We start from the raw sequence: 144179 nt of genomic DNA, 5'->3' as shown, positions 1-144179 counted from the left end.
CGTATTTATACACTTTATTTTTTACAGGAGCTACTTGTTGGTTGCATTCAGAAGAATTTAAAGTTACCCCAGCATAAGTTTAATAGTTTGTGAAAGTTTCCAGACTGTGAAGACTAGTTGAAATCTCCAAAATGTCCAATTGGAAAGAGGTATCCAGGCTGAACAAAGTCTTAAGCTGCCTTGGCAATTCAGGGCAAAAGGCTAGAAACAATCATTTTGTGTAAGAAATTAAAAAGTTAAACGAACATTGTTAAGAAAAAGGCTGGCTCTTTTTGCTGTTTAAATTAAGATCTTCCAAAATTTCATATATCCCTGTTCCTTTTCTTTTGTGTAATAAACCTGTGTTTTTTGTGAAAAGAAACATTGACAACCTTGTGTTAATATGTTGAGTGACTGAGCACAACAGTAATCATAGATTCATACAGGCAGAAAAGGCTCTTTGGCCTGTCTGTACCAACAGAACCACCACTAAAAGTCCTCTAATGCCAATTTCCTGCACTTGACCCATATCCTTGAATGTTATAATATTTGAAATTCTCATCCAAATATCTTCTGAAGGTTGTAAGGTTTCCAGCCTCCACTACCTTCCCAAGCAGTGCATTCCACATTCCTGCCACCTGCTGAGTAAATTTTTTTTTCCCCAAATCCCCTCTGAATCTCTTGCCTCTTATCCTAAACTATGCTCCTTCATGACCGACCCCTCAACCAAGAGGAACAGCTGCTCTTTATTCACCTTGTCCGTACCCCTCATAATCTTATCCAATTCAATTATGTCTTCCCTTGTCTTCTCTGCTGTAAAGAAATCCTATCTAGTCTCTCCTTATAGCTCAATTTCTCTATCCTACATTGTTCTGGTGAACCTCCTCTGTACCCAGTTTAGTCCTATTACATTCTTCCTATAGTGAAGTGACCAGAACTGTGCACAGTACTCCAGTTGCAGCCTGACCAACACTTTGTACAACTCCAACATTACCTCCTTGCTCTTTTACTTTATGCCATGACTTATTAAAGCAGGTGTCCCATGTGCTTTCTTAACTATCCTATTCATGTGCTCTGCTGTGATCTGCTAATAATAATCCCAAAATCCTTCTGTTTCTCTAAGCCACCACGTGCTCTACCAATCACTAAATACTCCCTCATCTTGTTTCTTCTTCCAAAGTGCATCACCTCTCACTTATCAGTGTTAAATACCATCTGCCACCGATCTGTCCATCTGACTAACACATCTATATCTTCTTATAACCTACAACCATCTTCTTCGCTATTAACCACTCTGCCAATCTTGGTATTGTTTACAAATTTGCTTAATATTTCCCCCACATTTTCATCTAGAGTATATCATTTATGTACATCCAAACAATAAGGGTCTCACTTCTGATTGTTGTGGTACCAAATAGCTGGCCTTCAGTCTCTCAAACAATCTTCTACTACTACTTTTTGTGTCCTTTCCATATGTCACCATAATTACCGTATTCACCTGCAATGTCAACTTCAGGGATTTGTGAATAATTACCCCCAAATCTTTCTGAGCTACCCAATGTCCTGCCATTCATTAAATACTCTCATCTTGTTTCTTCTTCCAAAATGCATCATCTCACACTTGTTAGGATTAAATGTCACCTGAATAAACCTTCTATATCTTCCTGTAGCCTACAAACATCTTCACTATTAACCACACTACCAACCTTGATGTTATCTATAAACTTGGTTAACATCTCTCCCCATCCCTCCCATATTTTCCTCCATATCATTTCTAGTTAATAAAATAACAGAGTAACAAACAATAAGGTTCCTAATACTGACCCTTGTGGTACGCTGCTGAACGCTGGCCTCCAGTCACTTGGACAGCCTTTATCCCTACCTTTTGTGTCCTATTACGAAGCCAGTTTCTGATTCATCTCGCCAGATTTCCCTCAATTCATGTGTTTTAACCTTCTCAATCAGTCTCCGATGTGGTACCCTGTCAAAAGCTTTGCTAAAATCCGTTTAGAGTACATCAACTGAATTTTACTTAATCACGCATTTGATCACATGTTTGTAAAGTTTTACCAAATTTGTTAGGCGTGACCTCCCTCCATCAAATCCAGGCTGACTATCCCTAATTAATCCATGTTTTTCCAACTGGATATTAATTCTCTCCTTCAAAATTTTTTCCAATAGTTTCCCTACCACTGACATGAGATTCACCAGTCTGTATTTTCTTGTTCCATCTCTGCTACTTTGCATGAAAAGTGAAACCATATTATCTGCTCTCCAGTCCTCTGGTACTACCCCCATGGCCAAAAGGGATTAAAAATTCATGTCATAACCCCTGCAATTTCCTGCCTTGCCTCCCATAGCAGCCTGGGATGCAATTCATCTGGGCTAAGAATTTCTGTTTTGAGCCAGGCAGATCCTCCAATACATCCCAATTTCTTGCGTCAAATTTTGCAAGCTCCTCACACTCCCTTTTCCTGAATTTCATACCAATACTCTCCTTTTCCAGACTGAAGTTCAAAAAGAAGTCTTCATTCAACTCCCTTCCAATATCCTGCAATTTCACATACAGATTTCCCTTTGGTCCCTCATAGGCCTTACTCTTTTGTGAGATAACCTCTTCCCTTTAATGTATTTATAAAATATTTTAGGATTGCCCCTAACACTGTTCACAAGTCCTTTGTCATGCCGTCGTTTTGCTCTTCTACATGGTTTCTGAAGTTCCCTCCTGCACTTCCTGTATTCCTTTAGGGCAGGAGCTGAATTGCTTCCTTTGGACTTGTTAACAAACTGTCTCTTCTTTATTATCCAGTCCTAAATTGTCCCAGATTTCCAGGGCTCTCTGAACTTATCACTCCTACATTTCCCCCTAAAGGATACATGTTGGACCTAAACTCTCCCCACGCATTTTTGAATGCCTCCCCACCCCCCCATTTCTCTTCTTATCCACAAGGAGCTGTTTCTAGTCTGCTGCTGCCAAATGCTGTTTTATTCTAATAAAATCTGCCATCACCCACTCCAAAGCCATCTTTTGAGGCCACCTTTTTCCTTGTCCAGAACAAATTTGAACTGTACTGTGTTGTGGTCACTATCACCTAAATGTTCCCCCACTGTCACATCGAACACTTGTCCGTCTTCTTTCCCCAGAACCAGATCCAGCACTGCGCCATCCCTAGTTCGGCCTTCAAATTGCTAGTGAAGCAACGATAGCCATAGGTGAGGTGCTGGAATACTGGAGGTTGGCTAACGTGGTGTCAATATTTAGGAAATGTGGCAAGGAAAAGCAAGAGAACTAAAAACCAGTGAGCTTAATATCGGTAGTAGGTAAGTTGATGGAGGGAATCCTGAGGGACAGGATTTACATATATTTTGAAAGTCAAGGACTCATTAGGGATAGTCAACATGGCTTTGTGCATGGGAAACCATGTCTCAATAACTTGGTCGAGTTTTTTGAAGAAATAGCAGAAAGGATTGATGAGGGCAGAGTGGTGGACATGATCTATATTGAGAAAGTGAGGACTGCAGATGCTGGAGATCAGAGTCAAAAAGTGTGGCACTGGAAAAACACAACTGGTCAGACAGCATCGGAGGAGCAGGAGAGTCAATATTTCGAGCATAAGATCTTCATCAGCTCTTCATCTATATGGACGTCAGTTAGGTTTTCGACAAGGTTTCTCACGGTAGACTGGTTAGGAAGGTTAGATTACATGGAATACTAGCCATTTCGATACAGAACTGGCTCGGAGATAGAAGACAGAGGATGGTGATGGAGGCCTGTGACCAGTGGTATGCCACAAGGATTGGTGCTGGGTCCACTGCTTCTAGACATTTATCTAAATGATTTGGATGTGAAAGAAGGGATATGGTTAGTAAGTTTGCAGATGACACCAAAGTTGGAGCTGTATTGAACAGCAAAGAAGGTTACCTCAGAGTAAGACTATAAGATATAGGGGTGGAAGTAAGCCCATTCGGCCCATCCAGTCCACTCTGCCATTCAATCATGGCTGATGGGCTATTCATCTCCACTTACCCGCACTCTCCCCATAACCCTTAATTCCTTGCCTGATCAAGAATTTATCGATCTCTGCCTTGAAAACATTTAACGTCCTGGCCTTCACTGCGCTCTGTGGCAATGAATTCCACAGGCCTACCACTGTCTGGCTGAAGAAATGTCTCTTCATTTTTGTACAAAATTGACCCCCTCTAATTTTAAGGCTGTGCCCACAGTTCTTAGTTTTCCCATCTAATTGAAATAAATTCCCAGTGTCCACCCTTTCTAAGCCATGCATTATCTTGTAAGTTTCTATGAGATCTCCCCATAACCTTCTAAACTCTAATTAATACAATCCCAGGATCCTGAGCTGTTCATTGTATGTTAGGGATCATCCATGTGAATCTCCACTGGACACACTCCAGTGCCAGTATGTCCTTCCTGAGGTGTGGAGCCCAAAATTGGACACCATATTCTAAATGGGGTCTAACTAGAGCTTTATAAAGTCTCACAAAGAAACTTTGATCAGATGGCCAATGAGCTGAAGAGTGGCAGATAGAGTTTAATTTAGATAAATGCGAGGTGTTGCTTTTTGGGAAAGCAAATCTTAGCAGGACTTATACACTTAATGGTAAGGTCATAGGGAGTGTTGCTTGGAGACCTTTGAGTGCAGGTTCATAGCTCCTTGAAAGTTGAGTTACAAGTAGATAGGAGTCTCACAGAAGTGACAGTGAAGAAGGCATTTGGTATGCTTTCCTTTATTGGTCAGAGTATTGAGTACAGGAGTTGGGAGGTCATGTTGTGACTGTACAGGATATTGGTTATGTCACTGTTGGAATATTGCATGCAATTCTGGTCTCCTTCCTGTCGGAAAGATGTTGTGAAACTTGAATGGGTTCATAAAAGATTTATAAGGATGTTGCCAGGGTTGGAGGATTTGAGCTACAGGGAGAGGTTGAATAGGTTGGGGCTGTTTTCCCTAGAGTGTTGGAGGCTGAGAGGTAACCTTATAGAGGTTTATAAAATCATGAGGGGTATGGATAGGATAAATAGATGAAATCTTTGCTATGGGTTGGGGGAGTCCAAAACTACAGCGCACAGGTTTAGGGTGAGAGGGGCAAGATATAAAAGAGACCTAAGGGGCAACTTTTTCACGCAGAGGGTGGTACGTGTATGGAATGAGCTGCCAGAGGAAATGGTGGAGGTTGGTACAAATGCACCATTTAAAAGGCATCTGGATAGGTATATAAATAGGAAGGGTTTGGAGGGATATGGGCCAGGTGCTGGTAGGTGGAACTAGATTGTGTTGGGATATCTGGTCGGCATGGACAAATTGGACAAAGGGTATGTTTCTGTGCTATATATCTCTATGACTCTATGACAGGAATGCAGAATACTGGGCTAATGGTAAAATTCTTGGCAGTGGGGAAGAATAGAGAGAGCTTGGTGTCCAGGTGCATAAGTCTCTGAAAATTCCCACCCAACTTGATAGGGTTGTTAAGGAAGCTTATGGTACTTTGGCGTTTATAAGTAGGGGGATTGAGTTTCAGAGCCACAAAGTCATGCTTCAGCTATACAAGACACTGGTAAGGCTGCACCTGGAGTATTGTGTACAGTTCTGGTCACCGCATTATAGGAAGGATGTGGAAGCTTTGGAAAGGGTTCAGAGGAGATTTACTAGGATGTTGCCTGTACGGAAGGAAGGCCTTATGAGGAAAGGCTGAGGGAATTGAGGTTGTTTCTGTTGGAAAGAAGAAGATCGAGAGGTGACTTAATCAAGATGTATAAGATAATCAGGGTGAGATGGAGTGGACAGTGAAAGTTTTTTTCCTCAGATGGTGAAGGCTAACACAAGGGGACATAGCTTTAAATTGAGGAGTGATAGATTTAGGACAGATATCGGGGTAGTTTCTTTACTCAGAGAGTATTAGGGTCATGGAATGGTCTGCCTACAACAATAGTAGATGCGTGGACGTTAAGGGCATTTAAATGGGCATTGGACATATATATGGATAATAATGGAACGGTGTACATTAGATGGGCATCACATTAATTTCACAGTTCGACACAAGATTGAGGTCCGAAGGGTCTGTCCTGCATTGTAATGTTCTAAGTTCACAGTGAGGAACAAATCTTCAACATCCAATTTATCAATCCCCTTTAGCATTATGGGGCCTAGTGGTATTAATCCAGAAACACAGCTAATGTTCTGGAGACCCAAGTTCAAGTCGCACCATAGCAGGTGAATTCAATAATAATCTAGAATTAAGAATCTACTGATGACCATAAAAGCATTGTCAATTGTCAGGAAAAGCTCACTTGCTTCAATAAAGAAATCTGCTATCCTCACCTGGTCTTGCTTATATGTGACTCCAGACCCACAGCAATGTGGTTGCTCTCAATTGCCCTAGAAATGTTTAGGGAGCCACTCCATTCAAAGGCAACTAAAAATGGGCAATAAGTGCTGGCCAGACAGTGATGCCCACAACCCACAATTGAATTTAAAAAGTATTGTACATCTCAATCAGATTTCATCCTCATTCTTCAGAACTTCAGCAAGTTCAAGCCCAAGCTATTCAACCTCTCCTTGTACAACAGCCATTTCATCCCTGGAATCAACCAGGTGAACCTCCTCTAAACTGCCTCCAGTGCCATTACATTCTTTCTCAAGTCAGGAGATCAAAACTAGACACAATACTGCAGGTGTTGTCTCACCAATGCGTTATATAACTATAACAACACTTCTCTACTTTCATAAGCCAGTCCTTTTGCAATAAATACCAAGATTTCTTGTTGTATGTTGAACCTGCATATCCACTTTCTGCAAATCATACGCAAAGACAACAAGATCCTTTTGCACTGATGCACTTTGAATCTGCTTCCCATTTAAATAATAATTTGCCCTTTTATTTGTCCTGCCAAAATGGGTAAACTTGCACTTATCCACATTAAACTCCATCTGCCAGATTCTGGCTCATTCTCCTAGTCTATCAATGTTCATTTGTAAACTCTTTACCTCCTCACCATAGCTTGCTTTCCCAGCTATTTTATTATCATCCACAAATTTTGCTATGTTATACTGTGTCCTTGTTTGGAAATCATTATATAGATTGTAAATAGTTGAGGTCTAAGAAATTAACTCTGCAGCATCCTACTACTTACAGTTTGCTATTCAGAGAAGAACCCATTTATCCGAACTTTTTGCTTCCTGTTAGTAAGCCAATCTTCTATCCAAGCCAATACTCCACCCCTAAACCCCTGGAATCTCACCTTCTGGATCAGCCTTTAATGAGGCAGTTTGTCAAATGCTTGCTGGAAGTTGATACATACCACATTCACTGGATCCCTATTATTTACCTTGCTGGTTTCATCCTCAAAGAACTCCAGCAAATTTGTCAAATGTGACTTGCTGTTCATGAAACTTTGTTGACACTGGGGGAATTGAGCTTTCCAAGTTATCTGCTCCTTTATAGATGACTCCATTAACTTCCCCACTACAGACACCAAATTAACTGCTCTATAGTTTTACACTTTTTACCTCATTTTTTGAATAATGGTGTCACATTAGCATGTTTCCAATCCATTGGTATCTTTTCAGAATCCAGGGAATTTTGAAACATAATAACTAATGCACTCACTATCTCTACTGCCACTTCCTTTAATACTCTAGGATGCAGGCTATCAGGCCCCCAGTGACTTAATTGCCTGAAACACATCTGTTCATTTAATACCTTCTCCTTGGTTATAGTAAGTTCACCAGGTTCCTCTCCAATAACTGCAGTTTTCAGTGAAGGAATTATTATCTTCCACTGTGAAAACAGAGACAAAATACTGGTTTAATGCCTCTACCTTTTCTGAGTTTCCCACTATTAACTTGCCATTTTCATCCTTTAAATGGGCCAATATTCACTTTCAATATTCTCTTCCTTTTTATATGTTTTTAAAAGCTTTTGTTATCAGTGCTTATGTTTTCTGTTAGTTTCCTTTCAACCCTCCAGAGTGCCACTAGCTTTTGCAGTATGATATGCCCTAGTTTTGCCTTTTGTTATCCTTCTTAAGCCATGGATAATTTTTTTATCTTTTTACAATTCCTCTTCCTGTCAGGAATGTACTTTAATTGAGAGGTATATCGTATCTCCCCAAACATTTGCCATTGTTCTTCATCTGCCCTGCCTTTAATACTTTGCCAGACAACCATGACCAACTCCTTCCTCTGAATTGTATAATTACCTTTGCCCAACACTAAAAATCTAGAATACACTCTACATTTATTCTTTTGATTTGAATTTGAAACTCAAGCATGTTGTGATTACCTCTTCCAAGAGAATCCTTAATTACAAGACCATTTATCAATCCTTCCTCGTCACGTAATAACAAATTTTAAAAATCTAATATAGTCAGTTCTCTGGTTAGCTCCATGACATGTTGCTCTAAGAAACAATCCCTCATACATTCTATGAACCTTTCCTTGAGGCCACCCTTGCCAAGTAGATTAATCCAGTCAATACGAATGTCAAAATCACCCATAATTACCTATTTGCCCTTCTCACAAGGCCTCATTATTTCCTGGTTTATACTATGCCCTACTTTGGAAGTATAGTTCAGGGGCTTGCAAGTTACTCCAACAAAGGGGGATCTTTCCTTACTTTTTATTTCCACCCAGACAGATTTATCACTTTAGTCCCCAGTACCATTATAACTTACTAATACAGCCTTGATGTCATCCTTAACCAATAAAGCAACTCCACCTCCTACTCGTTCTTGTTTATCATTTTGGAATACTGAGTACCCATTGGCATTTAGCTCCCAGTCCTGATCTCTTGTAACCATGTAATCCCCACCAATTCATACCCATTTGTCTCTATTTGTGCTATCAGCTCATCAGTTTTATTCTGAATACTAAGCATATTTAAGTACAACATTTTAAAATAAGAATAAAGCAAATTACAGCACAGGAACAGGCCCTTCAGCCCTCCAAGCCTGCACCAATCCAGATCCACTATCTAAACCTGTCATCTATTTTCTAAGGATCTGCATACTCTGCTCCATGCCCATTCATGTATCTGTCTCGATACATAAATGATGCTACCGTGCCTGCCAGTACCATCTCCGCTGGCAACACATTCCAAGCACCCACCACCTTCTGCATAAAGAACTTTCCACCCAAATCTCCCTTAAATCTTTCCCCTCTCACTTGAAGTCGTGACCCCTAGTAATAGAGTCCCCCACTCTGGGAAAAACTTCTTGCTATCCATCCTGTCTATATCTCTCATGATTTTGTAGAACTCAATCAAGTCCCCCTTCAACCTCCGTCTTTCTAATGAAAATAATCCTATCCTACACAACCTCTCTTCACAGCTAGTGCCCTCCACACCAGGCAACATCCTGGTGAACCTCCTCTGCACCCTCCCCATCCTTTTAGTAATGTGGCGAGCAGAACTGTACGCAGTATTCCAAATGTGGCTGAACTAAAGTCTTATACAACTGTAACATGACCTGCCAACTCTTGTACTCAATACCCCGTCCGATGAAGGAAAGCATGCCACATGACTTCTTGACCACTTTATTGACCTGCGTTGCCACCTTCAGGATACAATGGACCTGAACACCCAGATCCCTCTGTATATCAATTTTCCCCAGGACTTTTCCATTTACTTTGTAGTTCACTCTTGAATTGGATCTTCCAAAATGCATCACCTCGCATTTCCCGGATTGAACTCCATCTGCCATTTCTCTGCCAGTTGGCCAATCTATTTACATTGTGCTGTACATGACCTTCCTTGCACAAAACCATGTCACCCATCACAAATTGTCTTCCAAATAGGAATAGATCCTATCCCTCAGTATCTTCCCCAGCAGCTACTCGACCACTGATGTCAGGCTCACCAGTCTATAACTACCTGGATTATCCCTGCTGTCCTTCTTAAATAAGGGGACAACATTAGCAATTCTCCAGTCTTCCGGACCTCACCCGTGTTCAAGGATGCTGCAAAGATATGTTAATGCCCCAGGTATTTCTCTCTCACTTCCCTGAGTAACCTGGGATAGATCCAATCCAGACCTGGGAATTTCTCCACCTTTAATGCCTTTTAGACTACCTAACACTTCGTCCCTCCTTATGCTGACTTGACATAGTGTAATCAAACATGTATCCTGAACCTCAACATCCGTCGTATCCCTCTTCTTGGTGAATACTGAGGTGAAGTACTCGTTAAGAATCCCACCCAACTCAGCAAGATGGCGGCGATTCTGTAGAACTGCTGTGGACAGCTCTGCCTAACAGCCAAGGCATACTGGTGGTTTTGCCATCCCTGGCCAACTTATGTGGTAGAATTATTAGTTAAAAACCTTACAGAACACATATTTGTTAATATTTGGGAGTGGGAAGGATGCCAAAAGGAAAAGGAGTGAGCAAACAGCAACAGGAAGGACACTCCCCTGCAGCACCGGACACACCAGAGACAGCAGCTACAGTAGCTTCTCCTGAACGCTCCCCCCCATGGACCTGACACACTCACGGGAATTGGCTGTGGTGATGGCCTCGGGGAACGGCTGGAGGATCGAACTAAGGCCTCAGAAGCTGCAATGGAGTCCTCATCCAGTCGGATCCAGGTGCTGGAGCGAGAGGTGCAGGCCTTGCGAGACCATATCAACGACCTTGAAAATCGAAGTCGGAGGATAAATCTCCGAATTGTCGAGCTCCCTGAAGGTGAGGAAGATGAGTTGCCAGTCAGCTTCTTTGAAAGCTGGCTGCCAAAGTTTTTGGGCCTTCACATCGAGTCCAGCAGGCTGCAGGTTGAAAGGGCTTATCAGGTTACAATGCACAGGTCAGGGCCGGTGCAGTGCCCCCGCCCGGTTCTAGTGCACTTCCGCTCATATAAGGACAAGCAAAAAGTCATAGAAGCTTCTAGATTACTCGGAAAAGATCCGCAGGCACTGCTGTACACGGGGTCAAAAATCATGTTTTCCAGGATTTCTTAGCAGCTTTAATTCAAAAGGGGAAATCCTTCGATGAAGTTAAAAAGAGGCTGAGGAACCTGGTCATCCAGTACTCCATGAGGTACCCTGCAGTGCTCCATTTCAGCCACGAGGACTCTATTTATACATTTGACTCAGCGGATAAAGCTAAAAACTTTGTAGACACTTTAAAATAGATGGACTGTCCTGAAGAATACGGTTAATGTTCGTTCGCTTTTCCTTCTTTCCCTATGTTTTCCCTTCCTTTTTTTATTCCTTTCTTTCTCCCAAATAATTTCTTTTTTGGAAAGGGGACAAAAAAATTAGAATAAGTTGTTTCTTGTTTTAATAACTGGATTTTATAATGGGAAATTTTGTGGATGTTCTTTGTTGTCTCCCTTTTTTTGTTTTGATTTGGAGATGCTGGTATTGGACTGGAGTGTACAAAGTTAAAAATCACACAACACCATTCTTTTTCTCTTTTAGTCACAAATAGGGGTGACGTGGAGCTAGGGATGGGTGGAGTGCTCATCCTAACTTTGTCTTCTTTCTGTTGATTAAAGGATCATCTCCTTGGTTTTTTTTTTCTGGCCTAAGGCTGAAGGAGTTTGAAGGAGCTGTGAAGGAGGGGATGGGTAGGGTGAGTACCCTTTATGGGCAAGGGGGAAAAGTCTTCCATTCAAGGTTTTATTTGTTATTAATTGTATTTTTTAATAATTTTATATGTTTGTAAAGTTGTAAAAAAATTGCTAATAAATATATTTACTAAAATAAATCCCACTCATCTTCTCTGACTCCACACATAACTTTCCTCCTTTGTCCTCGAGTGGGCCAACCCATTCTCTATTTACTCTCTTGCTCTTTATATATGAATAAAAGGCTTTGGGATTTTCTTTTAACCCTATTTGCATTAGATATTTCATGACCCCTTTTAGCCCTCTCAAGTCTTCGTTTCAGATTGATCCTATATTCCTGATATTCTTCCAAGGCTTTGTCTGTTTTCAGTCATGTAGACCTTATTTATGCTTCCTTCTTCCTCTTAGCTAGTCTCACAATTTCACCTGTCATCCATGGTTCCCTAATCTTGCCATTTCTATCCCTCATTTTCACAGGAACATGTCTTTCCTGTATTCTAATCAACCTCTCTTTAAATGCCTCACACATGTCAAATGTGTATTTGCCTTCAAACAGCTGCTCCCAATCTACATTCCCCAGTTCTTGCTGAAGTTTGGTATAGTTAGCCTTCCCCCAACTTAGCACTGTACCTTTAGGACCACTTTTTTTCCATGAGTATTCTGAAACTTATATTCCCAAAGTAATCCCCTTCTGAAACTTCAACCACCTGGCTGGGCTCATTCCCCAACACCAGATCCAGTATGGCCCCTTCTCGAGTTGGACTATTTACATACTGCTCTAGAAAACTCTGCTGGATGAGCCTTACAAATTCTGCTCTATCTAGACCTCGAAAAGTAAGTGAATCCCAGTCAATGTTGGGAAAATTAAAATCTCCTATCACCACCTCCCATTGGTCCTATATCTTTCCATAATCTGTTTACATATTTATACCTCTATCTCATGCTCGCTGTTGGAAAGCCCGTAGTACAGCCCCAACATTGTTACCACACCCTTCCTATTTCTGAGCTCTGCCCACATTGCCTTACTGCTCAAGTCCTCTATAGTGCCCTCCTTCAGCACAGTTGTGATATCCTCTCTGACCAATAATGCAACTCCTCTGCCCCTTTTACCTCCCTCACTAATCCGACTGAAGGATCAGTATCCTGGGATATTTAGTTGCCAGTCATGCTCTTCCCTCATCAAGTCTCCGTAACAGCAATAACGTCATACTCCCAAGTACTAATCCAAGCCCTACGCTCATCTGCCTTACCTACTATACTTACATTAAAACAAATGCATCTCAGACCACCAGTCCCTTTGAGTTCTTCATCTGCTCCCTGCCTACTCTTACCATTAGTCACGCTAACTTTTTTATCTAGTTCCTTTAAGGTTTTGGTTACTACCTCACTGTTCACTAACCTCCTCATTTGGTTCACATTCCACTGCCACATTAGTTTAAACCCTCCCCAACAGCATTAGCAATAGCACCCCGAGGACATTGGTTCCAATCCAGCCCAGGTGTAGACCGTCTAATTTATAATAGTTCCACCTCCCCCAAAATCGGTCCCAATGTCCCAAAAACCTGAACCCCTCCTTCTTGCACCATCTCTCAAGCCATGTATTCATCCTACCTATTCTTTCAATTTTACTCTGACAAGCATATGGCACTGCAAGCAATACTGAGATTACTATCTTTGAGGTCCTGCTTTTTAACCTGGCTCCTAACGTCTGAAATTCAGCCGCTGCCCAAATATATCAGTTCACTCACCTTCCTGGAGCGCAGTTCGACCACTGCCACTCAGCTCCTCGCTCTCACCACTCCAACTACTGCTGAAAATGGAGACTGCTGATGCTTGAGGTAAGTTCTTTTAAGAGGGAAATTTATCTTCCCAGCAAGCCCCTGGTACTCACTCCTACTGCTTCTGCTGCTGCAGCTGCAAATGAAAGCTATGATTTGTCTTCCTGTCTTAATATTTTCTTATAAACTCTGCTTTCCACATTCTCCATCCTTATATAATTATAATCACGAGTAAACAGCTACAAACTGTCAAACATGACTCTGCAAGTTAAAAATCTAACCCCCTTTCAAAATGCCTAAACACACATACAGACAGTCACAGACAAACAAAAGAATATGATTTTATAAGTGAAAAGAAAACAAACTGGGAAACACATTTCAATAGCATCAGTCCACAGAATTTCTTGAGATACTCTGCTTGCCAAGACTTGATGCTCTTTAACCTCCTTTCTCCAGCTTGTTTCAATTATTTTCAGGTGGCATATAATTGGTACATTAATTGCAAAATCTGTTAGTTGCTTGTCTAATACAACAGCTTACAGGAACTGGTGGAAGAAAATAACTGGTTTTCTTCAGGCATTTTTACTGTAAAGAAAGAGACTGCCTGTCCTTCAGTAGTTTGAAGGCTTCTCCTCATATCATTCACATGCACAAGATGTTCAACTGCCCAGGACCTAATCACAGAGCTGTCATCAGCACGATGATCTTTGAAATCCACAACTCGTCACAACTGCACAGATCAATCAGCGACCTGCTGCTGGCCAATTGTATTATGAACACAAGCTTTCCTAACCTGCCTTCAGCACCGCCTTCCTAACCTGCAATCTTCTTCCTGACCTCTCCGCCCCCACCCCACTCCGGCCTATCACCCTCACCTTGACCTCCTTCCACCTATCACATCTCCATCACCCCTCCCCCAAGTCCCTCCTCCCTACCTTTTATCTTAGCCTGCTGGACACACTCTCCTCATTCCTGATGAAGGGCTTATGCCCGAAACGTCGAATTTCCTGTTCCTTGGATGCTGCCTGACCTGCTGCGCTTTTCCAGCAACACTTTTCAGCTCTGATCTCCAGCATCTGCAGACCTCACTTTCTCTTTGGTAATAAAACAGTCAGCTTCCCAGTTTAGTCCACAGTCAAAAATAAAGAAAATAAAATGATCCTCTTTGTGCAATGCAACATAATTTGAACATTAGAACAATGTCTGGGAAAATCCATGACTTGTCCTCTTTCATGTGTTTAGTTGATACTTAGCCAAAGTACCTTAAAGTTAACTTCAGAGTTTTCATTTTTGTTTGTTTCTCCTCAGATCTCTGATTGGTAATCTTGTTTTTAGAAAAGTGGATATATGTACATTTTTACAATCTAAACCATTTGTCAATAATCTTTGCATCTTTTGCTTTGTAAGTTTTGTTAATAAACCAGTTGTCTGTTGTTGTCTAAAGGAACAAAGCTGAGTTTACCTTAATACTGAACCTGATGTAGTCAGAAACACTTCAATTGGTCATATCAATAACCTGGTTAAGGTTAAAATTTGACTAGCACAGGAGTGGGACGACAAAGGAAAGTATACCCTTCTGACCTCAGTTGTTAAAGGTCATTCAGCTCTTTTTAGCACTTCTGTAGACTTGTACTGTGGCTTTACCAGGTTAGTTTTCACCTTTCATAAACATAAGAACATTGGAACAGAAATAGGCCATTTAGTCCATCAAGCCTGCTTGTCATTCAATTAGATCATAACTGATCACTTATCTGAATGCCATTTTCTTTCATCATCTCCATAATTCTATGACATCATTCTTCAGAAACAAGTGATTTCAAGAAGTTCTACAGCACGGAGACAGGCCCTTTGGACCAACCTGGTCCATGCTGACCAAAATGTCCACCCAAGGTAACACCATTTCCCTGCAGTTGGCCCTTATCCTTCTAAATCTTTCCTATCCATGTATTTGTGAAAATGCCTTTTAAATGTTAATGTACCCGCCTCAATGACTTCCGCTGGCAACTCATTCCACATGCATATCACCTTCTATGTAAAAAGGTTGCCCCTCAGGTTCCCTTTTATTCTTTCCCCTTTTGCCTCAAACTGATGCCCTCTAGTCCTCGAATCCCCAACTCTGGAAAAAAGACTGAGTGCATTGACCCTATCTGTGCCTCTCATGATCTTATACACCTTTGTAAGGTTCCTAACTACAAACCGAACCTGCATGTTAACCTTGAGAGAAACCTTATTATAGGAAGGCTGTGATTGCAGTATAGAAAGTGCAAAGGAGATTCACGATGTTGTCTTGGTTGAATTATTTCAGTTATGAGAAGAGACTAGATGGGCTGGAGTTTTCATCACAGCAGAGAAGGCCAAGGGGACAATTGAGGTGGACGAAATTGTGAGGAACATAGGTGTGGTAAATAGGAAGAAACCTTTCCCTTTTGGAGAGAAATTAGTATCCAGAGGGCATAAACATAGGGTGAAGGGCAGGAGGTTAGAGGAAATTTAGGAAGAATGTTTCCACCCAGAAGATGATTAGGCACCTGGAACTCACTCTTTGGAAGGATGTAAGAGGCAAGAACCATCTCAACATTTAAGAACTTAGATGATCACTTGAAGCCCCATATTTTGCAAGGCCAAGAACCAAGTACTGAAATTGTGCATGATGACCAGCATGGACACAGTTAGCCAAAGGGCCTCTTTCTGTGCTGTAAAACTCTCAGACTCTGATGTATGTAAATGCATGATCTTCAGCTTGCGGTATGGTATCATGGCTGTTTAGCTGCTATAGCCATGATAACTGGACAGGGATCTATAACCTTCGGATATAACTGGCTCTTTTCTGTCCTTTGGCATGGGTTTTTAAAATTGTTTCATGAGGGGCATAAATATGGTGAATAGCCAAGGTGTTTTTGCGTAAGGTGAGAGTCTAAACTTGAGGACATGAGTTGAAAGTGAAAGGGGAAAGACTTAAAATGGACCTGAGGGAATAACTTTTTCATGCAGAGGGTGGTACATGTGTGGAACTAGCTGACAAAGGAAGTGGTGGAGATGGATACAATTACAATAGTTTATGTGTAAATGAATAGGGTTTAGAAGGATATGGACTGATAGCTGACAAGTGGCACTAGGTCAGATTGGGCTGTCTGGCCAGTGCAGACAAGTTGAATCAATGGGTCTGCATCTGTGCTGAATGACTCTATGACCTCAGGAACAGGTGAGACCTGAACCTGGGTCTCCTGGTCCAGAGGTAGGGACACTATCGCTGCACTACAAGTGGCATCTCTAGATATTTTTATTCATCCTGTTCAGAGATATTTTTGTAGACCTTTAGAGTGGTTAGGACTTGAACATTGGCTACCCAGCTCAGCGATAGGGACACTATTGTAAGAGCCTTCTTTTTACCAACTATTTTACAAATGTTGATCATGACTTACACAAAACCATTAATATGAATGTTCGTGTTGATATTTTTCTTTATTAACTTGTAGTGAGATGGGCAACTTTTTTTAAACAAAGGGTGGTTCGCTTGTAGAATGAATTTCCTGAGAAAATGGTGGATGTGGGTAAGTTACAATTTGAAAAGATATTTGGATTGATACATGAAAGGAAAGGTTTGGATGGATATGGGCCAGGAATAGGCAGGTGGGACGAGTTTAGTTTGGGATTATGTTAGGCATGGACTGGTGGGACCGAAGTGTCTGTAACCAAGTATGACTCTGTGACAGTATGATGTCCTCTAGTTCACAATTCCCCAACCCTGGGAAAAAGACGGAGTGCATTGACCCTATCCATGCTTCTCATGATCATACACACTTCTATAAGATTCCCCCTCAGTCTCCTATGCGCTAAAGAAAAAAGTCCTAGCTTGTCCAACCTCTCCCTATAATTCAGGCCATTGAGTCCTGGCAACATCTTTATAAATTTTTTCTGCACTCTTTTTAGTTTAATAATATCCTTCCTATAGCAAGGTGACCAAAACTGAATACCATACTCCAGGTGTGGCCTCACCAACGTATTGTAGAGCTGCAACATAACTTCTCAACTTTAATGCTCAATGCCCTGACTGATGAAGACCAGTGTGCCAAAAGCCTTTTTCACTGTCCTGTTTACCTGTGACTCCACTTTCAGAGAACTGTACACTTACACTCCAAGATCCCTCTGTACCACAACATACCTTAAGGCCCTACAATTCACCATGAAATCCCTACCTTGATTTGACTTTCCAAAATACAAGACTTATCTACATTAAACTCCATTTGCCATTTTTCGACCCACTTCCCCAGCTGATGAAGGTGCTGCTGCAATTTCTGATAACCTTCCTCACTGTCCATGATACCATCTATTTTAGTGTCATTTGCAAACTTACTAATCATGCCTTGTACATTCTCATCCAAATCATTGATAGAGATAACAAACAGTAACCGGTCCAGCACTGAACCCTGAGGCATTACACTAGTCACAGGCCTCCAGTGTGACAAACATCCGTCCACTATTATCCTCTGCTTCCTACCATCAAGCCAATCGTGTATCCAGTTTGCCAGCGGCTCCTGGATTCCATGTGATTTAACCTTCCATAGCAGCCTACTATGTGGAAGCTTATCAAAAGCCTTACTGAAATCCAAATAGACCACGTCTACCTCTCTGCCCTCGTTAACCTTCCTGGTCACTTTATCAAAGAAGTCAGAAACATTTATGTGGCACGATCTCCCATGCACAAAGCTGTGCTGACTGCTCATAATCAAACCCTGTCTTTTCAAATGTATGCATGTCTTATCTGTCAGAATTTTCTCAAGTAACTTACCCACCACAGGCTTACTGGTCTATAGTTCCCAGGTTTTTTTTGCAGCCCTTCTTGAATAAGGGCACAACATTCGCTGCCCTCCAGTCTTCTGGAACCTCAGCCGTGGCTAACGATGATGCAAAAGTATCAGTCAGGGCACCTGCAATTTCTTCTGCAGCCCCTAACAATGTTCTTGGATATATCTGGTCAGGACCAGGAGATTTATTCACCTTCATATGTTCTAATTTGTCTAACACCTCCTCTACTGTGATATAGATTGTTCCCAAGATATGACCACTAACTTCCCCAAGTTCCCACGTCTTCATGCTTTTCTCCATAGTAAACACAAAGGAGAAATATTTACTGAGGATGTCACCCATCTCCTGCAGTTCTACACATACACCTCCACTTTGGTCCTTGAGGAGTTTTATTCTGTCTCTAGTTATTATTTTGTCTTGACTGAGCTTCTACAGCTCTCTAGGGTAGAGAATTCTGAAGGTTCGCCACCCTCTGAATGAAGAATTACCTTCTCCTTTCAATTTTGAAACTCTGCCAAATGTCATGAGATTATGTATCTGATTTTAAGTTCACTAGTCATGGGAATGTTTTTACAACTACTTTGTCGAGCCCTGGAAGAATTGTGTCTATTTCAATTCAATCACCTGTCTCTTTTCAAAACTCTGGAGAATGCAATCTCTTGAATTTTTCCTCATAATGGTTAATCTGGTGAATTTCCACTGCACTCCCTTTGTTTCCATAGATAAGGAGATCAAAACTGTAAGCAGTGCTCCAGGTGAGCTCTTACCAATGGTCTGTATTAGGTTTGTCCAAAGGTGACTGACAAACAAAAATGTAGCCCAAAGGGTCGACCAGCCTACATGCAGTTTGAAGAACAACTGCAAGATTCTGTGAGGAGATGCTCTTCATATTGGAAGATTTGACTCCCACATTTCCTGCTGATAGGTTTATTAGTGAATTTATCAGCAACAAGTCTATATAAATGATTTAGCTGAAGATTTAGTGGGCGACACAGTGGTTAGCACTGCTGCCTCACAGCGCCACAGACCCGGGTTCAATTCCCGCCTCAGGTGACTGACTGTGTGGAGTTTGCACATTCTCCCCATGTCTGTGTGGATTTCCTCCGGGTGCTCCGGTTTCCTCCCACAGTCACAAAAATGTGCAGGTTAGGTGAATTGGCCATGCTAAATTGCCTGTAGTGTTAGGTCAAGGGGTAAATATAGGGGAATGGGTGGGTCATGCTTCGGCGGGTCGGTGTGGACATAGAGTCATGGAGATGTACAGCATGGAAATAGACCCTTCGGTCCAACCTGTCCATGCCGATCAGATATCCCAACCCAATCTAGTCACACCTGCCAGCATCTGGCCCATATCCCTCCAAACCCTTTCTATTCATATACCCATCCAAATGCCTCTTAAAATGTTGCAATTGTACTAACCTCCACCACATCCTCTGGCAGCTCATTCCATACACGTATCACCCTCTGCGTGAAAAAGTTGTCCCTTAGGTCTCTTTTATATCTTTCCCCTCTCACCCTAAACCTATGCCCTCTAGTTCTGGACTCCCCAACCCCAGGGAAAAGACTTTGCCTATTTATCATATCCATGCCCCTCATAATTTTATAAACCTCTATAAGGTTACGCCTCAGCCTCCGACGCTCCAGGGAAAACAGCCCCAGCCTGTTCAGCCTCTCCCTCTGGCTCAGATCCTCCAACCCTGGCAACATCCTTGTAAATCTTTTCTGAACCCATTCAAGTTTCACAAAATCTTTCCAATAGGAAGGAGACCAGAATTGCACGCAATATTCTAACAGTGACCTGACCAATGTCCTGTACAGCCGCAACATGACCTCCCAACTCCTATACTCAATACTCTAACCAATAAAGGAAAGCATACCTAACGCCTTCTTCACTATCCTATCTATCTGCGACTCCACTTTCAAGGAGCTATGAACCTGCACTCCAAGGTCTCTTTGTTCAGCAACACACCCTATGACCTTACCATTAAGTGTATAAGTCCTGCTAAGATTTGCTTTCCCAAAATGCAGCACCTCACATTTATCTGAATTAAACTCCATCTCCCACTTCTCAGCCCATTGGCCCATTTGGTCCAGATCCTGTTGTAAGCTGAGGTAACCCTCTTCGCTGTCCTCTACACCTCCAATTTTGATGTCATCTGCAAACTTACTAACTGTACCTCTTATGCTCCTATCCAAATCATTTATGTAAATGACAAAAAGTAGAGGACCCAGCACCGATCCTTGTGGCACTCCGCTGGTCACAGGCCTCCAGTCTGAAAAACAACCCTCCACCACCACCCTCTGTCTTCTACCTTTGAGCCAGTTCAGTAGCCAAATGGCTAGTTCTCCCTGTATTCTGAGAGATCTAACCTTGCTAGTCAATCTCCCATGGGGAACCTTGTTGAACACCTTACTGAAGTCCATATAGATCACATCTACTACTCTGCCCTCATCAATCTTCTTTGTTACTTCTTCAAAAAACTCATCAAGTTTGTGAGACATGATTTCCCACGCACAAAGCATGCTAACTATCCCGAATCAGTCCTTGCCTTTCCAAATACATGTACATCCTGTCCCTCAGCTTTCCCTCCAACAACTTGCCCACTGCCGAGGTCAGGCTCACCGGTCTATAGTTCCCTGGCCTGTCTTTACCGCCCTTCTTAAACAGTGGCACCATTTTTGCCAACCTCCAGTCTTCCGACACCTCACCTGTGACTATCGATGATACAAATATCTCAGCAAGAGGCCTAGCAATCACTTCTCTAGCTTCCCACAGAGTTCTCAGGTACACCTGATCAGGTCCTGGGGATTTATCCACTTTTAACCATTTCAAGACATCCAGCACTTCCTCGTCTATAATCCGGACATTTTGCAAGATGTCACCATCTATTTCCCCACAGTCTATATCTTCCATATCCTTTTCCACAGTAAATACTGATGCAAAATATTCATTTAGTATCAGCCTCATTTTCTGTGGCTCCACACTAAGGCTGCCTTGCTGATCTTTGAGGGGCCCTATTCTCTCCTGAGTTACCCTTTTGTCCTTAACATATTTGTAAAAACTCTTTGGATTCTCCTTAATTCTATTTTCCAAAGCTATCTCATGTCCCCGTTTTGCCCTCCTGATTTCCCTCTTAAGTATACTCCTACTTTCTTTATACTCTTCTAAGGATTCACTCGATCTATCCTGTCTATACCTGACATATGCTTCCTTCTTTTTCTTAACCAAACCCTCAATTTCTTTAGTCATCCAGCATTCCCTATACCTACCAGCCTTCCCTTTCACCCTGACAGGAATATACTTTCTCTGGATTCTTGCTATCTCATTTCTGAAGGCTTCCCACTGTTGGGCCGAAGGGCCAGTTTCCACACTGTAAGTAATCTAATCTAATCTAAAAACAAAACAAAACTAACTATCTTCAAATTTGCAGATAGCACAAAGCTGGGTGGGAGGGTAAACTATAAGGAGAATGAAGAAATATATCAGTGTGATTTGGACAAAACAAGTTGACAAGTGGGTAATGTGGGTAAATATGAGCCTACCAACTTTAGGAGCATAACCGGAAGGTGAATTATTATCTGAATGGATATAAATTGAGAGGGGGGAATGTGCAATGAGACCTAGATGCCCTCATACACCCATCAGTGAAAGTAGGCATGCAGATGCAGCTAATGATCACAAATGTAAATGGTATATTAGCCTTCTTAATAATAAATGCGTACAGGAGCAGGAACATCTTGCTGCAATTACACACGGCATGGAGAGACCACACCAGCAGTATCATATATTGCTATGGGGGGAATGCAGCAAAGGTTTAAACCAGACTGATACCTGGGATGGCAGGTTGAATTCGTTAGTATTAGGTTCACTGGAGTTCAGAAGAATGAGACACAGAGGTCAGAAACCTATAAAATTCTAACAGAATTAGAAGTAGATGCAGGGTGTGACAACCAGGGGTCACAGTCTAAGAACTGAAAATGTGTTCCTGGAAAAGTGCAGCAGGTCAGGCAGCATCATAGTCTAAGAATACAGGGTAAACCATTTAGGACTGAGATGAGGTGAAATCTCTTCGCCCAGTGAATAGTGAGTCTGGGGAATTCACAACCACAGAAAGCAATCAAGGCCAAAACATTGCATGATTTCAAGAAGTTTGATGTTGCATTTGGGGCTAAAGGGATCAACGGATCTGATGGAAAAGCAGGAATAGGTAATTCAGTTGTACTATCAGCTACAATCATAACAAACGGCAGAACAGGCCCAGACAGTTCCCTGCTCCTATTTTCTACGTTTCTAAATCTTCCTGATGAGAAGAGCAAAGAGCTGAACAAACATATGTAAGTTCACTCAGGCAGAGATTTATATTGGGTAAAAACAATGACTGCAGATGCTGGAAACCAGATTCTGGATCAGTGGTGCTGGAAGAGCACAGCAGTTCAGGCAGCATCCAACGAGCAGCAAAATCGACGTTTCGGGCAAAAGCCCTTCATCAGGAATAAAGGCTGAGCTGGAAGCATGGACAGATAAGCTAGGGGAGGGTGGGTTGGGGAGAGAGTAGCTTAGAAGATCTTCAGGGCAGAGGAAATGCTACTCTGTCCCCACCTCACTCTCCTCTAGCTTATCTCTCCATGCTTCCAGCTCACTGCCTTTATTCCTGACGAAGGGCTTTTGCCCAAAATGTCGATTTTGCTGCTCGTTGAATGCTGCCTGAACTGCTGTGCTCTTCCAGCACCACTGATCCAGAGGTTTATATTCACAAGTGAAGACAACACAGAGTGTGCTTAGGGATTGAGAGGATGCAAGTGATGGAATATCTGTTACACCAGTGAATGGAAACAGTCTCCAAGATGATAAGTGAGTCGGGCAAAGGTTAAGGCAACGTCCTTCTTTCAATTTCGGGCACCAGGCATCAATAGTCTGTGAGCATTTGTGACCATTGCCTTTTGTCCTTGTTTAAGAATTATTTTAAGGCTGGAGAAGGGAAGTAGCCATTACATGAGGCATCAGGCTATACAGGAAATAAGTAGAAAAAATCTGTTTAAAGGGAACCCATTTTACAATAATTCTGTCACTATTGAATACCTATTATGAACACATTATTACAGATCAGATCATAGAATCCCTACAGTTTAGATAGAGGCCGTTTGGTCCATCCAGGCAGCATCCATAGAGCTTCGCTGCTCCTTGGGATGCTGCCTGACCTGCTGTGCTTTTCCAGCAACACACTCACCCATTGAACCCGGGTGTCTCTATTCCCCTTTCAAACAGTGAGCTCCATTGTCCCCGAGTCAAGAAAACTTCTCTCAAATCTCCTCTTGCTGCCTTTTACCTGAAAGCTGTGGGCCCTGGTTATTGACATCTCCACGACAACAGGTTTCTCAAGCTCTGTCCCGATCGCAGGCTCTCAATTGGGTTCACCTCAGGTCACAGCACCGCCTCCTTTCACTTCCAACCAATAGGACTGGCGGAAATAGAAGAGGAGCTATTGCTCGTCTTAACCAATCGGAGTGGCGGTACCTCTGGGCCTGGCCAATCGGAGTGGCGGTGCCTCTGGGCCTGGCCAATTGGAGTGGCGGTACCTCTGGATCTGGCCAATCGGAGTGGCGTTACCTCTGGGCCTGGCCAATTGGAGTGGCGGTACCTCTGGGCCTGGCTAATCGGAGTGGCGGTAGCGTTGTGTCTGCTCACCAGGTGAGGGCGGTATCGATCGGCCTGGCCAACAGGAGTGGGTGGTGTTGCGGACTTTGGCCAATGGGAGCCGGCTTTGGGACTCAGGTGGGTGCTGTGCGGTGTCGGGTTTTGTTTCTACGCGGCTCCGATGCTTTGGGCCTAAATCGCTAGTGTCCGGGATGATGATCGCTTCACTCCCGAAAACTGCGCGGCATCGACGGGAAGCGGGTTTATGGCCTCGGGGCTGGAGGAGTCCTGAGCTGGGACACTGTCCGCCTCTGGCGTCTGTCATTGGTCCGTACGATAACAAGCACCGTTATTCTTTTGACAATAATCTTACGTTTTAACTATTGACTGAGGAGTTTAATCTGACAAGATTTTTGTTTACTTTTGCTGGCAAATTACGCATAGCCTTTCGAACCTTTCTTAAGGGATGTCTGATTGCTGGGACAACTATTATTATTATTATTGATCATTCAAAGGTGGAGCTGGTCTTTTCCTTGAATCATTGTGATGTACGAGGGGAGTCTCTGGTTTCCTCGTTTTATTCTTCTGCCGAACTATATTCTGTTACCTCGCTAATGAACACAAAGAACTGCGGATGATGGAAATCTAAATGAGTGCTGGAGAAATACAGCAAGTCTGGCAGCTGTTATCTCTTTACAGTTGCTACTAGACATGCTATATTTTTCTAGCTGTCTGTTCCTGTGACCTTTGTTCTGTTTTACTGTCTTCTTCCTGTCTGCTTGCTTATTCACTGTATCTACTTTAATGTTATCTTCATGTTCTGTGATTCAAGTTGGTAATTCATGTCGAGACCTGATCTGGTGCCAACACACGTCACTCTTTACATCTCTGTATTCTTGAGAAGATCTATTATATTGCAACTCCATATTCTGTCCTTGATACATCTTTCTGACAGTTCCTTCAGCTCCTTGGGCCTTGCACCATGCAATAATTTTGAAATTCATAAATGCAGCCTGTGCTGCATTTATTTTGTTGCTATTCCTTTAATTTCTCAAAATACAGATTAATTTATAAATACTAATAATCGGGAGAATAAAAGTTCCCATCCTGTTCCAACAATTTGTGAATTTTATTTTGTTTATTTAAAAAATGTATAGACTAAAAAAGTGCAGCTTTTGAATTGAATTGAATTGAACAGTTTGTAGATGTGCCTTTTAGAGAAAGAACCTTGACCATGTCCAGCCTGGTTTCATCAGGTCAATCTGACTCAAATCACAGAACAATGTGGTAAACAACCCACTTGATTGTTTCATTCAATGATTCAGGAAGATAGCTCACCACCTTTTTAGGGCATCTTGGGATGGATAACAACTACTGACCTTTTCAATAGTGTCCACAGCCAAGAAGGGGCTAATTATAACTCTTTATGTTTTCCTTTTAGGTAGCAAACAGAAGTGATGGCCATGTTTCATACCGGTATTCTTGTTTTAACATCTCCACTTTCCCTTATTCCATCACGCATTGCTCCTGTTTTGGCAGCAACTGCAAAAATTGTTCAAGACACTTTATATATTCATTTACATCCAGGATTGGGATTTACTGGAAATTATGTTCAAACTAAACCAGCATTCATAGCAGCAAACCATGAAGTTTCTCAACTACTAACTAATCTTTACACAAAAAGTTCTCATGTGTGCAGCCACCTGGATATCAGAGTCGTTCTCTCAAATGTTAAAAATCACACTTCAATACAGCAGCCATTTTCATCAGTCCAAATATTGTCTGAACCACCAGAGGTAGTTTTAACAGACTACAGAATTATAGATGTAAACCAATCCAATTTATATATGCAGTGTTTGGAAAAATACACTCTTGGCTGTTACACATGCAAACCCAATTTGAGAGCCATTTTTTTACCAGCTGGAATAGATGATTTGGACAGCGCTTCCTGTTCTGATATGGAAGATTCCAGTTTGTGTGAAAGTATTCCAAGTTACAGTGATGTTGTGTTGGGTGGAACCTTTGACAGACTTCATTCTGCTCACAAGATCCTTCTCAGCATGTCATGCCTGCTAACAGGAAAGCGTTTATTAATTGGGGTAGCTGATGGAGATCTGCTTAAAAGTGAGTATCATCTTTAGCTACAGCTCATCAATGTAATTGTCTAGATTCAACATGTGGATAATGTTCAGAAATGTCAATAATGCTTTGTGCAGCTGTCATAAATTTGAGCATGCATTTAAATGGCTGAAAAAGTGCTATAAACAGATCAGTCATACCTTATTTGTTATAAAAGTATTAGATTAGTTAGTGCTAAGCAAATAGTTCTGAAAGGATTGGTGTTTGATGGATTTCTGACATTCATGCCTCAGACATCTGTTATTTTAAACATACTGGTAAGTTCTTAGCTTAAAAATATGTTGCTGGAAAAGTGCTGCAGGTCAGGCAGCATCAAAGGAACAGGAGAATCGACGTTTCGGGCATAAACCCTTCTTCAGGAATGACTGCAAAATGAAGAAGGGCTTATGCCCGAAATGTCGATTCTCCTGTTCCTTTGATGCTGCCTGACCTGCTGCGCTTTTCTAGCAACACATTTTTAAGCTCTGATCTCCAGCATCTGCAGTCCTCACTTTCTCCTGGTAAGTTCTTAACCTGGGGTTGCTGCAGGCCTTAAAAAAAAAGCAGCAAATGTGAAAAAGTCCTTTAATTGGAGAGCAAGCATACGAGAGGCAAAGCAACTGATTGGATATTAGGTTCTACTAAATTTTAGGCAGACAATTTGATAGGGAAATCTGTATTCCAAATTTTTCTGAATTCTTTGAGCACATCCCATTTTTAATATTCTTATTTAACTTAATAAAGTATTCTTTATTCATAGATCTTGTAAAAGTATGTTAAAATTCATTTCCACTTGAAAATTACAGAATTTAAAACAAAATTCACATTGTTCCAGTTTTGAATGTCTCAACACAAGTGTACAGTCTTAATGTTTAAAATATACACTTTACATCGGACAAACAGCTCAAGGCAAATCATTTAGGATCCTTCTACCCTATCCCCATAACACTACATTTACCTAGCCTGCACATGTTTGAACCATGGGAGGAAACCCAAGGCTGAAATTCAACCTGGTTCCCTGTGAGAAATCAGTGCTAACCGCTGTGTCGCCTGTGTCGTCAAATTGATAATTTTAGCAAATCCATTAGTAACAGATTTTTATCTATGCACAGAAGAATGTAGCAATTTTTGGTGCACTAATAATCCAGAATCACAGTAATAATCTCAAGTTCTGGGTTTGAATATCATGATGATAGATGATTGGATGTGAATTTTGTAAACAAACATCTGAAATTAAAAGTGTTATGAAGACCATGAATATATTGTGATCAAATCCATGTTGTTCTCTACTGTCCTTACCTGGCCAGGCCCACATATGACTTCAGATTCAGAGAAATGAGGTTGAGTCTAAACTGCCCTCTGCAATGAAACTAGGCATACCACCCAGCTTTGACTTGAGTACCAGAAACAACATGGGCAAAATCAGCCATATGTTCTCTGTAAAATTCTCTTTCCCATCTAGGATTGGTTGGGAAAATCTCACTTTTGTCAAACAACAATCTGACATAGTCATATTGATTGTCTGCAAGGTATGGTTCAATGTTTCAGACACCACTATCACTATCCTTACGTATATCCTTTTCCATCAGCAGGGTTGACCTGTAGAGGGGTAGCACAATGAGATACTTTTGCTAGAGAGTTCACAACATTTGTGGCATTAGTTCAAATATGGGCATGGAAATCTCGAACTGATTTTCAATCCTTTCCTCACCCCAGTATCCTCAGAAACCACTGCCACAAAACTAGCTGATGAATCAAGACACACCTGTGTTGAACTTAGAAAAAGCACTGATGTGGTCAGGGTACAAAATGTGCTCTGGGTGAGGGCTTAAATGTCCATCATCAAGAGTGCTTTGGTAGCACCACAATTCACTGAGCTGGTTAAGACCTAGTGGCTGGACTAGGATGATGAAGGAATGGTCAAAACTGGAGCAGAGGAGACAGCGGGGACCTGTATTGGGATGTGTAAAGTTATGAGGGACATAGACAGGAAAGAACTTTTCCCCTTGATGGTGGGATCGGTGACTAGGGGGCACAAATTTAAGTTAATGGGCAGGAGGATATAAGGAAAACTTCTTCACCTACAAGGTGGTGGGAATCTGGAATTCACTGCCTGTAAGGGTGCTAGAGACAGCAGTTCTTAGATGTGCAGTTGCGATGGCAAAGCATAAAAGGCTATAGACCAAGTGCTGGAAATGTGATGAGAACATCAATTTGGACCCCATTTACCAACCTCTGAGAGAAAGAACCAGAAATGATATCACCCACCTTAAGACACCAAGGCACACAAATAGAAAGGGGACAGAACACCAGTGCTTCACCAGAGGCTAAGTGATGATGTTACCTAGCATGGTGACGTGGCACGGTGGCACAGTGGTTAGCACTGCTGCCTCACAGCGCCAGAGACCCGGGTTCAATTCCCGCCTCAGGTGACTGACTGTGTGGAGTTTGCACGTTCTCCCCGTGTCTGCGTGGGTTTCCTCCGGGTGCTCCGGTTTCCTCCCACAGTCCAAAGATGTGCAGGTCAGGTGAATTGGCCATGCTAAATTGTCCGTAGTGTTAGGTAAGGGGCAAATGTAAGGGTAGGGGTATGGATGGGTTTCGCTTCGGCGGGTCGGTGTGGACTTGTTGGGCCGAAGGGCCTGTTTCCACACTGTAAGTAATCTAATCTAAAACATGTAAAAACAAACCTGTCAGCTCAGCAAGTAAACTTGCGTTCTGAACCTCAACCTGAGCTACACTTCTACTCAAAAATCATGATTAGAACAATTAAGTGCTTACTTTAGACAGCACAGAGTAAATGGGCCATAAGGACTTTTTCTATGCTACAGATCTCTATGAATCAATGTTTTTAAAAGGGGAAAAGTATGTTTGATGTCACCCTCACAAATCTATATGATGCAGAATCATCTGTCCATGACACTATCAGAAAGAATAATAAGTTAAGTAAGTGGGTAATAAGTTGGAAAAAGAAGTATAATGTCTGCTGTGGGGTGGCACGGTGGCTCAGCAGTTAGCACTGCCGCCTCACAGCGTCAGGGACCTGGGTTCAATTACGGCCTCGGCCAACTGTCTGTATGGAGTTTGCACATTCTCCCTGTGTCTGCATGGGGTTCCTCCGGGTTTTCCAGTTTCCTTCCATAATCCAAAGATGTGCAGGTCAGGTGAATTGGCCATGCTAAATTGCCAGTGTTAGGTGTTAGGTGCATTATTCAGGGGTAAATATAGGGTAGGGGATTGGATCTGAGTGGGTTACTCTTCAGAGAGTCGGTGGGTGGAAGGACCTGTTTCCATACTGTAGGTAATCTAATCTAAATGTAAAGTTATTCATTTTGGAAGGGAAAACAAAAGAACAGAATATTATTTAGATAGAGAAAAACTGCAGGATTCTGCAACATCAATTGGCATGAAACACAGAAAGCTAGATGCAGCAGGTACTCTGCAAGGCTAAATGGAATGTTGGCCCTTATTTCAAGCAAGTTGGATTATAAGAGAAGGGAATGCTTCCTGCAACTATACAAGATGCTGATGCAACCACATCTGGAGTATTGTGAGCAGTTTTGTTGCCCTTATTTAAGGAAAGATATAATTTCACTAAAGGCAATTCAGAAAATATTAACGAAGATGATCCCTGGTATGGAAGGATTATCTTATGAGAAAAGAATAAACAGGTTTGTACTGTACTCACTGAAATTCAGAAAAATAAGAGATGATCTCATTGAAGCATGTATGATTCTTAAGGGGTTTGACAGGGTAAATGCTGAAAGGATGTTTCATAGAACATAGAAAAATACAGCGCAGTGCAGGCCCTTTAGCCCTCAATGTTGTGCCGATCAAAGCCCATCTAACCTACGCTAGCCCACTATCCTCCATATGTCTATCCAATGCCCGTTTAAATGCCCATAAAGAGGGAGAGTCCACTACTGCTACTGGCAGGGCATTCCATGAACTCACGACTCGCTGAGTAAAGAATCTACCCCTAATATCTGTCCTATACCTACCACCCCTTAATTTAAAGCTATGCCCCCTTGTAATAGCTGACCCCATACATGGAAAAAGGTTCTCATGGTCAACCCTATCTAAACCCCTAATCATCTTGTACACCTCTATCAAGTCACCCCTAAACCTTCTTTTCTCCAATGAAAAAAGCCCCAAGTGCCTCAGCCTATCCTCATACGATCTTCCTACCATACCAGGCAACATCCTGGTAAACCTCCTCTACACCCGTTCCAGTGCCTCCACATCCTTCCTATAGTATGGCGACCAAAACTGCACACAATACTCTAGATGCGGCCGCACCAGAGTCTTATACAACTGCAACATGACCTCAGGACTCCGGAACTCAATTCCTCTACCAATAAAAGCCAGTACGCCATATGCCTTCTTCACAGCACTATTTACCTGGGTGGCAACTTTCAGAGATCTGTGTACATGGACACCAAGATCCCTCTGCTCATCCACACTACCAGCTATCCGACCATTAGCCCAGTACCCATCTTCTTGTTACGCTTACCAAAGTGAATCACTTCACACTTACCTACATTGAACTCCATTTGCCACCTTTCTGCCCAGCTCTGCAGCTTATCTATATCCCGCTGTAACCTGCCACATCCTTCCTCACTGTCAACAACTCCACTGACTTTCGTATCATCCGCAAACTTGCTCACCCAACCTTCTAGCCCCTCCTCCAGTCATTTATAAAAATGACAAACAGCAATGGTCCCAAAACAGATCCTTGCAGAACACTGCTAGTAATTGCACTGCAAGATGAACCTTTACCATCAGCTGCTACCCTCTGTCTTCTTCCAGCCAGCCAATTCCTAATCCAAACCTCCAACTCACCCTCAATGCCATACCTCCATATTTTTTGCAGTAGCCTACCATGGGGAACCTTATCAAACGCCTTACTAAAATCCATATACACCACATCTTCCGCTTTACCCTCGTCCACCTCCTTAGTCACCTTCTCAAAGAATTCAATAAGGTTTGTGAGGCATGACCTGCCCTTCACAAAACCATGCTGACTATCCTTGATCACATTATTCCAATCCAGATGTTTATAAATCCTATCCCTTACGATTCTCTCTAAGACTTTGCCCACAACAGAAGTGAGACTCACCGGCCTATAGTTACTAGGGTTATCCCTACTCCCCTTCTTGAACAAGGGAACCACATTTGCTATCCTCCAGTCTTCTGGTACTATTCCTGTAGACAACGAGGACATAAAAATCGAGGCCAATGGCTCTGCAATCTCCTCCCTTGCTTCCCAGAGAATCCTAGGATAAATGCCATCAGGCCCAGGGGACTTATCTATTTTCACCCTTTCCAAAATTTCCAACACCTCTTCCCTACATATCTCAAAGCCATCCATTCTAATTATTTGTGACTCAATATTCACATTGGCAGCAATGTCCTATTCCTGAGTGAATGTTGACGAAAAGTATTCATTCAGTGTCTCCCCAATCTCTTCAGCCTCTGCACGCAACTTCCCACTACTATCCTTGACTGGACCTATTCCTACCCTAGTCATTCTTTTATTCTTGACATACCTATAGAAAGCCTTTGGGTTTTCCCTAATCCTACCAACTAAGGACTTTTCATGTCCCCTCCTTGCTGCTCTTAGCTCTCTCTTTAGATCCTTCCTGGCTACCTTATAACTCTCAATCCCCCCAATTGAACCTTCACTCCTCATCTTTACATAGGCCGCCCTCTTCCCTTTAACAAGGGATTCCAATTCCTTATTAAACCCTGGCTCCCTCACATGACCCTTTCCTCCCTACCTGACAGGTACATACTTATCAAGGACACTCAATAGTTGCTCCTTGAACAAGCTCCACATATCGATTGCGCCCTTCCCTTGAAGCCTACTTTTCCAAGCCACACATCCTAAGTCATGCCTCACCACATCATAATTTCCCTGCCCCCAGCTATAACTCTTGCCCTGCAGTGCACACTTATCCCTCTCCATCACTAGAGTAAAAGTCACCGAATTGTGGTCACTGTTCCCAAAGTGCTCACCTATCTCCAATTCTAACACCTGGCCTGGTTCGTTACCCAGAACCAAATCCAGTATGGCCTCACCTCTTGTTGGCCTGTCTACATATTGTGTCAGGAAACCCTCCTGCACACATTGGACAAACACCGACCCATCTAACGTACTCGAGCTATAGCTTTCCCAGTCAATATCTGGGAAGTTAAAGTCCCCCATAACAACCACCCTATTACTTTCACTCTTCTCCTGAATCATCCTTGCAATCCTTTCTTCTACGTCTCTAGGACTATTAGGAGGCCTGTAGAGAACTCCTAACAGGGTGACCTCACCTTTCCTATTTCTAAGCTCAGCTCAAACTACCTCAGATGGCGAGTCTTCATCCATCGTCCTTTCCAACGCTGTAATACTATCTTTGACAAGCAATGCCACTCCTTATGATTCCCCTTATGGAAGAGTCTCGAACTGTAGGCCGTTGTCTCAGAATGAAGGGGCACCAATTTAAGACTGAGGTGAGGAGGAATTTCTTCTCTGAGTGTTGACAGTCTTTGGAAGAGCGAGCTGTGGAAGCAGAATCTTGTGTATACTTAAAGATGAGGTAAGTGGATTCTTGATTAAGGGTTACAGGGAAAGAGCAGGAAAGTGGACATAAAAATATCAGATCAGCCATGATCCAGTTGAATGATGGAGCACATTTGAGGGCTCAAATGGCTACACTTATTCCTATTTCTTATGGTCTTATTAAGAATGACCATTACATAATCCTTTTGGAGGTGAAGTCCCATCTTCTCATTAAGGATATCCTGTAGCACAGGCTGGATGCTGACAGAATGTTTCTTTGTGGCAGAATCTTAGAACTAAAGGGTACAGTTTCAAATGATGGTCTCCTAATTAAGTTGGAGATGAGAAATTTCTGATGTTTGTTAGTCTTTGGAATTCTATTCCATAGTGAGTAGTGGAGTTTGGGTCATTGAACATATTCAAGGCTGAGTTAAACAGATATCTTAACTACAGGAGAAGTTGAGCAATATGGGTCAGACAAAAAAGTGGAGTTAAATCTGCAATAAGATCATGCATTAATTTATTGATTGGCAAAAGCAGGCTCAATGAGTTAGATGGCCTCCTCCTGTTACTTTCCGTGATCGTATCAAAATGGGTGATGATGTTTAATCTTCTATGATTACTTGAATGAAGAATAAAACAACTCTTCTAAATTATGACTAAATGGTTTGTGGAAGGTAATTTGACAATTGCAAGCTGTCGAGGCAGGTAATTATCTTTTTAAGGTTCTTATAACTTGCAATTTTTATTGAAGGTAAGGTGCTGAAGGAGCTGATCGAACCTTATCAACAACGTGTGGAGAAGCTGAGGAAGTTCCTTCTGGATGTGAACCCTGCTGTACAATATGATCTTGTTCCTCTGAGAGATCCGTATGGACCAGCTATTACCGATCCAAACATAAATTGCATTGTGGTTAGCGATGAAACCCAAAAGGGTGCAGAAGCAGTGAACAGAAAACGACGAGAAAATGTAATGTATACAATGAAGAAAATGTTAAGAATCTAGTACAGCTACAACAATTTGAATTTGTGTAGTTCCTTTAATTAAAATGTTGCGGGGCAGTAAAGTGAATATTCAATCATTACCTGCCTCAGTGTGTAAGTATATTATAAAGATAATTTCAACATAAGCCACCTTGCAAATTTTGAAAATTATAGTTTGTAAGAAACATGGAAAACGGTGTCTTTTTACCTTCTGTCAGTATTTCCTTAGTATTCTGGGAAGGAGTGCAGGAAATATGGACATTTAAAAATTTCTGCTTTTTGGAAAGGTTGAAAATAAAAGATTTTTAATTTTAATCTGCATATGACATTAACAGTTGTCAACATTTATGGACCAGGGTTACAATTTAAAGGCACAAACCATTTGACAATTCTATACTTAAGGGGAAAAGATTGACTGAAATATAATGAAAATATTAAAAATATGCAACAGGTCAGTCATCAGTGCAAGGAGAATAATGGTGATATTATGTATCTATTCTTTGGTGCCTGATATCTGAATCAAAAATAGTTAATTAAAAATACATCATTGTTCCTGTTTGGAACTCGAGACCAAATGTAAATAGTTAAGTGATCAATCATGATACATTCTTTCTTAAGGAAGAGATGTTCAAACCAGTCAATACCAATTCAGTTAAATGCAAATTAGTTCTATTGCTTTTGCAGAGGATGGGAAAAGTTGATAATGGGATTTCTGGATTGACTGTCATTCAATGGCCTCCTGAAATGTTGAGTGAAGAAATTAGGTGTCTGCTGCATTTGATTTTAGTATTCAGGTTGATGTGATGTGTTCCACAGACTTGGAGTTATGGTTGTATGATCTCCAATTGTCCCTCATTTTCCACTTATGTATATGTGTATATGTGCCCAAGACATTCAGTTAAGTGGACTTGACCATCCTTCACAGTACACTAGTAGCAGATTGTAGCGACATATTCTTTCTATGATGGCTTCAGAACCATGAAGGAGAGCAATATTCTGAAGCAGAATATCAGATTGAGGTATTGTTGCAGTTTTCTGATTATCCTCCCCCATGACACTTTGCCAAGTTGTGGAACTGAATTTATGCTGGTTTTTACTTTTTAGTCAGTATGAATAAGACAAGACTGCTAAGTGAGAATCCTGTTCAAGAAGTTTCCCAAATGTTTCAGGTGGGGATCCAAATCACTTTCTGCAAAACGAAACACCCTCAAAGTTTTTTCCTAGCAGCAATATTGGTACATTCTGCATGATTCTGCAGTTTTCAGGTGCACATATAGAATACTGCACTTGTTTAAGATATTATTTGCCAGTAATGAATCAAATTTACCAGAAGCTTTGAATTTTCTTAGTAATCTGCAAGACTGTGGACAATGGCTGACTATCATTGATAAAGAGAGTAACTGTAATGTTGAATCCTGTGAAACATAGAACATAGAAGATTACAGCGCAGAACAGGCCCTTCGGCCCTCGATGCTGCGCCGACCTGTGAACTATTCTCAGCTTGTCCCTCTACACTATCCCAAAATCATTCATGTGATTATCTAAGGATTGTTTAAATCTCCCTAATGTGGCTGAATTGACTACATTAGCAAGTAGAGCATTCCACGCCCTTACCACTCACTGCATAAAGAACCTGCCTCTGACATCTTTCTTCAATCCATCACCCTTCAATTTGTAGTTATGCCCCCTGAGGTGTCATCATCCTAGGAAAATGACTTTCACTGTCTACCCTATCTAACCCTTTGGTCATCTTGTATGTCTCTATCAAATCCCCTCTTAGCCGCCTTCTTACCAATGAGAACAGGTTCAAGTCTCTCAGCCTTTCCTCGTAAAACCTTCCCTCCAGACTAGGCAACATCCTGGTAAATCTTCTCTGCGCCTTTTCCCATGCTTCCACATCTTTTATGAAATATGGGGACCAGAACTGTACACAGTATTCCAAGTGTGGCCGCACCAGCATTTTGTATAGTTGCAGCATGATATTGCGGCTCCGGAACTCAATCCCACTACAAATGAAACCTAACACACTGTATGCCTTCTTAACAGCACTATCCACCTGGCTGCCAACTTTCAGGGATCTATGTACATGAACTCTCTGCATATCCACAGTACCAAGAATCTTTCCATCGACCCAGTACTCTGCCTTCCTGTTATTCTTCCCAAAGTACATCACCTCACATTTAGTTGCATTGAACTCCATTTGCCACCTCTCAGCCCAATTCTGCAGTTTATCCAAGTCCCCCTGCAAACTGTAATATTCTTCCATTCTGTCCAATACTCCACCGACCTTAGTGTCATCTGCAAATTTACTAATCCATCCACCTATGCCTGCATCTAAGTCATTTATAAAAATGACGAACAGCAGTGGTCCCAAAACAGACCCATGTACACCACTGGTAACCGGACTCCAGGCTGAATATTTTCCATCAACTACTACTCGCTGCCTTCTTTCAGAAAGCCAGTTTCTAATCCAAACTCCTCTGCATTCTCTCCAATAGCCTACCATGTGGAGCCTGCCCTTGACAAAACCATGTTGACTATCTGAAGTCAAATTGTTGCTTGCTAGATGATTATAAATCTTATCTCTTATAATCCTTTCCAAAAACCTTTCCTACAACAGAAGTAAGGCTCATCGGTCTATAATTACCTGGGTCATCTCTACTGTCCTTCTTGAACAAGGGCATAGCATGTGCAATCCTCCAGTCCTCTGGTACCAAACCTGTAGACAGTAATGACTCAAATATCAAAGGCGAAAGCTCTGCTATCTCCTCCCTAGCTTCCCAGAGAATCCTTGGATAAATCCCATTCGGCCCACGGGATTTGTCTACTTTCACTCCTTCTAGAATTGATAACACCTGTTCGTAACTAACCTCGATCCTTTCTAGTCTAATATCTCGTACCTCATTCTTCTCCTCAACAATATTCTCATTTTCCGGAGTGAAAACCGATGAGAAATATTCGTTTAGCACAGGGTCCACACTCAGCTTCCCATTTCTGTCTTTGTTTGGCCCTATTCCTACCTTAATCATCCTTTTATTCCTCACATATCTATAGAAAGCTTTAGGGTTCTCCTGTATTTTATTTGCTATAGAATGCTTGTGTCCTTTCTTTGCACTTCTTAACTCTCTCTTTAAATCCTTCCTAGCTGATCTGTACCTCTCCATCACCTCACCTGAACCATCTTGCCTCATCAACACATAAGCTTCCTTCTTCTTCATAACAAGAGATGCAATTTCTGTTGTAGACCATGGTTCCCTTACCTGATCACTTCCTCCCTGCCTGACAGGGACATACCTATCATGGACATGCCCCTTCAGTCGCTAAACTAAATGTAGATAAGCTGCAGAGCTGGGCTGAGAGGTGGCAAATGGAGTTCAATGCAGACAAGTGTGAGATGATTCACTTTGGTTGGAGTAACCAGAATGCAAAGTACTGGGCTAATGGTAAGATTCTTGGTAGTGTAGATGAGCAGAGAGACCTCGGTGTCCATGTACACAGATCCTTGAAAGTTGCCACCCAAGTTGACAGGGTGGTTAAGAAGGCATACAGTGTTTTAGCTTTTATTAATAATGGGATCGAGTTCCAGAACCATGAGGTTATGCTACAGCTGTACAAAACTCTGGTGCAGCCGCACTTGGAGTATTGTATACAGTTCTGGTCACCGCACTAAAGAAGGATGTGGAAGCTTTGGAAAGGATGCAGAGGAGATTTACTAGGATGTTGCCTGGTATGGAGGGAAGGTCTTATGAGGAAAGGCTGAGGGACTTGAGGCTGTTTTCATTATAAAGAAGAAAGTTGAGAGGTGACTTAAGACATATAAGATAATCAGAGGGTTAGATAGGGTGGACAGGGAGAGCCTTTTGCCAAGTATGGTGACGGCGAGCATGAGGGGGCATAGCTTTAAATTGAGGGATGATAGATATAGGACAGATGTCAGAGGTAGTTTCTTTACTCAGAGAGTAGTAAAGATATGGAATGCTTTGCTTGCAATGGTAGTAGATTCGCCAACTTTAAGTACATTTAAGTCATCATTGGACAAATATATGGATGTAAATGGAATAGTGTAGATGGGCTTCAGTTTGGTATGACAGGTCGGTGCAACATCGAGAGCTGAAGGGCCTGTACTGCGCTGTAATGTTCTATGTAACTGAATTATGGTCACTCTCTCCAAAGTGCTCACCAACAACTAAGTCAAACACATAACTGTTGACTGACCTCCAAGTGCATCGACTTTTGTGTGAACTTCTAGGTAGTTCTCAGACAAAGGCTGTGGAATGTTACTGTTAGCAAATGTTTTTGTAAAAAATAGCTTGTGTGCTTCCTCTTAAACAGGTGGAAGTCTGGGAAACTTTCATACTAGGCTTTTTTCGACCAATATCTTGGTGGCTTCTCAAAAAAAGTTACTTTAGTACCTGTACTTTTATTTTGAATCCGTGCCTGCCTTCATCTGTGGTTTAGTTTACCATTCTTTTCAAAAACAAATGCTTCTTATTTCTGAAATAATGCACTGATAACAGGTTGCATTTGATGTGAAATAATCTGTTCACATGAGTTCAATGGGCATTTTATCTCTGTGTTTCATGTAATTCTTCCCTTTGTTTTAACATCCTGAATTTTGAAAAGGTAAGTACTGTTCTAGTAGCTGCTAAATTAAATCTCTTGCTTTATAGTAAATACTAGAAAAATTCAGTTTTTGAGGAGCTCCCAGATCCAACACAACCCAGCCTCGACAGCTCTCTGTAATAAAAAAAGTTCTACAAACTCACTAACCTCGGAGTGAAAATATTCTTCTTCGTGTATCTTAAATGGCTGACCCCTAACTTTGAGATTACGCCTCAGCGTAGACTCTGTTACAAAGGGAAAGAAGCCCTCCACCTGTACCTGTCAAACTCTGTAAGAGTCTTGTATGTTTCAATAACGTCTATCTCATTCTTACAAACTCAAATCAGCACAGGCCTGACCTCATAAATAAATTTCTTCATATCTGGAAGCATCCTAGTGAACCAACTCTGGACTGCTTCCAATGCCAGCATATCATCCCTTTGATAAGAGGACTAGAACTGGTAACAATATTCAAGGTGTGGTCTGACTAGAGTAAAACAAATGTGGCGCTGGAAAAGCACAGCTGGTCAGGCAGCATCTGAGGAGCAGGAGAGTCGACATTTCGAGCATAAGCTCTTCATCAGGAATGTCCAGTGCCACACTTTTTGACTCTGATCCCCAGTATCTGTAGTCCACACTTTCTTGTGGTGTGACTCAAGCCTATTTAGTTTTAGCAAGACTTAACTACTTTTTTACTCCATTCCTTGAGAAGTAAAAGGCAGCATTTCATTTACCTTCTCAATTATCACTGATCTTGGATGCTAGCATTTTGTGTTTTAGGCAAGAGCACCTCCAAATCCCTCTGTGCTGCAGCTTTCTGCAGTCTTTCTCAATTTAAGTAATATTCGGTTCCTCTTCTTCCAGTCAAGGTGCATAGCCTCACTTTTTTCCCCATATTAAATTTCCATCTGTGAAATTTTTGCCTGCTCACTTAACCTACCTATATGCCTCACATCACTTGCTTTTCTACCTACCTTTTATGTCATCTAAAAACTTAGTGCTCATACATTCATTTCCTTTGTACAATTCATCAATATATTTTGTTAATAATTGTGGCTGCACTTCCGATACCTGTGACACGCCATTAGTTACAGGTTGCCATCCTGAAACTGTTCCTCAATCCAAACCTTTTGACTTCAATTAGTTAGCCAGTCTTATACCTATGCAAATGTACTACCCCCACACCATGGACTCGTCTTATTAAATAACCTTATACCTAACACCTTATCAAACTCCTTTTGGAAATCCCAATGTATTATATTTACATATTCCTCTTTATGTGTCTTGCTTATTAATCACTCAATTAATTTTGAATAAAATTATAAAGAATGATTTCCCTTTTAGGAATCATGCTGATTGACTAGATCACTGCTTGATTAGATTATGCATTTCTAAATGTACTGCTATTACATCCTTTATAATAGATTCTTGCCATGGTTGTGGATATGTTCGCTGAATTGGGAAATCGATTTGCAGACATTTTGTTCCCTGTCTAGGTGACATCTCCAGTTCTTTGGAGTCTCCTGTGAGGTGCTGCTATACTGTGTCTTCTGGAATTTATTTGATTCTGTTCCTGCTGCTTCCGCTTGCTGGTTCTGTTTGTTCATTATAGTGACTGGTATATTGGGTCCAGGTCTATGTGTTTGTTGATGGAGTCCATGGATAAGTGGCATGCCTCTAGAAATTCTCTGGCTATTCTCTGTTTAGCTTGTCCCAATCAAATTTGTGGTCCTTGTCAGGGGCAGCTGATCCTGGCATTTTTTGGATAGTTGGTGTTCATGGATGCAGATTGCTAGTTGTCTGCCTGTTTGTCCTGCATTGTGTTTTGTGCAGTCTTTGCATGGAATCTTGTAAATTACATTGTCTTGCACATCATGTGTATAAGGTCTTTTGTTCTGGTGAGTTATTATCTGAGCATGCCTGTCGGTTTATGGGCTGTCATGAATCCCTGTGGGTGGAGAGGTCTGACTGTCAGTTCCAAGACATTTTTTGTATAGAGTGGTTAGTGTTGAGTCATGGCATGTCCTCGGTGCATTGTTTGTCTGTTAGGCATCTGTGGATGAAGTTGCAGGGATATCTATTCTTGGTGAAGACTCTTTAGAGGTGGTTTTTCTTCTCTTCATGGGTCGGGAGTGCTGTAGTGTATTGAAGCCCTTTTGAACAAGGTCCTAATGCGGCTTCTCTTGTATGTGTGTGTGTGGGGGTGATTGCGGTATATGTTTAGGATCTGATCCCTGCGTGTGGCTTTTCTGTGTTCTTTTGTGGCGCAATTTAGCATGACCAATTCACCTGACCCGTACCTCTTTGGACTGTGGGAGGAAACTCACGCAGACACAGGGAGAATATGCAAACACCACACAGGCAGTCACCCGAGGCTGGAATGAACCTGGGACCCTGGTGCTGTGAGGCAGCAGTGCTAACCACTGAGCCACCAGTGCTGTCCAAAGGTGCATTAGTAGGGGGTAAATATAGGGTGGAGGCAGTGGATCTGGGTGGGTTGCTGTTCAGAGGGTCAGTGTGGACTTGTTGGGCTGAAGGGAAATTATTTTTGAAATTAATGATTTTTGGTGCCCAATTTCTTGTCTGCTGTGTGCGTCCGTAATCATAACCTGGATCATTCTGAGACTGTTTTGTCTGACTGTTTCCCTGGCTTGTTGATTGGTAGTCTGTGTCTGACACAGGGTAGTAGTATTTGATTTCTTTGGCATCCATGTAGAAATCGGAGTTGTTCATATATAGCGTTTAGGCTTTTGGCACAGGATTCCCATTTCCTTGCTTGTCTTAGCATGTCTCGCTGTTGGGTGTTTGAGGTTTGTGTAAAGATTTATAGCTCGGATGCCAGTTGTCACGGTCGTGGGTATGTTCGCCGAGCTGGGAAGTTGATTGGCAGTGCAAACCAATGTTCTATTCTTTGTACAAACATTTGCACCTAGTCTATGTACCTATATCTTCTTTACCACAATTATCACTGCCTTTGTCTTTTGCTCTGGGCATACTCTCAATTTGTTCCACTTGCTTCTACTTTGCATCTGTCTACATCATAAAAAACAATCTAATTTGTTTCAGGGGTATGTAATAACAGCTTCGAACAGGTTAGTGTCAGAGTTTTACAGCATGCAACAGACAAATCGGTCCAACTAGACTACACCAAACCATGTAACCACCTACCTGCCTGCGCTTGGTCCAATGTCCTGCCAAACCTTTCCTATTCATTAACTTATCCATCTATTGCTTTCCCTGGCAGTTCATTCCACACATGAACCACTGTCCTTTTAAAAATAAAGTTTTCCCTCATATCTTTTTTAAGTCTTTCTTCTCCCACCTTACAAGACACCCCCCTAATTTTGAACTCCCTCACCCTTGGGAAAAGACCCTTGTAATTCACCTTATCTATGCCCCTCATCATTTTATAAACCTCAATAAGGTCACCCCTCAACCTCCTACGCTCCAGTGAAAAAAGTTCTAGTCTGTTTTTACATCTCAAACCCTCCATGGTAAATCTTTTCTGAACCCTCTCCAATTTAATAATATCCTTCCAATAATAGGGCAACCAGAACTGCATTCAGTACTCCAAAAGAGGCCTCACCAACATTCTGCACAACCTCAACATGATGATCCAACTCCTATACTCAAAGGGCTGAGCAATGAATCATGCTAAATGCCTTCTTAACCACCCTGTCAACCTGTAACACAAATTTCAAAGCATTATGTACCAGAACCCCTAGGTGTCTCTGTTCAAAAACATTACCCAGGCCCCTACCGTTATTGTATAAGTCCTATCCATGTTTGTATCCTTACCAAAATACATTTATCCAAATTAAACTCCATCTGCCACTCCCCAGCCCATTGACACAGTTGATCAAGATCTCTTTGCAATCTTGAATAACTTTCTCCACTGTCCACTATACCACCAATTTTGGTTGATTTTTTAAAAAATCTAAAAATTCACACTTGCCAGTTCCTTTCTATTTCAAAGAAGTATCATGCAGGACTCAACATTAAGATGCGAGGTAAAAACAATGACTACAGATGGATTAGTGGTGCTGGAAGAACACAGCAGTTCTGGCAGCATCCGAGGAGCAGTAAAATCGACGTTTCGGGCAAAAGCCTTTCAGGAATAAAGGCAGAGAGCCTGAAGCGTGGAGAGATAAACTAGAGGAGGGTGGGGGTGGGGAGAAAGTAGCATCGAGTACAATAGGTGAGTGGGGGAGGGGATGAAGGTGATAGGTCAGGGAGGAGGGTGGAGTGGATAGGTGGAAAAGAAGATAGGCAGGTAGGACAAGTCATGGAGACAGTGCTGAGCTGGAAGTTTGGAACTAAGGTGAGGTGGGGGAAAGGGGAAATGAGGAAACGGTTGAAGAATAAGATGCTGCCAGACTTGTTGGATTTCTTCAGAATCTTGACTTCATTTCAGATTTCCTGTATCCATAGTTTTTAGCTTTTACTTTGGAAAATCAATATGGTCAACTTCACCTGAAGGATGAACAGCCTCTAAGACAAACAATTGAGTAAAGGTAACTACAAAGTCATGAGGGAAGAGCTGACCAGTATTGATTGGAAGGGGAGTCTTGCAGGGAAGGTAGTGGAGCAGTAGGAGTTTCTGGGTTAAAATAAGAAGCATAGCTGAAGTTCATCCCAAGAAAGAAGAAACATACTAAGGGGAGAATGAAGGAAGTCAGGGACAGTATAAAAGGAAAAGAAAAAAAGCATACAATGTGTTGAAGATTTGTGGGAAGCCAAAAGATTGAGAAGCTTTTAAAAACCAGCAGAGGATAATGTAAAAAAAGGAGTGGGGGGAAGGGGCCTTGGGTGTTGGAGGAGGTATGAGGGTAAGCTAGCTTGTTTAAAAAAAAGCAAGTTTTTAAAAAAATTGTAATAAGTTAAGAGAGAGGCACAAATGGATATTGGACGCTGGAATATGAGGCTGGAGAAGTAGTCCTAGGGAACAAAGTAATATAAGATCTTTAGGTACTTTGCATCATGTTCGTAGTGGAAGATACCAGCAATACACCAGAACTTGAAGAGATGAGTGCAGTGGTTTTTTTCTAAGAAAAAGGTATTGGGGAAGCTGAAAGGTCTGAAGGTGGATAAATCATCCAGACCAGATGGACTACATCCCAGAGTTCCAAAGGAAAATTGTACAGGAGATTGTAGAGACATTAGTACTGATCTTTCAGGAATCACTAGAGTTGGTGAGGGTTCCAGAAGACTGTAATACCCCTGTTTCAGAAATGAGGAAGGCAGAAAACAGGAAACTGTAAACTGGTTAGCCAGACCTTGGTTATTGGTAAGATTTTAGAGTTTATTGTTAAGGATGAGATTGTGGATTATTTGGAAATACGTTGGGAAAATAGGGCTGAGTCAGCTCAGCTTCGTCAAGGGGAAGTCATGTCTGACAAATCTGTTAGAATTCTTTTAAGGAGGTAATAAGCAAGTTAGGTAAAGAAGAGCCAATGTATGTGAACTGTTTGGATTTCCAGAAAGCCATGGCATGATGCTGACCAGAGACTAAATAAACTAAGAGCCCATGGTGTGAGGGGCAAGGTATTGGCTTTGAAAGAGGATTGGCTGAGTGGCAGAAGGCAGAGATGGGAATAAAGGGATCTTTTTCAGGATGGTAGCCAGTGACTAGTGAAGGTTTGCAAGGGTCAATTTGGTATCAAAACTGTTCACATTGTAAATTAATGATGTGGACAAAGGAACTAAGGGTTTCGTTACTAAGTTTGTGGACGACACAAAGATAGGTGGAGGGGCAGGGAGTTTTGTGGAAGCAAGGAGGCTGCAGAAGGATATGGACATGTTAGATGGATTGCAAAGAAATGGCAGATGGAATACAATGTGAGAAAATACGAAGCTATGCACGTTGGTTGGAAGAAAGGAGACAAAGACTATTTTCTAAATGGGGAAAAGCTTCAGAAATCTGAATCCCAAAGGGACTTGGAAGTCCTAGCTCAGGATTCCCTTAAGATAAACATGCAAGTTCAGTTGGCAGTTAGGAAGGCAAATACAATGATAGATTCATTTCAAAAAGATTAGAATACAAGAGATCAGGCAGCATCGAGGAGCAGGAGAATAGATGTTTTGGGCATAAGCCTCATTTAAAAATGAGATTAGGAGGAATTTCTTTAGCCAGAGGGTAGTGCATTTGTGGAGCTTATTGCCACAGAGGACTGTGGAAGCCAAATCATTGAGTGTCTTTAAGGAACAGGTTCTTAATTTGTAAGGGGATCAAAGGTAATGGGGAGAAGACAATGAGAATGTATTAGGTATGATTGAATGGCACAGCAGACTTGATGGGCTGAATAGACTAATTTTCCCTTTGTTTTCAGACGTTCAATCAATAACGTCAGCACCCCTGCCTAGCCCCAAAGCTGTAGTCTCTTAGCCATGTAGACTTGAAGTTGGACAAACTTATAGCAGTCGACCACATGACCCTCTTCAATTCCATTTTACTTTGAATAAATGAGACTGTCCAGAACAAATCATGTTATAAACTTTACATTCATAATACTGTACCTACACAGCCCAAGATCCAATTCATGTATTCTTTGTCTTTAGTATTGGATATTTTATGTTTTATTTCAACTCATTTGTGATTCGGTGATCCCAATTTTTTTTAAAACTCCAGGCCTTGCAGGAGTTGGCAATCCATAGGATTTGTATAATTAAAGATGCACACCACACAGAAGAGGAAGAAGAAAAGATTAGTTCATCCACTTTGAGGAAGCGACTGTTGGGCTCTTTGCTGGTGCCTCCAAAGGTAAGTGCTCCTGGGGTCTATTAGTATTCTTGCAAGATCAATGCTATTGCGAACATCATGACTTAGTGGTAAACTGATTATATTTATGGTGAAAATATTGACTACTTTCTTGAAAACAAGTACTAATAAAGCTAAATAAAGGTTATGCAGCTTTCTAGTGAGGGATTAGTCACCAGGCAACAGACAGATTCCACTGTTCTTTGAATAAGTCACATCTGTTCCACATGAGATGGAGGCAAAGCCTCAGTTTAGTTTCTTGGAATACAACCTCCGAACTGCATGAAATATCAGTCTAGATTGTGCGCAAGTCTCTGAAGAAGCCCTTCCTGACTTCCATGTTAGCTGATATTGCTAATTTTCTCTTCTAATTTGCTTTTCCCCTTCTCAAATCTGGATAAAAACAATGACTGCAGATGCTGGAAACCAGATTTTGGATTAGTGGTGCTGGAAGAGCACAGCAGTTCAGGCAGCATCTGAGGAGCAGCAAAACTGACGTTTCGGGCAAAAGCCCTTCATCAGGAATCATCAATCACATCCGCAACTCGAGCTACTTTGCAAGAACCTTAAATAATAGCGAAGATTCCAATATTGTCCCTTGTGGTATACCACTAGTTAATACCCCCAGGATGAGGCACAACCTTCAACCATCACCCTCTACTTCCAATCATTGAGCCACTTTTGAATCCAATTAGCTAGCTCTCCCTGGATCCCATGCAACCTAATCTTCATGACTAGCCTGCCGTGCGGGACCTTGTCAAAGGCCTTACTAAAGTTATTAAAGACAACATCCACTGCCCTACCCTCATCTAACCCAACTACAAAGAGAACAAAGATAATTTACAGCCCAGGAACAAGCTCTTCGTCCCTCCAAGCCTGAGCCTATCCAAATCCACTGTCTAAACCTGTCGCCCAATTCCTAAGCATCTGTATCCCTCTGCTCCCCACCTACTCATGCATCTGTCCAGATGCATCTTAAATGAATCTACCGTGCCTGCCTCTACTACCTCTGCTGGCATCTGCTATTCCAGACACCTACCACCCTCTGTGTGAAGTACTTGCCGTGTGTATCCCCCTTAAACTTTCAACCTCTCACCTTGAAAGCGTGACCTCTCGTTATTGAATCCCTCACCCTGGGAAAAAGCTTATCTCGATCCATCCTGTCTATGCACTACATGATTTTGTAGACCTTAATCAGGTCCACCCTCAATCTCCTTTTCTCTAATGAAAACAATTCTAACCTCCTCAACCTCTCTTCGTAGTTAGCACCTTTCATACTAAGCAACATCCTCATAAACCTTCTCTGCATCCTCTCCAAACGTCCACATCCTTTTGGTAATGTGGCGACCAGATCTGTATACAGTATTCTAAATGTGGCCGAACCAATGTCGTGTACAATTTTAACATGACCTGCCAGCTCTTATACTTAATATCCTGTCCAATGAAGGCAAACATACCTCTTGGTTGCCTCTTTGAAAATCTCAAAGATTTGTCAGATATGATTTCCTACACACAAATCCATGCTGACTATCCCAAATTAAACTTTGACTATCTTTGGAATTAATCTAGTCAATCTCCTCTGCACTGCATCCAATGCAACGCTATACCTTCTGAAGTAAAAGGACCAAAAAAGTGTTCACAATACTCCGGGTGCAAAAGGGTTAGGGCAAAAGTGTTAAGGATTATTGAGTTGATAGGTAGCAGATGGGAAAGTAGAATTGAGACCACAATCTTACTTAATGGCATAGACTTTCGGACCAAAGAGTGCCTGGTGCTCCATCATTAGATCTTATAAGTATTATCAAACAACATTTTACATCATGCTACATCAGGAGTTATTGGGATAGAGGAAGACTGAAGTTCTGATCAATGTGATAGGATTTAAAGTGTATCTTTAAGAATGAAGCAAGAGAAGCCAAGAAACTTACAGATGAAATTTGTAAAATCAAGGCTATGCTTCAGTGGGAGCCAATATAAGTCTGCAAACACAGTGGTGATAGATGAACATAACTTTGTGAAAGTTAGGGCATAGGCACTAGAGTTCTAAGTGATAGGAAGTCAGTCAGCACTGGAATTGTCATGCAAGGTTTCAGTAGGTGAGTGGAGTCAGGGCAGAGTCAGGGAAGATCTTGGAGATGGAAATAATAAGTGTTGTAGATGATGCAGGTTTGGTCAGAATCTCATCTCAATGTCAGATACAATACCAAGGTGATGAACAAATCAGAGGTAGAGAATAAATTGCAAAGGCTTTTCTTCTTGTCATCAGTGGCTAGGAAGTAAAGTTTGTGGCAGGGACTTGCAGATTTCTTAGCAATGTAGAGGAGTGAAATTTCTGCTCATCTTGCCTTGGATGTTGGACAAGCAGTGAGACAATTTAGAGATGGTAGATGACACTGGTTGGGGTGACTTTGGTTTTGGCTTGAAGATAGCGGTGGTGGAATAATTATTTCCCACAGGCTCTGCAAGTTAAGCTGCCTGCTGGAGTGCAGCTGCATCAGTGAGGTGAACCACTACAGCAAGACAGATCAGGAACAGTGTCGGGGCAATAACACAACCTTGCTTGATACTGGTCCGAATGTGGAATGAGTTGTAGTGGAACCATTTGTTATTACCATGACTTCCATGTTGTTATGGAGCAGGTGAAGGATGGTGACAAACTTCATGGTACAACCAAAGTGGAGAAGAATGCTCCAAAATGGTGTCAAAGACTTTGAATGAAGTCCATGTACAGGGGTAGGTTATTTCCCTGCATATCTCCTGCAACTGTCATGTGATGAAAATCATGTGTGTCATGCCTGTTCATGGCCAAAAGCCACACTGCAATTCCAGGTGGAGTTCAGGACAACAGATGATGATGATGATGACGATGACGATGATGATGATGGTAGCAAAAGCATATCAGAAATGACAACCAGACTACAAGGAATCATGACAGTACAACAACTACTTACAAGAACAAAAGATCCCATGCCCATAACATGTAGGACCAATGTGATATACAAAATTCCATGTAACAACTGCCACAAACATTACGTTGGTCACAGGGAGGAAACTAGCAATCTGGATACACAAACACCAACTAGCATCAAAATGGATCTCCCTCATCTCAGTATGCACAGTCAAAGAGGGCCAAGGATGATTATGTTGTCCCAATCTAAACAGAGGCATGCACGGAATTCTTAGAGGCTTGGTTTCCAATCTGCAACACCATCAGTAAGCATGTTGACATAGATCCCATATACAAACCACTGCAAAGGAAATGGGAATTGATACCACCCACCTTAACAGACTGGGGCATATAAATATCAAGCAGAATAGAACAACAACGCTTCACAGACATCATGATGTTATCTAGCATGGTGACAAAATGTTTGCATGCCAACTCACCAACTCAGCAGGCTAATCTACAACCACCTTTATTATTTGTTGTTTACATAAACGATCTGGATGTGAATGTACAAGACATGATTAGTAAGTTTCCGGATGAGACTAAAATTAAGTGGTATTGTTAATAGAGAGGAAAGTTATCAAAAATTATAGAAGGATCTTGATCAGATGGGATAGTGTGCTGAGGATTGGCAAATGCAGTTCATTACAGATAAGTGTGAGGTGTTGCACTGTGGAAAGTCAAACCAAAGTAGGACTTATGCAGTAAACAGTAGGGTCCTGAGGAGTGTTGTGGAACAAAGGGAGCTAGGAGTACAAATACATAGTTCTTTGAAAGCACCATCACAGGTAGATAGGGTGGTGAAGAAGGCATTTAGCATGCTGGCCTTCATTGGCTGAGGCATTGAGTATAGGAGTTGGGATGTTATGTTACAGTTGTATAAGTCACCGGTGAGGCCGCACTTGGAATATTGTGTACCGTTTTGGTCACCCTGGTATAGGAAAGACATAGTTAAAGTGGAAAGCATGCAAAGAAGATTTATGAGGATGTTGCCAGGCCTAGTAGACCTGAGTTATAGGGAGGGGTTGGTTGGATAAGACTTTATTCTTGGAAAGTAGGAGAATGAAGGATGACCTGATTGAGATGTATAAAGTCATGACGGGCATGGATAGAATGAGTGCATGTAGACTTTTCCCCAGGGATGGGGAATTAAAAACTAGAGGGCGTAGATTTAAGGTGAGAGAGGAAAGATTTAAGAAGGACCTGAGGGGCAGCTTCTTCACACAAACAGTGGTGTATATGTGGAGTGGGCTGCCAGAGAAAGTGGTTGAGGCAGGTACAGGTAGACAGCTCTTTATCTGAAATCCAAAAAGCTCTAAAGTCCTAAGGGTTTTTTCTGTGAAGTTTTTTTCTTATTAACGAGGTTGTTTGGCATGCAAACAAGAGCGCTCCTCAAACATTCCAACTCTCAACAAACAGTATTTCAACTCCATCTCAAACATCAAAAACTGTAAGTACAACAAACTTTTATCTACCCACCTCCATAACCAGCGCTCTTCAAACATTCCAGAAGATTCCCCTGATGCAGCTACCACCCCCATGCTGATTGATAATGTCACTTCCACCCTCACCATGGCCACTCTCACAACCACTTCCGCCCCTCACAATTTCTCATGCATCACACGTGACATTACGCCCGCCCCTCACATCATCGCTGATGCCACATGCTCAATGACTTCCGCCACCCCTACTGCCATGGTCACCACCACTTCTGTCCTCACCAGCACCACTCATCTGCATTCTGCTGACTCGCCCCCCCACAGACCCCGCTGTCACTATCCCCACCCCCCCAGAACCCCGAGGAGAACACTACCCCTGCTCATGACTCCACTCCCATTCCCCCCACCATCACACCCACTCCAGTTACTGGCTCCAACCCCAATCCCAGCTCCACACCCACACCAGATCCCAGCTCCCAGCCCTGCCGAGTTTTCACCATCCCTCCAGATCTCCCCCTCACTTAGGATGAACGATCAGTCCTCAGCAAAGAACGCGCCTTCATCCCCCTCTGTCCACGCATCAATGAATTTAATACATGCCGTGACGTCGAACAATTCTTCCGTCGCCTCCGCCTCCGAGCTTACTTTCACAATCAGAATTCCCACCCACCTCCAACACACTGTTTCCACCTGGACACCCCGCGCTGGCCTATTACCTGACCTCGACCTCTTCATTTCCAACTGCTGCCGGGACATTAACTGCCTCAACCTGTCTACCCCCCTTCCCCCACTCCAACCTCTCACCCTCACAATGCGCAGCCCTCCAATCCCAACCTCTCAATCAAGCCAGAGGATAAAGGGGGCGCAGTGGTAGTCTGGCGCACTGACCTCTACACCGCTGAAGCCAAACGCCAACTCGAAGACACCTCTTCCTACTGCCCCCTCGACCATGACCCCACCCCCATCACCAAACCATCATCTCCCAGACCATACAGAACCTCATCACCTCAGGAGATCTCCCACCCACCGCTTCCAACCTCATAGTCCGGGAACCCCGCACTGCCCCACTGAACTCATCTCTACCTACCTCCACACTGTCCTATCCCCCCTAGTCCAGGAACTCCCCACATACGTTCGAGACACCACCCACGCCCTCCACCTCCTCGAAGACTTCAGTTTCCCCGGCCCCCAACGCCTCATCTTCACCATGGATATCCAATCCCTCTACACCTCCATCCGCCATGACCAGGACCTCCAAGCCCTCCATTTTTTCCTCTCCAGATCTCCCCAGCAGTACCCTTCCACCGACACACTCATTCATTTGGCCGAAGTGGTCCTCACCCTTAACAATTTCTCCTTTGAATCCTCTCACTTCCTCCAGACCAAAGGGGTAGCCATGGGCACACCTATGGGCCCCAGCTATGCCTGTCTCTTTGTTGGCTACGTAGAACAGTTGATCTTCCGTAATTACACCGGCTCCACTCCCCAACTCTTCCTCTGCTACATTGATGACTGCATTGGCCCCACCTCGTGCTCCCGCGAGGAGGTTGAGCAATTCATCAACTTCACCAACACATTCCACCCTGACCTTAAATTTACCTGGACCATCTCTGACACCTCCCTCCCCTTCCTGGACCTCTCCACCTCCATTAATGACGACCAACTTGACACTGACACTTTTTACAAACCCACCAACTCCCACAGCTACCTGGATTACACCTCTTCCCACCCTACCTCTTGCAAAAATGCCATCCCGTTTTCCAATTCCTCCGCCTCTGCCGTATCTGCTCCCAGGAGGACCAATTCCACCACAGAACACACCAGATGGCCTCCTTCTTTAGAGACCGTAATTTCCCTTCCCTCGTGGTTAAAGATGCCCTCCAACGCATCTCGTCCACATCCCGCACCTCCACCCTCAGACCCCACCCCTCCAACCATGACAAGGACAGAACACCCCTGGTGCTCACCTTCCACCCTACAAACCTTCGCATAAACCAAATCATCCGCCTCCAAAAAGACCCCACCACCAGGGATATATTTCCCTCCCCACCCCTTTCCGCCTTCCGCAAAGACTGTTCCCTCCGGTACTACCTGGTCAGGTCCACGCCCCCCTACAACCCACCCTCCCATCCTGGCACTTTCCCCTGCCACCGCAGGAACTGTAAAACCTGTGCCCACACCACCACCCTCACCTCTATCCAAGGCCCTAAAGGAGCCTTCCACATCCATCAAAGTTTTACCTGCACATCCACTAATATCATTTATTATATCCGTTGCTCCCGATGCGGTCTCCTCTACATTGGGAAGACTGGGCACCTCCTAGCAGAGCGCTTCAGGGAACATCTCCAGGACACCTGCACCAATCAACCACACCGGCCCCTGGCCCAACATTTCAACTCCCCCTCCCACTCTGCCGAGGACATGGAGGTCCTGGGCCTCCTTCACCGCCGCTCCCTCACCACCAGATGATTGGAGGAAGAACGACTCATCTTCTGCCTTGGAACACTTCAACCCCAGGGCATCAATGTGGACTTCAACAGTTTCCTCATTTCCCCTTCCCCACCTCACCCTAGATCCAAACTTCCAGCTCAGCACTGTCACCGTGACTTGTCCTACCTGCCTATCTTCTTTTCCACCTATCCACTCCACCCTCTCCTCCCTGACCTATCACCTTCATCCCCTCCCCCACTCACCCATTGTACTCTATGCTGCTTTCTCCCCACCCCACCCTCCTCTAGCTTATCTGTCCACGCTTCAGGCTCACTGCCTTTATTCCTAATGAAGGGCTTTTGCCCGAAATGTCAATTTCACTGCACTTTGGATGCTGCCTGAACTGCTGTGCTCTTCCAGCACCACTGATCCAGAATCTGGTTTCCAGCATCTGCAGTCATTGTTTTTACCTCAGTTAACCAAAGTCAACACCCACTCGACATGTGTCACTCAGATGTAACGTGCTGGGGCGTAGCCCAGCACTGGCAGGCCTCAATTCTATTTCAAGGCCTGTTTTACTCAGTGAGTTTGCTACACCAGTAAATGTTTTAAAATTTCACCATCAAACTGTCACTTATTCTGAAATTCAAAAAATTTTAAATTCCAAAATCCAGCTGGTTCAGAGCATTTCGGATAAAGGATTGTACACTTATACAATAGCAACATGTTAAAAACATTGGATAGGTACATGGCTGGGAAGGGTTTAGAGGGATTTTGACAAAATACGGGCAATTGGAACTAGCTGAGTGGGCACCATGATCATCATGAACCAGTTTGGGCTGAAGGACCTGTTTCCATGCTTTATTACTCTATGACTGAGGGATTTGTCTTATGAAGAGAAATTGAGCAGTTTAGGCCTAAACACTCGAGTTTAGAAGAATGAGAGGATTTCTAGTTGAGGTATAAAAGATGCTCAAGGGGATTGTCTTAAGTAGATGTAGAGAGGAATTGCCTCTTGTGGGAAAATGTAGAATACAAGGTCATTCTTTTTAGGATAAGGGGTAGCAAGTTTAAAACCAAAATGAGAAGAAATTACTTAGCTCAAAGTAATCTGTGGAATTCACTACTCCAGAGTGCAATGGTTGCATGCACTTTGAATGTATTTAAGGAGGGGACAAACAGATTTTTAATTAGTAATCGGTTGAAGGGTAAGGAGTGCAGGCAGGAAGGTGGAGTTGAGGCTGTGATTAAATCAACCGTGATCACATTGAATGATGGAGGCTCAATTGGCTCCTCCTGCTCATAGTTCTCATGTTTTTATGAATGCATATGACACAGACTCCACTCATCTCGACGGAAGAGATTTCCCAAGAATGACACTCTCCAAGAGAAGAAATTCCTCCTTGAACCTGACTTTAAACGATAGATTGTTTATTTTGAAATGATACCCTCAAGTTCTAGATTTCCCAACTAGGGGAAAGCTATTCTCAGCATTTACCTGTCAAAGTCAATAAGTGTGACGCTGAAAAAGCACAACCAGTCAGGCAGCATTCAAGGAGAAGGAGAGTTGACGTTTCAAGCATAAGCTCTTCATTAGGTATCTGTCAAACCCTCTCAGAATCTTGTATGTTTTGATAAGATCAACTCTCATTCATGTAAACTCAAAAGTCCAACCTACTCTACCATTCATTAACCTTCATCCTAGAAATCGATCTTTAGAACATTCTCTGAACTGTCTCCACTACAAGTATATCTCTGCTTAAATAAGGAAACTAAAACTGTACTCTAGGTACAACCCATAGCTTTATTGTGTTTCATGAAGATTGACACCCAGATACCTCTGGAGCAAACATTTTGTAGCCTGTCTCCAATTTATAATGTTTTGTTTTTCTATTCTTCCTATCAGTGTGGATACCAACTACAATTTCCTGTATTGTATTTCATCTGCAAATTGTTACCCACCTACTTAACTAATATACATAGCTTTACATCGTGTTTTCCCACCTATCTTTGCATCTTCAGAAAATATGGCTACAATACATTGTCTGTTCACCCAGGCATTATTATAGATTGTAAATAGTTGAGGCCTGAGCACTTCTCTATGCACATTGTGAAAGTATTTGATTCATCCTGACTTGATACACTGAATTCTGATGGAAATTGGCTTCATTGTCAATTTTGGCAAGTTTCATGCAGGGTTTCTCTTAGGGTGTAGGTTTGCTCGCTGAGCTGGTTTGATATCCAGACGTTTCATTACCTGGCTAGGTAAAATCATCAGTGGCGACCTCCAAGTAAAGCAAAGCTGTTGTCTCCTGCTTTCTATTTATATCTTTCTCCTGGATGGGGTTCCTGGAGTTGTGGTGATGTCATTTCCTATTTGTTTTCTGAGGGGTTGATAGATGGCATCTAGATCTATGTGCTTGTTTATGGCGTTGTGGTTGGAGTGCCAGGCCTATAGGAATTCTCTGGCATGTCTTTGCTTAGCCTGTCCCAGGATAGATGTGTTGTCCCAGTCAAAATGGTGGTTTTTTTCATCCATGTGTAGGGCTGTGTGGGAGAGGGGGTCATGTCTTTTTGTGGCTAGCTTCATGTATCCTGGTGGCTAACTTTCTTCCTGTTTGTCCTACGTAGTGTTTGTGGCAGTCCTTGCATGGAATCTTATAGATGACGTTGGATTTGTCCATGGGTTGTACTGGGTCTTTTAAGTTTGTTAGTTTTTCTTTGAGAGTGTTGGTGGGTTTGTGTGCTACTAGGATTTTGAGGGGTCTCAGTAGTCTGGCTGTCATTTCTGAAACTTCTTTGATGCAGGTTCTCTCCATAGAACCTGGTAGGTTTTCTCGTGGAAGCATTGGAAAGGGTGCAGAGAAGGTTTACCAGGATGTTACCTGTCTAGAGGGAATGTCTTATGAGGAAAGGCCAAGGGACTTGCGTCTGTTCTCATTGGAGAAAAGTCGGCTAAGAGGGAATTTAATGGAGACATACAAGATGATAAGAGGATTAGATACGGTGGATGATGAGAGTCCTTTTCCTCAGATGATGACGTCGGCTTGTATGAGGGAGCATGGCTACAAATTGAGGGGTGATAGATTTAAGACAGATGTCAGAGGCAGGTTCTTTAGTGAGTTTTGAGAAGCATTGGTTGAGGTTCTGGATGTAGGTTTGCTAGCTGAGCTGGAAGGTTCATTCTCAGACATTTTGTTACCATACTAAGTAACATCTTCAGTGAGCCTCCAGACGAAACACTACTGATGTTTCCTGTTTTCTATTTATATATTTGGGTTTCTTTGGGCTGGTGATGTCATTTTCTGTGGTGATGTCATTTCCCATGCTGATGTCATTTCCTATTCTTTTTCTCAGGGGTGGTAAATGGGGTCCAAGTCAACATGTTTGTTGATGGAGTTCCGGTTGGAATGCCATGCTTCTAGGAATTCTCGTGCATGTCTCTGGCTGCTGTATTGTTCTATGTACTATGTTCCCAACCAACGAACTGCCATACCTAGATGTCACAGTAGAGTCAACTGACAATGGGGAACTTCATAACCGGCGTTTATAGGAAAACAACACATACAGAACAAATATTGAACTACAGAAGCAATCGTCCCAACATCCATAAGCAAAGCTGCATCAGAATGTTATTTCAACCAGCCACCACACACTGTAGCACAGAGGAACTACACAGAGCGGAGAAAAATCACCTATACAGTGTATTCAAAAAGAATGGGTACCCAATGAACACAGTCTGCTGATTTTTCAGCAACAAACTCAAACAAGCAGACAAAACGCGTCCAGAGACCCTAGCCATTTTCTCCTACATCAAAGACATCTCGCTAATGCCTGCCAGACTACCCAGACCCCTTGGCATCATGGTAGCCCACAAACCCACCAACACACTAAAACAGCAGTTAATGGACTTGAAAGATCCTATACAAACAACAAGCAAAACTAGTGTCATTTACAAAATACCAAGCAAGAACTGTAACAAACGCTACATTGGACGAACAGGCAGAAAACTAGCCAGCAGGATGCATGAACATCAACTAGCCACAAAACGACATGACTCTCTCTGACTAGTATCCTTATATACAGATGAGGAAGGACACTACTTTGATTGGGATAACACATACATCCTAGGACAAGCCAAACAGAGAGACGCACGAGAATTCCTAGAAGCATGGCAGAGAAAAGGAACAGGAAATGACATCACCAACCCAAAGAAACCCAATCATATAAATAGAAAGCAGAAACATCAGCAATGCTTCATCCGGAGGCTCACCGAAGACATTACCTAGTATGGTGATGAAAAGTCTGAAAATGAATCTTCCAGCTCAGCGAACAAACCTACATCCAGCAGGTGCTTTATCAGAGAGTGGTAAGGAGGTGAAATGTCCTGCCTGCCAATGTAGTTACAGTCTTTGGATAAGCATATGGATGATGATGGGATAGTGTAGGGGGATGGGCTTAGATTAGTTCACAGGTCGGTGCAACATCAACGGCCGAAGGGCCTGTTCTCTGTTGTATTGTTCTATGTTCCCAAACTGGCATCATGTCCTTATGGCACCATGCTAGTTATATTTTTGCAACTCACCATAGGCAGAAGTAATTGCCAAAGCCTGGGACTCCTGGCACCAGTGCAGTACTTAAAACAGTTGTATACTGGCTCAGGCTGTCAGTCCAGAGCTGTTCAACACAGGTCCTGTCATTTGCACTAGACCTGTTCAACAAAGGAAAGTTGGCACTCCATTTTGCAGAGAGGAATCTGGAATTTCTGATAGATAGGATGCTGCAGATGATGGCCATTCTCAGACTTGTTGAATGACCAATCCCATACATTATTCATAATCAAGTGTCAGCATTGGTTTATAGCCTAAACAAAAGCTTACGCAATTTCTTAACAATACAGTAATTTTATTAGAGCAAAATTAAACAACAAAATGGTTTAATTGGTCTGTGCTATACACCCAAAAACCTTTGTTTTCCGTTCCATTCACTCTAAATACAGACAAATAAACAAATACAGTAAAGGGATAAATGAAAGAAAATAACAAAACTGGCCAGATTAGTTCAGTGGTTTTCACAATGTGAGGTGCCACAGGCATTTAATTTGGTTTCTTGGTTGATTTTCTGAAGATAGCAATCAGGGTCCCTTTATAGCTCACTCAGATCAAGGCAATAATCTTTACAATTTAGTATTCTATTTTCTGAGCTTCCTAATCCTGCTCATCAGAGGTTAGGAAAGGAGTTTTCAAATCTTCATGCTGTAGCATCAACAGTTATATCCTTTTCACAGAAACCACCATCCAAAACCCAGTAGAAACATTGACCACTCCCTGACAGACTAATTGTCTCACCCATGAAGTCTTAGTTACCATTCAACATCAGCCATCTGCTTGAGTAAATGGTCTCTTCCACACTTGCTGGAACTAATTCTCAGGTACCGACCTTGTTAATAGCCAACTTCTACTACTTGTTTAAACATAATATTCATTCCAGTGATAACATGTCTGAAGATTGTTTGGAACCAACCTGCAATCAACTTCTTGGCCTGCCCTCACAAATAGACAAAAGCTTGTTTGCTCTCTTGTCTTTTTTAACACAAGTTGTTACCTACACTCTAAACATCATCTTTAAATCACAGTTCACAGTTCCAAACCAAAATTGATAAAAGACTAATTTAAGAATAATTCAGAATCAGTGAGGGCTCTAATAATGGCCATTTGTTTGATGCACTTGAATGAGTTTGACGTGTATTCTGCTGGCATGTGGTGCAGTTATGAGATTTTCATCATATGGTGCCAAACAGTAACATATCCTCCACCTTGACTGATCACTGCTGATAACTATGAGAAGCTGCCTGAGTTTGTGTCAGCGCTAAAATGCAAGTCAAGACTGAAGTCAATGAGCCAGTAAGCTCTGACTGAGGAGTGTAGCACAAAAAGGCAAGGCAAGACAAGACAGGGATGTTGTGAGTGTCCAAGCAAGTGCAAAATGAAAGAGCACAAAGAGAACAAACAAGGATCCTTGTGATGCAGCCTGGTACAATCTATGATATGGCTTCCTTTCTTTACTTACAAACGTCCTTGTAGCAGTATTGCACTGAGATGTGCTAGTGTACTGCAGCGTTCATTAACACAATGTTGGTAAGAGGTACTTTGCATGGTTGACAGGACTGTGTTTGTCATTAGTGTTTTCAGTGCCCAAGACGATACCAGGTAGTCCATCCTATTTTGTTCATGTCTTTAGACTTTGTGGACAAACAGGAGGCTGGAAGAACAAAGCAAGCCAGGCAGTAACAGGAGGTGGAGAAGTCAATGTTTCGGGTGTAACCCTTCTTCAGGACTTTGAAACAATTTTCAACAACTGGGTGGCATTCAAAGCAATTTCATAGGCAGTAAAGAGTCAAGATGTATACATAATGACTTGATTGATGACTGCTGACAACCATGATAACCTTTCTGGCTTTGTATGTGTGTGAAAAGGAAAATCTGTGAGAGGAAGGATATTATTAATTTGGAGAGGGTTCAGAAAAGATTTACCAGGATGTTGCCATGACAAGATGGTTTGAGTTATAAGGAGAGGCTGGATAGGCTGGGACTTCTTTCACTTGAGTGTTGAAGGTTGAGGGGTGACCTTAGATGTTTATTAAGTCATGAGGGGCATAAAGAAGGTGAAGAGCAAATGTCTTTCCCTCAGGATGAGGGAGTTCAAAACTAGGGGGCATATTTTAAGGTGAGAGGAGAAAAATTTAAAAGGGGCAATGGTTTCTCACACACAGTAGTTTGAATGTGGAATGAACTGCCAGAGGAAGTCGTAGATGCAGATACAGTTACAACATTTAAATGACAATTGGACAGCTACATGATTGGGAAAGGTTTGGAGGGTTTAATTTAGTTTGGGAAACTTGATTGTCATGGATGTGTTGGACCGAAGAGTCTGTTTCAGTGCTGTATGACTCCGTGATGCATTGCTGTTGGCCTGGAGGCACATAGATGCCAGACCAGATAAGGATGACATGTTTTCTTCCCTGAGGACATTAGCGACCCAGATGGGTTTGTATGGTAATATACAATGATTACATGATTGCTGTTAGTCTATCTTTTATTTCCAGATTTTTATTGAATTCATGCTATTTAGGAACTAAGACCAGAAATAAGCCATTTGGCCTCTTAAGCTTGCTCCGTCATTCAGTGAGATTATGTCTGATCTGATTGTAACATCAATTTTATGTTCCTGCATACCTGAAATATTCAAATTTCATAATCTTATATGTCCTTAGTCCGGTGATATTGCCACCACCACCCTGACCTGTGATCCTATAAAAGCAGTAATAAAAATTCAAAACATTGATAGTTATGCCAAAAAAAAGGCTGATATAGGAAATGTTGTTGTCTAATTAAAATCATAGAATCCTAGAAGTATGGAAACGGACCATTTGGCCCATCGCATCCACACTGACTATCTGATGATCATTCCACTCAGACCTACTCCGTCCCTGCATTTCCCTTGGCTAACCCACATTGCCTGCACATTCCTAGACACTGTGGGATAATTTAGACAGTCAATCTGTCTAACCTGCACATCTTTGGACTGTGGGAGGAAACTGGAGCACCTGGAGGAAACCCATGCAGAATGTGCAAACTGAGAGTAGCCTGAGGCTGGAATCAAACCCGTGTCCCTGGCACTGTGAGGCAACAGTGCTAATCAATGAGCTACCATGCCTCCCTAATCAGATTGGTTTCTCTGAGGTTGGGATGATTTGGCAAGAGTATTATACCTCACCTATGCTACGCTAAACATTGGAAAATTTGATAGGAATGTGGAAGAGTCCAGTTTCACAGGAGTGACAACATTATTATACATTTATTTTCAAAATATGCATCAAATGGTATATCATTTAATTCTCAAATAAGAGTCCCAGAGTAATGTTCTGGGGATGTGGGTTTGAATTGCACCGTGGCAAATGGTTGCTTTTGGATTCAATGAAAATTTGTTATTAAATCTCAGCCTCATGGCAATTTTGTAACCGTTGTTGATTGTTATAAATATTTGTCTGGTTCACTAATGACTGACAGGGAAATGACTCTGCCATCCTTTCATAGTTTGGTCTGGGATGTGACACTAGACCTTTGGAAATGTGGGTGACTTTTAATTACATTAGTTCTAGGACAGTAGGAACTTGCAATAAATGTTGGCCCAGCCAGCAATTCCCAAAAGACCAGAAGAAATAGGACAGGAGCCGACTGTTCAGGCCTTGAGCCTGTTCTGCCTTTCAATAGGATCGTGGCTAATCCAACATTCTCCATGTCCATTTTCCTTTCCTTTGCCTGTAGTCCTTGATTTCCCTGCTAAAATATACGTAAGGTCTCTGACCCACATCTTTCTGTAATAAGGAGTACCAAAGATTCCCAACCATCCAAGAGAAGAAGTTCATAGAGTTATAGAGTCCTGCAGCATGGAGACAGTCTATTTGGCCCAAACTGGTCCATGCTGACCAAAATGTCCATCTGTGCTAACCTCATTTTCTTGCACTTGGCACATATCTGTCTAATTCTTTCCTGTCCATGTATTTGTCCAAATGCCTTTAGATGTTGTTTGTGTATCTGCCTCAATCACTTCCGCTGGCAGCTCATTGCATATGCGGACCACCCTCTGTATAAAAGAAGTTGCCCCTCGGATTCCTTTTTTATTCTTTACCCTCTAAACTTAAACTGATACCTTCTAGTCTTGATTCCCCACTTCTCGGAAAAAGACTGAGTGCGTTGACCCTATCCATGCCTTTCATGATCTAATACACCTCTATAAGCGCCCCATTCAGTCTCCTATGCTCTAAAGGGAAAAGTTTCAGCTTGTCCAAATTCTCTCTATAACTTAGACCATTGGATCCAGGCAACATCTTTGTAAATTTCTTCTGCACTCTTGCCAGTTTAATAACATCCCTCCTATAATGAGGCAACTAAAATTGAATACAGTACTCCAATTCCACCTTACCAACGTCCTGTACAACTGCAACATAACTTCCCAACTTCTATACTCTGTGCCTTGACTGATGAAGGCCAGTGTGCCAAAAGCTACCTTCACTGCCCTATCTACCTGTGACTCCACTTTCAGAGAATTGTGAACCAGAACTCCAAGATCACGCTGTTCCACTACATGCCTTAATTAAGGCCCTATCATTCACCAGGAAACTTCTACTTTGAATTAACTTTCCAAAATGCAAAACCTCACACTTATCTATATTAAAGTCCATTTGCCATTTCTCAGTTCACCTCCCCAGCTATTTAAGGTGCTGGGGATCAGAGCTTAAAAATTTGTTGCAGGAAAAGCGCAGCAGGTCAGATATCTTAGCCTGCTTGGCACACCCTCCTCATTCCTGAAGAAGAGCTTATGCCCAAAACGTTGATTCTCCTTCTCCTTTGATGCTGCCTAACCTGCTGCGCTTTTCCAGTAACACATTTTTAACCTTCCTCACTGTCCATGATACCACCTATTTTAGTATCATCGGCAAACTTACTAATCATGCTTTGTACATCCTCATCCAAATCAATTATAGAGATAACAAACAGTAATGGGTCCACCACTGAACACTGGGGCACTCCACTAATCACAGGCCTCCAATACGACAAGCATCCTTCCACTATTACCCTCTGCCTCCTGCCATCAAGCCAATTTTGTATCTATTTTGCCAGCTCGCTCTGGATTCTGTGCGATCTAACCTTCTGGAGCAGCCGACCATGTGGAAACTTATCAAAGGCCTTACTAACATCCATATAGACTATGTCTACTGCCCTGCTGTCATCAGTCTTTCTGGTTACTTCATCAAATAACTCTTAACACATTTATGAGACATGATCTCCCATTCCAAGCCATGCTGACTGCTTTTAATCAAACCCTGTTTTTCCAAATGCATGAATGTCTTATCCCTCAGTAAGAGGCATGGTAGCTCAGTGGTTAACACTGCTGCCTCAGAGGACCAGAGGCCCATGTTCGATTCCAGTCTTGAGTGATTGTCTGTGTGGAGTTTGCACATTCTCCCCATGTCTGCGTGGATTTCTTCCGGGTGCTCTGGTTTCCTCCCACAGTCCAAAGATGTGCAGGTTTGGTGAATTGGCCATGCTAAATTGCCTATTGTGAGCAGGGTTGTGTAGGCTATGTGCATTAGTCAGGAGAAATGTAGAGTAACAGGGTAGGGGAATGGATCTTGGTGAGATACTCTTCAAAAGGTCACTGTGGATTTGTTGGGCCAATGACCTGATTCCACACTGTAGAGATTCTAAAAAAAAATTCCAACTTTATCCACCAAAGATGTTAAGCTGACTGGCCTATTGTTCCCAGGCTTTTCTTTGCAGCCCTTGAATAATGGCACAACATTTGCTACACTTCAGTCTTCCAGGACCTCACCCATGGCTAATGATGATGCAAAAATATCAGTCAGGGTCCCTGCAATTTCTTCTCTAGCCTTTAGCTGTGTTCTTGGACATATCTGGTCAGGACCAGGATATTTATACACCTTCATGCATTCTAATGCATCCAACGTCTCTACTGTGATATGGACTATTCCTAAGATATCACCACTAACTTCCCCAAGTTTCCAAGTCTTCTTGTCTTTCTCATGGTAAACACAGAGGAGAAGTATTCATTGAGAACCTCACCCATCTCCTGCCGTTCTACACATACATCTTCACTTTAAACCTGCAGGGGCTCTATTCGCTCTCTAGTTATTCTTTATCTTTTAATATACTTAAAGTACCTCTTTAGATTCACCCTAATCTTATGAGCCAAAGCCCCCCTTTCACCCTCCTGATTTCCTCCTTTAGTAAACTCCTGTTATCTCTGTATACCTCCCAGGATTTCCTTGATCCCAGCTGCCTATACCTGAGCCACGCCTATTTGTTTTCTGGTCAAAGCCTCAATGTCTCTTGACATCCAGGGTTCCCTATTCCTGCCAACCTTCTCCTTCACCCTCACAGGAACATGTAGAGCTTGAGCTATAGCTGCCTCACTTTTAAAGGCCTCCCATTTGCTGGAGGTCCCTTTGCCTGCAAACAAACTACTCCAGTTAACTCCTCCAAGCTCCTATCTAATTCCATCAAAATTCATCTTGCTCCAATTTAGAGCTTAAACCTGTGGACTAGTTTTGTCCGTCTCCATAACTATTTTAAAATTAGTAAAACTATGGTCACTGGTCTTAAAGTGCTCACCCACTGTCACATCCGCCACCTGCCCTACCTTTTTTCTCAAAAGGAGGTCGAGTTTTGCCCCTTCCGGAGTAGGGCCTTCTATATACTGCTTGAGAAAATGTTCCTGAATGCAGTTAACAAATTCCACCCCATCTAAGCCCTTAATGCTCTGGCAGTCCCAGTCTCTGTTAGGAAAATTAAAATCCCCTACTATGACAACCCTGTTGGTCATGCAAGTCTCCCTGCATTTTGTTTCCTCTAATTCCCATTGACTATTTGGGAGCCTATGGTACAATCCCAATAACATTGCCATCCCCTTCTTATTTCTTAGCCCCACCCACAAAGCCTCACTAGATGACCCTGCAGTCATAGAACATAGAAAAATACAGCGCAGTACAGGCCCTTCGGCCCTCGATGTTGCGCCGACCAAAGCCTACCTAACCTACACTAGCCCAATAACCTCCATATGCTTATCTAATGCCCGCTTAAATGACAATAAAGAGGGAGAGTCCACCACTGCTACTGGCAGGGCATTCCATGAACTCACAACCCGCTGAGTAAAGAATCTACCCCTAACATCTGTCCTATACCTACCACCCCTTAGTTTAAAGCTGTGTCCCCTAGTAACAGCTGACTCCATTAGCAGAAAAAGGTTCTCACTGTCAACCCTATCTAAACCCCTAATCATCTTGTACACCTCTATCAAATCTCCCCTAAACCTTCTTTTCTCCAATGAGAACAACCCCAAGTGCCTCAGCCTTTCCTCATACGATCTTCCTACCATGCCAGGCAACATCCTAGTAAACCTCCTCTGCACTCGTTCCAATGCCTCCACGTCCTTCCTATAGTATGGCGACCAAAACTGCACACAATACTCCAGATGAGGCCGCACCAGAGTCTTATACAACTGCAACATGACCTCAGGACTCCGGAACTCAATTGCTCTACCAATAAAGCCCAGTACACCATATGCCTTCTTCACAGCACTATTTATCTGGGTGACAACTTTCAGAGATCTGTGTACATGGACACCAAGATCCCTCTGCTCATCCACACTACCCAGTAGCCTACCATTAGCCCAGTAATCCATCTTCTTGTTACTCCTACCAAAGTGAATGACTTCACACTTAGCTACATTGAACTCCATTTGCCACCTTTCTGCCCAGCTCTGCAACTTATCTATATCCCGCTGTAACCTGCTACATCCTTCTTCACTGTCCACAACTCCACCGACTTTCGTGTCATCCGCAAACTTGCTCACCCAGCTCTCAAGCCCCTCCTCTAGGTCATTTATAAAAATGACAAACAGCAATGGTCCCAAAACAGATCTTTGTGGAACACCGCTAGTAACTGCACTCCAAGATGAACCTATACCATCAACTACTACCCTCTGTCTCCTTCCAGCCAGCCAATTCCTAATCCAAACCTCTAATGCACCCTCAATGCCATACCTCCATAGTTTTTGCATTAGCCTACCATGCGGTAACTTATCGAACCCCTTGCTAAAATCCATATACACCACATCTACTGCTTTACCCTCGTCCACTTCCTTGGTCACCTTCTCAAAGAACTCAATAAGGTTTGTGAGGCACGACCTGCCCTTCACAAAACCATGCTGACTATCCTTGATCACATTATTCTTATCCAGATGTTCATAAATCCTATCCCTTACAATTCTCTCTAAGACTTTGCCCACAACAGAAGTGAGACTCACTGGCCTGTAGTTACTCGGGCTATCCCTACTCCCCTTCTTGAATAAGGGGACCACATTCGCTATCCTCCAGTCTTCTGGCACTATTCCCGTAGACAATGACGACATAAAAATCAAGGCCAATGGCTCCGCTATCTCCTCCCTAGCTTCCCAGAGGATCCAAGGATAAATGCCATCAGGCCCAGGGGACTTATCTATTTTCATCCTTTCCAGTATTCCCCAGACCTCTTCCCTACATACCTGAAGGCCATTCATTCTATCTCTGATTACTGCTGTGATACTTGCTTTAATCAAAACTGAACTCCCCCTCCTCTCCTTCCACCACCTCTGTGCCACCTAAAACACCTGTACCCTGGCATATTAAGCTGCCAGTCCTAGCCGTCCCTTAGCTATGTTTCTGTAATGACTATAATATCCCAGTTCCATGTACCTATCCACACCCTGAGTTCATCGGCCTTACCTATCAGCCCTCTTGCATTGAAATAAATACATTTTAATCCAACAGGCTTTCCTTGCTCCCTGTCATGTTCCAGCCTGACCTGTCTCTTCAATGTACTATTTCTGATTACTATATCTCCTTTGAGCCTTGCACATGCCTCCCTGCTATTGAGGATCCCACCCCCAGTCTGCCAATCTATTTTAAATCCTCCCTTGCAACACTAGCAAGCCTTGCAACCAAGATATTAGTTCCCCTCCAGTTCAGGTACAACGCATCCCTCTTGAACAGGTCACCACTACCCCAGAAAAGATCTCAGTGATCTAAAAATCTGAATCCCTGCCTTCTGCACCAATTCTCTGCAACTCTTGTTCTTACCCTCCTGAGCACATGGCACTGGAGGTAATCTGGAAATTATCACCATCAAGGTCGTGGATTTTAACTTTTTACCTAGCTCTCTCTAAACATTCTGCAGGACCCCATCCCTATCTTAAACCTTTGTCATTTGTGCCAACGTGCACATTGACTACTGGCTTCTCACCCTCCCCCTTCCTCTTCATCTCAGTTTTAATTTGGTGCCACTTTATTCCTTTTTATTATTTGTTTGTAGGATGTGGCTTCACTGGCCAGCCAGCATTTATTGCCTGTCACTTGTCGCCCATGAGAAACTGTTGGTGAACTGCTTTCTTGAAACACTGTAGGTTGCCTCTCAATACCATTAGGGAAGAAATTCCAGGATTTTGACTAGGCACCACTGAAGGAAAGGAAATCTCTTTCCAAGTCAGGATGGTGATCAGCATAGGAGCTTGCAGGTGCTGGTGTTCCTGTGGATCAGCCGCTGTTTCCTTCTTTGTGGAAGTGGTTGTGGGTTTGGAAGGTGCACTTCTAGTGAACTTTACCAGTGCGTCCTGTAGGTAGCATGCACGGTAGAGGGAATAAGTATTTGTGGATATGGTACCAATCAAGCAGGCCTTTTTTTCCTGGATGGGTGTTAATCTCCTTGAATGTTGTTGGACCTGCATTCATCCAGGCAAGTGGGGAGTATTCCATCACACTCCTGACTTGTGCCTTGTACTTGGTGGACAGGCTTTAGGGAGTCAGGAGGTGAGTTACTCTCTGTAGGATTACCAGCTTCAGATCTGCTCTTGTAGTCACTGTGTTTATGTGATGAGTCCAGTTGAATTTCTGACCAATGGTAACTGCCAGGAGCCTACCAGGGGGAAGGCAATTCTGGATCTGGTGTTGTGCAACAAACTGGATTTGATCAGGGACCTCAAAGTCAAGGAGCCATTAGGAGGTAGTGACCACAATATGATCAGGTTTAATCTGCAATTTGAGAGGGAGAAGGGAGAATCGGAAGTGTCAGTATTGCAGTTGAACAAAGGGAACTATGGAGCTATGAGGGAGGAACGGGCCTAAGTTCAATGGTACAATACCCCAGCAGGGATGGCAGTGGAACAATAATGGCAGGTATTTCTGGATACAATGCAGAAGGTGCAGGATCAGTTCATTCCAAAGAGGAAGAAAGATCCTTAGGGGAGGCAGGGGCGGCCGTGGCTGACGAGGGAAGTTAAGGACTGTATAAAGATAAAAGAGAAGTATAACATAGCAAAGATGGGCGGGAAGCCAGAGGACTGGGAAACTTTTGAAGAACAACAGAGGATAACTAAAAAGGCAATAAGCAGAGGAAAAAAATGAGGTACAAAGGCAAACTGGCCAAAAATATAAAAGAGACTAGTAAAAGCCTTTTTTATGTATATGAAAAGAAAAAAAAGATTAAGACTAAAATTGGGCCCTTGAAAACAGAAATGGGTGAATTTATTATGGGGAACAAGGAAATGGTAGAAGAGTTGAATAGGTACTTTGGATCTGTCTTCATTGGGGAAGACACAAGCAATCTCCCAGATGTAATACTGGCTGAAGGACCTAGGGTAATGCATCAATTGAATGGAATTTATATTAGACAGGAAATGTTGTTGGATAGACTGTTAGGTCAGAAGGCTGATAAATTCCCAGGACCTGATGGTCTGCATCCTAGGTTACTTATGGAGGTGGCTCTAGGAATCGTAAACATATTGGTAATCATTTTCCAATGTTCTACAGATTCAGGATCAGTTCCTGCGGATTGGAGAGTGGCAAATCCCACTTTTCAAGAAAGGAAGGAGAGGGAAAACAGGGAAGTATAGACTGGTTAGCCTAACGTCAGTGGTGGGAAAGATGCTGGAGTCAATTATAAAAGATGAAATTGCGACTCATTTGGATAGCAGTAACCGGATAGATCAGAGTCAGCATGAATTTACAAAGGAGAAATCGTGCTTGACTAATCTTCTGGATTCTTTTGAGGATGTAACTATAAATATAGACAAGGGAAAGCCAGTAGATGTAGTGTATCTGGACTTTCAGAAATTCTTTGATAAAGTCCCACATAGGAGATTAGTGAGCAAAATTAGGGCACATGGTATTGGAGGCAAAATACTGACTTGGATTGAAAATTACCTGGCTGACAGGGACAAAGAGTAGTGTCCCTTTCGGAATGGCAGGCGGAGACCAGTGGGGTACCACAAGGTTTGATGCTGGGGCTGCAGCTATTTTACAATATACATTAATGGTATAGATGAATGTATTAAAAGTAACATTAGCAAATTTGGTGATTACACAAAGTTGGGTGGCAGGATGAAATGTGAGGAGGATGTTATGAGAAAACAGGGTGACTTGAACAGGCTAGGTGAGTGGATAGATGCATAGCAGATGCAGTTTAATGTGGATAAATGTGTGGTTATCCACTTTGGTGGCAAGATCAGGAAGGCATGTTGCTATCTAAATGGAGTCAAGTTAGATAAAGGGAAAGTACAACGAGATCTAGGTGTTCTTGTACCTCAGTAAATGAAAATAAGCATGCAGGTACAGCAGGCAGTGAAGACAACTAATGGCATGCTGGCCTTCATAACCAGAGGAATTGAGTATAGGAGCAAAGAGGTCCTTCTGCAGCTGTACAAGGCCCTGGTGAGACTGTACTTCGAGTATTGAGTGCAGTTTTGGTCTCCAAATTTGAGGACGGACATTCTGACTATTGAGGGAGTGCAGCGTAAGTTCATGAGATCAATTCCCAGAATGGCAGGACTATCATTTGTTGAAAGATTGGAGCAATTGGACTTGTATACACTTGAGTTTAGAAGGATGAGAGGGGATCTGATTCAAGTGTATAAGGTTATTAAAGGATTGGACACTCTAGAGGCGTCAAGGCAGGAACAGAATACTGACGATGGGTGATCAGCCATGATCATAATGAATAGTGGTGCTGGCTAGAAGGGCCGAATGGCCTACTCCTCCACCTATTGTCTATTGTCTATTAATGTTGATAGTGGGGGATTCAGTGATATAAAGGTAACACCTTTTATATCAAGGCACAGTGACTAGATTGTCTCTCATTGGAGATGGTCATTGCTGGTATTTTTGTGGTGCAAATATTACTTGTCAGCCCAAGCTTGGATATTGTCCAGATCTTGTTGCTGCTTGTAGGTTTGCTCACTGAACTAGAAGGTTTGTTTTCAGATGTTTCATACTAGGTAACATCAGTGACCCTCCGGATGAAGCACTGGTAGTATAAGCCCGCTTTCTATTTATGTGTTTAGGGTTCCTAGGGTTGGTGACGTAATTTCCTGTGGTGACGTCATTTCCTGTTATTTTTCTCAGAGGATGGTAAATGGGGTCCAAGTTAATGTGTTTGTTGATAGAGTTCCAGTTGGAATGCCATGCTTCTAGGAATTCTTGTGTGTGTTTCTGTTTGGCTTGTCCCAGGATGAATGTGTTGTCCCAGTCGAGTGGTGTCCTTCCTCATCCGTATGTAACAGTACTAAGGAGAGTGGGTCATGTCTTTTTGTAGCTTAAGGAACTCCTGAAAAGATGTCTCAAGAGCTTGAATGACTTACCTCCAACAACTGCTGTTATCTTCCTATATGCCAGAAATGACTCCAACCTATGGAGAGTTTGTCCCCAATATACATTGATCCAGTTTTGTTAGGGCTCCTTGATGCAATACTTGTTCGAATGTGACCTTAATGTCAAGGACTGTCACTCTCACCTTACCTCTGGAATTTAGATCTTTTGTCCATGTTTGACCTCACTATAACCTTGGTTCAGGAGCTGAGTTGCTCTGGAGGAATCCAAACTGGATGTGAGTCAGAGGTTATTCCTGAACAAGCTTGGTAGTACTGTCGATGACAGTTTGATGTTACTGATGATCGAGAATAGATTGATCAGGCAACAATTTGTTTGAGTTGGATTTGTCATGCTTTTTGTGTACATGACATGCCTGTGGAATTTTCCACATTTTCGGGTAGATTCCAGTTTTGTAATTGTACTGGAAGAGCTTGACTAGGGGAGCAGCAAATTCTGGAGCACAGGTTTTCAGTACAATTGCTGGAATGTTGTCAGGACCCTTAGCCTTGCAATATCCTGTGCCTCTAACCGTTTCAAAGATTTCTGAAACAATGCCGTCTGGTCCTAGACTCTCCCATGAGGGAAAACATCTCAGCATTTAACTCATCAAGCTCCTTAAGCATTCATATAAATAGTTCTGGGATAACGCGCATTTCAGTAGCACAATTTGGCTATAACATCACTGAAGAATGAGGGAACGGTATTTTCGAGAATGCTTACTTCCATTGGCAATAGTGCAGTTCCAGCAGGGATCAGTTTGCGTGCATCATTCTGCGCATACACCAGTGTCTGTGCTGTTCTCTGCATGTGTAACGTCATTGCTGGTCATCGTGCTGTTCCACACTTATGCCAACGTCAGCTGCCGACAGGGTGGCTTTCTGTGCAGAGAGCAACTTCCTTAGATTTTTAAAACAAAAATATTGTGTTACATTTATTTTTGTTTCATTAATAAATATGATTTCGACCTTCGTTCAGGCTGTGCTATACTTTTGAGTGATAATGAGTGATATTTTTTGCTGGTCTGCTCCTAACCCCATTTTTCCCATTGGCCCCATTATTTATTTTAAGTGATTTTCTATTAAATGGGTTTTTTGCTGGAACACAATTACAGCATAATACGAGAACTACCTGTATATGTTTCAATGAGATCATCTCCAGTCAGTGAAGTCCCAATCTGAATTAGTATTTGCTCAATGACAATCCCTCCATACCAGGAATCATACCAGTGAACCTCATTTGAACTGCCTCCAACTAGATGATACATTTTCTTGAATAAGAGGGCTGTGGAGGGCAGGTCAATGAGTATTCTTAAAACAGAGGTAGGTAAATTCTTGATTGCCAAAGGAATCAAAATTTATGAGGTGAAAGTGAGAAATGGGGTTGTAAACCGTATTAGCCATGATTGAATGGTGAAGCAAATTCAATGGGCCGAATGGCATAATTTCTGCTCCTACATTGTATGGTCTTATGGTGTAAAAACTGCACACAGCACTGCAAATGTGGTCTCACTCCCACCTTGCTGTGTGGTAGCTTTCTGTGTTTGCCCACATCCCATGAATGAATTTTCAAAAATATTAAAATAAATTTTAATTAATTTTATTTACATGTTTTCAGAAAAATCTCAAAATTGCACCAGCTCCTTATGTGATTGGACTCACTGGATGCATGGGTAGTGGAAAGACATCAGTTAGGCAGTATTTGCAGAAAATGGGAGCCACTACCATTGATGCTGATCAACTGGGACATGAGACTTACAAACCAGGAGGAGCTGCTTACCACAGGATCATTCAGAATTTTGGACAAGGTATATTTAACTTTGATTTCTTCTAGCAAAGCATCAAACACTGCTTCTGTAAGCTAAGAAATTTCTCAATATCAGAATCAACTATATATGGGATTGAATCATTATATTTTTCAACAATTATACAGAGCACAGCCTTTTATCATTTACCACAGTTGCTGACAACATAGCAGCATTCAGGACTCTTGCATTTTGTAAGATGTATCAATCTGAATGTGTCCCTAAAGATGCCATTACATTTCCTGATGGTGGTTATGACCCATTTATTACAAACCTAAATGGCAGCAGCATCATTTCCTCTAATTTTCTTTCCTGCTGCATGAGTCTCCAAGTTCCTTGTGCAACAGCGACTTTCAGAGCAAGTGCAGCCACTCTGCTTAGGGAGAATATTGGGCAGAAGCCATTGTGATAATGGGGTACCTTTTTGTTTGTCTGGTATCTTCCAATTCCTAATGACATAATAACCTATAAATCAGGAACAGGAATCAGTCACTTGGTCCCTCCAGACTGCTCACCATTCAAGAAAATTATAGCAGATCTGATTGTGGCATTAGCTCTACTTTTCTTGTAGCCACCGACCACCCGTCATCTCCAATGCTTTCTGAGGCAGAGTGTTTCCAAGTCTTAGAACCCTCTGAGAGAAAAAAAGAGTCGCTTATGTCTGTTTCCTGAATAGTTGACTGCTAATTTTAAAGGAGAAAGTGAGGACTGCAAATGCTGGAGATCAGAGCTGAAAATGTGTTGCTCGAAAAGCGCAGCAGGTCAGGCAGCATCCAAGGAGCAGGAGAATTGACGTTTCGGGCATGAGCGCTTCTTCATGAATGAGGAGCGTGTGTCAAGCAGGCTAAGATAAAAGGTAGGGAGGAGGGACTTGGGGGAGGGGCGTTGGGAATGCGATAGGTGAAAGGAGGTTAAGGTGAGGGTGATAGGCCGGAGTGAGGGTGGGGGCGGAGAGGTCAGGAAGAAGATTGCAAGTTAGAAAGGTGGTGCTGAGTTCGAGGGTTGGGACTGAGACAAGGTGGGGGGAGGGGAAATGAGGAAACTGGAGAAATCTGAGTTCATCCCTTGTGGTTGGAGGAAGATGAGGCACTCTTCCTCCAGCCGTCATGTTGCTATGGTCTGGCGATGGAGGAGTCCAAGGACCTGCATGTCCTTGGTGGAGTGGGAGTGGGAGGGGGAGTTGAAGTGTTGAGCCACGGGATGGTTGGGTTGGTTGGTCCGGTTGTCCCAGGAGTCTTCTCTGAAACGTTCCGCAAGTAGGCGGCCTATCTCCCCAATATAGAGGAAGCCACATCGGGTGCAGCAGATGCAGTAAATGATGTGTGTTGAGATGCAGGTGAATTTGTGGTGGATATGGAAGGATACCTTGGGACCTTGGAGGGAAGTAAGGGGGGAGGTGTGGGCACAAGTTTTGCATTTCTTGCAGTTACAGGGGAAGGAACTGGGAGTGGAGGTTGGGTTGGTTGGGGGTGGTTGGTGTGGACCGTGTTGGAGGGAGTCATGGAGGGAGTGGTCTTTTCGGATCGTGATTAGGGAAGGGGAGGGATGGGCTCAAGGGCGGAGGAGCAGGATCTGGAGGAGATGCGATGGAGAACAACGTCGATCACTTCCGGGGGGAAATTGCGGTCGTCCCTCCAATCGCCACCAGGACAGAACCCCACTGGTCCTCACCTACCACCCCACCAACCTCCATATACATCATATCATCTGTCGTCATTTCCGCCACCTCCAAATGGACCCCACCACCAGGGATATATTTCCCTCTGCTCCCCTATCAGCGTTCCGAAAAGACCACTCCCTCCGTGACTCCCTCGTCAAGTCCACACTCCCCACCAACCCAACCTCCACTCCCGGTACCTTCCCCTGCAACCGCAAGAAATGCAAAACTTGCGCCCATACCTCCCTCCTTACTTCCCTCCAAGGCCCCAAGGGATCCTTCCATATCTGCCACAAATTCACCTGCACCTCCACGCACATCATTTACTGCATCCGCTGTACCCGATGTGGCCTCCTCTATATTGGGGAGACAGGCCGCCTACTTGCGGAACGTTTCAGAGAAGACCTCTGGGACACCCGGACCAACCAACCTAACCACTCCATGGCTCAACACTTCAACTCCCCCTCCCACTCCACCAAGGACATGCAGGACCTTGGACTCCTCCATCGTCAGACCATAGCAACATGACGGCTGGAGGAAGAGCGCCTCATCTTCCGCCTAGGAACCCTCCAACCACAAGGGATGAACTCAGATTTCTCCAGTTTCCTCATTTCCCCTCCCCCCACCTTGTCTCAGTCACAACTCTCGAACTCAGCACCACCTTCCTTATCTGCAATCTTCTTCCTGACCTCTCCGCCTCCACCCCCACTCTGGCCTGTCACCCTCACCTTAACCTCCTTTCACCTATCACACTTCCAATGCCCCTCCCCCAAATCCATCCTCCCTACCTTTTATCTTAGCCTGCTTGGCGCACACACCTCATTCCTGAAGAAGGGCTCATGCCCGAAACGTCAATTGTCATGCTCCTTGGATGCTGCTAATTTTAAAACCATGTCCCTTTGTTCTGGATTGACCTCCAGGTGGCAACATTATTTCCATGGAGAAAGTGAGGACTGCAGATGCTGGAGATGAGAGTCAAAAAGTGTAGTGCTGGAAAAGCACAGCCAGTCAGGCGACATTCGAGAACCAGGAGAGTCAACGTTTCAAGCATAAGCTTTTCTTTGGGAATGGACATTACTGATGAAGAGCTTCTGCTCAAAATGTCGACTCTCCTGCCCCTCGGATTGTGCCTGATCGGGTGTGCTTTTCCAGCACTATACTTCTTGACAACATTATTTCCATGTCCACTTTGTCAAGATCATTCAGGATAACCTTTAATTAAGTCACACCTTGTTCTTCTAAACTCTAGCGAAAGCGAGCTCAATGTGTCCAACCTTTCCTCATTCCAGCCATAAGACACAAAAACAGATTTGACCACTTGGTCATCGAGTCTGCTCTGCCATTCAAACATGGCTGATGTGTTTCTTAATCCCATTCTCCTGCCTTTTTCCCCATAAGCCTTGATCCCATTACCAATCAATAACCAACCATTATCTCTGTCTTAAATGCATTAGATGACTTGACCTCCACAGCCCTCTGCAGCAATCAGTTCCATAGATTAACCACCCTCTGGCTGGAGAAATTCCTCCTTAGTTTGGTTGTAAAGGGCTGTCTCTTCCCCCTGGAGCAACGCTCTCGGACCCTAGTCTTTCCTACGTGTGGAAACATCTTCTCCACGTGCACTCTATCCGGGTCTTTCAGTATTCTCTAAGTTTCAATCATATCTCCTGTCATCCTTCTAAACTCCATTGAGTACAAACCTAGAATCCTCAACCACTCCTGATATGACAAGCCATTCATCCCCAGGATCGATTTAGAGATGCTGATGTTGGACTGGGGTGTACAAAGTTAAAAATCACACAACACCAGGTTATAGTCCAACAGGTTTACTTGGAAGCACTAGCTTTCGGAGCGCTGCTCCTTCATCAGATAGTTGTGGAGGACACAATTGTAAGACACAGAATTTATAACAAAAGTTTACAATGTGATGTAACTGAAATTATACATTGAAAAATACCTTGATTGTTTGTTAAGTCTCTCATCTGTTAGAATGACCATGTTAGTTTCAATTCTTTTTAATGTAAATCTCAACATTTTTTTAAAAAGTTACATTCTCAGGTTAACTATAACAGTTAGTTAGTGTCAGCCCAGATAATGTGTTGAAGGTGTTCACCCCCTGTGTGCTATTGTCTGTGTCATAATGTTTAGACTGATTCTAATCTAAAAAATGAGTGAACAGAGTTTTACATGGATTCATGCAGTTTCTGAGCAAAGTACAATATAGCTTTGCAAGTACAAATTCACCCCACAAACATGTATGTGTATGTGTACATGTGGGTTTGTGTGTGTGTGTATGCCTGGCGTGGGGGGTTGTGAGTGTCTGTGAGAGAGAGTGTATATGTGTGTGTGTAAGTGTATTGGGGTCTAAGTCTGTGAGAGGGTGCATGTGGGAGTGTGTGTGTGTGTAGTGCAATGGTGGTCACCTGTAGTGTGACTTGAACCCATGTTCCTGGTTGAAGCCCTATCTATGGGTACCGATATCTAAGTTCAGTACCCATAGCCAGGCCCTCAACCAGAACCTTGGGTTCATGTCACACTACAGGTGACCACCATTGCATTATATACACACACAAACACACGCGCACAACACACGCACGCGCACACACACTCACAAACACAAACACACGCGCACACACGCACGCGCACACACGCACACGCACACATGCACGCGACACGCACACACATGCACACACAAACACATGAACAAACGTGCACACGCACAAACGCGCACACGCACAAACTCACACACGCACACATGCACAAACATGCTCACGCACAAACATAAACACGCACAAACACAAACACTCACAAACACTCTCAAACACGTACAAGCACAAAGACGCACACGTACAAACAAACACGCATAAACACATGCACAAACACGCACATGCACAAACACACACACACAATCCCACACTCTCTCATACGCCCTCTCACAGACTTAGAACCCTTTACACTCACGCACACGCATATACACTCTCTCACAGACACTCACAACCCCCCACCCCAGACGCCCATGCGACACATGTACACACACACATGCGCGCACACCCATATGCACACATACACATACATGTTTGTGGGGTGAATTTGTACTTGCAGAATTTGTATCCCCAGGATCATTCTTGTAAATCTAGTAAACCATTCTTGTGAACCTTTCCTGAACCACCTCCAGTGTATTTGTATCCTCCCTTGAATAAGGAGGCCAAACTGTACAACGAATCAAGATGTAACTGAAGCATAGTATCCTTGCTGTTATATTCAATTCCTCTTGCAGTAAAGATAAGCATCCCATTACCATTCCTGATTACAATTCTTTACCTGCATTCTAACCTGATGACTCACCCACTAGAATTCCAAGATCTTGCTACACCTGGGAATTCTGCACTCGTTCTTTTTAATAATACTCTTGATATGACATGGAGACACAAAGCAAACAAAATCAGCCTTTCTACCTCTATATTTGCAACACAGTAACATTAAACTGTCAAAGATGCCAAATAGTCACTCTAGTGGTTTCTAATCAGACTTTTGAATAATTGAGCCCAGACTTTGCAAGTAATTAATTTCCAGACACCAGTTTTGTGTCTTAAACAAAAGACTGAAGAATTTATTAAATATAAAATAACATTAGCAGAGAGAATCTGAGACCCCATTCACAAAAAAAGCAGAGAGACATAAGGAGTTAGGGAATAAATAAAAGAAAATTATAAAACTAGCCAGATTACTCAAATGATTTTCACGATATATTGTTTCACAGGCGAAAATGTGGATTCCTTGGCTGCTTTTCTGAAATGGAGATCAGGGTCATCATCTCAGTTCACCCAGACAAAGGCAGCAAAACTTCTAACTTTTCACTCTTTTGGTTTCTGGAAGATGGTGGAGCAAATTAGGTGGAGAGTTTTCAAATGTTCATGCTGTCTCATGTACATCCTAAAACCTTCACTCAGAAAACATAGTTCAAAAAAAACTTTAAATCTGATTTTGCCTTGCTGGACTGACCGTCTCTTCCTGGGACCTCCATTGCCATTCATTGTCTGCCCTCTGCTTGAATGTAGGGACTCTTACAGACTTGCTGGAACGAGTTTCCAGGTACTGATTTTTTTTTAATAGCCAACTTCTGCTATCTGTTTAAACACAGTGATCTTCCTGGAAGTTACTGTGTATATTAAAACCTTTTTAACCAAGGCTCAGCCTGCAATTAGCCCCCAGGCCTGGCTTCTCCAACAAACAGAGCATGTTAGGTCTCTTCTTTTCCTTTTAACACAAGCTGTCCCAAATGCCACCAGTCATTTCCAGCTCATAATTCAAAATTGATAAAAGAATAAATTAAAATAATGAAATATCACCAGGAATGCTAACCCTCTGCTTTTTACTCTCCCGGCTAAAGTTAACAATTTCACATTTTCTCATTACTGTCCATCTTCCACAAGTGTGACTGTTCATTTCAATTATCTGTCTGCATGCTTGTAATGTCAGCTTCATACCATACTTTCCTATATTTGTGTCATCTGCAAATCTAGCCATTAAGCCTCCAATCCCCTCCCAAAAGTCATTCACATAATTTGAAGGACAGCACAGACCCCAGCAGGACTTCACTCATCACATTCTGCCAATCTGAAAAAGATTTTATGTATACTTTGTTTTCTGGCAGCCAATCAATCTTCTGTCCATGCTAATATGTTCCCCTAATCTATGAGCTCCTACTTTTCTTGATAACTTTTTATGTCGAACCTTGTCAGTGCCTTCTGGAAATTCAAGAGCAGCACATCACCAGGCAGTCCAATACCCACAGTGCATGTCATTAGATCAACAAATTCCAATCGATTAGATACACTGAATTTCCCTCTCACAAAACTATGCTGACTATTCCCAACTACATTGGGTTCATACCAAGTGCCCAGTTATAACCTTCATAATGACAGATTTTAACAGTTTCCTAATGACAGATTTCAAGTTAATTGGCCCACAGTTTCTTTTTTTTTTCAACCTTTCTACCTTCTTGACCAGAGGTGTTATATTTCTACTTATTAATCGAATGAAATCTATCAGAATTTTAGAATGTTAATACTAATGCAAATACGACATAATTTCCTACCTCTTTTAAGATCCTAGAATGAGCCCCATCAGGACATGATGGACGGTGTCATCAACAGTGCTATCAAGCAGCACCTGCACAGTGATGCCCAGTTTGGGTTCTGCCAGGGCCACTCAGTTCCTGACCTCATTATAGCCTTGGTTCAAATATGGACAAAAAAAAAGCTGAATTCCAGAGGTGATGTAAGAGTGACAGCCCCTGATATCAAGGTCGCAATCAACCGAATGTGACATCAAGGAGCCCTAGTAAATCTGGAATCAATGGGTATTTCTACTGGTTAGAATCTTACCTGGTACACGGGAATATGGTCATGGTTGTTGGAGGTCAGTGATCTGAGCTACATACTTGTCTGCAGGAGTTCCTCAGCATCGTTTCCTATGTCCAATCATCTTCAGCTGATTCATCAATGACCTTCCCTCCATAATGAAGTCATAAGTGGAGGATGTACAATCATTGGTGAACAATGTCCGCACCATTCACAACTCCTGAAGCAGTCTATGTACAAATGCAGCAAGATCTGGACAGCATCCCAGGCTTGGGATGACAAGTAGCAAGTAACATTAGCACCACACAAATACCAGGCAATGACCATCTCCAAAAACAATCTAATTACTGTCCCTTTGACATTCAGTGGTGTTACCATCACTGAGTTTTCTATTATCAATATCCTCGAGGTTACCATTAGCCAGAAACTCAACTGGACTCATCACATAAACACAATGGCTACCATGAGCAGGTCAGAGGCGAAGAGTACTGTGGCAAGTAACTCAACACCTGACACACCAAAGCCTGTCCCCCATCTACAAGGCACAAGTTAGGAATGTGATAGAATGCTCCCCACTTGTCTGGATGGGTGCAGCACCAACAACATTCAAGAAGCTTGACAGTGTCCAAGACAAATTTGATCATCACCACATCCTCAGACATTCACTCCCTCCGCCACAAAGTAGCAGCAGTGTATACTGTCTAGAAGATGCACGACAGAAAGTCACCAAAGATATTTAGCACTTTGCAAACACATCACCATTTCCATCCAGAAGGACAAGGATAGCAGATATATGGGAACACCATTACCTGCAGATTCCCGTCCAAGCCACTTACCATTCTGACTTGGAAATATGTCACTATTCCTTCACTAGCTGGGTCAAAATCCTGGAAATCCCTCCTGGTGGTCCCTGAATGTGCTGCTCTTGAAAGCATTCTATGAATTCCTCCTCAAGGCTGCTACTATCAATCTGATATGTAGATTAAAATTACATAATTAATGCTGTCAACTGTCATAAGGACCAAATATTCCTTCTTCTTTAATGCATCCTACATTAAGGTTATTGTTTGGGGAGTTTGTACTCATCTCCACCAAAATAGATTCTACATCCTGATCTCCTGAACCTATTACACTAATACCATCTTAGATTAGGAGTTGCTATTCTTTTGCCTTTGTCTAGCTTTCTATTCATAGAATCAGACAGTGCAGAAGGAGTCTTTGGCCAATGAGGTCTGTTGTGCCAAAAATACACTACATTTATACTGATGCCACTTTCCAACACTTGGCCTATACCCTTGAATGTTACATTTTAAATGGTAATTCAAGTAATTTTTAAAGGTTATGAGGTTTCCCACTTGACTACCCTCCCAGACGGTGCATTCTAGATCAGTATCACTGAATGGATGATATAATTTTCCTCAAATTCTCTCTCATTCATCTGCCTTTCACCTTAAAAGTGTACCCCCCGGTTATTGATCCATCAGCTAAAGAGACTAACTGCTTTATATTAGCCCTGTCCAAGCCCACCATAATCTTAGACACCTCTATCACTGTAAGACCATTAAAAAAAGTAACTGTAGTAGTCATTTGGCCCCTTGAACTTGCTCCACCAGACATTAGGATCATGGCTGAACTGCCATTTCTCATATCCACTTTCCTGTGTTTTCCTGAGCAAAGTGTCCCAATCTGTTTAGCCCTTGCTCATAAGTCAATCCTTCCAAACCAGGGATCATCCTAGTAAATCTTTTCTGAACTGCTTCCAATGAAATTATATCTTTCCTTAAATAAGGGGACCCAAACTGCTCACAGTTTTCCAGATGTGGTCTCACCAGCACTTGTACAGTAGGAATATGACTTCCCTACCCTTATACTCCAATGGTTCCTCCTCAGCCTTCTCTGCTCCAAAGAAAACAACGCAAACATTGTCAGCCTCTCTTCAAAGTTAAGATGCTCCAAATAGATAACACCCTGGACTCTATTCAATACAATCATTTTTTCTATACTGCAGTGACCATATCTGCACACAGTACTCCATCTGTAGCCAAAACAAAGTACTATACCTCTCCAACATAACCTCCCTGTTTTCATAGTCTGTGTCTTTCCTGATAAAGATGAGTATCTTGTATTTCTTCTTATCCATCCTATTAAGCTGCCCTGCTTCTTCAGAGATCTATGGGCAAGGACTACAAGATCCCTCTATTCCTCTGAGCTTCCTAGTGTACTGCCATTCATTAAGTACCCCCTTGTCTTCTTACCTCGTCCCAAGTGCATCACTTCACACCTACCAGTGTTAATTTCCATCTGCCGCTGATCTGCCCATTTGACCAATTCTCTTTATATCTTCCCGTAACCTAGGACCTTCTTCCTCACTGTCAATCATACAGCTAATTTTCATGTTATCCTTAAGTTTACTAACCATCCACTCCCCTCAAATATTTTCATTTATATCATTTATGTATGTTACAAACAAAAAAGGGACACAGCATTGATTCCTGTGCTACATTTCCAAATTCACATTCAGCTTTCTACCGCTTACCTTTATCTCTAACCACTAAGCTAACTTTGTATCCAACTTATCAAGTTACTTTATGAACATAAAACGTAGAGCTGTACATCAGCATAGGAACGGCCCTTTTGCCCATGATATTATGCCTAACATGATGCCAAGTTGAACTAATCCCTTCTGCCTGCCCTTAATCCATATCCCTCCATTCCTTGCATTTCTTGTGCTTAACTAAAAGTCTCTTAAACACCCCTAACTTATGTGCCTCCACCATCATGCTTGACAATACATTCCAGACTCCAACCGCGCTCTGTGCAAAAACTTAGACCACACATCTCCTTTGAACTTCACACACAACCCTCCACCCCCCCTCCCCCCCCGCCAGCTTAAATGCATGCCCCCTAGTTTTAGCCATTTCTCTGAGAAAAAGATTCTGACCATCAACCCTATCTATGTGTCTCTAATTTTACAGACTTTATCAAGTCTCCCCTCAGCTTCTGCCACTCCAGAGAAAACAACTCAATATTTCTAGCTTCTACTTCCAATTCATACCTTCTAATCCAGGCAGCATCCTGGTAAATCTCATCTGCATCCTCTCCCAGACCCACACATCCTTCCTGTAATGTGGCAACCAGAATTGAACGCAGTACTTAAGTGTGGCCTAACCTTCTTGGGCAACCTTCTGCTTTGACTTTTTTCAGAATTCCACATTGGACCTTGTTGAAGGCTTGACTGAAACTTATTCTTCTTGAATGTCATAAGCCCTCCAATATTCAGAACCGGATCCTTATCTTCCTGCAGCCATATCTCCATAATGTCTGTGTGATCAAATTATTAACTTTGGTATGAATGTTACATGCATTCAGATTCAGAGCTTTGATCTTTATTTTTATAACTTCTTGTCTTGACTGAGGGTATATTTTTAAGTTCACTTTTTCAGTCTTTTCCTGCCATTTTCTGACATTAATTTTCCACATTAGTATTTTACTCTTCTGCCTTGACTTTAGCAAATACTCCTGCTTAATCCCTCTCCTGCCCATTTTTTTTAGTTTAATGGAGGCTGTGCTGTTTAATCATTCAGGAGCATGTTTCCTTCTCATCACATTTTCCATACAACTGCTACCTTAATCAGAGTTTTTCCAGCGCACTGCATTTCTTCTACCTCATTCATGTAGGGTTGTTGTGCAACAGTACTAATATAATGGAGAATTATTTTCACCAAGTTACTAAAATCAGTAGAAATTTTATGAACTTTATTAAATATCAATTAGTTTGTTTCCCTTCTACCTTTTCTTGATTTATCTAACTTTGTTTCACTCCATAGCTCAATCCTCATTCAAGCATCACAACATGGCAGGATTGCAGTCTCTTGTAAGGTTGGCAACCTATTATTGTTTCTGTTCTTTCTGGAACAATGAATTTATTTCTTGTGGCACAATGAATTTGTCCAGCAAATAAGTGAATCATCTCGGCTGAAATGTAATAATTCAGTTTCCTCTCCTGTGTTAGCTGATTGCAGGCATAATAGTGAATGTTGATAGAATTGTGTTCATTGCTTTGGGCTCTCTGCTACAGACTGGATCTTTGCAAGCCAGTGAACAAATTGGTTGAAGACCTCAGATGGAGGCTGAAATGAATCACTCTCTGATTTGCTTCTAGCCATTTATCACAGCTGTATCTTCTAGAACTCTGTCAACTGGGTACGTAGTAGCGCTGCTGAACCAGTCTTGGTAATTGGCTTTGGAGACCCACATTCACAGTACATTCTGTGCACTTGCCATTCTCAGTGTTTCCTCCAAATGTGCTTCAATTTGAATTCAAGATTGCGCTGATATGGGCAACTTTTTACAGGCTCTCTACAGCAGATCTTATTCTCATGCACTAACAGGTTCAAGAACAGCTTCTTCCCTGCCATTATTAGACTGCTGAATGGATCACTCTCCCTTCAAATAATATTGACCTTGCTTTGTATACTTCTTGTGCAGCCATAACCTTGTAAGCCTCGCTCTGTCTAAACATCCTAAGATCTATATGTCCTTGTTTGCTATCATCTGCCTGTACTGCTTGCAACAAAAAAAGCATTTCACTGTACTTAGGTACATGTGATTACGATAAATCAAATCAACATGGAAGAGTACTGTTGCATCAGTTATGGGGGGAAAGCAGGAAATTTTCTACCCTTGTTTGACCGGATGCCATGAGATTCCAAGGGGTAGATAATCAATGTTAAGGATTATGAGGGCAAATCCTTCCTGGGTGTATGCTACTGTGCCACCACATCTGGAGGCTCTGTCCTGCTAGTGAAGCAGAACATACCCAGGGATGATAGTGTTTGGGATATTATTGTAAAGTGCGATTCTGTGGTGACGACTATGTTCAGGCCTTGGTTTGACTAGTCTGTAGGACAGCTCTCTCACAAGCTCCTAGATATTGGTAAGAAGGATTTTGCAAGGTCGAAAGGGCTGTTTTAATTGCTGTCATTTCCAGTGCTCAGGTCAATGCTGTTTGGTCCATTTGTTTCACTCTTTGGACTTTTGTAACAATTTAATACAATTGAGAGACTTGCTAGGTCATTTCAGAGGGCAGTTAGGCATTAACCACATTGTTTATAAAACATAAACATTGAACATAGAAAAGTACAGCACAAAACAGGCCCTTGGCCCATGATGTTGTGCCGAGGATTATTCCTAATCTAAAATAATAGAACTTAACCAATGCACCCTCAATTCACTGCTGTCCACGTGTAGCAGTCACTTAAATTTTCCTAATGACTCTGCTTCCACCACCGCCACTGGCAACGCATTGCATACATTCAAAACTCTCTGTATAAAGAACTTACCTCTGACGTCTCCTCTATACCTTTCTCCTAACACCTTAAAACTATGACCCCTAGTGCCAGTCAATTCTGCCCTGGGGAAAAGTCTCTGACTATCAACTCTATCCATGCCTCTCATTACCTTGTATACCTCGATCAGTTCACCTCTCTTCCTCCTTCTCTCCAGAGAGAAAAGTCCGAGCTTTAGTCAACCTCTCTTCGTAAGACAAGCCCTCCAGTCCAGGCAGCATCCTGGTAAACCTTCTTTACACCCTCTCCAAAGCCTCCTTATCTTTCCTATAATAGGGCGATCAGAACTGGACACAGTATTTCAATTAGGTAAAAACAATGACTGCAGATGCTGGAAACCAGATTCTCGATTATGGTACTGGAAGAGCAAAGCAGTTCAGGCAGCATGCGAGGAGCAGTAAAATCGACGTTTCAGGCAAAAGCCTTTCAGAAGGGCTTTTGCCCAAAACGTCGATTTTACTGCTCCTCGGACACTGCCTGAACTACTGTGCTCTTCCAGCACCACTAATCCAGAACACAGTATTTCAATTGTGGTCTCACCAGGGTTTTGTAGAGCTGCAGCAAAACCTCGCGGCTCTTAAACTCAATTCCCCTGTTAATGAAAGCCAAAACACCATATGCTTTCTTAACAACCCTATCCACTTGGATGGCATCTTTGAGGGGTCTATGCACTTGAACACCAAGATCCCTCTGTCCCTCCACAATGCCAAGAATCCTGTCTTTAATCTTATATTCAGCATTCAAGTTCAACCTTCCAAAATGCATCACTTCGCATTTATCTAGGTTGAACTCCATCTGCCATTTCTCAGCCCGGTTCTGCATCCTGTCTATGTTGCACTGCAGCCTACAATAGCCCTTGATACTATCAATGGTACCTTCAACTCGTGTCATCGGCCAAATTTACTAACCCACCCCACAACCTCCTCATCCAACTCATTTATAAAAACTACAAAGCAGAGACCACTCACCACTGACCTCCAGGCAGAATACTTTCCATCTACAACCACTCTTTGCCTTCTGTCAGCCAACCAATTCTGAATCCAGACAGCCAAACCTCCCTGTATCCCATACCTCCTGACTCTATGACTGAGCCTACTGTGAGGAACCTTATCAAATGCCTTGCTAAAATCCATATACACCACATCCACTGCTCGACCTTCATCGACCTGTCTCGCCACCTCCTGAAAGAACTCAATAAGATTTGTGAGGCATGACCTGCCCCTCACAAAGCCATGCTGACTGCCTTTAATCATGTTATGCTTTTCCAAATAGTCATAAATCCTATCCCTCAGAATTCTTTCCAAAACCTTGCTGACCATAAGACTGACTGGTCTGTAATTGCCAGAGATTTCCCTATTACCCTTCTTAAAAAAGGGAAACAACATTCGCCTTCCTCCAATTGTCCGGTAAGACTCCCATGGAGAGTGAGGGAGCAAAGATCTTTGCCAGCGGCTTAGCAACCTCCTTTCTCACTTCCCAGAGCAACTTAGGATAAATCTGGTCTGACCCTGGGACTCATCAATCTTAATGTTTGTCAAAATTTCAAGAACATCAATCTTAAATGTCTGAATGTGCTCCAGTCTAGTGCGAGATAGCAGGTTTCATTCACCGAAGGACATTAGTAAACCAGATGAGTTTTTATAACCATTATATAATTCTACTCTTTAAGTTGACCTAATTCCCATGCAGTTACACAAGCAGGCCTTCCTCTTAAAAATATGCAGTAACTCAGTAGAATTACACTTACTAAGTACTTTTTTCCTGAATTAACAGGAGTTATATAGTTACTTCATACGCATTATTCTCATGGTCTCACTCATTACAGATATTTTACTGAAAGATGGAACAATTAACCGAAATGCATTGGGAAAGAGCGTTTTTGGGAATAACGTAAGTACACACTATAGAATTTTCCTAAACTTACGTGATTATTTTCAGCTGATGTTAGAATAGTCCGAGGAATATACTATTGAAATGTTGTCCAGTGTAGCATGGTGTTGGAAGATGTTTTATATCTTTGCTAAAGTGACCTTTATTTTGAGGGTGAAATTTTAAAACATTAACCTTAGTTTATTTGTGCATTGTATACTTCATTGCTGTCATTGGTTGACACTGGTTCACTAATGTCCTTACCTGTTCTGGTCTACAGACTACAGTAATCTGGTTGATTCTGAGATATCCTGTGGGCAATTATGTCCCAGGCAGTGACACCCACATTCTGCGAATGGATTTAAATAAATTCGAGGCAGCTTTCAAACTACATCCAAAATCTAGATTATCTTCCTGGAAACCAGAATCACATTCCTTCCTCAAGACAAAATACTTCAAATTTCAATCTAACAGAATTCCCTAATTATCTATCTAAAACTGCTAAAACCTAGACAGAAAGGTTCTTGACTAACTCAACACTTTTAGATCAATCTACAATGTAACATGGGGCAAGACCACACTTAAACCTCCCTCATGATATTGGAGTATTCAAAATCATGGTGCTTGGAACCCATATTTTATAATTCCTTTTAGACTGATGCTGTTTTAATTGAAACTTGTTGAAACTCGATTTGTTAGTAATGTGGTATGGTTAACTGGTGTAAATTCCTATAATGAAAGACAATGAAGCACTTAGACTATCATTCCTTATCTATAAGAATTCCTGTAAAGAAATAACATTTTTTTTAAGTAGGGAGGTTCATGTTTAGTTTTAGGATTTGTTCATGTCCAGCATTTGTAACTTTGAGTTGTGTTTGAATTTTTCACTGTAATGTAGGAGGTTGAAGGATGATCTTTATAGAGGTTTAGAAAATCATGAGGACCATAGCCATGTTGAATAGCAAAGGTGTTTTCCCTTGGCTAAGGGAGTCCAAAACCCTTCTTATTCAAGTACCCATCCAGATGCACTTTAGATGTGGTAATTGTATCAGTCTCCACCACTTCCTCTGACAGCTCATTTCATACGTGCACCACCTTCTGCAAACTTTGGCCTTTTAAATCTTTTCCCTCACTTTAAATCTATGTCGTCTAGTTTTGGACCCCTCTACCTTGGGAGAAAGACTTTGGCTATTCAACCTAGCCTTACCCCTCATGATTTTATAGCTCTCTGTAATCCCTCATTCTCTGACACCCTAGTCTATTAAATCTCTTTAGCTCAAACCTTCCAACCCCAGCAATATCCATGTAAATCCTTTTAAACCTTCCAAGTTTAACAACATCCTTCCTATACCAAGAGACTAGAATTGAATGCAGTATTCCAAATGCCTAATTAATGTCCTGTACAGCCAAACATGACATCCCAATTCATGTACTCAGTGCACTGTCCAATAAAGGCAAGCGTACCAAACGCTGCCTTCACTACCCTGTCTACCTGCAACTCCACTTTCAAGGAACTGTATACCTGCACCCCAAGGTCTCTTTGTTCAGCGTCAGTCCCCAGGACCCTACCATGAAGTGTATAGGTCCTGCTCCGATTTGCCTTACCAAAACACAATACCTTACATTTATCTAAATTAAACTCTATCTGTGACTCATTGATTCAACTGAACAAGGTCATGTTGTATTCTGAGACAGCCTCTTTCGCTATCCACTACTTTGCACCGATATCTGCAAACCTACTAACCATTCCTCCTATATTCACATCCAAATAATTTATACAAATAACAAAAAGTAGTGGACCCAGCACTGATCATTGTGGCACATTGCTGATCGCAGGCCTCCAGTCGGAAAAACAGCCCTCCATCACCACCCTCTTTCTCCTATCTTCAAGCCAATTTTATATCGAAATGGCTGGCTCTTCATGGATTTCATGTGATTTAACTTTGCTAACCAGTCTACCATATGGAATCTTGTCAAATGCCTTGCTGAAGACCATATAGACCATGTCCGCCACTCTGCCTTTATCAATCTTCTTTGTCACTTCTTCAAAAAAATCTCAAACAAGTTAGTGAGACACAAGTTCCCATACACAAGGCCACGTTAACTATCCCTAATCAGTCTTTACCTTTCCAAATATGTGTAAATCCTGACCCTCGGAATCCCCTCCAATAACTTACCCACCACTGATGTCAGGCTCACCAGTCTATAGTTCCCTGGCTTTTCCTTAACACCTTTCTTAAAAATGACACCAAATTATCCACCTTCTAATCTTCTGGCACCTCACCCATGGCCATTGATGATACAAGTATCTCAGCCAGGGGCTCAGCAATCACTTCCCTAGCTTCCCACAAAGTTCTTGGATACGCCTGCTCAAGACCTGTAGCTATATCCGCCGTTTTAAGTTTTAAGATGTCCAGCATGTACTCCTCTGTAATGTGGGCACCTTCCAAGATATCACTATTTAGTTCTCCATGTTCTTTAGCTTTCATATCCTTCCCCATAGTAAATACTGACACTAAATACTCAGCACTTCATCTATCTCCTGTGGTCCCACACATAAATGGCATTGTTGATATTTAAGGTGCCGTATTCTCTTCCTTGATACTCTTTTGTCCTTAATGTATTTGTAGAATCTCTTTGGATTCTCCTTAATTCTATTTGCTAAAGTTTTAAAGATTTATTAAAAATATAAGTTGCAACTTTTATTAATTAATGATTCAATCATAGTGTAATTGAGGTACTTCTAATATAATTGATGGTTGATTTGCTGCTCAATTTAATAGGACAAGATGCTTCATTCAAAGATAGAGCATTAATACAGAAAGTAACTACCTCTTTCCTGTCTTAGACTATCAAAATATGTGTATGTGTATATTGTCTCTAAAAATAGCAAATATAGAATTACTTACAGCTGTTGCTCAAAGCTTAAGACATCCTTTCCTTCCAGGGTAATGTGATGTAGGCTAGACATCTTTTCAGGGCGAAAAATGACAGCCTTTGACCATAACGTCCACTGTACCCTGAAGATGGCTGCACAGGTGGATAGAGTGGTCAAGAAGGCATATGGTATGCTTGCCTTCATTGGACGGGGTATTGAGTATAAGTGCTGGCAGGTCACGTTAAAATTGTACAAGGCTTTGGTTCAGCCGCATTTAGAACACTGTGTACAGGTCTGGTTGCCACATTACCAAAAGGATGTCCGACGTTTTGGAAAGGGTGCAGAGAAGGGTTATGAGGATGTTGCCTGGTATGGAAGGTGCTAGCTATGAAAAGAGATTGTGTAGGTTAGGAATGTTTCATTAGAAAAAAGGAGATTGGGCGGGGGGGACCTGTTTGAGGTCTACAAAATCATTAAGGGTGAAGGCAGGGTGGATAGAGATAAGCTTTTTCCCAGGGTGAGGGATTCAAAAACAAGAGGTAACGCGTTCAAGGTGAGAGGTGAAAAATTTAAGGGGGATGCACATGGAAAGTACTTTACACAAGGGGTGGTAGGTGTCTGGAACATGTTCGAGTAAAAAATGAGGTCTGCAGATGCTGGAGATCACAGCTGCAAATGTGTTGCTATTCCTGAGATGCTGCCTGGCCTGCTGTGCTTTGACCAGCAACACATTTGCAGTCTGGAACATGTTGCCAACAGAGGTGGTAGAGGCAGGTACAGTACTTTCACTTAAGGTGCGTCTGGACTGATGCATGAGTGGATGGGGAGCAGAGTTACAGATGCTTAGGAATTTGGTGACAGGTTTAGACATTGGATTTGGATTGGAGGGCCGAAGGACCTGTTCCTGGGCTGTAAATTTTCTTTGTACTTTGTATTTTGTTCTTTATAAGGACCAGAAATCCCTCACCATCCACTCCATCTCCTTCTCTGACTATTATGAGGTTAAATAAGATTACATACAACCTTTCGCTCTTATTTGAGTTTCTGATCTTGTATACTATCAATAGATGGGCTTTTGTGGTGCAATGGTAGTGTCCCTACCTCTGAACAATGAGGCCTGGGTTCAAGTCCCTCCTGCTACAGAGGTGTGGAATAACATTTCTAAACATTAATTAGAAAATATGTATATCCTATCCATCAACAAGACCCATTTTCACCTGCCATCATTTAATCTGCTGAAACTCTTACTCATGCCTTTGGTCCCTCCAGATTTGACTGTTTTACTGTCGTCCTGACAGAACGCCTGCCTTACACCCTTAATAGACATCAGCTTACCTAAAACACTACATGCCATATATAATATTGAGCTAAGTTCTAATTATTTGTCATCCTGTGTTTGCTGACCTCCGTTTTCCTCCTGGCCTTCCAATGTCTTGAATCTCTCCATTTTAAAATTGTCATCCTTATGTTCAAAGCCCTCCATGGGTTGAACCTGTGTTATGATTGGGGCTTGACTCTCTATATTTCTGCAACTGCCTCCTTACAAACTTCATATTTGTCTACTCACCTTCAATTATGACCACTTACACACTTTCGTATTTAATTTCTGCATTATTGACAGCTGAGCCTTGAGCTGCCTGTTGGAAGCAGACTCTTTGAATAATTTTGAGGCAGAGATGGATTATTCATAAACAAGGAGGTGAAAAATAATTGGAGCTGAGGGAAATATGAGGTAATCACATCAGCTATGCTCCTACTGAATAGTACAGCAGGCTTGTGATGTTGCGTGCTTCCTCCTCCTCATTTGTCTGTATGTCTTGACCCAAAGCTCTGGAATTCCCTCCATAAACCAGTCTCCTACTTTAAGAAGTTCATTACAGACTACCTCTTTGACTAGACCTTTGGTCACCCACCCTATTATCTCCTTATATAGCTCACTGTCTTTTTTTTACTACATTGAAGGAACTTTATACATTGTTCTTCTCTTTAGCTGAACTCATCCAGACAAGTGGAGAGTATTCCATCATACTTCTGGTTTGTGTCTTGTAAGACAGTGAACAGCTTTCCACAGGTTAGATGAATTAGAATCATGTAATATTTATAGCACAGAAAGGGGCCACTTAACCTAGTCTTTCTGTGCCAGTCGAAAAAAATCTGCCAAGCTATATCACACTTTTCACAGTCCTGTAGCGTATGGAGTACTGCATGCAGCTTTGGTCTTCTTACTTGAGAAAGGATATACTGGCACAAGAAAGGCTGCAGAGGAGGTTCACTAGGTTGATTCCAGAGTTGAGGGGATTAGCTTATGTGGAGAGACTGAGTAGACTGCAATTATATTCATTGGAATTTAGAAGAATGAGGGTTGATCTTCCAAAACCACATAAAATCATGAAGGGAATAGACAGGATGGAAGAAGAGATTTCCACTGGCAGGTGTAACTAGGACAAGAGCGCATAACCTCAAAATTTGGGTATCAGATTTAGAACTGAATTGAAAAGGAATTTATTCATCCAGAGGGATATAGAACATAGAAAAATACAACACAGTACAGGCCTTTTGGTCCTCGATGTTGCGCCGATCAAAACCCACCTAACCTACACTAGCCCACTATCCTCCATATGTCTATCCAGTGCCCATAAAGAGGGAGAGTCCACCACTGCTACTGGCAGGGCATTCCACCACACACACGGACCAAGTCCTGAACTATGAAAGCAACCACCCCAACACACACAAACGAAGTTGCATCAGGACACTATTCAAAAGGGCCACAAGACACTGCAGCACACCAGAACTGCAAAAAGAGGAAGAAGAACACCTATACAAGCTATTCACCAAAAACGGATACCCACGCAATTTCATCAACAGATGCCTAAGGGAAAGACAACGGAACGAGGACATGCCGCAACCCAAAGGACTAGCCACACTACCATACATCAGGAGCATTTCCGAACTGACAGCCAGACTGCTGCAACCACTAGGACTCATCACAGCACATAAACCAACAGCCACTCTCAGACAACAACTCACCAGGACAAAGGACCTGATACCCAGCCTGAGCTGGGTAGTGTACAAAATCCCATGCAAGAACTGCACAAAACACTACATAGGACAAACAGGAAGACAGCTAACAACCCGCATCCATGAACACCAACTAACCACGAAACGACACGACCAGCTATCCTTAGTAGCCACACACACAGATGACAAACAACATGAATTCGACTAGGACAACACTACTATTATAGGGCAAGCCAAACAGAGAACAGCCAGGGAATTCCTAGAGGCATGGCAGTCATCCACAGATTCAATCAATAAGCACATCAACTTGGACCCAATATACAGGCCACTGCAGCAGACAGCAACTGACGACCGGAAGCGGCAAAGACAAGCAATTATAAATGCCGGAGGAAACATCACAGAAGCGCTTCACAGGAGGCTCCCAAGCACTGAGGATGTCACCTAGAAAGGGGTCGAAACATTTGCAACACAAACTCCCAGCCTGGCGAACAGAACCACAACAACGAGCATCCGAGCTACAAATCTTCTCCCAAACTTTGATCTTCCTACCATACCAGGCAACATCCTGGTAAACCTCCTCTACACCCGTTCCAGTGCCTCCACATCCTTCCTATAGTATGGCGACCAAAACTGCACACAATACTCCAGATGCGGCCGCACCAGAGTCTTATACAACTGCAACATGACCTCAGGACTCCAGAACTCAGTTCCTCTACCAATAAAAGCCAGTACGCCATATGCCTTCTTCACAGCACTACTTATCTGGGTGGCAACTTTCAGAGATCTGTGTACATGGACACCAAGATCCCTCTGCTCATCCACACTACCATGTATCCGGCCATTAGCCCTTTACCCCATCTTCTTGTTACTCTTACCAAAGTGAATCACTTCACACTTAGCTAGATTGAACTCCACTTGCCACCTTTCTGCCCAGCTCTGCAGCTTATCTATGTCCCGCTGTAACCTGCCACATCCTTCCTCACTGTCAACAACTCCACCGACTTTCGCATCATCCACAAACTTGCTCACCCAACCTGCTAGCCCCTCCTCCAGGTCATTTATAAAACTGACAAACAGCAATGGTCCCAAAACAGATCCTTGCGGAACACCGCTAGTAACTGCACTGCAAGATGAACCTTTACCATCAACTACTACCCTCTGTCTTCTTCCAGCCAGCCAATTCCTAATCCAAACCTCCAACTCACCCTCAATGCCATACCTCCGTATTTTTTGCAGTAGCCTACCATGGGGAACCTTATCAAACGCCTCACTAAAATCCATATACACCACATCTTCCGCTTTACCCTCATCCACCTCCTTAGTCACCTTCTCAAAGAATTGAATAAGGTTTGTGAGGCACGACCTGCCCTTCACAAAACCATGCTGACTATCCTTGATCACATTATTCCTAAACAGATGTTCATAAATCCTATCCCTTACAATTCTCTCTAAGACTTTGCCCACAACAGAAGTGAGACTCACCGGCCTATAGTTACTAGGGTTATCCCTACTCCCCTTCTTGAATAAGGGAACCACATTTGCTATCCTCCAGTCTTCTGGCACTATCCCTGTAGACAACGAGGACATAAAAATCAAGGCCAATGGCTCTGCAATCTCCTCCCTTGCTTCCCAGAGAATCCTAGGATAAATGCCATCAGGCCCAGGGGACTTATCTATTTTCACCCTTTTACAGAATTTCCAACACCTCTTCCCTACATACCTCAAAGCCATCCATTCTAATTAATTGTGACTCAATATTCACATCGGCAACAATGTCCTGTTCCTGAGTGAATACTGATGAAAAGTATTCATTCAGTGTCTCCCCAATCTCTTCAGCCTCCACACGCAACTTCCCACTACTATCCTTGACTGGACCTATTCCTACCCTAGTCATTCTTTTATTCTTGACATACCTATAGAAAGCCTTTGGGTTTTCCCTAATCCTACCAACCAAGGGCTTTTCATGTCCCCTCCTTGCTGCTCTTAGCTCTCTCTTTAGATCCTTCCTGGCTACCTTATAACTCTCAATCGCCCCAATTGAACCTTCACGCTTCACCTTTACATAGGCCGCCCTCTTCCCTTTAACAAGGGATTCCAATTCCTTATTAAACCACAGCTCCCTCACACGACCCTTTCCTCCCTGCCTGACAGGTACATACTTATCAAGGACACTCAATAGTTGCTCCTTGAACACGTTCCACATATCGATTGCACCCTTCACTTGAAGCCTAGTTTTCCAAGCCACGCATCCTAAGTCATGCCTCACCGCATCATAATTTCCCTGTCCCCAGCTATAACTCTTGCCCTGTAGTGCACACTTATCCCTCTCCATCACTAGAGTAAAAGTCACCGAATTGTGGTCAATGTCGCCAAAGTGCTCACCTACCTCCAATTCTATGAACCTCTGGAATTCCCTTCCAAGTGAAGTAGTTGAGGCTTCCTCAGTAAATGTTTATATAGCCACGATAAATTTTTGAACAGTAAAGGAATTAAGGATTATGGTGAGAGGGTGGGTAAATGGACCTGAGGCCACGAGAAGATCAGCCATGATCTTATTGAACGGTGGAGCAAGCTGAAGGGGCCAGATGACCTATTCCTACTCTTTGTTCTTATGGTACTCAAGACCATAAGACATAGGAGTAGAAGTAAGGCCATTCGACCCATCGAGTGCACTCTGCCGTTTAATTATGGCTGACGGGCATTTTAACTCCACTTATCTGCACTCTTCCCATAGTCCTTAATTCCTTGCGAGATCAAGAATTTTATCAATCTCTGCTTTGAAGACATTTAACATCCCAGCCTCCACTGAGCTCCCTGACAATGAATTTCACAGGCCCAACACACACTGGCTGAAGAAATGTCTCCTCAGTTTCATTCTAAATTGACCCCCTGTAATTCTAAGGCTGTGGCAATGGGTCCTAGTCTCCCAGTCTAACGTAAATAAATTCCCAGTGTCCACCCTTTCTGAATCATGCTTTATGCTGTAAGTTTCAATTAGATCTCCCCTAAACTTTCTAAACTGTAATGAATACAATCCCAGGATCCTCAGCCACTCATTGTATGTTAGGCCCATCATTCCAGGGTTCATACGTGTGAATCTCCACTGGACGCACTCCAGTGCCAATATATCCTTCCTGAGGAGTGGGGCCCAATATTGAACACAGTGTTCTAAGTGGGGCCTAACCAGAGCAGTATAAAGTCTCAGAAGCACATCCCACTTTTTATATTCCAACTCTCTTAGGATAAATGACATTACATTCGCTTTCTTAACCACAGACTCAACCTACAAGTCAATCTTTAGAGAATCCTGGACTAGCACTCCCAGATCCCTTTGTACTTTAGCTTTGTGAATTTTCTCACCGTTTAGAAAATAGTACATGCATTCTTTTTTCCAAAGTGCAGGATCTCACATTTGCTCACGTTGAATTTCATCAGCCATTTCCTGGGCCACTCTTCTAAACTGTCTAAATCTTTCTGCAGCCTCCCCACCTCCTCAGTACTACTTGCCCGTCTGCCTAACTTCGTATCGTCGGTAAACTTTGCTAGACTGCCCCCAGTCCCTTCATCCAGATCATTAATATATAAAATGAACAGCTGCGGCCCCAACTCTGAACCCTGCTAGACACCACTTGTCACTAGCTGCCATTCTGAAAAAGAACATTTTATTCCAACTCTCTGCCTTCTGTCAGGCAACCAATCCTCAATCCATGCCAGTAGCTCACCATGAACACCACGGGCCCTCACCTTACTCAGCAACCTCCCGTGAGGCACTTTATCAAAGGCCCTTTGGAAGTCTAGGTAGATAACATCCACTGGATTTCCCTGGTCTAACCTACTTGTTACCTATTCAAAGAATTCTAACAGGTTTGTCAGGTATGACCTCGCTTTACTAAATCCATGCTGACTTATTCTAATCCGGCCCTGCACTTCCGAGAATTTAGAAATCTTATCCTTAACGATGGATTCTAGAATTTTACCTACAACCGAGGTTAGGCTAATCGGCCTATAATTTTCCATCTTTTGTCTTGATCCTTTCTTGAACAAGGGGGTTACAACAGCGATTTTCCCATCATCCGGGACTTTGCCTGACTCCAGTGATTTTTGAAAGATTACAACCAACGCCTCCGTTATTTCTTCAGCCACCTCCCTCAGATCTCTAGGATGTAGCCCATCAGGGTCAGGAAATTTATCAAGTTCTAGACCTTTTAGCCTTTCTAGCACTTTCTCTTTTGTATTGGCTAGCATACTTAACTCTGCTCCTTGACTCTCCTTAATTGTTGGGATATTACTCATATTTTCCACTGTGAAGACTGACACAATGTATTTATTAAGTTCTTCAGTTATTTGTGGGTGGCATGGTGGCACAGTGGTTAGCACTGCTGCCTCGCAGCGCCAGAGACCTGGGTTCAATTCCCGTCTCAGGCGACTGACTGTGTGAAGTTTGTACGTTCTCCCCGTGTCTGCGTGGGTTTCCTCCAGGTGCTCCGGTTTCCTCCCATGCTAAATTGGCCATGCTAAATTGCCCGTAGTGTTAGGTAAGGGGTAAATGTAGGGGTATAGGTGGGTTGTGCTTTGGTGGGTCGGTGTGGACTTGTTGGGCTGAAGGGCCTGTTTCCACACTGTAAGTAATCTAAACTATTTCCTTATCTCCCATTACTAGCCTTCCTGCATCAATTTGGAGCTGCCCAATTTCTACTTTTGCCTCTCATTTGTTTCTTATTTATTGAAAGAAACTTTTACTATCATTTCTAATATTACTGGCTAGCATTTGATCCTCTCCTTCCTTATTTCTCTTTTTGTTTTCCACTGTTTGTTTTTGTAGTCTTCCCTATCTTCTGATTTCCCAGTGCTCTTGGCCACTTTATAGGCTCTCTCTTTTTCTATGATACATTTTCTGACTTTCTTTGTCAGCCATGGCTATTTAATCCCACCCCCTAATAATCTTTCTTTTCTCTGGGATGAACCTCTGTACTGTGTCCTCAATTTACACCCAGAAACTCCTGCCATTGTTACTCTACTGTCTTCCCCACTAGGCTCTGTTTCCAGTCGATTTTCGTCAGTTCCTCTCTCATGCCCCTGTAATTACCTTTATTTAACTGTAACACCATTACATCTGATTTTGCCTTCTCTCTTTCAAACTGTAGACTGAACTCTACTATATTATGATCGCTGGCTTCTAAGTGTTCCCTTACATTAAGATCTTTTATAAAGTCTGGCTCATTACATAGCACCCAAGCCCAGAATAGCCTGCTCCCTTGTGGGCTCCATCACAAGCTGTTCCAAAAGGCTATCCTGTAAGCATTCCATGAATTCCCTTTCTTTGGATCCACCGGCAACATTATTCACCCAGTCCATTTGCATATTGAAGTTCCCCATGATCACTGTAACCTTGCCTTTCTGACATGCCATACCTATTTCCTGGTACATCTTGCGCCCCAATCCTGGCCACAGCTGGGAGGTCAGTACATAACTCCCATTATGGTTTTTTGCCTTTGTGGTTCTTCAACACCACCTACACAGACGCCACATCATCTGACCCTATATCATTCAGCGCCATAGATTTAATTTCATTCTTAACTAACAAGGCAACCCTGCCCCCCCACCCACCTCCCTGTCTTTTCAGTAAGTTGTAAACCCTTGCCAGTCCCGAACCTCCTGCAACCACATCTCTGATGCCTATCACGTCATAATCATTCTCAATGATTTGTACTGTTAATTCATCTACTTTGTTACGAATAGCACGGGCATTCAGGTAAAGTGCCTTAATGCTAATTTTCTTATCATCATGATTTCCAAAGAACACATCCAGACATCTTTTAAATGAGTTGAGGTTTTCTGCCTCGACAATCCTTTCAAGCAATGAGTTCCAAACCATAACCACCCTTTGAGTTCAAATATTTTTGGTCATTTTCCCTTTAATTTTTCTGCCAACTATTGGAATTGACTTGCCTTTATTGCAACAGTACTTATGTGACTGGCAGTTTATGGTTAGATTTCTGGTCAGTGGTAACCCCAGGATGTCAACGGTGGGGCTTCGGTGCTGATAATGCATGTCAAGGGGATATCGTTAGATTCTGACTTATTGGAGATGGTCATTACCTGACATTTTGCATAGTGTGAATTAAACTTGCCATGTAACAAGGCTGAATATTGCCTAGGTCTTGCTGCATATAGACAAAGACTGTTTCTGAGCAGTTGTGTATGGTATTGTCAGTCAACTAACCATTATTCTGACTTTGTGATAGAGAAAAGGTCATTGCTGAAGTAGCTGGAGATGGGTTGAAGTAGAACATTACATTTTGAAATTCCTGTAGTAATGTCTATGGCTGAGATGATTGACCACCAACAATCTGTCTTCCCTTTTACAGAGAATTTTTCCCTTGATTCCCATTGACTTCAGTTTTGTTAAGACTCCTTGATGACTTGCTTTGTCCTTCACATGGAGGCATCATTTGACCTCTTGAGTGCAACTCTTTTTGTCTATGTACGGACCAAGGCTGAAATGACAAAACTGTTCCTGACAGAACTCAAACTGAGCATCAGTGATCATTTAATGTTTGTTAGAGCTGCCTATTGATACTGTCAACATCCCATCCATCACATTCTGTACTATTGATGGTGATGACCTTTCAATTATTTGAAACACAGAATTTTTATTATTACCAAATAAGAGAAATTTTGAGTACCAAAAATATGCTTTCATAGTATATATTTTATGTTTAAGGCGATGCTCAAACGTCTAACAGATATCGTCTGGCCAGAAACTGCCATTCTTGTGAAGCAGAAAATTGATGATGCTGGTGTAGAAGGTAAGTGCCAAAGATCCAACATTGCACTGCCAATTGAACATTCTTTTTTATGAAAATGACCGCAACCCAAGATCTGTCAAGTTGTTTAAATTTTAAGCTGGACTTCTCACTCTTCAAGAAGTTTTTTGTGGTAAGAATTTACCTCTGGAAACCAATTTGTAATTTAAGTATTCAGTGAGATCCAAGTCGTGACTTTCTACTCCCCCACGAAGGATGGCTGATTGACCATCCTTCCTGTAAACTTGGTTTTTTTTTCAGTTTTGCTGGATATTCAGGAATGAGATTTTCTTTCTGTGCACAGTGCTTGATGGCAGCTTTGCATTGACGTAGAAGTTGGACCGAAGGGTCTGTTTCAGTGCTGTACATCTCTATGACTCTATAAAAGATGCACATATGATGTGGGTCTGACACCAACTGAAACTTTGTGCCTGGAAATCAGGCAAAGTGTACTGTGATTCAGTGTCAGAAAGTTGGGTGTGTTTTCAAAATGTCAATTCTGGCAATTACATTACCCCGCTTAAGGCCCTTTTGCACAAACTAATCATAGAACTGCTGACAGCTTTTGAAAACTCTATTTAATTAATTATTCAAATATTAACTACTGTAAAAGCATTACCTTAATAGCGCTGTATTTATGTCAAATTGTTTGCTGGCCTGCAAGAGGTGGATTGACGGTGTTATGGGGAAAAATCACCAGTCTCGGAGTCAGGGACAGGATTCAATGACAAAGTTTATTGTACAATGACGTACCGAAGCTCCAGGGAAAGAAAGATACCAACAGCACAGTGGTCAGCTGCGATTCTTCTCTCGACCCAGGGCACATGTCAAGATACTCTTGTACATCTTGTGATACAATAGATCAGTGATGAGATTATTTTCTTTGTAACATGATTTAATTATGCAGTCATTGCAGAATCATTGATAGTTTGGATATAGTCATTGTCAGTTCCAGCGCAGCCTTTGTTAATTTCAGTGCAATTGTTGTTAGTTTCAAATGCAGACATTGTCAGTTTCAATGTCTGCGTGGAAGTCCATTGCTGTAGTAATGGGCACTAATCGCTCTTCCTGAGAAGGACGATTACTGCAGCCCTGGCTATTACCACTTTGTATTGAGTCCGAATCAAACTGTTAACATTTCTGTCAAATGTGTTGGCTGGACCCAGACACTTCGGTGGGCACAGTACGTTACTCATGTGTATTTTCTCCCTCACCCACCTTAAAATAATCAACTAAGTTGTGAGTTCATTGTGGTGGCCCCAGGCAGTATCTGTATTTGCTCTGCTGTCTCTCTCCATATTGTGGTCTGGCAGCCAACTTATGTGTCAAGTGGCTGCCTGATGAATTGTCTGCCCATGGTCACATTCAAGCATGCCTGCTCGCTGCAGGTATAAGTAAATTGTCCCATGGTGACTGTACAGCGCTGATGAGTGCACTGGACGCATGAGGCATTTTTGGGAATCAGGGCATAAACGCATCCTCATCCCTGTCCTGTGAAACAGAGTGGGTAATTACCATGATTTAAGTGGGCCTTCCCTTCCCTAGGCTGGGGGGTCCGGCCCCATGGGCCGGTTGTCCTGTTCAACTGCAAACATCTACCCTGGAGTCCCCGTTTGAATTTTCCTACTTGTCCCTTACACGGCGCTCCCGAGATGTCCACTGTATAGAGGTCACGAGGGGTCCACACCGGAGTGGCTACAAATAGAGATTCCACTGATCGTGCCGGTGGATAGCAGACAGTTTGGTTCCCATGCAAGCTTAGGTGGGTTTTATAGAAGAGGTTATCTTCAAATCATGACATGCTCCCGACAGTTGTGATACTTAAACACAGTGAAATACATACAGGTATATACATTTTGCAGTCAAAATAAATTTATCAGTCAAAGTCTTTGCTTGTGGCAGGATGTGCAGTCGTGCTTCGGTAAGGTTTGTTCCGTTGAGTTTTCGGTACACCCCCGGGATGACCGTCTTGTCCACTGTTCCTGTTTGCACCTGGGGAATGGTCAATGGCATTAGTTTGGTCACAGGAGTCTTTAAATGATCTTAGTTGGGTCCAGTACTTCCATGTGCCTTTTCTTTTAATACCTATACAGGCTCAGGTGTCTCTGCTTATTACCACGTCGTGTGGCCCATACCATTTTGGGGCAAAGCCTGGTTTGTCAGGCAATGCTCACATAGGAAGCAGCTTCCTGTTGCTGGGACCTCAGGGAAGATTTCAAGTTCCCCTGCCTTGTCCTTTTTGTTTTGTTTAACAATTAAGATTTCTGCTTCCCTTTCAATGGGCGCTCAATTCTATCACACATCACTGAATTTTGTCTTTTAGTGGACCCACATCGTTGCCACCTGTGATTATTGTCTCTGGGAAGTGCATTGCTTGCCCGGTCATTAATTCATATGGTGTTAGCTGAGTTGCCTGATTCGAGATGGTTCGTAATTTCATTAGTATGGCTGGCAGCACTTCAGCCCATGTTCTGCCTGAGGTTTGTACAGCCTTAGCTAAAGTATTTTTGAGCGTTCTATTCATTCCCTCTACCATCCCTGAGTTCTGAAGGTGATAGGGGATTAGGGGATGTGAAATTATTGTCTAATGCTGAGTAATTGGCAGACAGTCTTCATGACCTTGCCTGTAAAATGTGTCCCATGGTTGGAGTCAATCTGGAGGAGGTACCCCACGCCCCCACACCTAGGGATACCTCCTCCGCTAATATTCTGGCTACAGTGGTTGCAGTGCAGCTTTTGGTAGGGAGTGCTTCTACCCACCGCGTGAATTGGTCTATGATGACCAGGCAGTACGTTTTCCCATGGGAGGGTGGTAGTGGCCCTGTAAAATCCACCTGACGGTGTTCCCAGGATCCCCTAGGTCTGGGCTGGTATCCACTCTTAACTTTTATGAGTCTCCCTGGGTTATGTTGTGCAGTACTTGGATCTGCGGCAGTACGTGGTCATGTCTCTTCCCATTCCCTTCCACCACCACTCTCTCCCTAGGCTTGCAAAGAAGCCTCTCTACCTGTATGGGAGAGCCCATGGTGCAGTTCGAGCAAAGTGTTCTGTATACACGCTGGTGCTCCCACCTTGTCTGGTCACCTCCAGATACCATCCTCCCCTTTGAATGCCCCCTGCAGTTCCCTTTGCTCTCTCTCTCTCTCTACCTGTGGAATAACCTCCTGTACCTGCTGAATTTGGATAGCATCTTTCGCTAGTTCGATAATGGCTATTGCAGGCTCATTAATGGCTTCTTGCTCGAGGGCTTTCTGAGCTGCTCAGTCTGCTGCCTGGTTTCCTATGAATTTTAGCCAATTTGGGCTCTCTTTTGCTGGCTCCCTTTGGGCTTTTATTTTTATTTCTGCAGCCTCTTTTGGCTGTACACTGGCACGCAATAGTGGCTGAATTCTTAATTGGTGTCTGACAGGGGATTCCCCCCACAATGGTGAACTCTATTCTACCCCAAGCCACGATATAGTCATGGACTACACCAAAGACATATTGACTGTTGGTATATATATTCACGGTTTTTCCTTTTGCTAGTTCCAGTGCTTTGAGTGCTACCAGTTCTACTACCTGTGTGGACTGACTTCCATCAATCTTCCGGACATAACTGTTTCTAACCTGCCATTTATCACAGCCCATCCTGTTTGGGGCGACCCTGCTACATATTTTCGTGACTCGTCCACAAAGAGGGTCTCCTTGGCTGAGTCTGGGGGGTATCTTTTACTTGCCTCCTATCCTTATCCCCATCTATATCCCCACAGTTGTGTGGTTCCCCTGCATCTAGAATTCCCTCAGCTGGGTTTTCTCCCGTATCCCTAACTATTACCACGGACCGAATTGGGGGTGAAAGAACTACATCCCACTTTGCCTTTCTCGTACTGGAGATGGCCCTCAGTATCCCTGTGTTTATCATCTCTACTAGAGTGTGTTTAGTGTGGAGCATGATATTCCCTGTCATTACTCGCTAGTTAGGGATACGGGAGAAAACCCAGCTGAGGGAATTCTAGATGCAGGGGAACCACACAACTGTGGGGATATAGATGGGGATAAGGATAGGAGGCAAGTAAAAGATACCCCCCAGACTCAGCCGAGGAGACCCTCTTTGTGGACGAGTCACGAAAATATGTAGCAGTCTAAGGCTCTATGCACCTGGGCAACCTGGTGACTACTGGCCCTTCTGTAGTTGAGTAGTATCCTCTAGGCCTTCTCCTACTACCATGGTCTTGGGTGACCACTGCAGAATAAAACCCTCCCTCATTATTACAGTAGATGTGAAAATCCTTGCTGGGATCTGGCAACCCTAGCCCGAGGCCAAAATGAGTCGAGTTATAAGCTGACTATATGCCTCCTACTGTCTGGCCCCCACATTACAGGTTCCAAGGTGGGCTTGCCTCCTTTAATTAACCTCTGGATCGGTTCAGCCAATTTTGCGAACTCCAGTATAAAGTTCCGACTGTAGTTGAATATCCCCAAGATCTTTCTGTTGGATTGCCTTCTTGCGGTCGTTGAACATTTCTTTGAGTCCCTGGGATATAAGGTGTCCCAGGTATAAAATGTGTTTTGCCAATCTGTGCTGACTTTTAACCCCGTGGTTGCCAATTCATTAAATACTAGACATAAAGCTTCCTGGTGTCCTGGCCCGGACTCTGAGGCAATTAGGATATCATCTACATATTGGAGGGGAGTGCTACCCTCTGGTAAATCTACTCTCTTGAGAATATCGCTCATCACTCTGTGAAAAACAGTGGGGCTGTTGTGGAACCTTTGTGGCAGACGAGTCCATGTGTACTGTCTATTCCTTACTGTAAAGGTGAATTTATTCTGGGACTCATGGTGTAACAGGATAGACCAGAAACCATTGGCTATCTCTAAAACAGTAAAAATCTTGTGCTCAGGGGCCAAGCCGTTTAAGATGGTGGAGGGGTCTGCTACAATGGGGTGCAATTTGGGAGTGACCTTATTTCATCCTGTATAACCAATGGTGAGCCTGTAGCTCCCATCAGGCTTTAGTACTGGCCACATTGGGGAATTAGTTGTCCTTGTGGTTTCTTTCAGGATTCCCTGTTTCACTAGTCCTTGCACATGTCCACACTGCTTTTTCTGCTTCTTGTTTTATTAGATATTGCCGGTGAGGCTTATGCTCCGGTCTGGGAACCCTAATCGGGTCTGTGTTAACTAGACCTGTATCTAACTTTGTTTCTGCCCATGCTCTGAGGATCTAAGCGCAGATGGTTCCGAATCCCTCCTTTTTGAACTTCCAGTCCCTACTGGTGACTGTAGCCACTTTAATAGTTTCAAGGTGACTTGTAGGTTTCCCAATCTCAGTCTTCCAACTGTCCTGTCTGGGCAGAATCAATTTCCCTTTTGCACAATTGATTAGAACATTATATTCTTTATGAGATTGTTGCCCATTATGGTGCCCTCATTATTTTGGCCTACATAGAATTTCATAGGGATGTAAATGTTGTTTATTTCTACGAGGGTAGTTTTGCTTAGATAAGCTGGTGTTTTATCCCCTCCTACCCCAGTTAACTGAATAATTTTATTTGTGCGGGATAAGGGTAGGTTTGTGATAGATACGGCCGTTGCTGTGTCTATCAATATTTCACGTTTCCTCCCTCCTATAACTGTGGGCACGTAGATTCTCCTGTCTCCCTTGCCCTCATGAATGGGGGCAGCTGATTGTCAGCTTTGCTGATCTCGGGACTCCTGCCGTTCCGCGGTGTTCCAGATGGTGTTTGGGGTGCCCCATGCTTTTCCCAGCATACTGCTTCTTGTGCAGTGGCTGCAGTATTTTACATTGTTCCCTGGAATATCCCCAGCTCATGGAACCCTACACTCTCTCGTAAAGTGTCCCTGCCAGCCACAGTTGTGGCAGGATTGTTTCATTCTATTCTCACCTCCATTCTGGTAGACTGCTTTGTCAGGTCAAGCCTTTATTGCAAGAGCTTCTGCATCCTGCACCCCACTAGCCCATTCAACTAGGGCATCATGATCATGGGTCATTATTACTCCCATTTTCAGGGTGGCTTGGTGGGCGCTAGAGAGCCCACCTTTAAGAGCTTGGATGAAAGACGGTCCCCCTGATCTGGGTTTGCTTGACCTGAGCATTCTTGATAGACCCTAAGTAAACTTTCCTCATATTCAGGGGCTCCTTCTCCTTTGAGTTGCTTAGGGTGGTCATGATCTTGCTGCAGTCCATGGGAGCATTTCCTAGCCCCCTCTGGATTTTTTTCTTTAAAGTCGGTGAATGGGGCCTGCTGGGCATCTATCTCAGCTGTGAGGGCGATGGCATATGTCCACCGTCGCCCCCTAAAGTCTCGGACTGCTATGGCATCAGGTCTGCCAGCTACCTGCCTCCACATGTCTGCTGGGCAAGTTGCCCAGACCAGCTGGTGTATGTCCTTCAAGTGTAGTTGGTGCCCTACCCATACAGTATCCAGTACTTCCCTGAACTGGGCATTTGCACTCCGGAGCTGTGTTTTGCCCAGGGAGGCCATAATCTGTTGCCTCTCCCTCGGGTGAATAGTTTATACTTTGCTTTGGTTTGTGATTCTATCCCTTCTCTGTAATGGGTGCAAAGTTATACTCTTACATGGTTCGTCCAACAGAGGGGGCAGTTGGTCCCTGTTGGACAGTTTCGTAGGAGGAGAGAGTGTCAATTTCTCTCTCCTCTCGTGTTCTTTCTAATGTGAATTCTAGATACTTTTATCCTGTTCTCCAGCTCTTTAACTTGTTCCAGGTCTACTCGTGGAGGCACTCACTTGTTCAATTAGGCTGGCTAATTGGTATACTAACATTACCCCTATCAATTTAGTTTTATTCCATTTTTGCTTATCTATCCACTCTCTGTTATGCTAATGTCTAGAATGGGTCCTAGCCACATTTTTTCATTTGCTCTGTCAATCCTTGTATTTCTCAATAAGGGAACCCTGCAGTGCTCCCTTTAAAACTTTGATCTGCCATTTAGCAGATTGTGTACATCTGGGTACCACCAACAGTAAAGTGTTCCTAACCAGTGGGGACTTTTCTACCCCTGGCCAATAATACTGTCCCAGCACCATCCGTACAACCACAGCAGCCTCCTAGCAAGGTGTGCTGTCTACCGTTGGGACTTTTCTACCCTCCCGGCCACCTCTACTGACCCACACCTCTCAATAGGCCCAGAAACCAATCTCTAGCCTGGTGTGCTCTCTACTGGTGGGACTCTTTACCTTCCCGGACACCGCCACTGTTCAAGCTCTATCATTCTACCACGGACCGACAGGTATTACAGTTACTCACAATGTGTTCGCTTCCCGCCTTGGTAACATGCGCTCCACTGCGGTTTGGCTCTTGGTCCTCCCCACATTGGAACTTACAAGTACAAACAGGACCCAACTTTTAACTTAAACTCCAACTGGAGTCTGCGTTGTTCACCCCTACACAGTCCAATGTTACCTGACCACAACTCCTAGTGCCCTCGGCCCCTCAATTCCCACTTCAAATCCCAACCTTCAAGAGGTGAGGGGGGTGGGGAGGCTACTCCTCTTAACAACCGGTTTAGGGCAGAGCTTTTGAGACAGGTATGACATTGTCCTCTGGCTATTTCAGTACAAGCAGCAGGTTCTTACAACAGTTAATACAGTTAAATGCTTATTCTCCACAGAAGTGTACTTAAATATTTTTAACTCCATACTGTAGCAAATCAGACAATACAATCAGTATACCTTTTAAACCATGTCCTTGACCCGTCTGACTCTTCCTGTTTGTAGGTACAAATTGTCATAGAGTTATAGAGATGTACAGCATAGAAACAGACTCTTCGGTCCAACCCGTCCACGCTGACCAGATATCCCAACCAAATCTAGTCCCACCTGCCAGCACCTGGCCCATATCCGTCCAAACCCTTCCTATTCATATACCCATCCAAATGTCTTTTAAATGTTGCAATTGTGCCAGACTCCACCACTTACTCTGGTATCTCATTTCATACACGTACCATCCTCTGTGTGAAAAAGTTGCCCCTTAGGTTACCCTGGTTCCCTGATCGTGGCCTTCGGCAGGCACCAGTAATAAGAATCACCAGTCTTGGAGTCAGAGTCGGGGTTCAATGACAGAGTTTATTATGCAATGAAGTACCAGAGCTCTGGGGAGACAAAGACACCAACAGCACAGTGGTCAGCTGCGATTCTTCTCTTGATCCAGAGCACATGTCAAGATACTCTTATTCATATTATGATACAATAGGTCAGTGATGAGATTATTGTCTTTGTAACATGCTTTGTTTATGGCAATCATTGCAGAATCATTGATAGTTTCGATACAGTCATTGTCAGTTCCAGCACAGCCTTTGTTAATTTCAGTGCGGTTGTTGTTAGTTTCAAATGCAGACATTGTCAGTTTCAGTGTCTGTGTGGAAGTCCATTGCTGTAGTAATGGGCACTAATCTCTCTTCCTGAGAAGGACGATTACTGCAGCCCTAGCTATTAGCACTTTGTATTGAGTCCGTATCAAGCTGTTAGCATTTCTGTCAAAGGTGTTGGATGGATCCAGACACTTTGGCGGGCAGTGCATGTTACTCATTCTCTCCCCCAACCGCATTAAACTAATCAACTAGATTGTACAGTTGTACCTAAACAGGTGGTTGTGATGAAGGAGCGGCGCTCCAAAAGCTAGTGCTTCCAATTAAACCTGTTGGACTATAACCTGATGATGTGTGATTTTTAACTTTGTACACCCCAGTCCTACACCGGCATCTCCAAATCATGACAACTAGGTTGTGAGTGCATTGTGCTGGCATTCTGGTGGTTTCAGGCAGTGTCTGTATTTACTCTGCTGTCTCTCTCCATATTGTGATTTGGCAGCCAACTGATGGCTCAGTGGCCATCTTGTGTGTCCATGTGCCTAGTGTCACCCTGCCTCGTACCATCTCCCACTTCAACGGTAAGTATTGAGATTTGGCAATTTTAGGTTTCAGCAACAAGGACCAGCGAAAAGGGAAATTTAAGATGGTGATTTGTGGTAATATCCTAACTTAACCAGCAGTCAGAATAGAAGCTACAGATCAACACAAGCACAGTTCTTTTCAAATGAACAAACTCTGGAGATCTTTCAATGAAGCATTTTTTAAGACCAAAGTTTATAACTGAATAACATCCCTAATCAAATCTTCATCTTTAGATAGTATCAATTTTATTCCTCAATTGTTTTTGATATAAATATAATTATTGTCACTAAATAGATGATAAATTGATTGTAAGTGATTTGTTAAAACATTACTGGTCCTCACCCTTAACAATTTCTCCTTCGAATCCTCCCACTTTCTCCAGACCAAAGGGGTAGCCATGGGTACCCATATGGGCCCCGGTTACGCCTGTCTCTTTGGCTACATAGAACAGTCCATCCTCCGTAGTTACATTGGCACCACTCCTCATCTCTTCCTCCGCTACATTGATGACTGCATAGGCGCCACCTCGTGCTCCCACGAGGAGGTTGAGCAATTCATCAACTTCAACACTTTCCACCCCGATCTTAAATTCACCTGGACCATCTCTGACACCTCCCTCCCCTTCCTGGACCTCTCCACCTCCATTAATGACGACCGATTTGACACTGACATTTTTTACAAACCCACCGACTCCCACAGCTACCTGGATTACACCTCTTCCCACCCTACCTCCTGCAAAAACGCCATCCCGTATTCTTAATTCCTCCGCCTCCACCATATCTGCTTCCAGGAAGACCAGTTCCACCACAGAACACACCAGATGGCCTCCTTCTTTAGAGACTCAATTTCCCTTCCCATGTGGTTAAAGATGCCCTTGTCCACATCCCGCACCTCCGCCCTCAAACCCCACCCCTCCAACCATAACAACGACAGAACCCCCCTGGTGCTCCACCTATCAACCTTCGCATAAACCGCATCATCTGCCAATATTTCTGCCACCTCCAAACGGACCCCACCACCAGAGATATATTTCCCACCCACCCCTTTCCGCTTTCCACAAAGACCGTTCCCTCAATGACCACCTGCTCAGGTCCACCCTCCCTAACAACCCACCCTCCAGTCCTGGCAACTTCCCTGCCACCGCAGGAATTGCAAATCCTGTGCCCACACCTCCTCCCTCATCTCCATCCAAGGCCCCAAAGGAGCCTTCCTTCCACATCCATCAATGTTTTACCTGCACATCCGTTGCTCCCGATGCAGTCTCCTCTACACTGGGGAGACTGGACGCCTCCTCGCAGAGCGCTTTAGGGAACATCTCCATGTCACCCGCACCAATCAACCCCACCGCCCTGTGGCCCAACATTTCAACTCCCCCTCCCACTCTGCCGAGGACATGCAAGTCCTGAGACGCCTCCATCGCCACTCCCTCACCACCTAACGCCTGGAGGAAGAACGACTCATCTTCCGCCTTGGAACGCTTCAACCCCAGGGCATCAATGTTTCCTCATTTCCCCTCCCCCCACCTTACCCCAGTTCCAAGCTTCCAGCTCAGCACTGTCTCCATGTCCTACCTGCCGATCTTCCTTTCCACCTATCCACTCCACCCTCCTCTCTGACCTATCACATCCATCCCCACCCCCATTCACCTATTGTACTCTATGCTACTTTCTCCCCACCCCCACCCCCCCTCTCACTTATCTTTCCACCCTGCAGGCTCCCTGCCTCTATTCCTGATGAAGGGCTTTTGCCCGAAACGTCGATTTTCCTGCTTCTTGGATGCTGCCTAACCTGCTATGTTTTTCTAGCACCGCTCTAATCCAGACTTTGTTGAAACATTGTCTATCCCTTTATTTTGTGTTTCTTTTGTTCATTCATGGAACATGGGCATCATTGGCTGAGCCAGCAATTATCGCCCAGCCCTAACTGCCTTTGAGAATTTGATTGTGAGTTGCCTTCTTGAATGGCTGCAGTCCCTATGCTATAGGTACACCCACAATGGCATCAGGGAGAGTATTCCACAATTTTGACCCAACAAGACTGAAGGAATATTTCCAAGTCAAGATGGTGAATGGTTTGGAGGGAACTTACAGGGCTAGTGTTCCCATAGTGTTCCCATTCGATGGGCCGAATGGCCTTACTTCCACTCCTATGTCTTATGGTCTTATATTTGTTGCACTTATCCTTTTAGATGGTGGTGGCCATGGGTTTAGAAGGTGCTGTCTAACAGGCTTTGGTGAATTTCTGCATTGCATCTTTTAGATGGTATACACTGCTGCTACCGAGCATCAGTGGTGCAAGAAGTCTATGTTTGTGAATGTGGCCCAATAAAGCAGGCTGCTTTGTTCTGGATGGTGAGAGGCTTCTTGAGTATTGTTGGAGTTGCACCCATCCAGGCAAGTGAGGAAAATGCCATCACACTCCTGACTTATACCTTGTAGATAGTGGACAGGCTTTGAGGAGTCTGAAGGTGAATTACTTGCTGCAAAGCTCCTAGCTTCTGACCTACTTTTGTAGCCACACATTCATTGGCAGGTCCAATTCAATTTCTGGTCAATAGTAACCTCAGGATATTGAAAGTTGGAGATTCAGTCATGGTAATACCATTGAATATCAAGGGACAATAGTTAGATTATCTGTTATTGGAGATGGTCATTGCCTGGCATTTTTGCGGCTAAAATGTGACTTAACACTTTTCAACCCAAGCCTGGATATTGTCCCAGTCTTTTTGCATTTTAACATGGACAGCTTCACTATCTGAGAAGTACTGAATGATGCTGAACATTGTGTAGTTATTGGCAAATATCCCCAGTTCTGATCTTATGATGGAGGGAAGATCATTGATCAACTAGCTGATGGTGATTTGGTCTAGGATACTACCCTCATGAACTCCTGCAAAATTGCACCAATGAGGATTGAACTAGGTTGATTTGTGCACCATCTAAGTCCGAATTTCTTAATGTTACTTTGTCTTTCATTTCAGGTAAAGCTATCTGTGTGGTGGATGCCGCGGTCTTGCTGGAAGCTGGATGGATTGATATGGTTCATGAGGTTTGGCTGCTTCTAATGCCTGAGGAGGAGGTGGGTTTTGTACATCTGAGTACATCTATTAGTGAATATAAAGCATTTCTCAAGATAACTGAGAAGTCAAGTGTTTAACATAGCTTAATATTCCTACCGTTTTACACTGGATAAGTTCAATAACTTTATTAAGTGTAGACAGACTTGATTTGAAGGTCTTTGTAATTTGTTAGCAATGTAGTCTTCTTGATTTGTCTGAATTTTGCTGGTTTCTGTTTGTGCCACATTTAGGGTGAAAGCTGAACGGCGAGCTTCTGAGAGTATAAAGTATTGCTCTGCTTGACATTTGGTATTTTTGCAATTCTGTCCTGATAAATATAGGTTTATGGTGAGATGGGAAATGTTTAAAAAGGATGTGAGGGGTAACTTTTTATTGCAGAGGGTGATGCATACATGGAACATGCTGCCAGAGGAAGTAGTGGTGGTGTGTACAATTATAACTTTTAAAAGGCATCTGGATGGGTATATGAATAGAAAGGGTTTAGAAAGAAATGGGCCAAATGCTGGCAAATGAAACTAGGTCAGATTGGGATGTTCAGTTGGACTAAAGGGTCTGTTTCTGTGCTGAATGACTATAACTGCAAGAGAGCAAAATATTCGACTTCTTGAAAGCAACATCTCAGTTGCAAAATGATGGAGAAACTTAGGTCTAGCAGCATTCGTGGAGATAGAAGCAGAGTTAACATTTCAAGTCTAAAATGACTTTCCTTTGGAACTTCATCAAGTTTCTGCAGCAGTTTTGTTTTCATGAAGCAATAATCAAATGCTTTTTACCAGTCAGAAACAAAACTAAGAAATAAGTGGTGTCATATTAATGGTATGGATCATGATGTCTCTTGGTAGTACTATGCAACATGAGTAACATTGCTCCTTAAAAACTTTGGAATAGTGGAAACTATGAAAATGATATATTGTTTTAAGACTATAGAGGAGCTTTTCAGGCTGTGTTAATTATGACTCTAGTTGTTGAGGAAAGATGCAACCTAACACTCTTTGAGCTGCACTTGCTAAATGTATTCTTTGTTGTCCAGAACTGTGTTTATGGTAATCCTAAAAATGAAATCCTCTTTTCCGATATGCTAGGCGCTCAAAAGGATAGTATCAAGAGATAAGCTGAGTGAAAACGATGCAAAAAAGCGACTTGCAAGCCAGTGGTCAGATGCTCAACGGTTACGATATGCCAATGTAGTCCTGTGTACACTATGGGAGCCTGACATTACAGAAAAACAGGTTGGATTAGTTAATATTTGACAGCTATCCACTTTGTATCATTGTTTTAATCATCTTTTTGTAAATACTGAACAGGAGCTGGCACAACAATTGTGACTCAGAATATATGGAAATCTGAAATATGAAGACAGCAGCTCAACTCTGAGTGCTCTTGACTCAGGATTACTTTTAATTCATTCATAGCAAGTGAGAATCACTAACTAGGTCAGCATTTATGGCCCATCCCTAATAATTATCCAGAGGGAAATTAAGAATCAACCACTTTGCTGTTGTCTGGAGTCATATCTATATCAGACGAGGTAAGAATAGCAGATTTCCTATCCTAAAGGGCATCAATGAAGCAAATGGTTTTTACAACAATTGGCAATGATTAAGTGGTTGCCATTAAAAGCTCATTTTAATTACAGTTTTTTTCATCAAATTCAAATTTCACCATCTACCACGGTTGGTTTCAAACCCACATCACCAGAACAATTTAACTTTCAGTTGTGGGTTACTAATCCAATGGCATTACTAATAAGTCTCTGCTCCTTGCTGGAGGTGGTGGTGGTGGTGAACTACCTTCTTGAACCGTTGCAGCCTTGGGGTTTAGGAACCTTTACAGTATTGATCGAAAGGAGATCTTGGATTTTAACCCAGCTGTAGTGAAGGAATGTTGATATACTTTCAGGCAGGATTCTGTGTCTTGGAGGGGATCTTGCAAGTGTCGAATGAGACTGCTACCCTTGCAGGTTTAGAAGCTGCTGTTGGAGGAGCCTTGATGAGTTACTGCAGTGAATTTTGTAATTGTTACAAACTGCTACCACTGTGCAATACTGATGAATAGAGTGGATGGGTTTTTAATCAAGTGGGTTCCTCTTCCTGGATAGCAGTGAATTGTTTGAATTTTTACTGGAGTTACACTCATCCAGACAGGTGGATGGTATTTCACTCCATACCTAACCAGTGCCTTATAGATGGTGAACAGGCTTTCGGGAGTTCAGAGGTGAATTACTTGGCACGGAATTCCAAGCTTCTGCCTTCCTTTTGTTAGATATTGCTCAGCATTTGCGTGATGCAAATGTTACCTGCTGTTCATTAGCCCAAGTGTAAATATTGTCCAGATTTTGTTGTGGATGGACACTGTCTGCTTCAGTATATGAGAAGCCACAACTGGTGCTAAACATCCTGCAATCTTCAACAAAGATCTCACTTCTGACCTCACAGTGGCAAGAAGGTCATTGATGAAGCAGCTGAAGGTACTGAGGCCCAGGACACTACACTGAGGAACTTCTGGAATTGCGATGACTGACCTCCAACAACCACATCAATCTTTTGTGCTATGCTAAGTATAATTTCAACCAGCAATGAATTTTCCCATGATTCCCATGCACTGCAGTTTTACAAGGGCTCCTAAAGCAAACAAGACTTCTGCATACCCCGCAGAATTGTATTTGCTTATATTATCTCTCCTTGTTCTTACTACCAAAATGCTAATTGATGGGCTTAAGAATAATGCTGTATGTTCAGCTATTGTGTTATAGTAAAAGTTTCCTGAAAGGCATAATGTGATCAAATCCTCCTGACATTCAGAAGCATTATACAACTGCATTTCCCATTATCAACATCTGGGGGGCTACTTTGATCTGTAACTGAAGCAGACTTGCCACATAAATACAGTGGTTACAAGGGGCTAAAAATACTGCACTGAGTAACTCATCTCCTGACTCCCCAAACCATGTCCATCATCTACAATGCATAAGTCAGGAGTGTGATGCAACACTCCCCACTTACCTGGATAAATGCAGCTCCAACAACACTCAAGAAGCTTGATGCCATCCAAGGCAAACCAGAAACAAAATCAGAAATTACTGGAAAAACTTACCAGGTCTGGTGGCATCTGTGGAGAGAATTTAGAGTTAATGTTTCAGGTCTAGTGTTCCTTCTCTGAACAGCAAGGAAGCAGTTCCACAAACTCTCTCGGTGGAGCAGGTAACGGCTGTCCGGTGGTGTTTTTTTAAGTCGCGGGTTTAGTCCAGTTTTTGTTTTTTTAACGACTAAAATTTAAAGTTTTTTTAAAGCGCCTAGCGGTCCCGGAAACTGGTGTCGCGCTAGCTTACCTGGGAAGGCTTTTTTTTCTTATATAAGCGCACAGACGAGGAACCCGAGGCACTACAGGGGTAGAGCCTCCCACCCGCCCTCCTCCTCTAACCTAATAATAAGACCCGTGCAATGTTCCTCTTGCAACATGTATGAGGTGAGGGAAGCCATTAGCGTCCCTGCTGATTACACTTGCAAGAAGTGCACCCATCTCCAGCTCCTCCAAGACCGTGTTAGGGAACTGGAGCTGGAGTTGGATGAACTGCGGATCATTCGGGAGGCAGAGGTGGTCATAGATCAGAGCTTTAGGGAAGTAGTTACTCCGAAAGTTATAGAGAGATGGGTGACAGTGAGGGGGAGTGGGAGGAAGCAGCCAGTGCAGGGACCCCCTGCGGTCATTCCCCTCAAGAACAAGTATACCGTTTTGGATACTTGTGGGGGGGATGACTTACCAGGGGTAAGCAATGAGGTTCAGGCCTCTGGCACGGAGCCTGTCCCCGTTGCTCAGAAGGGAAGGGTGGAGAAAGGTAGAGCGATAGTTATTGGGGACTCGATAGTGAGGGGCACAGATAGGCGATTTTGTGGGGGCGACAGAGACTCACGATTGGTATGTTGCCTCCCAGGTGCAAGGGTACGTGATGTCTCTGATCGTGTTTTCCAGGTCCTTAAGGGGGAGGGGGAGCAGCCCCAGATCGTGGTCCACATTGGAACCAACGACATAGGTAGGAAGAGGGGTGAGGATGTTAGGCAGGCTTTCAGGGAGCTAGGTTGGAAGCTCAGAGCAAGAACGAACAGAGTTGTTGTCTCTGGTTTGTTACCTGTGCCATGTGATAGAGAGTCGAGGAATAGGGAGAGAGAACAGTTAAATGCGTGGCTACAGGGATGGTGCAGGAGGGAGGGATTCCAGTTTCTGGACAACTGGGGTTCTTTCTGGGGAAGGTGGGACCTCTATAAACGGGATGGTCTACACCTGAACCTGAGGGGCACCAGTATCCTTGGGGGGAGGTTTGCTAGTGCTCTTTGGGAGGATTTAAACTAACTCTGCAGGGGCATGGGAACCTGGACAGTAGCTTTAGGGTACAGGACCTTGAGTGTAGAGAGGTTAGGAACAAGGCATCGATCTCGAAGGAGGGTGCCTGTAAACAGGAAGGTGGCTTGAAGTGTGTATACTTCAATGCCAGAAGTATAAGAAATAAGGTAGGTGAACTTGCAGCGTGGGTTGGTACCTGGGACTTCGATGTTGTGGCCATTACAGAGACGTGGGTAGAACAGGGACAGGAATGGCTGTTGCAGGTTCCAGGGTTTAAATGTTTTAGCAGGGTCAGAGATGGGGGTAAAAGAGGGGGAGGTGTGGCATTGCTTGTCAAGGATAGTATTACAGCAGTGGAAAGGACGGTGGGGGAAGACTTGCCATCTGAGGTAGTTTGGGCTGAGGTTAGAAATAGGAAAGGTGAGGTCACCCTGTTAGGAGTTTTCTACAGGCCTCCTAATAATCCAAGAGAAGTAGAGGAAAGTATTGCGAGGATGATTCAGAAGAAGAGTGAAAGTAGCAGGGTGGTTGTTATGGGGGACTTTAACTTCCCAGATATTGACTGGGAAAGCTATAGCTCGAGTTCGTTAGATGGGTCGGTGTTTGTCCAATGTGTGCAGGAGGGTTTCCTGACACAATATGTAGACAGGCCAACAAAAGGTGAGGCTATACTGGATTTGGTTCTAGGTAATGAACCAGGCCAGGTGTTAGACTTGGAGGTAGGTGAGCACTTCGGGGACAGTGACCACAACTCGGTGACTTTTACTCAAGTGATGGAGAGGGATAAGTGTGCACTGCAGTTATAGCTGGGGGCAGGGAAATTATGATGCGGTGAGGCATGACTTAGGATGCGTGGATTGGAAAAATAGGCTTCAAGGGAAGAACACAAATGATATGTGAAGATTGTTCAAGGAACAGCTATTGGGTGTCCTTGATAAGTATGTACCTGTCAGGCAGGGAGTAAAGGGTCTTGTGAGGGAGCCGTGGTTTAATAAGGAATTGGAATCCCTTGTGAAAGGGAAGAGGCCGGCCTATGTAAAGATGAGGTGTGAAGGTTCAGTTGGGGCGATTGAGAGTTATAAGGTAGCCAGGAAGGATGTAAAGAGAGAGCTAAGAGCAGCGAGAAGGGGACATAAAAAGTCCTGAGTTGGTAGGATTAGGGAAAACCCAAAGGCTTTCTATAGGTATGTCAGGAATAAAAGGATGACTAGGGTAGGTATCGGTCCAGTCAAGGATAGTAGTGGGAAGTTGTGCGTGGAGGCGGAGGAGATTGGAGAGAAACTAAATCAATACTTTTCGTCAGTATTCACTCAGGAACAGGACACTGTTGCTGATGTGAATATTGAGTCACAAGTGATTAGAATGGATGGCCTTGAGGTATGTAGGGAAGAGGTCTGGGGAATACTGGAAAGGATGAAAATAGATAAGTCCCCTGGGCCTGAAAGCATTTATCCTAGGATCCTCTGGGAAGCTAGGGAGGAGATAGCGGAGCCATTGGCCTTGATTTTTATGTCGTCATTGTCTACAGGGATAGTGCCAGAAGACTGGAGGATAGCGAATGTGGTCCCCTTGGTCAAGAAGGGGAGTAGGGATAGCCCGAGTAACTATAGGCCAGTGAGTCTCACTTCTGTTGTGGGCAACGTCTTAGAGAGAATTGTAAGGGATAGGATTTATGAACATCTGGATAGGAATAATGTGATCAAGGATAGTCAGCATGGTTTTGTGAAAGGCAGGTCATGCCTCACAAACCTTATTGAGTTCTTTGAGAAGGTGACCCAAGGAAGTGGACGAGGGTAAAGCAGTAGATGTGGTGTATATGGATTTTAGCAAGGCATTCGATAAGGTACCCCATGGTAGGCTAATGCAAAAACTACGGAGGTATGGCATTGAGGGTGCATTAGAGGTTTGGATTAGAAATTGGCTGGCTGGAAGGAGACAGAGGGTAGTAGTTGATGGTATAGGTTCATCTTGGAGTGCAGTTACTAGCGGTGTTCCACAAGGATCTGTTTTGGGACCATTGCTGTTTGTCATTTTTATAAATGACCTAGAGGATGGGCTTGATAGCTGGGTGAGCAAGTTTGCGGATGACACGAAAGTCGGTGGAGTTGTGAACAGCGAAGAAGGATGTGGCAGGTTGCAGCGGGATATAGATAAGTTGCAGAGCTGGGCAGAAAGGTGGCAAATGGAGTTCAATGTAGCTAAGTGTGAAGTCATTCACTTTGGTAGGAGTAACAAGAAGATGGATTACTGGGCTAATGGTAGAATACTTGGTAGTGTGGATGAGCAGAGGGATCTTAGTGTCCATGTACACAGATCTCTGAAAGTTGCCACCCAGATAAATAGTGCTGTGAAGAAGGCATATGGTGTACTGGGCTTTATTGGTAGAGCAATTAAGTTCCGGAGTCCTGAGGTCATGTTGCAGTTGTATAAGACTCTGGTGCGGCCTCATCTGGAGTATTGTGTGCAGTTGTGTGCAGCCATACTATAGGAAGGGCGTGGAGGCATTGGAACGAGTGCAGAGGAGGTTTACCAGGATGCTGCCTGACTTGGTAGGAAGATCGTATGAGGAAAGGCTGAGGCACGTGGGGCTGTTCTCATTGGAGAAAAGAAGGTTTAGGGGAGATTTGATAGAGGTGTACAAGATGATTAGGGGTTTAGATAGGGTTGACAGTGAGAACCTTTTTCCGCTAATGGAGTCAGCTGTTACTAGGGGACACAGCTTTAAATTAAGGGGTGGCAGGTATAGGACAGATGTTAGGGGTAGATTCTTTACTCAGCGGGTTGTGAGTTCATGGAATGCCCTGCCAGTAGCAGTGGTGGACTCTCCCTCTTTATGGTTATTTAAGCGGGCATTGGATAAGCATATGGAGGTTATTGGGCTAGTGTAGGTTAGGTAGACTTTGGTCGGCGCAACATCGAGGGCCGAAGGGCCTGTACTGCGCTGTATTTTTCTATGTTCTATGTTCTAAACCACTTGGTTGGCACCACATCCACAAACACTAGCTCGAACACTCAGCAGTAACAGCATGTACCATCCACAAGATACACTGCAGAAATTCAGCAAGGATCCTTAAATACCACCTTCCAAAGCCATGGTCACTACTATCTAGAAGAACATCAGATATATATGAACACCACCACCTGCAGGCTCCACTTCAAGCCACCCACCATTCTGACTTGGAAATATATCACTGTTCTTCCATTGTCACTGGGTCAAAATCCTGGAATTCCCTTCCTAACAGCATTGTTGGTCTATCTACAGTATGTGGACTGCAGCGGTTCTAGAATTCATCTCACCACCTTCTCAGGGCAAGTAATTAATGCTGGCCAGCCAACATCCACATATCACTAGTGAATTTTTAAAAATATTTTTGTCCAATAACATGTTTGTTTTCCAAATTTTTTTCAACTAAATGTGTTATAATAATGACCTGCAAACAAGTAATAATGAGCAAATAATAAAATAGCACCTGTGGGGAGAGAAGCAGAGTTAATGTTTCAGATCAATTGCTTTTTATCAGGACTAGAAAATGTTAGGAATTTTTCAGTCAATACAGAGGTCGAGAGGAAAGAATAGAAGGTGGATAGGGTGAATGCAATCTGAAATGGTTGAACTGTGTTGAATTATAAATGTTATAAAATGCTTAGTCAATAGATTAGACTGAATTCTTTGAGCTTCCACTTCATTACAATAGTATCAGAGAGGTGGCAAGAGGTAGAGAATTGAAATAAAAAAGAACTAGAAATAAAGGCACACTTGCGGATTGAGGAGATGTTTCACAAAACAGTCATCCATTCTGTGCTTGGTACATTTTGCTTAGAGTAGCCCATGTAGTGAGTAGTAAATAAAGCACAGGAGAAAGTGAGGACTGCAGATGCTGGAGATCAGAGTCAAAAAGTGTGGTGCTGGAAAAGCACCGCCGATCAGACAGCATCTGAGGAGCAGGAGAGTCAATGTTTCGAGCATGAGCTCTTCATCAGGAGCTTATGCTCAAAATGTCAATTCTCCTGCTCCTCAGATGCAGCCTGAATGACTGCTTTTCCAGCACCACACTTTTTGACAATAACCAGAGTATGCCAAATTCAAAAATGTACAGTGTCCTTCACAATAAAGGAATGTTTAGAATCTTGGACAATGGAAAGGGAGAGGTTTAAAGACCAAGTGTGACATTTTCTGCACTTGCACAGGAAGGTACTGTGGACAGGGAGGGAGTAATTGAAGAGTCAGTCAGGGTGTAATGGGGGAGCAATCCTTTTGGAATGCTAAAAAGAGAGAAAATATGCTTGGTGCCAGTCAACAGTAGTTGGTAGAAATGGCAATAAATGATCAGCTGTTAGGTGAGGCTGGCAGGGTGGAACCCAAGGACAAGGAAAATCCTTTCATGGTTATTAAATGGAGGAGAAAGGTAAGAAATGCTGAAAATGATCTCTGGTACATTCAAGGGCAGTGTCACTGGAGAGAGAATCCTTGGTCAAGAATAAAGAAAAACCTTTTGAAACAAGATGACATAGCATGTGGTACTACCAGAACTGATGCAACAGAGATTGAGAAACTGGGAAAATGGATTAGACTCCCTTCAGGAAGTAGGATGGGAATAGTTGTAATCAAAATAGCTGTGCAAATCAGTGGAGTTGCAATGAATATTGGTTGACAGCAAAGTTCCCTTTAATTTTTGCTGCTGCACAGACCATATGTTTTTAGAAGTTTATAAAATAATGAGGGGTATAGATGGAGTTAATGGTAGTTGTCTTTTCCTTAGGATGGGGGAGTTTCAAGACTGAGGCACATTTTAAAGTGAGAGGAGAGAGATTTAAGAAATGAAGGGCAATTTTTTTTACTTCCTCAGGAAGTGGTGAATGTGGATACAATTACAACTTTTAAAAGACATTTGGATAAGTACATGAATAGGAAAGGTTTGGAGGGATTTGACTAGGAATAGGCAGATGGGACTAGTTTAGTTTGGGATTATGTTCAGCATGAACTGTTTGGTCCAGAAGATCTGTTTCCGTGCTGTATGACTGAGAACCAAAGCAGAGTGGTTGACGTGTGCAGAACTTCCCAATAGCTGTGCAGCTTCGAGAGAATGTTAGTTGACAGCCTATTCCCTAAAGTAGTGATAGAGAAGTTGAGGTAGATAGGGAAGAAACAAAATCCGTTTGAACATTGATCTTACCGTTTGTTTTCTGTTGTATATTTTTAGGTCCAAAAGGCTTGGCAACTCCTTCAAAAGCGTAGACCTTTCTCAACATCTTAATGAGTCCAAAGATCTGAATTTTTTTTTGTAATAATTTAGAACGTGTATTGAAAAAATGTTAATTAGACTGACCCAATTCTAAATATCTTTGTACTTGTGTATGTAATGTAACAATGGCACTTCAGATCATTAGCAATAGATCAATCTGAAGATACTTTGTAATTTCAAAAATCTGTTTCCATTCTCATGACACAATGAATATGCACATAAGTAGGCAATTTGGCCCTTTCAGCTTGTTCACCATTCAATAAGATCAGAGGTGACTGACTGCAATTTTACTGTCCCTTGATTTCCTTGGTATCCAAAAATATATCCATCTCTGTCTTCAATATACTCACAACTGAATATCTGCAATTTCACTGGAATACTGAACTCTAAAGATGCACAATGCTTTGAGTGAATTGTTGTGGTTCTGTTCGCCGAGCTGGGCATTTGTGTTGCAAACATTTCGTCCCCTGTCTAGGTGACATCCTCACTGCTTGGGAGCCTCCTGTGAAGCACCTCTGTGATGTTTCCTCTGGCATTTATAGTGATTTGTATCTGCCGCTTCTGGTTGTCAGTTCCAGCTGTCCGCTGCAGTGGCTGGTATATTGGGTCCAGGTCGATGTGCTTATTGATTGAATCTGTGGATGAATGCTATGCCTCTAGGAATTCCCTGGCTGTTCTCTGTTTGGCTTGTCCTATAATAGTAGCGTTGTCCCAGTCGAACTTGTGTTGCTTGTCATCTGAGTGTGTGGCTACTAAGGATAGCTGGTGGTGTCGTTTCGTGGCTAGTTGGTGTTCATGGATGCTGATCGTTAGCTGTCTTCCTGTTTGTCCTATGTAGTGTTTTGTGCAGTCCTTGCATGGGATTTTGTACACTACATTGGTTTTGCTCATGCTGGATATCGGGTCCTTCGTCCTGGTGAGTTATTGTCTGAGAGTGGCTGTTGGTTTGTGTGCTGTTATGAGTCCTAGTGGTCGCAGTAGTGTGGCTGTCAGTTCGGAAATGTTTTTGATGTATGGTAGTGTGGCTAGTCCTTTGAGTTGTGGCATGTCCTCATTCTGTTGTCTTTCCCTTAGACATCTGTTGATGAAATTGCGCAGGTATCCGTTTTTGGCGAATACATTGTATAAGTGCTCTTCTTCCTCTTTTTGCAGTTCTGGTGTACTGCAGTGTGTTGTGGCCCTTTTGAACAGTGTCTTGATGCAACTTCTTTTGTGTGTGCTGGGGTGGTTGCTTTCGTAGTTTAGGACTTGGTCTGTGTGTGTGGCCTTCCTATATACACAAAAACACTACATAGGACAAACAGGAAGACAGCTAACCATCCACATCCATGAACACCAACTAGCCACGAAACGACACGACCAGCTATCCTTAGTAGCCACACACTCAGATGACAAGCAACACAAGTTCGACTGGGACAACGCTACTATTATAGGACAAGCCAAACAGAGAACAGCCAGGGAATTCCTAGAGGCATGGCACTCATCCACAGATTCAATCAATAAGCAAATCGACCTGGACCCAATATACCGGCCACTGCAGCGGACAGCTGGAACTGACAACCGGGAACGGCAGATACAAATCACTATAAATGCCAGAGAAAAGATCACAGAAGCGCTTCACAGGAGGCTCCCAAGCAGTGAGGGTGTCACCTAGACAGGGGATGAAACGTCTGCAACACAAATGCCCAGCTCGGAGAACAGAACCACAACAACGAGCATCCGAGCTACAAATCTTCTCCCAAACTTTGAGCTTTGAGTGAATATCTCATCACAGCACTAAATAGTAGACTCCACAGTGAGCTCAAATCTCTTCCCAGCATCTACCTTATCAAGCCATAAGATCGTAAGAAATAGGAACAGAAGTAAGTCATTCAGCCCCTTGAGCCTGCTCAACAGGATCATGACTGATCCAACATTTCCCACGTCCACCTTCCTGCATTTTGTCTACAATCCATGATTCCCCTATTGATAAAAATCTTACCTCAGCCTTAAATATACACACTGACTCTGCCCCAGAGCTTCTGGTGGGCAAGGAGTTCAAAAGGCTCTCAACCCTCTGAGAGAAGAAATTCCTTCTCATCTCAGTCTTAAATTGATTTCCCTTTATTCCAAGATGATGCCCTCTGGTCCGAGACTCTCCCATGAGGGAAGGCATCCTCTCAGCATTTACCTTGTCAAGCCCTTTAATAATTCTAAGTATTTTGATGAGATTGTCTTTTATTCTTCTTTACTGTAGTGAGTAGAGTCCCAACCTGCTTAACCTTTGCTCAGTAGACAATCCTTCCATACTAAAGATCATCCTAATGAACCTTCTCTGAACTGCCTGTGTTGAAGTTGTATCTTTCCTTACATATGGAAACCAAAATGATACTTAAAATGAGGGTCCATGTTCTATTATCCTTCCTGATTAGTGGCTGCATCTATATTGGCTTTGTGTTTTCTGCCCCAAGTTCTCCCAAGTGCTTTTGTATGCTGCTCTCTATAGTTTTTCTTCATTTAAATAATAATCTATTCATTTGCTGTCCCTTCCAAAATGAGCAACACCACATTTTTCAATATATTTCAAAACCCCTTTGAGAAATTTCTACATTTCAGTGTGATCTCCTCTCATTTACTAAACTTTGGGATTATAGGTCTAGTCTCCTCAATCTCCTTATAGGATAATTCCAGGAATCAGTCTGATGAACCTTTGTGGAACTCCTTTTAAGACAGATGTACCTTCTATATACAATCAGGAGTCTATACAATACTGTATTTCATCAAGGTCCATTACAAGATTAATCTTAGTAATTTCTAATCAACCTGTTGAAAGATGTTAATTTCACACCTCTGGAGCAGTTGGGACTTGAACCTTCCCCTGAATTTAAGTCCTCTCAAAGCTACTTGGCCATATGCCATCAGGTGTTCATCAGGTGCTGTGCACTTCATCATTAACGCCACTTCATGGCACAGGTCCCTGCGTCAGCTGCTCACCAGTTTTATCCTGAGCCCTCTTGTCACTGTCTCTCTTGCTTTGCCATTAACTTTCTCACTCAAAGCTACTCTTCTGCTCAGTACCTTCCCCCCCGTCTGCCCTTGCTGCGTATCCCTATCTGCTTTCTTACCATGCATTGCCTCTAACCCTAGTAGCTCTCTCCCTTGCTATCTCTCTCTCACGTGGTGCCTTTTCCTTTGCTGTTTCCCATTCATCACCTCTGTCTCTTGTTTTCCTCCCCCCAATATTACCACTTCCTTTCCATTTGACACCTCTCTCCTTTGTCACATTCCTCCTTTCCCCAGACACCACCACCTTACTTGATGCCTCTATCCTTCACCACTTCTGTCTTGCTCACCATCCCTTCCCCTCACCAATTCACTCCAGCTCAGAAGCTTTGTTAACTCCTTGTTTCTCTAATCAACCCTCCTGCCATAGTAAATGAATGATTTAGACTGTGAGGCAAGGTGGCTAGCAGGTGAATTCAGGTTGGCAGGTGGAGGATACAGATGGCAGCAAGGATGGTTTGAGAGGGAGTGTTAAGGCAAGAGAAGAAGCAAGCAGAAGAGTTTGAGTGAGAAGTAGGACATTCAGATGGAGTGAGCAGGCAGTAACTTACTAATGTTTGCTAAGTTAGAATATCTTGGTAATTTTAAGCGTGAAGTTTGAAAATGATTATATTTCATGCTTAATAAAAATAAAATAATCTTTCTATATCAAGAAAATTGATAATTTTGTTTTATGACTTAATAGATGCATGCAAGATTTTGAAAGGTTACTGAAAATGTTGCTGTCTTAATTTTCTTCTTCTCTGATTTTGTACCAAATTAACATCTTAAACAGTGTCCTTTTTCCCCACCCCCATTTATGGGATATGGATATTGCTGGCTGGGCCAGCATTTATTGCCCCCCCCCCCCCCCACCATGTTACTGATGATTATGTCTGCAGTAAATATGTTCAATTGTGAATCCTATCAGATTGCATGGATCGGTTAGAGTGGCAGTTAGAGACCATGTGGAATTTACAGGAGCTAGGGGGTGTGATGGATAGCAGTTACAGAAAGGGAGAAAAATCACCAATTCAGTCAAGTAACTGTAATCACTAGAATCAGGGAAGGTCCCAGAGGACTGGAAAATTGTTAACGTGACACCCCTGTTTAAAAAGGGTGTATGGCAAAAGATGGAAGATTATAGACCAATTAGCCTAACCTCAGTCATAGGTAAGATCCTGGAATGTATTTTGAAGGATGAGATTTCTGAATATGTGGAAATGTATGGTAAAATAGGACAATATCAGTATGATTTCATCAAGGGGAGGTCAAGCCTGACACATCTGATAGAATTCTTTTGAGGAAGTAATGAGCAGGTTAGGTTAAGGAGAGCCAATGGATGTTATTTACCTGGACTTCAAGAAGGCCTTTAATAAGATCCTGCACAGGAGGCTACTGAGTAAGATAGGTTGGCAGCCAGTGACAAGTAGTGTACCGCAAAGCTCAGTGTTGGGACCAAAACGTTTTACTTTATGCATTAGTGATCTAGATGAAGGAACTGAGGACATCTGGCTACGTTTGCAGATGATACAACGATAGGTAGAGGGACAGGTAGCACTCAGGAGACAGGGAGACCACAGTAGGATTTAGACAGGTTAGGAGACTGAGCAAAGAAGTGGCAGATGGAATACAGTGTGCGCAGTGTGAGGTCATACACTTTGGTAGGAAGGATAAAGACATGGACTATTTTCTAAATGGGGAGAAAATTCAGAAATCTGAAGTGCGAAGAGATTTGAGTTCTTGTCCAGCTTTCTCTTATGATAAACTTGCAGGTTGAGTCAGTAGTTAGGAAAGCAAATGCAATGATGACATTTATTTTGAGAGGACTTGAATATAAAAGCAAGGATGTACTTCTCTTATGCAGAGGTTTGGGCCCCATATCTCAGGAAGGATGTACTGGTCCTCGAGTGTTTTCAGAGGAGGTTCACGAGAATGGACCCAAGAATGAAAAGCTTAACATTTGAGGACTCTGGGTCTATACTCGATGGAGTTTAGGAGGATGAGGGGAAATCTAGTTGAAACAGTCAGAATACTGAATGGCCTGGACAGAGTAGATGTTGGGAAGATGTTTCCATTGGTAGGAGAGACTTGGACCCAAGGGCACACCCTGAGAGTAAAGGGAAGACTTTTTAGAACAGATATAAGGAGAAGCCTCTTCAGCCAGAGAGTGGTGAATCGATGGAATTCATTGTCACAGAAGGAGGCCAGGTCATTGAGTAAATTTACAACTGAGATAGATAGGTTCTTGACTATCAAGGGTTATGTGGAGAAAGCGAGAGAATTGGGTTGAGAAACTTATCAGCCAAGATTGAATGGCAGAGCAGACCTAATGGGTTGAATGGCCTAATTTCTACTCCTATGTCTTATGGGTTATCTCCAGGAGAGGTAGGAGAGGGAGGCAGGTAATGTAGGAATCTTCTGTGGCTATTCCCATTTCAAACAAGTGTGCTGTTTTGGAAAATGTAGAGGGTGACGTACTCTTGGGGGAATGTAGCACAAATATCCAATTTTCTGCTACCGAGACTGTCTCTAATGTGACAAGGGAAACATCAGGTTGCAAGCAATCAATTGTGATAGGGGACTCTCTAGTCAGAGGCACAGACAGACATTTCTGCAGCCGACAGTGAGAAATCGGAATGGCATGTTGTCTCCTTGGTGCCAGGATCAAGGATATCTCTGAGAGAGTGCAGAATATTCTCAAAGGGGAGTGGGACCAGCAGGAGGTCATTGTACACGTTGGAACTAATGACATAGGAAGGAAAAGGATGAGATTCTGAAGGGAGAATATAGGAAGTTAGGCAGGAATTTAAAAAGGAGATCCTCAAAGGTAGTAATATCTTGAGCTACCAGCTAGCGAGGGTAGAAATAGGAGGATAGAGGAGATGGTGCAGGGGAGAACGGTTCACGTGTTTGGATCATTGGAATCTCTTCTGAGGTAGAAGTGACCTGAATAAGAACAGATTGCACCTGAATTCTCCCCATAACCCTTGATACTCAAGAACCTATTTAAATCAGTTGTAAATATACTTAATAACCTGGCCTCCACAGCCTTCTGTGAATTCTGTAAATTCACCACTCTCTGGTTGAAGCAGTTTCTCCTTATCTCTGTTCTAAAAGGTCTTCCCTTTACTCTAAGGGTGTGCCCTTGGGTCCAAATCCCTCCTACTAATGAAAACATCTTCCCCACAGTGAGATTTGCTAGAGCTACTTGGAAGGATTGAAACTGGTACGGTTGTGGAGCAGGGGGAGATGGACTCAGGGAGATGGTGAGTAAAGGGATCAGTCTGAGACTGAGTGCAATTGGAAAAAGGAACAAGTCAAACAGTCAGGATAAGCAGGAACAAAGCAGAGAACGAGGTAGCACTGATAAATTATACTGCATTTATTTCAATGCAAGTGGCTTAACAGGAAAGCAGATGAACTCAGGGCATGGTTAGGAACATGAGACTGGGCTATCATAGCAATTACAGAGATTATATAGCAATTATGGTAGGTGGCCCCAAAATGCTCCCCACTGACACCTCAGTCATCTGTCCTGCCTTATTTCCCAAAAGTTGGTCAAGTTTTGCACCTTCACTAGCAGCTATATCCACATACTGAATCAGAAAATTTTCTTGAACACAATTAATAAATTCCTCTCCATCTAAACCCTTAACGCTACAGCAATTCCAGTTTATGTTTGGAAAGTTAAAATTCCCTACCATAACCACCCTATTATTCTTACAGATAACTGAGATCTCCTTACAAATTTGTTTCTCAATTTCCTTGACTAATGTACAATCCCAATAATGTAATCATCCCTTTCTTATTTCTCAGTTCCTCCCAAATAACTTCCTTGGATATATTCCCAGGAATATCCTCCCTATATGCAGCGGTAATGTTATCCCTTATCAAAAAAAAAACTCCCCTCCTCTCTTGCCCCTCTTTCTACCCTTCATATAGCATGTGTATCCTGGAACATTAAGCTGCCCTGAGCAACTCAGAGATGGACAGAACTGGCAGCTTAGATAAATGTGATGTGCAGCATTTTGGAAAGTCAAATCAGGGCAGAACTTATACACTGAATGATTAGCTTCGCTACAGGGTGGAAATAGGCTCTTTGGTCTAACAAGTCTACACCGACCCGCCGAAGAATAACCCACCTAGACCCATTTCCCTCTGACTAATGCACCTAACAGTACGGGCAATTTAGCATGGCCAATTCACCTGGCCCCAGCATCTTTGGACTGTGGGAGGAAGCTAGAGCACCCGGAGAGGAAATCCATGCAGACACCAGGAGAGTGTGCAAACTCCACATAGACAGTCACCCAAGGCTGGAATCGAGCCTGGGACCCTGCTTCCACTGAGCCACTGGTAAGGTCCTGGGGAGTGTTCCTAAGCAAAGACGCCTTGGAGTGCAGGTTCATAGTTCCTTGAAAGTGGAGTTGCAGGTCGATAGAATAATGAAGAAGCCATTTCGTATGAAAATAGAAAATTGGTCAAAGCATTGAGTTCAGGACATTGGTTAGGTCACTTTTGGAATATTGTGTGCAATTCTGGTCTCCCTCTTATAGGAATGATGTTGTGAAACTTGGAAGGGTTCAGAAAAGATTTACAAGGATGTTGCCAGGGTTGGAGGGTTTGAACTACAGGGAGAGGCTGAATAGGCTGGGGCTGTTTTCGCTGGAGCATTGGAGGCTGAGGAGTGATCTTATAAATGTGTTTAAAATCATGAGGGACATAGAGAGGGTAAATAGACAAGGTCTTTTCCCTAGGGTGGGTGAGCCCAGATCTAGAGAACATAGGTTTAAGGTGAAAGGGGAAAGATATAAAAGCGATCTAAAGGGCAACTTTTTCATGCAGAAGGGGATGTGTGTATGGAATAAGCCACCAGAGGAAGTGGCAGAGACTGGTACAATTACAACATTTAAAAGGCATCTAGATGGGTATATGAATAGGAATGGTTTAGAGGAATATGGGTCAAGTGCTGGGAAATTAACTTAGGATACCTAGTCAGCATGGACGAGTTGGACCGAAGGGTCTGTTTCCATGCTGTACATCTCTATAACTGTATGATCTTATAGATAGTACACACTGCTGCTCCTGAGCATTGAACATAGAACATTACAGTGCAGTACAGCTTCATCAGCACTTGATGTTGCGCTGACCTGTGGAACCAATTTGAAACCTATCTGACCAACACTATTCCATTCTCATCCATATGCCTATCCAATGACCATTTAAATGCCCTTAAAGTTGGCGAGTTTACTACTGTTGCAGCAGTAAAGAAACTACCTCTGTCATCTGTCCTATATCTATGTCTTTCAATTTAAAGCTATGTTACTTCATGCTAGCCATCGCCATCGTAGGAAAAATGCTCTCACTGTCCAACTGATCTAACCCTCTCAGTATCTTAGTTAAAAATCACACAACACCAGTCTATAGTCCAACAGGTTAAATTGGAAGCGCTAGCCCAAGGATTACTCTTATCCTTATCCATTAGTAACTTAAAACTTACAGAATTATGGTCACTGTTCTCGAAATAATCCCCCATTGAAACTTTGATCACACAGCCAGGCTCATTCCCCATTACCAAGTATAGTATGACTCTATCCCTTATTAGACTATTTACATATTGTTTTTTAAAAAACTGTGCTGGTCACACATAATAAAGTTGTTTCCCTCCTCCATCCAAGCCCCTGGCACTAAGTGAGTCCCAGTCAATATAGGGGAAGTTAAAATCATCCACAATAACAAACTTGTTATTTTTACATTTTTCTATTATATGTCCACATATCTGTTCCTCTATCTCCTGCTGACTGTTGGGAAGCCTGAAGTACAATCCCATCAAAATGATTGTACTCTTCCTATTCCTGAGCTCTACCCATATGACCCCCCAAGGTGTCCTCCCTCAGTACAGTTGTGATACTTACCCCTATCAATAAGATAGTTCCCTCATCTTTTTTCATCCCTCTCTCGTTCACCTAAACATTTAAATCCAAGAACGTTATGCTATCAGTCTTGTCCCTGTCTTAACCAAGTATCTGTAATAGTTCCAACTTAACAGTTATATGTATTAATCCAAGCTCACCTGCCCTACCTCTAATACTCCTCGCATTAGAACAAATACATCTGAGACAGCCAGTCCTGCCATGTTCAATAACCTCTCCCTTTCTGATCTTCCTCTTACCCTTACTGGCCTTAGCCTCTGATTCCTCCTTGGTCAGTTTGATTGCTGTCTCTAGTGATTGGAACAAGGTCAACCAGGTGAACCTCATAGAATGTGAGTTCCCTGATTGGGGCTGTTAACCTGGTCTAATCAGGGACTCCTGGCTGACAGATATAAACAGGAGTGTCAGGGTGCTGTTCATTCTCTGACCTGGTTCTGAGCTCACTGGGTCAGAGTCATGTACTGTGCAACTGTAAATAAAGGTGACTTAATAATGAGATATTGGCCTTCGTGGAGTTATTTTAAACATGACAAGAGAAAAACATGCCGCTGAAGAGATTCACTCTCAACAGTTGTCTTTGAGTTGGGGTAAGCATTTTTGTTTGTAAATATATTTATTAGCAATTTTTTTAACTTTACAAACCAATAAAATTATTGAAAAATACAATCAATAACAAATATCAGGATAATAAAAAGAAAAAAAACACAAATTACAATATAACTACTGTCTACTAAACTACCCAATAAGACAAAACAAACCCTAACCCTGTGCAAAGCAACACCAATAAATAAGTAAATAACTAATAGATCAAAAAAATGGAAAAAAAAGCAAAAAAAAACACAATACAGAACAGCTATGCTCGGCGCAAAGCTCCCAAACGAAGGAACGGGAGCATTGTGTGTGTGTATACACCCGTATTAACTTAGGAGATCCCCTCCAGGGCTTGACAAACCTAACCATCCTGGTTGAACAAATGCCCTAGGTAAGATAACTGATAAATCTATATCCAAAAGCTCAGGTAGGGCTGCCATGTCATATAAAAACGGTCTGTTGTGTGGTGCACCATCTTTGTAAAAAAGTCCAAGGGAATGTTCTTCATAATTTCTGCCATCCCACCAAGCCCGGCGGTTTCTCAGACACCCAGTTCATCAGAATATTCTTTCGTGCACAGTATGCAAGAATATTAAATAGTTTCTTCTCATAACCGTCTAAAGATGGTAGATTCAGTAGACCTAAGAGGAGAGATATCGGGTCTACTTTAACTTCAGTCCTCAATACCCTCTCTAGACAATAGGTGCTGGAGTAGGCCATTCTGCCCTTCGAGCCTGCACCACCATTAAGGATGATCAGCCATGATCATATTGAATCAGTATCCTGTTCCTGCCTTATCTCCATAACCCTTTAGGGTGTAGGTTTGCTCGCTGAGCTGTAGGTGTGATATCCAGAAGTTTCATTACCTGGCTAGGTAACATCATCAGTGGCGACCTCCAAGTGAAGCGAAGCTGTTGTCTCCTGCTTTCTATTTATATCTTTCTCCTGGATGGGGTTCCTAGGGTTTGTAGTGATGGCATTTCCTGTTCGTTTTCTGAGGGGTTGATAGATAGCATCTAGATCTATGTGCTTGTTTATGGCGTTGTGGTTGGAGTGCCAGGCCTCTAGGAATTCTCTGGCTTGTCTTTGCTTAGCCTGTCCCAGAATAGATTGTTGTCCCAGTCGAAATGGTGGTTTTTTTCATCCGTGTGTAGGGCTACGAGGGAGAGGGGGTCGTGTCTTTTTGTGGCTAGCTGGTGTTCATGTATCCTGGTGGCTAACTTTCTTCCTGTTTGTCCTACGTAGTGTTTGTGGCAGTCCTTGCATGGAATTTTATAGATGACGTTGGTTTTGTCCATGGGTTGTACTGGGTCTTTTAAGTTTGTTAGTTTTTGTTTGAGAGTGTTGGTGGGTTTGTGTGCTACTAGGATTCCGAGGGGACTCAGTAGTCTGGCTGTCATTTCTGAAACCACCACACACTGCAGCACAGACGAACTTCAAAAAACAGAGGAGAACCACCTATACGACGTATTCAAGAAGAACGGATACTCAAAAAACACAGTGCGCAGATTCCTCAAGAACAAACCACGACGAGCAGACAAAACACAGCCAGAAATCCTAACCACCTTACCATATATCAAAGAAGTTTCAGAAATGACAGCCAGACTACTGAGACCCCTCGGAATCCTAGTGGCACACAAACACACTAACACTCTCAAACAAAAACTAACAAACAGGAAGAAAGTTAGCCACCAGGATACACTAACAACAGCTCGCCACAAAAAGACACAACCCGCTCTCCCTTGTAGCCCTACACACGGATGAAAAAAACCCCCATTTTGACTAGGACAACACATCTAGCCTGGGACAGGCTAAGCAAAGACATGCCAGAGAATTCATAGAGGCCTGGCACTCCAACCACAATGCCATAAACAAGCACATAGATCTAGATGCCATCTATCAACCCCTCAGAAAACAAACAGGAAATGACATCACCAGAAACCCCATCCAGGAAAAAGATATAAATAGAAAGGAGGAGACAACAGCTTCGCTTCACAGTTCGCCACTGATGATGTTACCTAGCCAGGTAATGAAACGTCTGGATAGCAAACCTACAGCTCAGCGAGAAAACCTACACCCTAAATCTCAACCTGAGCTACAAACCTTCACAAATCCATAACCCTTGATTCCACAATCCTTGAGAGCTCTATCCAAGTCTTTCTTAAATGAATCCAGAGACTGGGTCTCCACTGCCCTCTAGGACAGATCATTCCACACAGCCACTACTCTCCAGGTGAAGAAGTTTCTCCTCATCTCTGCCCTAAATGGTCTACCCCGTATTTTTAAGCTGTGTCCTCTGGTTCGGCACTCACCCATCAGCTGAAACATGTTTCCTGCCTCCAGAGTGTCCATTCTTTAATAATCTTATACGTCTCAATCAGGTCCCCTCTCAGACTCCTAAACTCAAGGGTGTACAAGCCCAATCACTCCAGTCTTTCAGTGTAAGGTACTCCCGCCTTTCGAGGAATTGACCTCGTGAACCTACGCTGTACTCCCTCAATAGCCAGAATGTCTTTCCTCAAATTTGGAGACCAGAACTGCACTCATTACTCCAGGTGTGGTCTCATTAGGGCCCTGTACAGCTGCAGAAGAACCTCTTTGCTTCTATACTCAATCCCTCTTGTTATAAAGGCCAGCATGCTATTAGCCTTATTCACTACCTGCTGTACCTGCATGCTTACCTTCATTGACTGGTGTACAAGAAAACCCAGATCTCTCTGTACTGCCCCTTTACCTAAATTGATTCCATTTAGGTAGTAATCTGCCTTCCTGTTCTTGCTACCAAAGTGGATAACCATACATTTTTTCACATTAAACTGCATCTGCCATGCATCTGACCATTCACCTAACTTGTCCAGGTCACCCTGTAATCTCCTAACATCCTCACCACATTTCACCCTGCCACCCAGCTTAGTATCATCAGCAAATTTGCTAATGTTATTACTAATACCATCTTGTATATCATTAACATATATTGTAAAAAGCTGTGGTCCCAGTACTGATCCCTGCGGTACCCCACTGATCACTGCCTGCCATTCCGAAATGGAGCCGTTTATCACTACTCTTTGTTTCCTATAAGCCAATCCAAGTTAGTACTTTGCCCCCAATACCATGTACCCTAATTTTGCTCACTAACCTCCTATGTGGGACTTTATCAAAAGCTTTCTGAAAGTCCAGGTACACTACATCTACTGGATCTCCCTCATCCATCTTCAGAGTTACATCCTCAAAAAATTCCAGAAGATTAGTCAAGCATGATTTCCCCTTCATAAATCCATGCTGACTCTGACCTGTCCTGTTACTACTGTCCAGGTGTGTGGTAATTTCATCCTTTATAATCGACTCCAGCATCTTTCCCACCACTGAGGTCAGACTAACTGGTCTATAATTTCCTGCTTTCTCTCTCCCATCTTTCTTAAAAAGTGGTACAACATTAGTCACCCTCCAATCCGCAGGAACTGATCCCTAATCTATCGAATTCTGGAAAATAATCACCAACGCATCCACGATTTCTCGAGCCACCTCCTTCAGTACCCTGGGATGTAGACCATCAGGCCCTGGGGACTTATCGACCTTCAGACCTAAAGTCTCTCCAACATCAATTCCTGGCAAATATAAATTCCCTTAAGTTCAGATCCTTCAGCCACTGTTACCTCAGGGAGATTGCTTGTGTCTTCCCCAGTGAACACAGATCTGAAGTACCAATTCAATTCTTCTGCCATTTCTTTGTTCCCCGTAATATATTCCCCTGTTTCTGTCTTCAAGGGCCCAATTTTAGTCTTAACCATGTTTTTGTTTTTCATATACCTAAAACAACTTTTACTGTCCTCCTTTATATTACTGGCCAGTTTACCTTCTTACCTCATTTTTTTCTCTGCGTATTTCCTTCTTAGTAATCCTCTGTTGTTCTTTAAAAGCTTCCCAGTCCTCCGTTTTCCCACTTATCTTTGCTATATTATACTTTTTCTCTTTTAACTTTATATGTTTCTTAACTTCCCTCATCATCCATGGCCACCCATGCCTCCTCCTGGGATCTTTCTTCCTTTTTGGAATGAACTGATCCTGCAACTTCTGCTTTATACACAGAAATATTCGCCATTGTTCCTCCACTGTCATCCCTGCTAAGGTATTGCACCATTGAACTTTGGCCAGTTCCTCCCTCATAGCTCCATAGTTCCCTTTATTCAACAGAAATATTGTCACTTCCCTCTCAAATTGCAGATTGAAGCTGATTGTATTATGGTCACTACTTTCCAATGGCTCCTTCACTTCGAGGTCCCTGACCAATTCTGGTTCATTGCACAATACCAGATCCAGAATTGCCTTCTCCCTGGTCGGCTCCAGCACCAGCTGTTCTAAGAATCCATCTCTGAGGCTCTCCACAAAGTCACTTTCTTGAGGTCCAATACCTCCTGATTCTCCCAGTCTACCTGCATGTTGAAATCCCCCATAACAACTGTAGTAACATCTTTGCGACAGGCCAATTTCAGCTCCTGATTTAACTTACATCCGACATCCAGACTACTGTTTGGGGTCCTGTAGATAACTCCCAAGAGGGTCTTTTTACCCTTAGTATTTCGCAGCTCTATCCACACTGACTCTACATCCCCTGATTTTAGGTCCCCCCGCACAAGGGACTGAATATCATCCCTTACCAACATGGCCACCCCACCCCCTCTGCCCGTCAGTCTGTCCTTACGATAGCATGTGTAGCCTTGAATATTCATTTCCCAGGCCCTGTCCACTTGAATCCACGTCTCAGTTATCCCCACAATATCGTATCTGCCAATTTCCAAAAGAGCCTCAAGCTCATCCATCTTATGTCTAATGCTTCGTGCATTCATGTATAGTATTTTTAATTTGTTACTGCCCTCACCCTTCCCATCAACTCCTATTTCACTCAACCTTACAGCATGATCCCTTTTTGAGTTTTCTGCTTCTTTGATACAGTTGTCTTTCTTGACTTCCCTTGTTCTAACTTTCCCTTCAATTTCCTTCTTAAACATTCAGTTTGTCCCCTCCCCCCGGCTACTTAGTTGAAACATAGCTGTGTTGCAGTATCAAACCTGCCTGCCAGAATGTTGGTCCCTAACCGATGAAGGTGCAAACCGTCTCTCTTGTAGAATTTATGCTTACCACAAAACATACCCCAGTGATCCAAGAATTTAAATCCTTGCTTCCTGCACTAGTTCCCCAGCCACACGTTCAAGTCCATTATCTCCCTGTTTCTGGCCTCACCAGCCCGAGGAACTGGAAGCAAACCGAAGATAAATACCTTGGACTAGCTTTCTTCCTAGTTCTCCGAAGTCCCGCAGTAGTATGTTCCTCCTCTTCTTCCCAACATCATTTGTGCCGACATGTACCACCATCTCTGGCTCTTCACCTTCGTCCTTGAGGATTTCCCGCACTCTGCGATGTCTTTAACCCTGGCACCAGGAAGGCAACGCACCCCTTAAGTCCCGTCTGCTGCCACAAAAACCCCAGTCAGTTCCTCTCACTATGAAGTCCCCTATTACCACGGCTCTGTGCGATGTCCAACTCTTCCGCTCTGTCTCCACGCCAACTTTTGATTGACAGACCTGGCCGCCTCTCGGACTGGCAGTGTCATCTGTCTCCACTGTTTCCAAAAGATTCAACTTGTTCCTGACAGTACTTCCCCCAGGGTCTCTTGCACCTGTCTCCTCTCTGCCTTCCTCATTGTCTGCTCTCTTCTGGTACGATTGGTGTAATAACGCAGAAGGTCTTGTCCAGAAAGATCTCGTTCTCTCGGATGAGCCTAAGGTCCTCGAGTTCTTTCATCAGTGCTGCAATATGCTCTGTCAGTAGCTGAACGTGCACACACTTTCCACACTTATACGAGCCAGACACATCAGAGTTGTTGACCTCCCACATCAAGCACGTAGCACACTGAACCAGCTTGGCAGTCATGTCTTCACCCTCTTCAACTGTGGTGTGATCACTTCACTCAACCTCCTTGTCAAAGACTCCTGAGCTAAAGCCTCACACTTCAATCCACAGGAACTTCCTTGGGCCCTCTTTTTGGGGCAAGTCTGTGGACTTTTAATTTAGTTAGAGGAGGAGGGAGGGAGGGAGGCCCTACTTTGTAGGACCTGGGGTCTAGAAAACACCCACTCAAATAACAATCACTTACCTTCCCGATCGGCTTTGCACTCTGCCTTCACTTCCGCCCAGCTCCCGCCGCTCTCTGATGCAAAAGGCATCTCCAAATATTCACCAGCCCCAACTCCTCGCATAAGTCAACCACCTGCTTCGCCTGTGAAGAAATAGTTGGGGCCCACAAGGCATCCTGCCCACTGTCGGATCCAAAAGACAATTAAAATCCCCCGCCTATAATAATATGCCGTGTTCCAAAAGCACTCAACTTAGAGAAAGCACTAATTAATAATTTGAGGGAATGCGGCGAAGGATAGTAGACATCTAAAATGCCTTATTCCTCCCCAGGCATCAGGACTTTAAGTATCACAAAACATCCCTGCTCATCTTTCACTTGCTCTAATAATGTGAATGGAAGATTTTTCTGGGTAAGTACCGCCAGTCCCCTACTTTTAGTAGTAAAGGATGAAAAAAATACCTGGTCATAACCCCCTTGTTGTAATTTCAGATGTTCCCCATCATCAAGATGGGTTTTCTGCTACAAAGTGATATCAACCCATTCCCTCTTAAGGCTAGAAAGTACTTTTTCCTTTTAACAGGTGAATGACTTCCCTTGATGTCCCAGGTGCACCATTTAATAAGACACAGCCATAGCTCCTTTAAGAGACCCATGAATCCCTGGGAGGGAGAACACTGCTTACAAAGTGCTGAGCACAAGTAAATAAAGACTCATTGAGTCGAAGAATTATATGTACAAAAACTACTCTATCATAACTATAAATAACTATTACTGCCAAAAAACTACAAAGAAAACCAGCTATAAAACCTTAAATGGAAGATTCTTCCCCCTGCCCATAGGGGACACTCAACCTATCCATCCTCTCCTTCACAGCCCCTTCAAACCCACACTGTGCCCCAGCCTTAGGCCAGAAAAAAAATGAGATGATCCTTAAATCAACAGAAAAAGAAAGACAAAGTCAGGATGAGCACTCCACCCATCCCTGGCTTCAAGTCATCCTACTCATGACTAAAAGAGAAACGTAACAAACAAAAAAAAGGGGAGACAACAAAGAACATCTACAAAATTTCCCATTGGAAAATTCAGTTATTAAAAAAAAGGAGCAACTTATTCCAAGTCTTTTTTCCCCCTTTCCAAAAAAAGAAATTATTAGGGAGAAAGAAAGGAATTAAAAAAGGAAGTGAAAACATGGGAAAAGAAAGAAAAAAGAACAAACATTAACTGTATTCTTCAGGCCTGTCCATCTACTTTAAAGTGTCTACAAAGTTTTTAGCTTTATCTGCTGAGTCAAATATATAAACTGAGTCCTCATGGCTGAAATGGAGTACTGGATGCCCAGGTTTCTCATCCTATTTTTAACTTCATCAAAGGATTTCCTCTTTCAAATTAAAGCTACCAAGAAATCCTAGAAAAAACATGATTTTTGACCCCTTGTACAGCAGTGCCTGTGGATCATTTCCCAGTAATCTAGAAGCTTCTATCACTTTTTGCTCGTCCTTATATAAATGGAAGTGCACTAGGACTGAGGCGGGGGTGGGGGGGCGGTGCTGTACTAGCCCTGACCTGTGCACTGTAACCTAATAAACCGTTTCAATCTGCAGCCTGTTGGACTCAATGTGAAGGCCCAAAAACTTTGGCAGCCAGCTTTCAAAGAAGCTGACTGGCTGCTCACCTTGAGGGAGCCCGACAATTTGGAGACTTATCCTCCGACCTCGATTTTCGAGGTCATCGATATGGTCTCACAAGACCCGCACCTCTCACTCCAGCACCTGGATCCAACTGGATGAGGACTCCATCGCAGCCTCTGAGGTGTTAGTTCAACACTTCACCTCCAGCCGCTCCCCGACGCCCTGGATCTTCTGCTCATGCTCCTGCTGTGTAGACGCCATAGGTTCGACCTGGGCCCGAATCTCCCCACAGATCTCCTCAATCATAGCTCCAACTTTCAAGGTAAGTCTCTCCATTGCCACAGCCAATTCCACCACATAAGTTGGCCAGGGATGGCAAAAAACACCAGAATGCCTTGGCTGTTAGGCAGAGCTGTCCACAGCAGTTCTACAGAATCACCGCCATATTGCCGAGTCAGGATAAGCATTTCTGCTATCATGCCACTATTTGGGAATCTTGACTTGTTCAATCCTGCTGTTGAAGACTGGGCCCAGTATGTGGAAATTATGCATTATTTCTGGGTAAATGACATTGGGACAGAAGAAAAGCATTGAGTAATTCTGCTGACAGTTTGTGGACCTGCAGTTTTTTTGTTTACTAAGAGTCTAACTTTTCCAGAGGCACCAGATACTAAACCTTTTCAAGAGTTGACGGATTTAGCTATGGAATATTACAACCCCCAAGACTCCTCTAATTTTGAGTTGCTATCAGTTTTACTTGGCAGTTTGAGAACATGAGGAATCTGTGTTAAGATTTTTGACGCGGTTAAGATGACTGGCAGAGGCTTATGATGTTGGTTTAACCCTTAATGAGATACTGAGAGACCATTTGGTATGTGGGGTCAATGATGTAACTATGCAAAAGTGCCTAGTTGCTAAAGTCCAACTGGAATTCAAACACTACAACTGGCTTTGTCATTAGAAAATGCAGCAAGTGGAGCTTATGAGTCACAGTGTATTTGATGGAAGTGGACACCCTTGCCAAGACAACTGAGCTTGAAGATCACCACTTGAGAAAAGACAATTGCATTGCCTTACTCAGGACATATCCTGAATACAGGCTTTCTAAGTCGGCCCACAGCAAAACCCCAAAAGAAAGCCAAGTATCAGTCAAACAATTAAAATTTTCTCAAAGATTTGGACCGGCAAGCGATTGTAGTTGCTGCTGGTGTGCCGGCTCGCAACAGCAGAAGAGTCCCACTGGGTCTAAATTGAGTAAGTGAACTTATAGGCTCATATCCAAGAGAGTGTACACTCTGGAAAGTCCACACACAGCTGGTTTAGAACAGTTAACTTGTTCAGCAACATACAAAGCAGAACCAATCAAAATAAACGTCCGGGTCAATGGTCACCTGCTTCTAACAGGGGTTGATACCAGCACGGCTATATCAATGATTGCAGAACCAGTCTTTAATAAAATTTGCTGTGTACTCCAACCCTTAAGTTTGGTGAAGACCTCGGCCAGGCTGAGAACCTATATCGGGGAACCCCTATAAATTAAGGGTGCAACTTGGTTTCGGGTCTCTTCTGAGAAGATGATGGTTCAGTTAAAATTTATTGTAGTAAAAGGCTCGGGGCCCATGCTTGATGGGGTGAAATTGGTTGAGAAAAATTCAACTGGACACATTGGTTTTTGATTGGAAAATGTCTGAGTGAAGTCCTAATTAAATACCCAGAAGTTTTTGAGAAAGATCTAGAGACTATCAAAGGGGACAACGCCACCTTACATGTTGACCGAGGAGCAATTTGATGATTCACATAGTGCCATTTGCTCTACAGGCAAAGGTAGAAGCAGAAATCAGGAGGATGAAAAGCGAAAAAAATCATCAAACTAGTACAATTTGTGGAAGGGGCAGCTCTGGTCATGTTGATTGTGAAACCTGGTGGATCAGTTTGCCTTTGTTGGGATTTCAAACAAATGGGAAATGGCTTTTCGCAGCTCGATAAATACCCAATCCCTTGCATAGAGGATTTATACACAAAATTGGCATGGGACTGTCTTCATGAAGCTGAACATGAACCATGCCTACCTGCAATTGTGATAAGATGAGGAATCTCAGAAGTATGCTACAATTAATACCCAGAAGAGTTTGTACCAATGTACAAAACTGTTTTTTAAGGTATCATCAGCTTATACCATTTTTCAGCAAACAATGGAGAACATTTTACAAGATCTACCCCAGGTCGCCAGTTATCACCCAGGCTCCCACGTCTTTACTCGAGTTTAGGTCTTTCCTTGAGTTGGTGAATTATTACAAAAAATTCATATGTAACCTGGCTTCCATCCTGACACCCTTATATCTGCTATTGAAAAAGGTTAGCCTTGAAAATAAATGGTCTTGTAGCCAAGATGTAGACTTCAGGAAAGTGAAGAAGCAGCTATTGTCATTTAAGGTGTTGGGTTGGCACACTATGATCCTGAATGAGATGTAGCGCTTACCTGCTATGCCTCCCCATACAGTGTTGTGGTAGTGTTGGCTTACAGGTGGCCCAACAGAGAGGAATGCATTATGCTTCCCAGACTTTAGCTGCTGCCAAACTAAAATACTCCCAGAAACAAAAGAAAGGTTTAGTAGTCACCTTTGCTGTGTGAAAGTTCCACCAATACCTGTAGGAATGTAAATTTCTAATAGTAATGGACCACAAACCCCTGCTATGGTGACTTAAAGAGGACAGGACTATGCAGCTCATAGCTTCAGGTTGAATTCATTCTGAGTCAGTACAGTTACAAGTTGGAACACCATAGATGAGGCCAAGTGGCAAATGCAGATGCCTTGGGCTACCTCCCACTTGCAGATACACCACTTGTGGTGCTGCCACTAGAAGAGTCCATTCTGTTTTTAAACTTTCTGGACACCCTTCTAGTCACCACCAACAATATCAGACACTGGACAAAATGAAAACAGCTGATGGTGATAGGAAAAACAAAGGAACTGTCACAACCAGAACTGAACCCTTTCTGGATCTGGCAAGACCAGATCACCATTGGGGATGGCATATTACAATAGAGAGCAAGAGTGATTTTCCTAAGTAAAGGTCGCCATCAGATGCTGGCTGAACTCCATCACGGTCATCCAGGGGTTTCCAAAATTAAGATGTTAGTGAGAAGTTATGTCTGGTGGCCAAGACTGGATGCCGACATAGCCACGTTGATGGGGTAGTGCCCAGAGTGTCAACAAGGACAAAAACTACCGGTGGCAGCTCCCCCACATTCATGGGAATGGTCAGGTAAACCCTGAATTTGGTTATACATCAAAATATGCCAGTCCTTCCACGGGCAAGAGATACAAAAGGGTTCAGAGTGGCAAATTTTTCATACTGTGGTGAGTATCTGGAATGGGCTGCCAGAGGTAGTGGTGGAAGTGAGTACAATTTCATCATTCAAGAAACATTTAGAAAGATACATGGATGGGATAGGTATAGAGGGATGTGCACCAAATGCAGGCAAATGGGATTAGTTTAAATTGTGAAAACTAGACAGCATGGGCAAGTTGGGCCAAAGGGCCTGTTTTCATGCTGTAGAACTCTATGACTGATTGAACATGCATAAAGTTCATTCATCAAACACTGGGACAATGATTGAAAAACTGTGATCATCCTATGCAGCACACAGACTCCCAGTGGTATTGCTCACAGACACTGGGCCATCATTTAGCAGCAGGGAATTTGAGTAATTTCTGAAAGTCCAATGGCATTCAACATGTAAGGACAGCTCTATACTATCCAACATCCAATGGTCTGATGTAAAGTGCTTTCAAACTTTGAAGGCAGACTTAAAGAAACAGCCTGCAGCTTCATCTGATACCAAACCGTTCCAGTTCCTATTTGATTATAGGATCACCCTTCACCCAGCTATAGGGACCTGCAAGGTTACTAATAGAGAGAAGAGTCCATACAAAGTTAATGATTACAAAGTTTGCGTTGGAGAGGCAGTCCTGAATAAGCACATGGACCACATGAAAGCTGCAACCTTGCAAACAGGCAGGTGCAAAATATACCGGGCCCCTCAAATCATCTAGGAGAAAGTGAGGACTGCAGATGCTGGAGTGCAGAGCTAAAAATGTGTTGCTGGAAAAGCGCAGCAGGTCAGGCAGCATCCAAGGAGCAGGAGAATCGACATTTTGGGCAAGGGCTCATGCCTGAAACGTCAATTCTCCTGCTCCTTGGATGCTGCCTGACCCGATCCGCTTTTCCAGCAACACATTTTTAGCCCTCAAATCATCTGCCAAGGCTATCAGAACCCATGGATTCTCCCCCTCCACTTAGCATTCAAGAAACCTCTGCGGATAAGATGGACAGAGCGGATGTTGCAGCCTCAACATCATTACCGCCGAAAGAGACGAGCAATGTTCTTGAACATACTACTGGTATTCAAGGCAGAATCGGAGGAAACGGACTTGAAGCTATAAGATAAAGAACAGGTCTACATCCCAGGACTTAAAGGAGGAGGGATGTGATGATTGGAACATTGTCAGCCAGGTGAACCTCATGGAATATGAGTTCCCTGACAGGGGCTGTTAGTCTGGTCCAATCACAGAGTTCTGGCTGACAGATATCAACAGGAGTGTCAGAGGTGGGCAACGCAGGGGGTGGAGTGCTTTATTTTCCTGTCCAATTCTATTTTGATTTGAATCCTTACCCTCCCTCCTTCACATATGCATTGTTCCTACCAGGCTTTGCTTGTTGCTGGTTCATGCCCACATGCGTGTTTTTCCTGGAGATGGAAATGTTGAATAAAATTATTTTGCACATGGTGTTTATACTGAGTCCCTGCACTTAGACATACACAATATGGGTGCTGTGAGGAAAAATAAGTACTACTGCTGTTGTGGGTCGGGGTGTGGGGGGAGGGGGGGGGAGGGGAGTGCAGTTTGAGGAAGTAGGGGAAGAAAAAAACATATAACCAAAAGATTAGAATCTCCTTAGATTGTGACTGACTGAGCTGAATGGCCAAAAATAAACTGAAATGTCAGAGGTGGGTACCATGGGGATGGAGTGCTTTATCCCCCCCTCCAATTCTATTTTAATTTAATCCCTACCCTCCCCCTTCACTTCCTTCACTTAAGCATTGCCTTTAATGGGCTTTTCTTGTCACTGGTTCCCTGACCGCATGGGTGCTTTCCTGTTCGTGGAAATATAGAATAAGGTCTTCACATGACACATTTTTACTTAGTCACAGCACTAACATACAACATGGGTGCTGTGGGGAAAAAGATAAGCTGCAAAGAAAAGAAAACAATAAGGAAAAGATAAACAGGAATGTTGGGGTACTGTTCACTCTAGGAGCTGACTCTGAGCTAGCTGGGTCAGTATCATGTACAATGCACGTGTAAATAAAGGGTGACTTGGTGATGAGATACCGGCCTTCCTAGAGTTATTTCACTATCCTAATGTTTGATTCCTGTTCTCCTGCCTCATGCGTTTAAATCTTTCTGAGTGGCACTAGCAACTTCCGTTTCAGCATATCGATGCCTCTTCAGTTTAGGTGCAACCCATCCTTCTTGTACAGGTCCCACCTGCCCCAGATACTTCCCAATTTTCCACATAACTGAAGCTGCCCATCCTCCACCAGCTCTTTAGCTACATACAGAGGAACCGCAATGATCCAGTATCGATTATCTGAATGTCGGATTATCCCGAAGAGGATTTCAAGGTCCCATAAAAACATTACACCAAAGAGACAAGTGTATTCGGTTTACCTGGACTGAAGAAGGTGTGAAAACGCTGGCAAAAGCAAAGAAACACAAGCTGCTCAAGCATCAGTGGCTGGATATTTTTAAGTGTTGTTATACAGCCTTTGCAAAAGTAAGTGTTTTACAGTACTCCCATAACTTTACTGGGCCATTCATTTAAAAAAAAAGGCTGAGAACATAAACACGTGTGAGGCAGTGCTTCTGTCTTTCTATTGTGAGACTGAATTCCCAGAAACTCACAAATGCTGTTACAATCATAGAAGCTGTTCAGGACCTTATTTAATTCTGGGATTTCATGGTAAGTGTTTAGTCCTTCTCATTTTAATCTGTAATTTGCAGAGTGCAAACATTAGTTTGTTTAAATGGCAGACTCATTATAATTATAGATTTTAACAAATTCACCAGTAGAGCACAGTGTTATATCAGTATGGCTTCCCTTGTTTAAGGTAAAATCAATTATTCAAACGAAGTAGTGCCTGCCCATCTCATCTGGATAATCAAGGTTCCTCTGTATCTAACTGTACTATTTTCCTATTCCCAGCCTCGCTGGCACATGGTACAGAAAGTACCATTCCTGAAGAAGGGCTCATGCCCAAAAAGTCGATTGTCCTGCTCCTTGGATGCTGCCTGACTTGCTGCGCTTTTCCAGCAACACATTTTCAGCTCTGATCTCCAGCATCTGCAGTCCTCACTTTCTCATAGTTGAAGATCATCAGCTATCTCACCACATCATGCCATGGTGAAAGTGCAGTAGTAAGCTGCACTTCTGCTTATAGAAGAATCATCACTGAAGCTCAGTCAGCCCTGGATCATAAAGCATTCAGATGACCAACCGTAAGATGTTTATGTGAGCACAGATCTCCAATGCAAATAGCCAGCAGACAGGCCTACTTTCTTTTCACTTGAAGTCCAAGACCTCAAGCTAGGATGCCTCTAGGTCTTCTTCAAAAATAAGGTTCAGCCTATTTCCCAATTTAGCTGAGAGTGAAAATTACAGAGGGGCTAACCATTGATTTTTGAATATTCTCTAGGTTTGAGAGAAGTGCTGGAATACTGGAGAATTACAAACATTATGGGTTTCAAGGAAATTTGTAAGGATATTCAGAGTAATTACAAACTAGTCAGTTTAACTGTGGTGGTGGAGAAGCTCCTAGATACAACTCTTTAGGATAGAATTATCCCGATAACAAGATGGTTTGATTAAGAAGAGTCAGCATAGATTTCTAAAGGGGAAGTAAGCGTTTTACTAACTTGCTGGCATTTTTTAAGAGATATCAGAAAGTATCAGAGAGAATAATTCTGTTATCTATGGTACAATAGTCATGTGGATGCAAAATTGGTTTCATGATAGGAAACAGAGTAATTGTTAGTGGTTACGTTTTGGGCTGACAGAATATTTGTAGTTATGTTCCCAGGTGTCAGCATTGGAATCCTCGCTTTTCTTGATATCTATATTGATCTAGGTCTTCCTATGCAGGAACAATTTCAAAGCTTGCAGATGACACAAAACTTGGAAGAATTGTAAACTATGAGGAGGGCAGTTGGACCTTCAAAAGGACATTTACAAGTTGGTGAGTAGGTGGATAGATGGCAGTTGTGATTCAATGTGGAGAGGTATGAATTAATGCATTTTGGTGGTAAGAACATTGTAAATCAATATAAAGTAAGGGGTGTAATTCTAAAGGTGGTGCAGGGGCAGAGGGACTTAGGTGTATATGGGCACAGATCATTGAAGGTGGCAGCTGGAGAAAGCAGTTAATAAAGTAGACAGTGTCTTCAGCTTTAGAGCACAAAACCAAGAAAGTAATGTTGAACTTGTACAAAGGCTTTTGCTACACCTCAGCTGGAGTATGGTGTACTTATGTGAATGCCATATAGGAATGATCTGAACACATTGGAGAGTGGGCAGAAACAGTTTTCAAGAATGGTTCGAGGAATGACAAACTTCACTTATGTGGAA

At 42.9% G+C, this 144179-nt stretch overlaps 1 protein-coding gene across 2 annotated transcripts; it reads left to right on the top strand.

Moving 5' to 3' along the window:
* The first annotated feature begins 23858 nt into the window (after nt 1–23858).
* Nucleotides 23859–119306, top strand: coasy (CoA synthase). 2 transcript variants are annotated; one of them, XM_060848818.1, is made up of 10 exons: nt 23859–23916; nt 25220–25902; nt 33201–33415; nt 44660–44791; nt 70479–70668; nt 84859–84923; nt 97523–97607; nt 109502–109599; nt 110683–110829; nt 119140–119306. In XM_060848818.1, the coding sequence occupies exons 2-10, from the start codon at nt 25236–25238 to the stop codon at nt 119191–119193; spliced, it is 1653 nt and encodes a 550-aa protein (XP_060704801.1). In that variant the 5' UTR covers nt 23859–23916; nt 25220–25235; the 3' UTR covers nt 119194–119306. The 2 variants fall into 2 exon arrangements, with proteins under 2 accessions (XP_060704801.1, XP_060704802.1); XM_060848819.1 differs by lacking the exon at nt 23859–23916 and adding an exon at nt 24027–24105.
* The last annotated feature ends 24873 nt before the right edge of the window (nt 119307–144179 follow it).

Source organism: Hemiscyllium ocellatum, chromosome 32 (assembly GCF_020745735.1).
Source record: "Hemiscyllium ocellatum isolate sHemOce1 chromosome 32, sHemOce1.pat.X.cur, whole genome shotgun sequence".
NCBI classification, from domain to species: domain Eukaryota; kingdom Metazoa; phylum Chordata; class Chondrichthyes; order Orectolobiformes; family Hemiscylliidae; genus Hemiscyllium; species Hemiscyllium ocellatum.
Note: the sequence above shows the minus strand (reverse complement) of the source record. Positions and strands in the feature narration are given on the sequence as shown.

Bases quoted from the DNA above. Each gene is read 5' to 3' on its own strand.
- coasy (XM_060848818.1), top strand. From the start codon at position 25,236: ATGGCCATGTTTCATACCGGTATTCTTGTTTTAACATCTCCACTTTCC. The intron at 25,903-33,200 runs GTGAGTATCATC...TTTTTATTGAAG, and splicing joins TGATGGAGATCTGCTTAAAA to GTAAGGTGCTGAAGGAGCTG. The intron at 84,924-97,522 runs GTAAGTACACAC...TTTATGTTTAAG, and splicing joins AGAGCGTTTTTGGGAATAAC to GCGATGCTCAAACGTCTAAC.